The sequence below is a fragment of the Tachypleus tridentatus genome, chromosome 7 (genome assembly GCF_004210375.1).
Source record: "Tachypleus tridentatus isolate NWPU-2018 chromosome 7, ASM421037v1, whole genome shotgun sequence".
Classification (NCBI taxonomy): Eukaryota; Metazoa; Arthropoda; class Merostomata; order Xiphosura; family Limulidae; genus Tachypleus; species Tachypleus tridentatus.
Window position 1 is genome coordinate 154,541,518 of NC_134831.1, and position 144,179 is coordinate 154,685,696.

At 33.3% G+C, this 144,179-nt stretch overlaps 3 protein-coding genes across 6 annotated transcripts in view; 2 read left to right on the forward strand and 1 right to left on the reverse strand.

Annotated features, from left to right (window-relative positions):
- The first annotated feature begins 26,515 nt into the window (after nucleotides 1–26,515).
- Nucleotides 26,516–74,821, forward strand: LOC143256953 (uncharacterized). Of its 2 annotated transcripts, none has more exons than XM_076514876.1 (4): nucleotides 26,516–27,886; nucleotides 48,805–48,899; nucleotides 57,752–57,944; nucleotides 72,201–74,821. In XM_076514876.1, the coding sequence occupies exons 1-4, from the start codon at nucleotides 27,031–27,033 to the stop codon at nucleotides 72,479–72,481; spliced, it is 1,425 nt and encodes a 474-aa protein (XP_076370991.1). In that variant the 5' UTR covers nucleotides 26,516–27,030; the 3' UTR covers nucleotides 72,482–74,821. The 2 variants fall into 2 exon arrangements, with proteins under 2 accessions (XP_076370991.1, XP_076370992.1); XM_076514877.1 differs by having other exon boundaries at nucleotides 48,808–48,899.
- Nucleotides 74,822–92,139: 17,318 nt separating this feature from the next.
- LOC143256954 (glomulin) lies at nucleotides 92,140–101,035 on the forward strand. 3 transcript variants are annotated; one of them, XM_076514880.1, is made up of 2 exons: nucleotides 92,140–92,392; nucleotides 97,640–101,035. In XM_076514880.1, the coding sequence occupies exon 2, from the start codon at nucleotides 97,671–97,673 to the stop codon at nucleotides 99,420–99,422; it is 1,752 nt and encodes a 583-aa protein (XP_076370995.1). In that variant the 5' UTR covers nucleotides 92,140–92,392; nucleotides 97,640–97,670; the 3' UTR covers nucleotides 99,423–101,035. The 3 variants fall into 3 exon arrangements, with proteins under 3 accessions (XP_076370995.1, XP_076370994.1, XP_076370993.1); XM_076514879.1 differs by having other exon boundaries at nucleotides 92,141–92,350; XM_076514878.1 differs by having other exon boundaries at nucleotides 92,379–92,498.
- Nucleotides 101,036–109,119: 8,084 nt separating this feature from the next.
- Nucleotides 109,120–144,179, reverse strand: part of LOC143257838 (centrosomal protein of 76 kDa-like) — a 41,133-nt gene continuing 6,073 nt past the window's right edge. The window contains exons 4-10 of the mRNA XM_076516869.1: nucleotides 135,935–136,359; nucleotides 135,243–135,403; nucleotides 123,707–123,818; nucleotides 118,299–118,496; nucleotides 117,007–117,094; nucleotides 115,024–115,153; nucleotides 109,120–111,947 (exon numbers count right to left, since the gene is read on the reverse strand). Of these exons, the coding sequence (XP_076372984.1) occupies nucleotides 111,809–111,947; nucleotides 115,024–115,153; nucleotides 117,007–117,094; nucleotides 118,299–118,496; nucleotides 123,707–123,818; nucleotides 135,243–135,403; nucleotides 135,935–136,359 (1,253 nt within the window). The 3' untranslated portion in view covers nucleotides 109,120–111,808. The remainder of the gene's footprint in view (nucleotides 111,948–115,023; nucleotides 115,154–117,006; nucleotides 117,095–118,298; nucleotides 118,497–123,706; nucleotides 123,819–135,242; nucleotides 135,404–135,934; nucleotides 136,360–144,179) is intronic.

The following is a 144,179-nucleotide window of genomic DNA, read 5'->3' on the forward strand; positions in this document are numbered from 1 at the left end:
AATTGACCGTATCTGTCTCTAATGTTTATAGAGGGAAGTCAACTAGGTAACAACATCCAACCACATTTCTTGGGTTAAGAATTACTAGTCGAGCATCTGAATTTGACCTTATATTTAAAATGCTCTTACAATTCAGAAATATAGTATGTGATTTTTTTCTTGGCATTGCGAAAAATATATAAATACAGAATGGGAAAGAAGCAGGTGAGAATTGAGATATTGTTGACAGTGTTTCTCAACAAAATGTAAAAATCAAGTGTAAATCCTGTTAAAGAAAACCAACTCCAGTGCTGAACCGTGCTGGAAGAAGGGATAAAATTCTGCCGGTATTCACTGGCACTGAGTACCATAATTTATTTTTTTAAGGCAGCACTAGTACCGAGTCTTATTTGAGTTGCTTTGTCGTTTTTCATGTTAACATGTAGATTTTTTCTTCCTTAAAAAGTGGTCCATTTCGTCCAGCTCTATACCCATTTTTTTTAGAATTAACATTAAGGGTACAATTTTTGGCAATTCTGATTCACACAAAATAGATAAGTAGCGCATCTGGTTCGGAATACTAACTGTAATGTCCCCAAAGGCACAGCGGTATGTTTGCGGAGTTACAACGCTAGAAACCGGGTTTCGATATCCTTGGTAGGCATAGTACAGATAGCTCATTGTGTAGTTTTGGGCTTAATATCAAACAAATGAATTGTAACGGCTAGTATATAATTCCGTGTTTGAATATTGTCAAAATGTCATATTAAGATTCTTGTTTCTTCTGAGATTTACGTGTGTTTCTGATTATTATTAATATTTTTTCAAAATAAACAGTTTGGGGAATGTTGCTTTAAAGAATTAAATGTTGAATTATTAGATGAACTTCAATATTTTAGGATTCTTTGTTGTTGTTTTTTAACGGATTTGTTTATTTGTTTGGAATTAAGCACAAAACTACACAAAGGGCTATCTGTGTTCTGCCCATCAAGGGTATCAAAACCCGGTTTTTAGCGGTGTGAGTCCATAGACTTACAGTTGTGCCACTTGGGGGGTACTAATGCATTTACTATTATATTTTCATTTTAGTATCAATGTTTGTTTTAATTAAATATATATTTAGAAATACTTGTAACGTATATTGTTAAAGTAAATGTGTATTACAAAAGTCCCATCTGTTCCCTAAATGTAAGGAAGTTTTTGGAATGTAAGAATCAATAATGTACTATGTGTGTATATAAAATACCAGTGATTGCCAGTATTATTGCCAACTGAAATTTGGAGAACCTCACCTAATCATACTATAATGGAATTCTTGCTTTGAATGATACTGGAAAAAATTTTGTCACGTGATTTGTAACCACCAACTTTGCGAACGTTTTATCCTGTGTGCATGTAGATTTGCAACAGATGTCACTATCTTACCGTTTAGCCTCCGTTTCCTGTCACGGAGAACTTTATTTTTCTTCATTCTCAAGTTGTAGATATGACGTCAGAAATACATTACACGCAGATCTAACGCACTTTCGCCATCTATATAAACATAATAGTACTGTCTGTTGTATGTCCATTTAAATACTTCACAGGGTGTGGATTGATTTTCGTATGGAGGTTCATTATTTCCATGAGGAATTACACACAAAATTTCAAATTTGCGGTTTATGCGAGGTTTTCTTACCACTACTTTCTCCCTGTCGATGGATCTTCACCAAATTTGGCATGAGGGTTTATTGGGTCCATGAGAAGATACATTCAAATTTACGGTTTCACATTTTATGTTTTGCTGTTTTTATGGGCGATTTGGTTTGTTTTGTTTTTTAAATTATTCATAAAAGAAACAACTTTTCTTGTCCTAAGAAGATAACCTTTCATTAATCATGAATTTACATAACTTCCGTCCAGGATACGGGTACCTCAGCTAGTGATCATAAAATGTAACCAACGCAATGAGGGGAGACAGTTTAATAATATTGTTAGCTGACTACATTGAGTATTCTATAAATCTCTAGAGCTATAATTGTGATAAACGCTTATTAATCGGAAAATTACAGATTTTTGACTAAGAACGATTATAGATTTCGAACATTACAAACCACTTAACTTCTGTTAAAAGACAAAACCTCTGTGACTGAACTGTAATGCACGCAAAATTATCCATTGTGAAACAACAACACAGGAAAAAATATTTATCTAAATAAGAACGTTATAAGCACCAAGACAAATACAGTAAAAAGCGAGTTCCGTTCGATAGTATTTAAACCAAATAACGAACCTTTTGAAACGTGATAACAAGTACCTGGGATGTTTAGTACAGTTTTCATTGTCCAAGAAGTTTTGAATACAGTTAAAACCATTGTTTAATGAAACAACTATTATAACATTATTCATTAATATGTCAGTTTTTACCACAAACATTATTTCAATTAATCCATTATTTAAATGGAGCAAATATTGGAGTATAGCCCCTTCTGCTATTTGTTGTTACTTTATGTATAAAACAAATTGCTTTTCATTAGGTCTTTGGTATTCGCGCCTTAGTTCTTCACACGTCTTGAAAACGTGATGTAAAGTTTTTCATAAATTTTGTTCAAGACAGTTTGTGTTTTAATTGCTTATAATTTTCGCTCTTATATTTAATCTTTACGTCATATGTTTTGCATTTTCTGATGTTTTATATGTAAAATAATTATTGATAATTCATTTCTATAATTAATATATTGTATAACATATATTCACACTGAAAAGATGCTTATTTATATCTCTAAGTAATATATAATAATTTTATGTTTAGCTTTGCAAGTTGATTTGAAAAAGTTTGTGTATTTCGCAGAGTTCAAAAGAAAATAAATACATTAGGCTATACAGACTTGACAGCCGTTATCATAAAAGGACTTTTAATTATAGACATAACTTTTACTGTTTATCATTAGAGAATATACTTTACAACAATAATATAAAATCACAGACTTGACAAGTGTTCTGAAACATTTATTAACAAAATTACTAGATACACTACTATACTATTCGTGAAATAATTTTAGTTTATAAAATACGTTTAAATTACGTTTCATACAACTTCTTACATTTATGCATTATGCCTGTATTACTATTTGTTCAGTTCAGTGTGTAAGATTTTTGATATAGTTTATTAAGAAAAAGTCAGGGTATAATTCTTGTATTTCACTGTGTTCATTGTACTTTACAATAAAATTAATTTATACTCACTAATCAGCATGATTTAAATGTGTCTAACAAACAACAACTGGGCCCAAGTCCAGGCAGTTTTGGGAAAATATAATTATCTAACGTTGAAAATTAATTAACAAAAAGCAATTTAATTCTATTCTGTTCAGACTAAATGTCAAATGTTCTAGCTTAGTCATTTATGATAAATTACCCTCCATCAATATCAGTTTCTAACAAATATGTTTCACCATCTAAAACAAGTCTTCATTTGTATTTTCTTGTATATACACTCATGATTCATCATAGCTCAATATGTTTTAAGCAGATATAATTAATATATTTAATTTAATTAAATCATCACATGTATTCATACACTAAAACATTTATTAATAAAACTTCAATAATTATATTACTTATATGCTAGTTATAAAAGCTAGAAATATTTTATAAAATACTGACTTACAGCTCAGTATTATAACATCTGCAATATAAACCTGTATTAGCATGTTATTAGCAAATAAAATAATTTTTCTAACGAAACATTCTCCAAAGTGATTCAAAATAGTATAATAATAAAAAATTCCTTTATTTAAAAATTCCACAAAAGATATCATACACTTGAAATACACAATTAATTTAACTATTGTTCTAACTGGTGTGTTTCACCATGATTTAATATAAGATTGTCAATATATATAAGTAAAACCACAGATTTTAGAAGTATCACACATAGTGAAACATTTATCAGCAAAACTTAAAGTTAGAAAAGGACTACTTTTCCCAAGATTTATACGTCCTACTTTCGACAACTGTAAGAATAAAATAGGTGAAATAAATGTGGTAACAATTAAAAATTACTGAGAGAATACTTAAATTATATTGCTTTTACTATTTATACGACAAAAGTAAACATTCTTTCACATTCCATAAATCTGTCACTTTTACTTTATAATGTCTATAATTACAAAATTTATATTTCACAATCAAAATAAGTTATATATGTATATTGTATTTTAGGTATAACTTAATTCGCTTTCCAAAATCTTGAGGCCAATGAACATAAAGAAAAAATATGCATTTTGCGTTGTTAGACTCAACCACTTATTTGAGTAGAGCTTCGAAAGATTAAAATGAGAAAAGGGAAAATAAAAAAAAATGTTTTAGCATTTAATAGGGAAAATGTTAACACTATGAAATTAGCCTAAATACTAGCTGGTCAAAAGTTTAAGATCATACTGAAACGAAGCGTTAATCGGTAAAAACGTAACGAAAGGCTAAAAAGTTGACAGAGTTTGAACGTGGCAGAATTGTTGAGCTGCAAAAGCAAGGTCTCTCAACGTGCCATCGCTGGTGAGATTGGGCGTAGTAAAACTGCTGTTGCAAATTTCTTAAAAGACCCTGAGGGATACGGAACGAGAATTTCAAGTACTCAGCCCAAGAAAATTTCATAGGTGTTGAGCAGGAGGATTTGACGGGTTATCTGGCAAGACACCAGCCGATCGTCGAACAGATTAAGGCCCATACGGACGCAGAATGCAGTTTAAGAACAATAAGACGGTATCTACGAGAGAAAAGCTTTAAAAACCGTAAACATCTTCAAAGGCCACGCCTCCTTCTACACCACGAAACAGATCGGTTAAAACTTTGCTGAGAAGCACCAAACATGGGACGTAAAAAAGTGGACGAAGGTTTTGTTCTCTGATGAGAAAAAATTTAACCAGGAAGGTCTAGATGGCTTCCAACGTTACTGGTACGATAAGGATATCCCACCGGAGACATTTTCTACACGACACAGTGGAGGAGGTTCCGTCATAATCTGGAGTCTTTCTCCTTTCATGGAACAATGGAGCTTCAGGCTATACAGGGGCGTCAAACAGCAGCTGGCTACACTGGTATGTTGGAGAGAGCATCCTTACTGACTGAAGGCCCTTGCTTGTGTGGAAATGATTGTATCTTTCAGCAGGACAACGCTGCAATCCACAATGCCCGCAAGACAAAGGACTCTTTCATGGCGAATAACGTGGTTCTTTTGAACCATCCAGCGTGTTCGCCCGAACTGAACCACATTGAAAATGTTTGTGGGTGGATGGCAAGGGATGTCTACAGAAATGGACGTTAATTCCAAACAGTGCATGATCTTCGTGAAACCATCTTCACCACTTGGAATAACATTCCAGCCAGCATTCTGCAAACGCTTATATCGATCATGCCAAAGAGAATGTTTGAAGTTATTTGTAATGATGGCCGTGCAACTCACTACTGAGACCTCTTGTTGAGCATTTCCTACCTTGTTTAGAACTTCTTTTTGGTATGGTTTTAATATTTAACCAGCTAGTATTTAGGCTAATTTCATAGTGTTCATATGTTCCATATTAAATGCTAAAAAGTTTTTTATTTTTATTTTCTTAGTTTTATCTTTCGAAGCTCTACTCAAATAAGTGGTTGAGTCTAACAACGCAAAATGCATATTTTTTCTTTATGTTCATTAACCTTAAGATTTTGGGCAGCAGTGTATATCATTACACTATGTAATACAAATTTTTTTCTTGTATAATATGTGTTATGTCTTAATTGCTTGTGTTGTAAAAGTTCAGAAAATGGCCGTTATTTTTGTTATTTAGTATGTGTTATTTCCTTTCCTTTTGTGACCTGGATAATGAAACTTAGAAATTAACTTATTTTCTATGTAATACGGGCAAATTTGCACATTTTCATTCACATAAGGTCTGAATAAAACAACATATGAATCAAGATTTACACGTATTTATACTTAAGTTATACAAAAATGTCTAGAAGTGAGTGGTTTTTCAAGAGTTGCGGCTGTAATGTAAATCACTTTCACGTATCACCCCCAAACATAGTCTCCCATCATGTTTTCGTTATACGCTTCCAGGTCATAAAGGCAAAGTTTGAAGAGAAAAATAGGTCTTTTCCATTTACTTTACGCATAAGCAATTGAAAAATAATACCTTCTGCCCAGGAACAAGAAAAAGTAAAAATTATGTGACATAGTGTTATTTGTAATAACCGTTATCATGAATTATATTATTGCTTGTACATGAAAATATATTTATTTTAATAAATAAAACCGTGTGCATGAATCTTGTTGGCAAATATCACATATTTGATATATATCGACATGTAATTAACTTCTAAGTACTAATTACAATTTAACTCAGTCTGTTTGAAATCATAACACGTAACGTAATAAATTGGAAGCTCATCCGAGATAAATTATCTTACATAGTACGTTTTAAGGACAGTATGGCTTAATTGTGAAGAAAATAGTATGAACAGATGACAGAATATAGGTAAAGGTCAAAGGTACGAACAGAGAATTGACTCTGCCAAATATGGCTGATGTTGCTAGGGTCGTTGTTGCGATCTAGTGTGACTTCGTTTAATTTGATTATTTCTATAGATTCTAAATACTCTGCTTCTCTTTAAGTGTTGGGTTGGTGTAGGAAAATAATTTTGTCTTAAAGTATTTTGTGACCTGTTTAGTATTAATGATATTCCACAAAATGTTATCTGGAACTCACTTCAATTCATGTGACCTTGGTGTTCTTTACGTAATATTTCTAAGAAACATGCCGTTTGTGCTATGTATTTCTTTCCACATTCTCATGGGATACTGTATATGCCCTGTTTTGCTCTTTGAACAGGGATTCTTTCGAGTTAGGCAATGAAAAGTTAATTTTATGTGAAGGTTTTACAGTTTTATAATTTCGTTAGCAGTTTTAATACAAAATAAAACAAATGAACTTTGTTATATTTTGATGTTGCTGACACGTGAAAGCTATTGATAACATAACATTTTTTACTGTTTTCAAGTTTGATACAAGCTTTTTGTATGCTATTGAGGTTGAAACCTTTATGTTCTTAAGGTAGTTTCATTCAGTTAATAAGTCTTCTTTGTAGGTGTAGAGTTGCATAACACATCTTACGTAGGTGGAACAGAAGAATATTTTTTATGATGGTCATGGTTAGATCTTGTGTGGAGACGTGATGATGGAAGGGAGATTCCTGTATATACTGGTGGTGAATTTATTATTTTGGTTTTCTTATATTCACACCTAAAACAGTGAAACAACTGTTCGATTCTTTGTCATGTGTGAAAATTATGATATTGGGTCTAAATATATTTAAGAATTAAATTAAATGAAGTTGCGTTTTTTTACTGTGTCGCTTTCTTATTCAAGAATGCAACATTTAAACGCAGTGCAACGTTTGGAAAAAGAAAACGACAGATTTTCTAAAACCTTTTCATATCGTTATTTCAATATTGAGAAGCTGTTTCCATGAAATGCTTACATTAATTCTTTTCATTATTATCCACTTTACTCTTCTTAGATAGGTCCATTTCTCTTCATTTAGCTCTGTCTTCAGCTGCTCTCTTCATCTGTCTATGATTCATTTTTTGTTAGCATCATCCTTGTCATTTCTCTTGATCCTCACTTGAGGAATCTTTTCTCGATCACCATCAGATGATTCCATCTCAAGACGTAGCCAATCGACATTTTATCTTATTATTAATGTATATATATATACAATTTAATTATATTATAAATGTGCTCCTAAAACTATAAATTTTATCCAGTACTTACTCCGCAAGTTTTGCCAATTGTATTGTTATTTACTACATGAAATAATACATTTTATTTGGGATGATATCTTTACTGTAGTCCAGCTATTCAATATATATATAAACTTCTCGTTCTTGATATTCTTTGGATCAAAAATACAGGTTATCCTGTGGCAGATCGTGTAAAATTACATAATTTATATAAAAAGTGAATAAACCTATCCAATTATTATCATATATATATTAGCTATATTCATAAAATGGTTAACATTTTTAAAGCTTAGTTTGTGTTTGAATTTCACGCAAAACTGCACGAGGGTTATCTGCGCTATCCGCCCCTAATTTTGCAGTGTAAGACTAGAGGGAAGGCAGCTAGTCATCACCACCCACCGCCAACTCTTGGGCTACTCTTTTACTATCGAATACTGAGATTGATCGTCACATTATAACACTCCCACGGCTGAGAGAGTGAACACGTTTGGTGCGACGGGGATTCGAACCCGCGACCCTCAGATTACGAGTCGAACGCCTTAACAAACCTGGTCATGCCGGGCCTTACAGCTTAGAATAATACATAAGTTTTAATAAATATTTAAGTACGTTGAAGGAAATTCAATATTTTACTGGACATCTCACTAATTAGAATTATTACTCTACGTGGAAATGAAAAGCGGAATTTTTAAACGCACACAACAAGGAAGAAATTTTTATTTTGTCCTGCGACCCTAACTACGTGACCGTCAACATTAGTGTTTTTAGTTGTGTCTGTCTGAAAATATTAATTAGCTTTCGTGTGAGAAAGGGTGGCGAGTTCCCGGTTAATGAATCCACATCTCATTTACACCAAAGAAAGGGAAGTTGAATTGTTTGCTTGAACAACTCTCTGAGCCTGAATTAAAAGAAAAAAAAAATGAACATTATTAAAAATTTACGTTAACCATTGAGATTTGACATGTGGTATAGTCTTGTATCATATTTTTACTCTTCGTTCTTTACAGTGTGGCGTGGCCATCCACAATTCCACAACTAAGTTATACAACATACAATTGTTTATCCCTCAAGAAATCAAAGTAACTCTTTATATAACTACTCCATCAACAATACACGTACAAAACCAAAATGTAACACAAATATAGAACTAATATCAAATGATTAACAAATCATTCAAACCCATTCAGTGATGTTATAAAATAATGAATTACCATTAAATAGAGGTACGATGCGGAAATATAAACAAAAACATTACTGAAATTCATTCTCTTTTTACTAGAGGGGACTAACAGCTCTTACAAAAAATAATAAACCATAAAAGAATCTAGAAACTAAAATTGCAAATAAGCATTATGCAAGCGATAGAAACTTCAGAAATTCTTAATGTGAATGTGTATACATTACAAAGGTAAGCTTAACGTAAAAAATTCAAATACAGAAAATGCATATACAAATGTTGACAAAATTAGATGCTACTTAATAATAATCTAGATCTATCTTCCTAAATACTGCTTGACTCCAAATAACCTATTGCAGCTGTATATTTCAGATCAGGACCACTAAGAGATATTTCTGAGAGTGGAAAGTTAAACATACAGTAGTGACCTCAAGAGCTCATATGCTGACTCAGCATTAAGCAATGAATCTTCATACATAAGTTCCTTTCGCAAAAGTAATATCTACTACAGGCATGGGAGGTAATACAGAAAACTGTAGCATCAGATATATCAAAAAAGAAGTGATTCGCCATTAGTTCATACCAATATTTAACAGTCGTACAGGATTGAACTGGACAAGAAAGACAGGTTGAAACAATTAAAATAGCAGGAATGGTTAATAATTTGATATCAAGTAGCAAGTGCAGTATCAAACAAATTATAAGAGTTAAAGTCAGTACGTGCAGCTTAGTTCCAGTAGAAAAGAAACAGAAAAGCAAGACCGCAAGTTAGATACTAACGAATGATTTAGACTAAACTCTACATAGACACAGACTTGATCCTTCCAATTGTAGAATTTCATTACCAGCTGAATCTCACTTCCTTTGAAACTTTCTTCAGCTGGAAGCTCAGTACAGAGAAGAATAACTATAGCTTACAAAGAGTGTTACTTTTTACATCTGCTGTTCCACACACAGTTTGAATTTTCATGAATGATAACTCATCTTGCACTGAAAAATATGTAAAACGTATTCAAAAACTGCTGTTTTGGAAATATCTCACATAATCGTATAGATTATTTGCGAAATCGAGTTGCATGGTATGTCTCGTGATACACTTTATGAATTTTATTTTGCACAAGTAATTCCACCAAATCCACTCTAATTTCCTTTGAAACTAAGTCATCCTCCTGTGAACACTATTGCAACACGGGGTAACATGAGCGTGTTTGTCACTCTCATCTATTTCATAAAATTCAATATATGCTGTATATTTAAATGTAAGAACTGAAATATTCTCACACTCTTACTAATAAATATAACTGTTTTGTCAAGTAATGTCTGTTTGTTTATTTAGAATCAGGCACAAAACTATAAAATGGGCTCTCTGTGTTTTGACCACTACAGATATCGAAACCGGGTTTCTAGCAGCGTCAGTCCGTAGACATATCGCTGTACAACTGGGGGGGGGGGGGAAGCAATTAATGTCTGATAGGCCAGTTGACAAAATTATCTTCGTAAGTCATTGTCTTAACATTGTAATAAAATATTTGCATTCCTATTCATGTGGTTGTGTTATCAGTGATTGATTAACTTGAAGTAAACAAACCATATAAGTGACTGTGTCAAATTTCATATATGTTGGCAAAAACCTTTACTCAAACACATTTATTCAGAAACATTAATTAATATACATGTATGTTTTTAGCTGTAGTACATTACTAAATGTACTAATCGTTCTTAACAGATTACCTCAGATATATATGACATTACTACAGTAATTTTTATAGGCTACTTTCGTATTTTTTGTTTTTGTTTCTTTGTTTTCGAACTTTGCGCAAAGCTACCGAAGGTTATCTGCGCTAGCTGTCCCTAATTTAGCAGTGTAAGAGTATAAAAAGTCAGCTAGCCATCACCACCCACAGCCAACTCTTGGGCAAGTTCTTTTACCAAAGAATTGTGGGATTGACCGTAACTTTATAACGCTCCCACGGCTGAAAGAGCGAGCATGTTTGGCGTGACGGGTATTCAGCCCATGACCCTCAGATTACGAGGAGACCGTCCTAACCACCTGACCATGCGGGGCCAGTATGCAACTTTCGTAACCTACCTATCAATAGTCAGCCTTATAATGTGCTACTACCTGAATGGTGAAACTTAAAAAGTATTTTATAAGATTTAAGAAATAAATAAACCCTGGTAAAATTTTAATTAACTAGACTATTGAGCTAAAATTCTAGTTTACAGAATTAATATTCCACTTCAAATAAACTTCAGATAAAGCAATCATCCACGGTAAGTAGACATTGTTCAGAACAACAACATAAACCACAAACCACTGGAAAGCTATTGCTTTACACAAATTTAACCACATTAATTAGCTTCACAACAAAGTAAACACGGGTCACTTTAGCGAAACAAGATTTACACGCACACAGAGGAATCATATACAGTTCAGTACAAAGTAGTTTTTGAAATAGAGAACCATGTGGACTGTCTCTTGGAATATTGCTGCTCCTTTAATAAGAGCATATAATTTTCACAGCAACATTAGACTACCTGTTTTAAACTGGAAAATCACTCAGTTGTTTGGAAAGCACGGATCATAGGTTATAGGTCCTTTTCAGCCATCGTTTATTCAACCAAACAACTATTCTATCCGAGAATTATTTAGTGGATTATATTGGAGTAAACCATTCTCAATTACTTGGAAATTAAGGGTTACATCTCTTTTCAGTTCTTTGATATCTCGATGAAACAACTTTTCTAGTTGCCATAATTGAATGGCTAATGACACTATCTAATGCAATCATTGTTATATGAAATGGCACCAAATATATTTGAAACTGTCTCATAACCCCTTTCAACCATTGTTTTCTAGATAGGTCCACACAGTGATAAGCGGCAATATAAGAATACGTGAACGACAGCAGACATCGGACTATATGTGAACAACTGTAGTGGTGACAAGTATATTGTAGATATTACCGCCATGCTATAAAACTTTGTTCACTGACTTTTATATGTTGATGGACAGGGATGAACAGCTAGGACTCAAAGAATGCGATAAGTTTGTAAGATAACAACAAGATCTAGAGAAAGAAGTACATCAATAAGAAGGAAAGAATAAAAGGAGAGAAAGGAGGGAGGGGAAATAGATGAAGGTTCTCATTAGAAGTTCAAATATCAAACATGACATTGTAGGAACTGTATTAAAGTTTGTGGCATGTCAACAGTGATAACTTACAAGATCGTCAAGTGTATAGATGGTCTTGAAGAACTAGTAGGCTCACTAATATATGAACAGTTTGTAATCACGTGCTCAACTGATTTTTCACTGTTCCTAAAAGAGAAGCATAGAAGGTTGTAGGTGAGATGATTAAGCTGGTATATGGAAGCTCATGAAGGCTGTATAACTTGCAACTGCATGAATAGCCAGTTAACCCTATGACTATTGGCTATTATAGGCGCCATTTTAAAATTCGTTTTTTTTTGTTTGGTATTCCATTACATTTAAAATGTAATTAAACTACTTTACTATCGACATATGTTAATGAAAGCAACATTAAAAAATATGTTATAACACGAATGTTTATGTTATCTAAGTTTTAATTACTTTGTTTCAAAGAAAACCTTTCAAAAATATTTAAACTACAGTTTTCTTGTTACGTGATCCAAGCATTTTGAAACATTTTGACTTTAGCAGCCACATAAGGTGATAATTTACAGGAGTTTCTTCTACATGCTAATTACGTGTGTTTGACATAATTTATATATGAAATCTAATGTACTACAGCTCTATTTACTGGGAAAGAGAAGTATATTTTCCAATCCTCTATGATTACCACGCAAACATTCTATATTTCGCCTTGAGATCTATAATGTACAAGTAATTAGTTTACAGAAGTGTGTGTAGCCGTTAAAAAAAGAGATGAGATTATACTATATTCTACAAATGGTTAATTTAAAATTGGTGTGCATGTATGATGGCTTTTTACTGAATTACACTATAGTTAAGAGACCGTTATATTGTTTTTAGGTTTTACTTGTATATTTTAGTTAATTATGTATGATGTACGTTTTAGAAATCATATTTAAATGGGCTAATAATTTTTATAAGCTCAACTTGTTGCCTGGATTTTGTAAAGTCATGAACATATATAAGCACCATCTTGTTTTGACAATGCTTCTCTGTGAAGAGTCGGCCCGGCATGGCCAAGTGTGTTAAGGCGTTCGATTCGTAATCCGATGGTCACGGGATCGAATACTGGTCGCACCAAACATGCTCGCCTTCCCAGCCGTGGGGGCGTTATAAATTAACGGTCAATCCCACTATTCGTTGGTAAAAGTGTAGCTCAAGAGTTGGCGGTGGGTGGCGATGACCAGCTGCCTTCCCTCTAGTCTTACACTGCTAAATTAGGGACGGCTAGCGCAGATAGCCTTCACGTAGCTTATCGCGAAATTAAAAAAAACAACCAAAACTGTGAAGAGTCTATTGAAATACCTTTATAAAGCCAAGTGGGCATCAATAAATTATTTGGACATAAAAACATTAGACAAGGTATTTAAAAGGAAAATGCAATAAATAAAACTAAACTATAAGTGAAAGGATAAAAAACATGAAATTATGTATATAAGAAAAATATGACTATTCCAATGTATTTCTAAATATTTCCATTTGTTAATTTTTAACATTTCATTGTACCATACGTTGACGATAATAGATAGACTTAATGATACAACAGAGAAAATAAAATATAAAATATAAGTATTTACCTTAAAAAGTTTTGATATTCATTTATGATGTTGTAGAGATTATACAAATGAAATATGAAAACTGTAAGGTAAAAATAGTATTTTTAAACTTTATATAAAAGTCACTTTGGTGATCTATTCAAATTGTAAGTGCAAATAACTACAATAAATAAGGAATTTTCTATTAGAAGTAGCAAAAAAATAATTTTTTTTTTCTAAAACTACATTCTTTCAGAAACGTTCTTGTCAAAGTTTAAATAATTTCATCCGTTAACGTTATTTTTGGAACGAAATATGACTAGAGTGACGTTACCTGATAAACAATTTGTAGTTAGTAGTTATACAGTTAAAATTGAAACCATCAACATACAGAAGGGAGAAGAGATTCTATGCTTCTTATAACATGAGGCACATTGCGAGTGACTGTAAATGTATCACCAACAAGGAACTGCAACAAGTTGGTGATGTAAAGAAACAAGAAAATAGTGACTGTCACCATGAATACTGCCAGAAGATACAGAATAGAAACAACTCATCAAAATTACCACAAAAAAGAAGTGTTGTCGCCATGATTAAACTGTGGATGATTGAGGTCACATCAAGTTAGCAAACAGATTAACAGCACTGGTGGTGATTCAAACATGTGACATACATTTGGAAGTGCCTAAAAAGCACAGGTGAAGGTTGTGTCAGGAACAATAAAGTGAAACTCTCTTAGAACACAAGTTGCAGTATGCAGCACTGAGAATTAGCTTAGTAACTAAAGCTGATATAATGGGCAAGATACAGTTGTGCTGATTGATGGGAGTGTGAGAAGGCTTCCTATAAACAGAATAGAGGTGGATACTCCATAATATGTGGGAAACTTTGAGGCCATGTGTATGGAGGAACCAATCTACGACTTGGTGATTGGCAGTATAAACTTGGATGAAATAGTCATAGTGTAGATTGATGATGTATCTGCAGTCACCACAAAATCTAATAAAAAGAGACAAGAAGATCTTGTAAGTCTAGAAAGGTGACATGTCAAAGGCAGGTTCACAGGAACTGAAGGAAGCACAGAAGAAAGACCCTTCACTGCATATACTTTGGAACAGTGCCCAGAAGAAAGTTTAGAACAAGACAGAAGAATAGGGACATACGGAATAGAGGCTCAGAAGGAAGTAATATACTGGATCTATCAAGGCAGTTCTACTGGGGAAACTATACAGGTCATAGTATCAACAAAATATCAGATTCAAGTGAGGAAGTTTGCTTTTTATTTGATTGTGGTAAAATATCCAGGAGCACAAAAGAGCAGACAGAGTCACCAGCAACTTCCATTAGTTGAGAGTCATCAGATATGTGACCAGATTCTACAGGTCATGTGACAACTGTCAAATGACAGTTCTTAGAGGAAATGTTGTCAAGGTGTCACTGGGTGAGATGCCTGTCATATAATATCAGTTCAGTAGAGTAGGTGTGGATTTGGCCGGACCACTAACACCTGTATGTAACAAGAACAACTTGCAACATTTTATCCATCAGCCACAATATTGTTGAAGGTACAGCATAGAGAATAGTAGAATCCATTCTGAAAGTATCATGCAGAGTAGGCTTTCCAACACATGTTCTGAGTGACATAGGAACCCAGATTTCCTCAGAACTGATGTAAGAGATGTGTAAATTCATCAGCACCAGGCAGCTATTTGCCACCCCATAATCTCCAGATGCAATGGACTCCACGAGAAAGTAAATGAAATCTTGGAGAGAATTGTAAAGAAAATGCGCCAGGGGAGACTACGTGACTGGAACAGGAACCTACATGTAGTATTATTTGCTTACCAAAAAGTACCTTTGAATTATGTAAGAATAGTACAAGGTCTGCTGCAGATACTAAAAGAACTATGAACAGGAGAAAGAGTCAAAAGTGAGTAACACATACTTGTAACACGTTTGTCAACTCCCTTGAGAAAGTTAGCATGTAGCTCAAGGTAGTCAGAAGCACTTGTGTGACAAAAAAGCCAAGATGTGACATTTCAAGGACAAACAATCGATATGCTATCAACATGCAACGATAAACTCATCATACAATCGAAATAACCTTTTAAAGTGCGGTAAGTTGTTAATAGAGTGGACTAAAAGATAAAAGTAGATGAGAAGATCAAAATTCACCATGCCAAGCTGTTGAAAAAGTACTTCAGGAGGAAAGAAGACCTAACTGAAGCAGCTATTGAAGCACAGAAGAACATTGCAGGTGTGGCTATAATAGATGGAGAACTAGGAGACAGCTACTTTGCAAAACAAAATGAAGACCTACTAAACCTAAAACTGCTGGGTAGATATCAGACATACAAAGATATCAACATCACATGAAGTGACGGCCAAGCAGAATAAACAGCTACAAGTTATACTGTGTTAATTTGCAGGTGTATTCACAAATAGACCTTGTACAACACAATATTAAAAAAAACGACCAGGGATCCAGTCAAAATAAGCCCTATCAAATGGCCTATGTGATAAGAGAAATGATGATCAAGCAAAAGATCGAAACAATAATAGAAACCGGAATCATTAAGCCTTAGAATTCATCCTACTGATCTGGAAGCTGAACCTCATAATGATGCTCGACTGTGACCATATGAGCAGCCTAGAGACTATTATGGCGAAAATGGATGGGTTCAAGTTTTTTTTCCAAGATTCACCTAAGTAAAGGTTATCGGCAAATTCTGATAAAGATAGGATCTAAATAGAATGCAGCCTTTTGACACCAGATGAATACCACCACTTCAAGGAGATTCGCTTTTGGGTTAGTCAACTCAGCAGCAATGTTCAACTACATGATGGGAAAGTTGTTGCACAAAACCACAAACGACAAGAGTTATGTCGACAACATCCTGACTCATACAATTAGATGGAAAGACTGCCTGAAGAAACACAAAGAGCTATTTTGGATGAGTGAGGGCAGCAGGTCTGACCATCAGATCATCTAAGTACTACATTAGCTATTTTGTGCTGGACATTGTTGGACACAAGGGGAGCAACCTACTGATAGCCATGGAAGTTAACCCACATAAAACGTTCACCAACTCCAACGACCAAATAAGCATGAAAAAATACCTCAATAGGTTTAACTACAGCAGATGACACTTCAGACATTGTAGAACATATTAGAAAGTTTGTTAATTCTTAGAATGCCAGACTTCAACAAACCATTCATCCTAGGGGCCAATGCATCAGACATTGGAAATGGAAAAGTAATTCTGCAGGAATATTAACATGAACTGTTTTTTATAATGTACATCAGTAAAAAGCTGTTGAAGAGTGAGGAGAACTACTCTGTGGTTGAATGAGAGTGTATTTACTATCTTGAAATTTCATAACTACCTGAGAAGAAGATTATCATACAGATTGACCACCATTCGTTACATACGTTTAGCAGTGCAAAACTAACAGTATAAAAATCATGAGGTGGGTATTGTATCTCCAAAGCTTCCAGTTCCATATTGAAGACATCAAGAGTGCTGCAAATGTTGCTGCAGGCTGTATGAGTAGATTGTGTGCATGAGCTGAAAATATTCTTTGTGCACAGTATACAAAATACATACAATATTTTTCCTTAAAAGAGGTTTATTGTTAGATAATCACAACTGTTTGAATTTAAGTTTGATGTAAGTGTTAAATTTAGTAATTTTCAGAAGCTATAGTTTACCACAGATTTGTTTTTGTAATTACGAATGAATTATGCGTTGTATTGTTCAGTTGTTTTGAATTGATGCCTGTTGTATTATTGTGTCATGGTACTATTAGTTTTCTCTTTATTTTGATTGAGTGTTTTTGCATCATAATGTTTTATAGTGTGTAGAACATTCAAGGCCTTGGTCAGGTTATAACTACTTGTACAAAATTTAGTTTGAATTAGCAAGACATAATTAGAGACAGATAGGTAGATGAATTTAGCCTGCGTGATTGTGAGTTTAGCCATAAAGAGTGCATAATGATGACTTTTAAAGTGAAGCTGTTACAGATGGTATTGTAATAAGAGAATAAAGAAGAAATAACTTATCTTTTCAATTGTGTTCTGAAGTAACTGAACGAATCTGTGTTGACTTTGATGAAAAAAGAAACAATTATTAAAAGCTCTGGATACAACTGCGGTATTAAATTCGTAATGTTGAATATATAAATTTGCCAAACTAGGCTTAAAATTGGTTTCCGTCTTAACACTGTTTCCTATCTAAATAGTCTGTTTCAGTCACAAAAACATGTAGATAATCAACCTGAAATGGAAATGATTGAGGCTAAAAAGACAAAGTGTTATTTATACTATTTTTCCCCTTTTCTTTAAAAGTTGAGACCGGGAATTCACGATAAGCAACTATTGCACTATGAATCACGTTGATAACTGAATGTAAATCGAACCTGAGCGTGATAACTCCCCCCTAAATAAAAAAAAAAGATTTAAACAACAACAGCAAACAAACAAACAAGTAATTAAAGAAAGATACATTGGGAATAATTAGAAATACAATGATTTTAAGAAATTATAAGTATATAAGTTTTACCTTAAGGATAATATGTAGGTAAGTGGGTACTTATAAAAAAGCAAATTATGCTAATGCAATAGTAAATTAAACAAACAAACTATTTCTAAGCATAGTGATATTTATTGTTGTATGTTTTACACATGTAACGACAGTACCTCACCTTTTTCATCTATTACACAAAAATAAAGTTACAAAGTTTATCCCCTTGATGTGGATTCCTGTACGTGGTGAGGGGACCTCCCAGAGAAGGTTCTGTTCTTACAGTTTTCCTCCTCTGGGATCTAAACATCCACCTACGTGTTTGCCATGCGTGGTACCCTGTGAAGGGTAAGAGAGAATTCTGGTGGTTGAGGGGTCTAACTCCAACACACCACTTTGGCCTTGAAAGGTCACACGGGCGGTCTTGGGATGGTCCCCAGGACCAATCGGCTAGTCCATTTGGGCCAGGGTCAACTGAGTACCAGCATAGGACGTCCACAACGGGTAAGGCGGACATTGTGCCTGACACTGGTGTTCAGGTATAGTGCTCACAAAACCTCGGCGTCGCTGCAGTGCCCTTAAGGCACTGTAGTGCGTCCCTTTGTAGGGCTTTATGGTGAGTGGGATCAGTGGGCACCGAAAATTTTTCTATTTATTATGGATACTCTTAAAACAAAAAAAAAAAACACAACTTGAAAACATCGAGAAAAATCCGACTACTGGAAAACGACCATGCATTGATGAATCTGTACGGCCTAACTCACCACTTAATATTGCATTCCTTAAGTGACAAACCTCTAGAGCAGATGTCCCCATTTTTTCTTCATAAGGGCTTAGAAGGGCTTGCTGGCTCCCCTAAATCGGTAAAAAGCTAGTTCGGGAGACATCTTAGTGGAAACATCTTCATCACAGCATTCCAAACTCCTCCTGACATAAAAGACCTTGGGGACATACCCATTGAGGTTACTCTTCATTCCACTTTGAATACTTCCAGAGGAGTCATAGATAAAAGAGATTTAAAGACTGTTCTCAAATCGGAGATCCTCGCATGTCTCACCAGCCAAGGTGTCATAGCAGTACGCCGAATTTTCACTCGAAAAGATGGAATTCTGGAACCAACAAAAGTTCTAATACTAACATTTACAGCATCCCGTCCTCCTACCACAATAAAAGCAGGATATCTCAATTGTAAGTTGCGACATTGTAATCCAAATCCTGTACGATGTTTCCATTGTAAACGATGTGATCATTCAAAACAATCTTGCCGTGGTTTCTTGACCTGTGCCCGTTGTGGTGGTAAAGACCATAATGCCTCCGAATGCCAACTCGAACCACATTGTGTAAACTGTAATGGTATGCATCATTCTTATTTTACCTCCTGCCCTAAATGGGCAGAAGAAAAAGAAGTACAACGTCTCAAGACAGTTAACAATCTCACTTACACAGAGGATCGAAAATTATTATTATCTATTCCGTCCAGAACTTATGCTGCTGTAACCCGTTCTACTACTACAGTAGGAGTCTAAACAGACCTTACCCTATCCCCTACACAATCTTCACCAGCAAATCTTAATGAAACACTCCCCAAAATCAACACAGTTCAAGAATCAGTGTCTCCTTCCATCTCTGTCCTGACCACACCTTCCAGTCATTGCCGAACTTCAACTTCTTTAAGTCAAGATGTTTCCATGGGGTCTCTCTCTCTTGACACCCCCAAAATTAAACAAACCATTCGTCTGCGCCCTCAATCATTAGTACGTGTACCGATAAATTCAGACCGGACCAGTCAAGCTAGAACAGGATCTATAGAGGGCGATAGACCCACATCCAATAAGGAAAAAAAAAACGCGGTTGTAAGCAGAAGGACTCTTTACCGTCTTTTCCTCTGAAGTAATTACACATGGCCACACTCATCCAATGGAACTGTCGAGGTTTACAATCAAATACGACTTGCATCAAAGATCTGATTGATTTTTATCACCCAATATGTCTTTCTTTGCAGGAAACATTTCTACAGCCTGCAAATACAGTTTCTATCCGACATTATTCATTATACCCAAATGATGGGCTATGTGTACGACAGGGACATAAGGAGTTGCATTGTTGGTTGATCAGCATGTACTCACTCGGTCCCTGTCATTGACCATACCCTTGGAGGCTGTAGCCATCCGTATCTCCTTGGGTTGTACCATCATTATTTGCTCTCTATACCTTACACCTGAAACACATTATAATCAATCAAACCTCGATACCCTCATTGAGCAACTGCCAACCCCCTTTTTACTCTTGGGTGATTTAAATAGGCATAATCCCCTCTGGGGTGGCTCCCGTATTGATATGAGAGAGCGCGCCATAGATCATATGCTCCTGAACCACAACCTTGCTCTATTCAATACTGGCACTTCCGCATATTTTTATGCACCCAGTCAGTCATTTTACAGCTATAGATCGTTCTGTCTGTTTCCCTTCGCTACTCACTCACTTTTCCTAGAAGGTTGACATCAATCCACGAGATAGTGATCATTTTCCCATCATATTACGAGAGATTGGCCGTGATCAGTACCACCCGACCCATGTACCTCGGTGGAAATTGATTCAGGTCAACTGGCCTTCTTTCACTACTCTCTCGAAACTTGATACTGCCATCTTAAGTAAATCATTCACATATGACTGTATAGCAGCAGTAACCAACAGTATTATGCAAAGCTGCTACTCGATGCATCCCTAAAACCTCGACATGTTCCCACGGCATCTCCACCTTTGGTGGAATTCTGCTTGTTCTATAACACGAAAAACTCAGAAATGTGCTTGTGATAAATTTCGAAGATACCCCACGCTCTCAAACCGCATTGCATTTCAGCAAGCCCGTGCACACGCTTGGCAAGTTAGATGTCAAAGCCAGAAGGAATCTTGGATTAAATACACCTCCAGCATTTCTTCAACCACCATCACAAAAGTTATATGGGATAAGATCCAAAGAGTGAGTGGAAGATATACTTTTGCCCTTCTCTCTATCTTAATATCCGATGGCCACGAAGTTACAGATGCACAGAGCATTGCCAATATTCTTGGGGACTTCTTCTCTTGTGTATCTAGCTCTTCAAACCTATCCTTTTCCTTTTTAACCATTAAAACACAGGCGGAGCATCTGCCTCTTTCCTTTTCAACTTCCCATTCCTATGACTACAATTGCCCTCTTACACTGATGGAACTCAAACTTGCAATTCATCGGTCTGGCAATACATCAGTTGGACCTGATAATATGCATTATAAGATGTTACGCCACCTTTCCCAGTACTCTCTTACTATTCTCCGAGCTGTCTTTAATCGGATATGGCAGGAAAATGTTTATCCAGATGCTTGGCTACAAGCTATCATACTCCCTATTCTGAAACCTGGGAAGGATCCAACGATTCCTTCGAATTACCGTCCAATTACTTTAACAAATTGTCTTAGTAAGATCTTAGCGAGAATAATCAATGCCCGCCTCGTTTGGTTTCTTGAATCAAACAACCTCCTTTCACCTACTTAGTGTGGGTTCCGAAGACAACGCTCTACGATAGACCACTTAATTCACCTTGAAACATCAATCAGAGAAGTCTTTTTAAGGCGACAACATCTTGTTACTGTTTTTCTCGATTTAGAAAAAGCTTACAATACAACATGGAGATATGACATCTTACGAAACCTTCACTCATATCGATTGCGTGGCAACTTACCACTTTTCATCAAGTAATTCTTAATGAAGCGCCGATTCCACGTCCGTGTGAGCTCAACACTTTCTCATTTTTTCCCACAGGAACTTGGAGTCCCTCAGGGCTGTATTCTGAGTGTCACACTTTTCATTATAAAGATTAATGTCATCAATGTCCAACCATCACAACAGGGTATTCCAATACCCGTTCCCTTGGCTGTGGTGTCTTTGGCTTCCTTTCGTCCATGAGGCAAAGTTATTAGGTCATATATTTTATTGTAAATTAAATTTTATATCGCATATCAAGCAACTTCGTATCAAATGTCTAAAAGCATTGAACATTCTCCGTGCCCTCTCTTCTACTTCTTGGGGAGCAGATTGATACTCCGTGCTCAAACTTTATTGTGCCCTCGTCCAATCCAAACTTGACTATAGGTCTGTGGTTTATGGTTCTTCCAGAACCTCAACAATGAAAATGTTGGATCCCGTCGATCACCAGGGGCTTCGGCTTTGTATTGGAGCTTTTCGTACTTCTCCCGTGCAAAGTTCTCTCGTGTATGTGGAATCTCATGAGCCCCCTGTATATATTCGCCGTTTGCAACTGTCTCTAATGTATGCTTCCAAACTTCGATGCTTACCACAGCACCCTACCTGGAGTTGTGTTTTCCAACCATAATGGACAACAATTTTTAATCGCAGAAAATCTGTCATTGTTCCTTTTAGTCTCCGTATCCAGGTACAATTAGAAGAATTGGATTTATCCTTGAATAACATTGCAGTGTCTTCAAATCAGCCTATTCCACCATGGCAAATTACTGTCCGAGAGCTGTAATCTATCTTTGAGTCATCTGAGGAAAGCAGATACACCCGATTAGAAATATCGCTCTTTCTTTGCTGAACTTCTTTCATATGATCCATCCATTCCCATATATACAGATGGTTCCAAATCGGGTAACTCAGTGGGCTCTGCCATGGTTTGTGACAGTTCGATTGTGGCACACAGACTGCCCCCTATAGTTTCTGTTTTCACTGCCGAATTGTATGCTATCTCTCTTGTCCTAAATCATATTGAACTAATGCAATATACAAATTGTACAATATATACGGGCTCACCCAACTGTCTATTGGCCCTGGAATCATTCCATGATAGTCACCACCCTCTTCTCATCAATATCGAAAACAAACTGACCCATCTTTCTCTCTCATCTGTCTCCGTCAATTCTTTTGGGTACCAGATCATGTTGGTATTTGTGGGTTTGTCTGTTCTGGATCTATCATCCCAATACCCATTCCATACATGAATGGTCCAGTTATCAAATCCAGACTGTACACTAGATGGCAGGCTTCCTGGAATGAGCAACACAATAACAAACTTTTTCAAATCAAACATTCTCTAGGTCTTTGGCCATCTTGCTTCTATAAGTATTGAAGAGAGGAGGTTGTTTTGTCAAGGCTTCGCATTGGTCACAGTTTTTTTAACCCACCACTTCCTTTTATCTGGTACTGCTGCACCAATGTGCTGTCTATGTGGCACTCAGATCATTATCATCCACATTTTATTATCATGCTGTTGTTACAACCTAGAATGATGGCACCATTTTAAAGATATTTGTAAGGCACGTTTACCCTTGACTTTGGCCCATGTTATAGGTGATACTGCCCATCTCACTCAAGTTTTTACATTTTTAAAAGCCATTAGTCTTTTACACTTAATTTAAGGTTTTTTATCAGACCATATAGTGTTTTAGCATGATTTCTTTTACATATTTTAATGTTTTAACACAATTTCTTTTACACATTTCAATTTTTATTTTGACTTGAACCCAGGACTGGAAAGGCCAACTTCAGGTAACTGACTGCAAATTCAATCTTGATGCTTCAGTCTTCCTGGCAAGTCTTAATTTTACACATTTTAGTTTTTATTTTTATTTTGAACTGAACCCAGGACTGGAAAGGCCAACTTTAGGTGACTAAGAGCAAGGGTGTACTTCTTGCTTCAGTCTTCCTGGCAGTTCCTAATTTTACATATTTTACTTTTTACCTTAATTGCCCTATACCTGTACTGTACCACATCTTGTCTGGCACACATAGCCTTGTAGCTTTGTGTCAATAAACATTGAATATCTACAAAGTTTATATGCAAATGATGCTTGGGAATACTAAGTTTGCAGGTTGAAGGCATCTTATCATGTAAAAATGTTGAAATTTTACGAGCCATCTCTACAACTTAAGGAAATTGTAAGTGCTGGTCAAGCAGGAGAAAAACTACTCAGTTGAAGTTTGCTGACATTGCCAAATCACTGTTATGGTTTAGGGATAAATCTTCTAGTTTTATAATTTTAATAGTTCTTAAATAATCAGGTTTCTTTTAATTTTGGGGTCATTTAGGAGAATTTGTTTCAAAGTATCCACTAGTCAGATTTGAACTGATAAACTGTAGGAAGATTTAAAAAAAATATCTTCTAAAAATGTGACCTTGATGTTCTTTATGTCTGATTTCTAAATCACAGGAGTTCATCCAATTCATATTTTACCACATTCTTAGTTAACTACGTAGTTAAGATTATTAGATCCTTGTGAGTAATGCCTTGCAAGCTGACCCTAATGGCCCGACATGGCCAAGTGGTTAAAACACTCGACTCGTAATCCGAGGGTCGCAGGCTTGAATCTCCGTCACACTAAACATGCTCACCCTTTCAGCCGTGGGTGCATTATAATGTGGCAGTCAATCCCACTATTCGTTGGTAAAAGAGTAGCCCAAGAGTTGACGGTGGGTGGTGATGACTAGCTGTCTTCTCTCGAGTCTTACACTGCTAAATTAGGGACGGTTAGCGCAGATAGCCCTCGTCTAACTTTGCGCGAAATTCATAATAAACCAAACAAAAACAAATTTATTCTAATATACGCAAACTCAAGACTTAACATTTGTTGCAGCTTAGGAATAACTAAGTGCAAAACCGTGCGAAATGGCCCTGAAGAAAGCTAAATTAAAACGCTTAAAGTCACGTAATAAATATGAGTGAATTTATACTGAAAAAGTTTGTTTGTTTGTTTGGAATTAAGCACAAAGCTACACAATGAGCTATCTGTGCTCTGCCCACCACAGATATCGAAACCCGGTTTTTAGTATGTAAGTCCACAGACATATTACTGTGCCACTGGGGGGGCATACCGAAAAATACTAACAATAAACCACTAACACTTACAGAGATACATCGGGAACTTGTGTAATTTAACCTCAAGGATGGCTAACAGAAGTCTGCTAATGCTCGCAAAATGGGTTCGATAAACTCCAAGTTACTTGTCGTAAAGGCAAGTCAAAAATAGACCAATAACAATCACGCCTGATTTGCTTATTCTGAAAAGTTTTTAAAAGTACGTATCTAACGGTTACAATGTTGCGAAATCTCAGGAGAAAAATAAACGGTACTACATTTCGAAACTGCGTTTTTATGGCTTGTTCTCAAGACGCCTAGTAGCACAACGTAATATAATCTGTTAAGTGGGTGGACTAGAAAGTTCACAGAGGTTGGCGTGTTTTCTTGTTGAACAGGGATGAGTCTAGGATGATTATAAAATTGTAACGATGTGGACTATTAATTGACAAAGTCAATTAGTGAAAGCACTTCCACGACAGTTTTACTGTGTGTTGAAGTCAACTATTACAAAAAGTGGCTTCCAGATAAAATCATCCCCCACAAAACGCGACTCAAAAAATAATAAAGTTACTATTAAAATCAATAGGATCGATTCCACTTATTCTAATCAAACTTGTTAATATTTATCATAATAATGCCTATAAGTTTAAATTTAAGCTAATAATATCACTAACTATAGACGTTAGTAAATTTTTATATTTTAATACTTCTCTACCGCTAATTTTGGTCCAAAGTAACAACTCATTAGAAACAGTTAGATTTTAAACTGAATTTTGTAGCCAAAGATAAAGAATAAAAATGATTAAAAACATAAAAGTTTGTTGTTTCCTTATTCTAACATTAATTTTGTTTTTATTTATTTTTTTAATAACTTCCATCGTATTATGGCCCAATTGCATGAAAATAGGCTCACATTGGCAATGTAACTGTAAATTTGTTCCGCAGGACCATGCCTCTCAATCCTGGTTTCAGCCCCCAGTGGCACAACTGTGTAACTACTGACTTACAACGCTAGAAGCCGAGTTTAACTACAAACAAACCAAACCTACCTTCTCTCGAGCTTCAATTCGAACTTTGCTCCTATCTAAGTATATAAATACAATATGTATTCACAGACACTTATGAATAACCGAATGTAAAACTGACCATAGGAATGGATATTAAGAGACAGCTAATGCTAACAAACTTCTTCAAGCTGACCCTAAGGAAGATTGAAAAGAAGCTAACACTGAATCACACATCAGTTTAATAAACATATTCTTTAGGACGACTAAAAACTGTCACAGACAACAGAATGTAAATTTATCTTGTTAAATATGAATCTAGAACAAAAATGAGCATAAACCAACAACCGTACACACTCGCACAACCATTACCGTATTCTAGATTAATCCACACACGCTTTCTCCTCTCTTCTACCCTCACCTCAAAATAGTAAAGCCCATATTTCATGAGCTTACGTGAAGCCAAGCGCTCCAATCCACCTTTCATAAGAGCTCAGTAAACAGTTGTATTTGCTAGTTGTACAGATTACTTAGCAAATAGCGGCTAATTTGTTACCATAGGTTTCTTTACAACAGCTATTGTGCTTGTTTAAATAAATATATGCAGTGTGTTTCCACTTCTAACAAGGTAAGGTTTAGCATGGTGAAACTGAAAGGTTGTTTGAACCATTGCATCCTGCCAATGAGATGATATGTCCCACAGTATCTGTCGTAGACTGATTTTTTGTGCTGTAGGGAACAACTCGGTAAAAATTAGCTGACAACTGAACGAAATGTGGAATTGAAGAGAAAAAAGATACTGTAAAAGTTCAAACCTTTGTAACATAAAACCTGTTTCTACGATGAGATTAACGGGAGACAATATCTACCTTTCCTTTGATTAAACACTTTGGAAGTTAGTACACTTTGTGCTATCTAACTAACGCATGTTTACATGTTTGTTGATCTGAATGTGGACTAAAATATCTATTTTCGTTTTATAAATTAATAGAAACACTTTGGATATATTTCGTAGTAATGACTGACACAAGTACAATTTCAAAAAATACTAGTCCTTTTACTCATAGAAGAAGCCGGTCTAATTCTATACCTGATAGTTCTCTAAATACCAATGTATCACCGCAGGTACAGCCAAAAAAAGGATCATCTCCTCTATCGTTTCAGAAGAACATTCTACCAGGTTCAGGTGAGACAACTCTGCGCAGATCTCCCTCACCACTCCCATACCTTCGAAACTATGTTCAGCTCATCAACCAAGAGGTTGACCAGGAAAAGAATAATTTCACTTGTAGACAAAGGTCACCAGATGCCATCAGTCTACGTCCAGAATCAGCTGCAAAGAACGAACCACATAGTCCAAAATTTAGGCTTCAAACTAACAAGTTCACACCTCGGCATAGCCGATCGTATTCTTTCAGAACCATGCGACGTCCGACTTCGCAACAACTGGCAGAAGAAGAGCAATTCCGACCCCGGGGAGCCACAATGCCCTCAGATAGACGGAGCTATCTCCGGGAGAAAAGGCAGCAGCGCTTACACGAACGGAGTGCTAGCCCTAACTTCAAACCAATGGAACATGCAGAAAATGTGGATCAAGATTTCTACAGGCTTCGTAATTTCAGCACTACATCAAAGGGTGGTGTCATCAATCGAGGTGATCAGGTTCGCTTACGGTCCCGTAGCAGTAATAGCATGGCCTCCAATCACACCTACCCGTCTTGTACCTCCACGGCCACATCCTGTTCATCAGGACCGGGAGCTCGCTGTACCCACTTTAAGGTCCTGTTGCTTGGAGCCACTGGTGTAGGCAAGAGTTCTATTGTTACACAATTCATGTCGTCAGAATACATGAATACGTATGATACATCCCAAGGTAAATACAGTGTTTTAGCTTTGGTTGATCTTGTCTTTAGTTTTTGTTTTCTCTTCAGCTATTTGGTTATTTCTTCTTTTAATTGAGACTTGACTTCCCGTACCTTGGTGCTTTTAGTATCATATAAGATTGACTGTTAGATTCCATTATCTGATTACAATAACCTCGAGAGCTGGAGGTGAGTACTGCTAATTATCTGTCTTTACTCTATTCTATTAAATAAAAAAAACCTCGCGGATGGCTAGCACGGGTACTTCTTGTATGACCAGTAGAATAACTCCACATAACATCAATTTGTTTACAGTCATAGGAAGTAAAAATCTGATAAACTTTAATATTTTGTGCATACTCATAATATTTTCTCAAAAATTCATTGAATCTACTGAAACAATTCCACGCGATAATGCTACCTACTTCCACAAGAATAAACTGGCTCTTTACTTCCATAGCCTATTTTCATATAAATAATGAGAAGAACAGTTTTACTTTTATGAGGATCTCAAGAACAGAACGTTAATCAGCTTCTTCACACGAATATCTAAACACTTTAATTCAAAGCAGTGCCTTAGTGAGCAGTTTCTATTACTTACATTCAAAAAATGATCCTGAAGCTATTTAGGCTAGAAAGATCCTATAGAACTTGCAGACTTATATTCTCCTTTTTACAATACTAATTAAGTAATAAGATATAGTGACTTCACAAGAATAATTGCACATTCAGTTATAATTCTCTAAGAGGAGTATTTCGATAAATAATTACATTAGAAGTCTTCCGAGTAACACCAGTAAAGTATCTACAGCACTAGAACAAACTCAATACCAGTTACTTTCGTTGAATACTTGGAAGAAATATTGTATCACTTACTTTGAGGAAAATAATAAAACGTGTTTTTTTAGATCCAGAAAATTCAGAAACCAATAGTTTCATAGCTTTATCGAGTAAAATAAGAATCTTACTTATGCAGCAATAGGGTTTAATTCCATTACATTACATAGACAAACATTTTTATAATTTGCCTTCGCAATAATGGTCAACAAAATAATTATTTCGCCTGTTTCCACAAGGATACATGAACACTGAGCTATCAGTTACTTTCACAAAGACATTGGAATATGAAATTATATTGCTTACTTCATCAAAAATATGTGTAAAATAGATCACATTATTTACTCTAGAAAGAATATTATATTTGTGCAGCTTTGTTCCTTTCTTTCTCAGGAGTAGTTGTAAGATCATATATATTGAAGTATGTAGCTATGTCGATCACCTTCTCAGAAAGATATGTAAAGTCGAATATATTAGTCATTTTGTTGCTTCCTCTTCAAGAAATAAACATTAGATCCTTTATATCGTTTACTTGCAGAAATAAAATGCATTTTACTTTCTCAGCAAATAATGTAAGATGTTGTATATTACCTAGTTTCTCAAGAATTTTGGAAAGCACATCTATGTTCTTCCTTTTGGATAAACAGATTGAATACAAATTATATTAGTTACTGAAAGAGCTATTATATAATCTATTTTCACTAAAACATTTGATTGTGTAGTTGTGGCAATTTCTTACTTAGGAACATATATAAGATCACTTACTGTAGCAACGTTCACAAGAATAGTGAAACACACAACTAATTTTGAGACATGCATCTATGTTGTTTTCGTTCTCAAGAACAGCTTATAATATCTACTTTCAGATGAATATTAGAACACATATATTCCTTTCTTTTCTTAAGAATAAATGCAAAATGAGTTGTATCATTTACTTTCACAAGAATGGTGAAATGTACACCTATTTTAATTGCTTTGTCTGGAACACTTGCAAAATCAGTTACATATAATTCATATTTACAAGAACACTGGGATACGTAGCTATGTCACTTTAATAAGAATAGATGCAATATCAGCTACTTTCGTGTAAATATTGGATATAACACTGTTGTCTGCTTTCGCAAGAACATATATAAAATGCTATATCAGCTACATCTACATGAATATTACAATTTGTTTCTTTCTCAGTAAATAAAATGCTACTACTTACTACTTTTCTTAATTTCTCTGAAACAACTGCAAAACCAGATATGTAATTTATGTTCACCAAAAACATTGCAATAAACGGAATCCTCTTTTAGGAACAATTTCTTTTCAATATGCAACTATGCTGCTTTCTTAGAAGCAGATGCAAGATCAGTTATGCTAGCTATTTTCACAAGAATATTGCATATTTTCTTCAAAAATGCAAGACCAATCGAATTAGTCAGTTTTACAGTATAAGTTATAGTAAGTAATTTGACAAGAATGTAAAAAAGTTGAAATATACTTCTATGTTGCTTACTTCATGAGGTACAGATGCAAGATAAATTACATGATCTATTTTCATAGGAATAACTAAATGTACATATCATGGGTTTTGCTTTCTTCGAAACACGTGCAAAATCAGTTTTCTATTATTTTCCAGCCAAAGTACCTGGTTTTGCCCGGGTTATTAGGTTGATATTTTACTGGCCGATTGTGTGTATTTTGAACCTATTTTAGATATGAAATACAGTTAAAAATCTTTTTAAAAATTTCGTTTTTCCCAGAAACCTATAGAAGATATTTCCTGATTTTGAAAAATAAAATGCAAAATTCGTAATAAAATTTTATTAAATAACGATATATTTTTAGTTTTCGTATACAAACCCTCATATGAATCCAAGGGAAATTAAAATTAATATTCAACTTTATTGTCCTTTATGCGCCACAAATCTTTAACTGTTTATTATGTCATTTCACCACTTTTATTTACTTAAACTTTTACTAGTATTCTGAGGGTCTGTTTCATGAGTCCTTGGAGGTCCTGATGCCTTTGTTTCCCTCCATGTTGCTTTTGACTGGCTAAGAAATGTTTAGCACCATACAAAAAACAAACAAAACAGTATTTGGCAGAAAACTTCCACATATATTCTTCATTCACTTAGTGAAAATTTAAAAAAAAGTATATTTCTCTATAGACATTCAGAAAGCAGAATTATGGGGCATAGACGCTACAGGAAAAAAACTGGACAAACATTTTGAGTCAAATCTAAAACATTCAAAATTCTCTTATTATGTATTCAAAATTTCAGGTCTCTATGTTCTTTTTTCTTGGAGTTATGGTGGTCGCGCACAAACACACACCGAGTCTTTTTTTTTTAAATAAATTAGTGAAAGTAACCAGCTTTGCTCGGATTATTAGGTTGATATATTCTAAATGACTATGTTATAGATAATTACAGATGCCAATATACGTCGCGTTAATTAACCTATATAAATGCCATTGTGGGTCACGTCACGCTTGATTTTAAACTTAACATATTTCTGAATTGAAACATTTTCTGCTATATCACCGACAATTTTAATAAAAACAAACTTCTTTAATCAACAGAGATACTAAATTAAGAAATCATTAAATATGTTTTTTCCAGTTTTGTAGTTTATACATTACACTTTATACTTTCAGTATATAGTCTAAAAATAATATTAAGTTATACTTTTGTTGCTAAGCGATATGATATAAAATCCATTGTTGGAACCCACTGTTATCAAAATGGACTGTTTTTTATATATATTAGAAGTTATTATATAAAAACCAGTTATGTTTTATGTAGTTTTTCGCTAGCTTGCTTCATTAAAAAGAGATGCGCGAGTTCATGCGTGCATTCATGTGAATAAGATATGTAATAATACACAGGTGCTCACCCTCAGAATTTACTTAGTATGAGTGTAAAATATCAGGTGTATAAGAGTTTTCCTCTTAAAATTATGGCGGGCACATTTCTTTTCTATGTGGATTTTCATCTAAAAATCATGTGCATGCATTTACGGATGTGGATAATTAATAATATCCATTTGTGAACCCTCAGGATCCGCTTATCATGGGTGCAAATTTTCAGGATTGTAGGTTCTTTCTTCTTGGAGCTACGCTAGTCACACCTACACATGTGCGCATGCACATAAGTGTATGTGTCTCTCTGTGATTTTTATTTGTAATATAAAAATACTTCTTTTTCTGTGTTTTTTGCTTGGCTGACTCGATAAAAAGATGCACATGCGAGCACACGCGTGGACAAAATAAGTAATAATACCCAGTTACACACCTTCAGGGACAACACAGTACGGATCTAGATTTTATGGTATTTTCTTTTAGAGGTATGGCGGTCACGCACACACATAGACCCACTTTTATATATATATACAAGTTACTCAAAACCTGTCTGTGTTAGTCGTCCTTAATTATGAAGTTGTTTGTTTGTTTTTCTTATAGCAAAGCCACATTGGGCTGTCTGTAAGTTCAGCGAAAAGAATCGAACCGCTGATTACAGCGTTGTAAATCCGTATACTTACCGCTGTGCTATCAGGGGCAGTTCTGAAGTAATAGATTAGAGAAAGATAACTCTAACAACATTTTGAAACTTGTGAGCTTAAAGCTAGTTGGTAATAATTTGGTGTAAATATTCATCTTCCTGATGTCTTCGATGAGGTTTGTTCATGGTTCACAAACAACTTGGAACGTTTCAAACCACTTTAATTTACAGCGCAAATAAAACCACACTTTACAAAGCCCACTCACGCTGAATACCCGCCATCAGATACATGATTTCCACAAGAATGAATTACCAAGGAATAGCTCAAATTACTTTATAATCGTAATTCTTTCTATATCGTTGCTAGAGTTACAAATTCCAACTAACCTTTAACTGTTTGGTGCAATGTAGTTCAGTTTCAGTACACTCTTAAATTTAATAAAATTACATAATGTATGATACAGTAGATGTGTCTAAACTGAAATATTTTAGTCAAATGTAACTGAATAAGAATGTCATATCTCTTTAACTAACCTGTGTTAAATGAGAAACCTTTGTTTCAAGAATCGATTATTTTTATTTCTTCTCGGATTTATTTCGTGTGTTTGTAAGTAAGTTAAAGTTGTGTAAACATAATATACACATTCTACTCACTCCAGTAATTTGCATTTGCTGCACATTAGTAACTGTACTCTCTTTGAATCTTTGAATTACATTGAGTCATGTTTATTCCCGTGTTTGAACATCCTATTTTGTTTGGTTAGTACCATGTTAAAATTTCATATCTGTAATATATTTTAAACTACGATATCGTAACTAAAACATATCCTTAAAAAACTGGTCCTGTTTTATATAATTTAGAGAAAGTACGCAAGAAACTTCCAGAGACGTTAACTTTCACTGAAAACTCGCCGCTTGCATACGAGATTTGACGTTATATTTGATAATTGTAAACAAATTCTTAATCAGCGTGGGTGGTATTTCTTTTTTCTTTGGAAGCATAGTTTGTATGTTTGTTTTTTGAATTTCGCGCAAAGCTACTCGAGGGCTATCTGCGCTAGCCGTTCCCTAATTTAGCAGTGTAAGACTAGAGAGAAGGCAGCTAGTCATCACCAACCCACCGCCAACTCTTGGGCTACTCTTTTACCAACGAGTAGTGGGATTGACCGTCACATTATAACGCCCCCACGGCTGAAAGGGCGAGCATGTTTGGTGCGACCGGGATTCGAACCCGCGACCCTCGGATAAGGAGTCGAACGCCTTAACACACTTGGCCATGCCGGGCCCTGGAAGCATAAATACATTTTATTTTCCGAAGCTGAGTATACTTTACGTCAAAACTTTATTTGAATTCCGATAAATGATTAAAAGGTAAAGACAGAATTGATGAATTTACTTTTTCATTCTGTATTATTCGGTTAATCTCTTCTTTCTTTTTGAATTTTTAGATTAACAGAATATAAAAAAAATTCAATTATGAGGTGTTGTAAAATTATTCGCGATAAATAACAGGCCCAAAGTATTTTTAATTTAGAAATAAAATATCGCCACGATAAGTGTACACTTGAGAAATATCTACTAAAAGTTATGGATGTATGGTTATTATCACGAATTAAAAATAATCCTTTCTTCTCGAATTCACAGCTGGTACAGCGGTAAGCATTCGGATTTACAATGATAAAATCAGCGGTTCGACTTCCCTAGGTGGACTCAGCAGACAGCCCGATGTGGCTTTGTCATAACAAAACACACACACATTCTTTCTCCTGGAATATTAATAACACCAAACTTATATTTATCTCGTAGTTTATTACCTTGGACAAATTGACAAAAGCTAGAACAGCATTGAATTGACATTATGTTTTAATTTTAAGACTATTTCAAAAAATGTAACACAAACGACACAAACTTTTAAAATTCTCCTAATAGCTGATTCCTTGTATTTGACTTAATTGTGCACTCCGTGCTACGCTACTCAGAAGCTATCTACACTAGACCCTGAATTTGAACTGATAGACCACTCTTAAAATATTTTTGTCCCGCCAAATATGAATGTCATTGTTCAAAATTATAAGGCACCCGCAACACCCTGTTACGAACATGATTTTTTTTTCTTTTAGGCAATAACGGGAGGCGTAAGATAGACCTACAGACTGGTACCCTGAGCCCATTCAACTCCCAGACTCTAACTATTCGTTCTACGATAAAAGCTCACCTAAGATTATTCACCTAGAAAGATTGTTGTTGGCGTGCTTTACTAAAACCGTAAAGAAAGACTAAGAAATGCGATGGTTTCAGGGATTGCTTTTACTTTACCAAGAAGGAAAAGATTCTGTGTTTCTTATAGCAAAGCCACATTTGGCTATCTGCTGAGTCCACCTAGAGGAATCGAACCCCTTGATTTTAGTGTTGTAAATCTATAGACTTACTGTTGTACAGGCAGGAAACAGAATCAAAGGACAAGACAATTGCGATGCACGTTAAACGTTATTTTTTCCAGCTTAAAGTCGGTGTAAAAATTAAGAGGTCTTCAATTTGTTTTTATAACAGGCGTATTAAGATAAGTAAAAATGAAAAACGTTAAATTCCAGGACGAATATATTGCATTTCTAGCTTGAAAAATCATTAGATCACCTTACACTGAAGTCGTTTCACTGAAATTATTTTTGTGATGGTACCCAGTTTTTAAAATATATTTATACGGAAAGCATAAGCATGTAGTATACAACATGTCCAACAACCATGAAAGTGGAAATAGATGTGGGTTACGGATTGGTACATATTATGTGCATTTTAAGTACAGCAGATATACTAATGGCAGTTCTATAATAGCTAAATCCTCACACTTAGGTATTTTCGAAAAACAATAATTAGAGAAAATCACTATTTTTGTATTTTTATCCATTTATGAATGCTCTTCGCTGTTGTATTTCTAAAGCAATTTTTTATACATTTCCATTTATGTTTTGCGTTTTATTTATTTAACCCGCTCTTTTCATTTGTGTTTTATGTTGTATGATTTCTCCTCATATCACTTTATCTAACCAGATAACTGGCTGTTTTACTATCTACCCAGATAACTGGCTGTATTACTATCTTCCCAGATATCTGGCTGTTTTATTATCAATCCACTTTTCTACTTTTGATAGTTTAGAGTTTTATTACCTACGAGGTCTGTTCAAAAAATACGCGGACTGACGTCATAAAACAAAATGTACTTTATTTAGAAGTTACAGGTCTGGGACCCCTTCAAAGTACTCTCCTCCCCAACGCACACACTTATCCCAACGGTGTTTCCACTTGTTGAAAAAGTCCTGGTACGCTTATTTTGTAATGTCCTCCAGCTGCTTCGTCGCATTTGCCTTAATCTCGGGAATCGTCTCAAATCTTCTTCCTTTCAAGGGTCTTTTGAGTTTGGGGAACAAGAAAAAATCGCAAGGAGCAAGGTCAGGTGAGTAGGGGGGGTGGGGAAGAACAGTGATCGAGTGTTTGGCCAAAAACTCACGAGTTCTGAGGGCTGAATTTCGCAGCAACGCGGTGCATCTTCACTTTTTCGGTCAAAATCTCGTAACAAGATCCAACTGATATCCCACACTCTTCAGCAAGCTCCCTGACAGTCAGACGTCGATTTGCCCGCACCAGGGTGTTGATTTTGTCGACGTGTGGGTCGTCAGTTGACGTGGAAGGACGTCCAGGACGCTCATCATCTTCAATGGACTGTCGACCATCCTTAAAACGTTCATGCCACTTGAAACATGCCGTACGCTTCATTGCAACATCACCGTAAGCCGTGTTAAGCATAGCAAAAGTTTCAGTCGCAGATTTTCCAAGTTTAACACAAAATTTCACAGGAAGTCGTTGCTCCTTCAGGTCATTCATTCTGAAATCCGCCAAACGAAAAAATCGCACTTCACTTAAAACCGCGTAGCTAATACACAAATGAAGATATCTGCAATCGAGAAATGGCGTCGTAATCAGCTGATCTGTGCGAACCTAGCGACACCAAGCGAATTCTCCTGGAACCAACTGGAGCCGCGCAATTCAAACAGTCCGCGTATTTTTTGAACAACCATCGTATTCATGCTGATAGTTTAATCTTTTTCATAAAAGTTTCAATTAATTTAATCTGAATATAATCTTCTTTCAGTGTGATATAATATTTTATTTAACATTAATATTTTTATATTAGTATAAATTATAAGTTCAACACAAAAAATATTTTCGATTGTTGGATCTAGGTGAACGTGTTCTTATAAGGGTAGTATTTTAAAAACTTTGAAATTTCATTGCAAAAATAGGACAAAATGACATAGAGAAAAATATCAGCAGATATTTTTCCGGGAATACAATTCCCTAGTGTTTGAGCGTCTGCGTCAGAATTACATCAAAAGTTATTTATTTTAGCACGGTATATACATTTCTGCTTCTACGTGTGGATATTGTCAATTCATTTTGATCAACTGTTAAATTATTTAAAACTCCCTCAACCTCATACGACAGCAACTGTTATGGTGTTAACGTTTTTTTCTAAACTGACAAAGCATTAATATAGTTAATTCCGATTATCATAATACATTAATATTAGGGTTATTATACTTCTAACACTATAGTCCCTTATAATTTTTTCAATAAGAAACAGAGTGTATGATAATATTTCAACCACACTATTTCCATAATATCTACTGCCTACAACGCGTTGCGCACTTTCGCTCAAACATAGGTTGTCAGACAAAAGCTGGGTGATTAGTGGTATCTGACAAACGAAAATTGATGGGCACATTAATCGATTAGTTTCCGACAACCAATACAGGTAAAAAACGGTTATGTGCTGTCTTCTTTTTCGACCAACTACTACTTTATTTTAACACGGCATAAATTTGTTTGTTTGTTTATGTAATTTACAAATTACTCTCGATTTCAGATGATAGACCTCTTGACAAAGTCAAGATTTGTGCATTCGGGGAAAAAAAGTTTGTTAAGAATAGATTTTCTAACAACTGGTATGGGCATTTTATACTTAGTGGATAGATTTTTAATATCGACTAAATACCGTCACGCGATCACCATAGTGTTTCAAATATGCAGCAAGCCCAAAATATCTTCTGTAAACAAAATAAATCGATAGCTAAATAATGAAAATATGCTTCTCTCTCATAATAAGAGGTAATTTTTTTATTCAAAACATGTCACGATTACAATTACAAATACTAAAGTAACCAATTAAACGGTTTATTCATGTACGCTGTTTCAATATGTTAGATATTATAATGTATCTCGGACCAGTCTCCGATTTATTTTGTTACTTGCGTTATGTATTACAATTTCAGCTGGAATTTCAATTTTAATTTAGAAGTTAATTGAATGTTGATATGCATTACATTTATAATATTTGCCAACAAGATTAATGAACATATTTTTTTTATAACACAAATATATTTTAATATACGAATAACAATACAATTTATAGTAACGGTTATTATAAACAGTTATTATAAATGTTACAAACTCACAAATAGTATTCAGTCTTCTATCAGGTCTAGAATATTTTACTTACCGTCCACGTCCACCACGAGAGAATTAATTGTGAGTAGATATTGTTAAATTTTGCTTAAGCTAGCTAGCTCTTTAATCTTGGCTGATCTCACACCGCCTACAAGCTGACTTTAATGGACGAAGATATTTAATGTCCTCATAGAAATATTAAGTCCGAAGTTAATTGGGTTGTAATGTTCGAAATCTATAAACGTCCCTGATCAAATTGCGTAGTAGTTTACGATTAATAAGCGTTTGTCATAGTTATAGCTTTCGAAGCTCAAAGTATTCTGCCTGTAGTAACTAAATACTATTCCATCACTGTCTCTCGGCGCGTCGACTTATATACTTTATGGCTAGATTCTTGAATATTTGTTTTTCTCTGAATTTCGCGCAAAGCTACACGAGGGCTATCTGCACTAGCAGTCCCTAATTTAGCAGTGTAAGACGAGAGGGAAGACAGCTAGTCATCACCACCCACCGCCAACTTTTGGGCTACTCTTTTAGATAGTAAGATTGACCATCACTTTATAACGTCCCCACAGATGAGAGGGCGAGTATGTTTGGTGTGACAGCGATTCGAACCCGCGACCCTCAGATTACGAGTCGAGTGCCTTAACCACGTGGCCATATTCATAGTGAATTAGTGCATATATATTCATAGTGAATTAGTACATATATATTCATATCCTCTGTCTCGATTTTTGTAGAAAATTATCTAATCATGTTAAATGAATGTAATTATGAAACATGTTTATAAGGAAGGGGAAATAATATAAATATTCTCTGCGTTAATGGATGCTATAGAATTGTCAATAGAGAAATAGTTTCTCTCATATAGTTTAGTACATTGAAACATGTGCTTTGAAAAAGTGCATTTCGTTATTCTAACTACTTTATTCTTCATGAACCATTTCTTATAATTAAAAGCTGGAAGCTACTGCAGTTCTAACAGTCTTCATTTTTCTTAATTTGGATTTCTTGTTGTATTAAATGTGTTAGCAGCATTGTAGATCTCCCGAATCAATAGATTCTCACTATACATTTTATTTTTGATATCGGAAAATGAGCAGTATTTCCCTACTTTTTCTTCGATTCCTTCTGTGATAACCCTTACAAAATAAGTTACTATACAGATCAGAAAAAAATAAAAATAGTTTCGGCTTGAAGTTTAAACTGCATAACGCAATGCCTTCTTCCTCCATCACTCTCTAAAAATACGTAATATTTCCTCTGTAAAATGAAAACTCAATATTAAAGATAAACATTCGAGCTATCGTTATATGCATGTATATGCAAATACACTTATTTGATACGGGTAAACTTGACTAATGAAGGAAGAACTGGAAAACGAGAGCTTAAATTATTCTGTATACTAAATAATACAGTTCTGTTTCCAGATAAACATAGTATCTTAATAGCATTAAATGAAATACAGTGAATTTTTCATTGTGGATTAAACTTGTTTACTCCAGAATTCTTGCATTGAGGATCGTGCTTTTATGGTTTATAAACCTGTGTACTGAGAAGCCAGTTTTCCTATTGTAGTTTTCTTTGCTGCATTAAGGACCATATGAATCTATTATTTACGATCAGGTTTTTCATTCCTGGTAATGATGCTTTCAGAAATAGTTTAAGACATGTTGAACTCTAAAAAAGTGATATGAGTATGCTTCCGATACATCAGAAAAAAAAAGCTGGTTCTTTGATTAAATCAGAATAACTGAAAGATACAAAAATCTTGTTTTTTTCGTTTTCTGTTGTTGTTATGTGAGCATGTTTGGAAGAAATAGACAAAAACTCAGTTCTTTGATTATATGAGAATGCTACAAATGCTTGTTTGTTTTGAATATCGCACAAAGCTACTCGAGGGCCATCTGCGCTAGCCGTCCCTAATTTAGCAGTGTAAGATTAGAGGGATGTTTGTTTGTTTGTTTTGGAGGCCGTCCCTAGCAGTGTAAGACTAGAGGGAAGGCAGCTCATCACCACCCACCGCCAACTCTTTAGAATAGTGGGATTGACCGTACTTATATCGCCCCACGGCTGGGAGGGCGAGCATGTTTACCAGCGAATATTACGTCGCATTGTTCGTCACATTATACTGTTTACGCCGTCACATTATAACGCCCCCACGGCTGAAAGGTCGAGCATGTTTGGTGCGACCGGGATTCGAACCCGCGACCCTCAGATTTCGAGTCAAACGCCTTAACCCACCTGTCCATGCAAGATACGAAAATCTTGGTTCTTTCGTTATAGTAGCATTTTTCTAAGACAAGACACGAAAATCTCGGACTTCATGAGTATAGGAACATGTTTCTTAGACGAGAGACCAAAAACTTTGTTTAATGAAGGGTTAGATGACCACGTTCCCAATTCTAGAGACGAAAATTCAGCTCAGAGATGATAGCATGTTTTCTTGAATGTATTTAGGAAAATAAAGAAGTCAAGTTGCACTTCAACAATGTAATTCAACTTTTTAATGCGCTTTGCAAGTATTCACAACAGAAAATGCTCGTCCTTCCAGTTGTAGGAGCTTCATAATATATCAACCAATCCCACTATTACGCTGAAGAGTTAGCAGTGGATGGTGTTAACTAACTGCCTTAACCCTAGTCTATCACTGCTAAATTTAGGATGAGTAATTCAGACAGCCATTTACTAGTTGTGTGCGAAATTAAAACTTTTTTTTATATTTGTCTGGCCGAATATTGTTCTTTTTGTCTGAACGTAAGGTGAGAGAAATATTCTATGAGATATCTTGTGAATCTTAAAAGGTATTATGTTTCTGGTGTTCATTTTTTTAATTATATAAAGTTGTGGTATTTCAACTAGAAATGTTCATTGCATTTTATTTGAGTCATTGTTATGTCGCACGAAATACATACAGGGTGGCCCATAAGTCCCTACCCATCCATATATCTCAGGTATCCAGTGTATCTGTGTACTATCCCTCATTCTCGCGGCATAATATTATGCACAGTACGTTCTTTAAGTGTAAATGGGCTTACATCGGCCATATTTCTTTTTTTAAAAAAAGAAACAAATTTATAATACATGCGTAATTGAATATAACATAATAACATATGGATGGTATGGGCTTATGGGCCACCCTGTAATAACGTGTTTGGCTATTCATGACAATAAAGTGCACCGTAATCGTTGTTGTGTTGTTTTGATTTGTAAGTGAAAAAAATTATTTTGTTGCCTCGGAAATTTTATGTTATCGATTAGTGACAAATGTAAATATTATTTAGTTTTCCAGACACATTTCTGTTATATTTTGAATATTTTTATTATTGCTTGTTACAATTATATTAAAAGAGTATTTTATAACGATTGTTATGTTTATCATACATATCCCGGCAGGCCTGATGAACCTTGGTGCGGGTGAAAAGCATTGTCTGCACTGAATATAGATGTAGTGTGTTTGGCATGTTATCCCATTGTTCTTTACCTTCACTCATAAGTTCTTATTTCTTCTGCTGCAAGTTCCGTGGTATTATGTAAGTAACCATAGGACAACCTCAACAAATAAACAATATATACATAGCAATTCCATTTATCTGCTAATGTTGTACATGATGAATTTTTTATGAAAATAAAGGGAGCCGGTAAGTGTTCGCATAGCATGTAGGTAGGTACCTTTCACTTATATTTTTCTATATGTTATTGTATAAATAAACATCAATCACTGTATAGAATTAATGTCAGCAAACAATGTATTTTCGACTTTCTTTTGTTAAAGTAAATACACGTACTTATATATAAGCAAGACGCGCACTTCTTAATAGATTCAAAAAACAGATAGCACTTGTCGATTTGAAATAACAATCATTTATTAATCTCTAGAATTTGGATACTTTTCTGTTGTATGGTTATTTTAATCTGTTTGAACATCGTAATCTCTAAAGAACTGCTCCGATAATCTATGCGAAAGATGAAATAACAGTTATTTCATTTGGCTAGTCCACAAAAACTTTGAAAGCTCGGTAGCACGTGTTACGTATGTAATAAAATGTATCCAATCATGTAAAGCCCACTTTTCAAGGTTATTAATTAGCGTCGCTTTCAACTGTAAACTTTCTGTATATAATTCCTGTACATACACCTTTTTATAATTTGATCAGGTTTTTAGTGGATTACCTTTGAATTTATCTGTAGCTGCAAACAAGCTGCTTAATGTGGTTTGTTTAACTCAAAACGAAGCGATAGAAATTACAAATTTCACACAGCTTTATAATATCATGAATGAATTGCACTATGTTGCCCCGAGTTTTGACTTTTCTAGTCCCTGTGGAAAACAGGTCTTAAAATAAAATTTGAAATAAGTCAATTCTAGTTATTGATTTGATTGCATAGATAGTAAATAACAATAAAAACTAACTTATTTTATTGCACTATATGGAGTAAAAATAATAATTGAAATTAGTAATCTATGATTTAAGGGAAAACGAAAATAAATACGATAACGATACTTAAGATAAACAGCATTGTTTATTTTTAACAGTAGGAGACACAGATGAGTGTTTCGAATTTTATAGGTTTCGTCTTTTGTATTTAAAGCAAAATAAAAGAATTACAGTAGAGTAGTAACAAGAAAAAGCAACACTGAACATATTTTAAAATGTGCAATTTAAAAGAAGACTTCAAAATAGTCATTGTTGGTGAAAGTTGTTTGATATGGAGAGATTCTTTAATCTGTTATTACAAATAACTATTGGCCTTGGAAAGGATATTGAAATTTGATAGTTTGAGTTCATGTCCTGTGCTACGTATTATAGTTTATCTCAGACGAGTCTCAGATGTATTATTTTACCTAACGTTAGGTATTACGATTTCAGATAGCCTGAAATTTTAATCTTATTTTAGAAGTTAATTGAGTGTCAGTATCTTTCAGATTTATGATATTTGTCAACAAGATTGATACACTCAATTTCTTTCTTACTACAAATATATTTTAATATAAAACCAGCACTACAATTTCAAATAACGGTTATTAGAAATAATGATTTACATACAACAGTTTCACAAACTTACAGACAATAATGAGTCTTATGTTTGATCTGGGAATGAATCTTTTATCGATGGTCCAGGTCCACGACGGGCAAGTTAATTCTGAGTTGATATTGCTACACTTCGCTTAAGCTAGTTAGCTGTCTATTCTTGGTTGGCATCACACTGCTTACAAGTTGACTTTTTACAGAGGAGAACAGATATCTAATATGTTCTCGTAGAAATACTAACGACCGAAGTTAATTTACTGAAGTAGGACGATTCATAATGTTCGAAGCCTATAAACGTTCCTGGTGAGATTCTGTAGTTTTCCGATTAATAAGCATTTATCACAATTAGAACTTCCGAGGCCTATATTATATTGTTGTAGCTGATCAATAATATTCTATAAAATGTCTCTTGGCGCGTTTATTTATAATCTTTGGCTGAAGTTTTAGAAAGTTTAGTAGGCCTAACAATATTCAAAGATAGGCTTGTGCTTTCGTGAAATATGTATTGTTGATTCTTACTCTCGAGAATCTTCTGATATTTAGAGAACAGGCGGGAGTTGCGCAATACACATTTGAGAATATACATTACATGCATTTCTAAATATATATTGAACTGAAGCCAACGTCAATGTTGAAATAAATATATCATGGTAAAGACGTTACACCTGTTTTTTCATGATTTTTGCGTATAAAGGAAACGTGGGGTTTACTCAACTTTTCTGTGTGTTTTCTTGGAAATTTTCATATGTTTATTGGCTCTTAACAAGTAGAAAGCGTTTGGTTTTGACAATATAGGAGGCCTTATTATCTCCACCACGTAAAAATACACAAGTTATGAACAAGTAGAAATTGGGAGAAGGTACAAAATGCTTAACTTTAAGAAAGTATACAAAACTTACTTAACTCTAAGAAGTCAATTTAAACGCGTAATTCGTATTTACTGTCCCCAAGTTGATTTCAGATTAGTTTTTAAACCCACATCACACATACAGGATTGTTTCTATACTATGAAACAATAGTATAGAAGACTATTTGTTTCATAGTCTTCTATGAGAAGACTATAAATGTCTATTTCAGATAGACATTTATTGTGTACGCTTGTGGGCGTACGTTTAAAATTAGCAAACTCTAATGACGCTGAATTGCGCGACAACAAACTCATAACCAACACAAAAATAACAACCAAAACTAAGGCTAAATGACATTGTTGACTTAAAATATAAACAAAAATAATGATACATTTATTTTTACGAAATTTATAATTCCATTCCTACATTGAGTTTTCCAATAGTTTTCTAAAATGTCCTTAGCTCTTTGTTTTACCATAACAGTACAGACCACTTTTTAGAAACAGATCCTCTTACCCACATGTATATTATTTAAGATTACATCAGTGAAATCATGGACACAGTGTATTAAGATTTACTGGTATTTTAAAGCCATACGTTCAGATCGGTCCAGACAGACAACTGCTGATTCCCTTTCTTTAGCTGCCAGTGAAATACAATGACGTAAAAAATTGGACAAACCGTAGGAACGTAGAGAACCAAAGTGTACTAAAAGTCTTCGTTTATGAGTTTTAACTTAACGTCACAGCATAACTAACTGTTTGTGTAAGATGAATGTCGTGTACCTTAGTCACTTCGATAATGATTGCAATTCTCTATATAATTTCAAATATTCTTAATATAAAAAATATACGAAAATATTGTTCATTTAAAAACACCTTTTGGAGTCACAGTCGTTAAACAAGAGATAGTCAAATGCTGGAGAACGAGGGCGTTTAAAAAAACATCATTCGTTCAATCACTTCAGTAGGCTTGTGAGCGTACCTTTAACATAACGGCATGTTTGCGGGCTCATACTGCTAGAAGCTGGGTTTTAATACTTTTGGTGGGTAGAGCTCAGATAGACATTTATTGTGTAGCTTTGTGCTTAATTCAAAATAAACTCGTGGCTTTAAATTTATTGCACCTAAAATTTTTACAGGTAATTCAGTGTGTTTGTACGTGTTTCTACTTGAAAAATAAACATCTTAAGTAATTTATTATTGATTTTTTGTAATCTATTTTTACTTTCTTCTGCAAGAGAAATGTTCGATTTAAAGGTAAATCATTTTTTCATTCCTTTTTGAATTTCTGTTTTGATATATTTTCCTTGTAATAAAAGTTTTCCAACCAGTTTTCTTTCAGTATTTTCCCGCCACTTTATGCTTTTGTTTCTACCTTCAACATGTATTTTATATTACCCTTTCTAATCCATGTCTTAATATCCTTTTGGATTTCTATAAATACTCTTAACAAATTTTTTAAAATACTTTTTTGCCTTTCTTTGCTCACAGTCTTAACAACTTCGAAAACCATGTCTTGTTGATTATGGTAATAAACAACACTATTCTACATGTATTAGTACGAATCAACTCCTAGTAGAAAAAAGTATAAACTTAATTAAATTTTAGAGAAACCAAAGTACGTGTACGACAGAGTCATAACAAAGTCGTGTCGGAATAAGTGGTCTACAACGCGATGTAAAGTGATAACAATTATTAGTGTATTTTATCTGGTGCATTCTGAAACCATTTGTCAGGGTTTGATCACAGATTAAGGAGAGCAAGCAGGATTTTATTAATAATGAAGTTTAAGTTATACAGACACAAAAGCAGAAGGTTTTAAAGGGAGGTTCTAGTATGTGAGATCAAAAGCTAATACATATTATGCAAAACATGCTAATATAAAGAATAGATGCTACGAGATTAAATCTGGAAGTATTTTGCATGAAATATATCTTGAACAATATAGCTGTTCACATCCACAAACATCCAATGAAAAGCCAACAAATCATCATTCCATTGTAACATTGGATGGGGGATAGACTTAAATTAGCATAAATATCTATGTCTTGTTATAGTAAAAACTGTACTTTTTACACGGAGAGTAGTTATTAATTGTTGAATTATATTAATAAATTATATTACAACTGCGATAATCAACAGGGTAACGAACATTTGTAGAAACGTTTGTTTTGTTGTAATATATTATTTTAAAACGAGTGTATTGTAGTGCTGTTTATTTGTTGTTGAAATTTATTGCCAACAAGTCAAATATAACTACTGTAAATAATCTGGCCTACAAAACCAAGAGCAGAAATTACAAAATGTCAACAGAAGCCTTTGCATGTCTGATTTGACTTTGGGAAAAGTAACTAGATTAACCATAATTAAACCGATGATTAAGAAGATTATTGTACAAAATTACATTAAAGCAGTTTAGACAAACCACCGTATTATCGTACATCATTTTCAAATATTGTAGCAAACTGTTTATGGAACGCAGTCGTCTGTAAAGCGGAAGTGACTTTCAAAACACCCATTATTTAGCAAAAGCACGTGGCGTGTGATAAAATAACTGTCAATCAGACAGATATTTAGGAAACCTGGATTCAAAACTGTAAAGTATGTACAGACTACATGAGCATAGCCCAAATTATTTTAAAGTGAAAAATTCACTAAAAAGAAGGTAGCTAGCCAATAGCATTCACCGCCAGCTCTTGAGTTATTTTTTCTATCTGATAATAGAAGTTGACTGTCACTGTTACAACATATTCAAGGCTTCAAAGTGCAAAGTGCGTTTTCGTGGCAATGAGACTCAATTCGTGAACTCTTGGATTTACAGTCTAAGTAAGTTAACCATTAGACCACGCCTGGTCCTTATGAGAAGGAGAAATATTTATTTTATAGATGGTAATGCAACAGTTATTTGAACTATTTCCAGCGTTTTTCATAAAATATTATAGTACACTGCCCCCTGATATTTTATATTCTACAAGCCTAGTCTGTATCCCCATCAGACTGCACCGTTAAATAAGACTATTTCGTAATTTACTTGTTGTACGACTACTTTCCTGCTCTATATAAAACTTGTACAAGATTGAATTTCCTATTATCAAACATCTCAAAAATTTGTAAGCTTTCAGTCAAAGTTTCAAGAAAAATACGACATATATACTCAAGTTGCTGAAGGTATATAGCCTGGAAGCCACGACGTATATCTATACATCTATACACGTGTTGTTTTGTTTAATTTCGCACATAGCTGCTCAAAAGCTATCTGTGCTAGCCGTCCCTAATTTAGCAGTGTAAGGCTAGAGGGAAGGGCTAGTGATCACCACTCACCGCCAACTCTTGGGCTACTCTTTTACCAACGAATAGTGGGATTGACTGTCACATTATAACGCCCCCACGACTCAAAGGGCGAGCATGTTTGGCGCGACGGGGATGCGAACTCGCGACCCTCAGATTACGAGTCACACACCTTAGCACACTTGGCCATGCCAAGCCTCTATACAAGTGGTCAGAACAGCTAACTGTATAGAACACATGTGAAACAATGGGCTGCAGTCAATCAGTGTTCTGAAATCTATAGTATATACATATTGTTACGTATTATAATCGATTTCGGACGAGTATTCGATTGATTTATTATGTTACATATTACTATTTCAAATAACCGAAATTTTGAATTTTAATCTAGAAGTTAATAAAATATTAATATGTATCAAATTTTTTAACACAAGTATATTTTAATATACAAACATAAAAACAATACAAATTAAAATAACGGTTATTATTAATAGTTACTACAAATTATGGTTAATATACAAGATTTTATAAACTTACAAACTATACTGAGTTTTATATTTGGTCTAGAATCGAATATTTTATCGATAATTCAAGTCCACGGCTAGCAAATTAATTTTGAGTTGATATTGTTACGCCACACTTAAGCTAACGCTGTGTTTTTCTTCACTGGCTAAACACTGGATACAAGCTGACTCCTTCCAGCAAAGATATTTAATGTCCTTGTAAAAATAATAGCATCCAAAATTATTCACTGAAATTGAACGATTTCTAATGTTCTAAATGTATAACGTTCCTGGTCGTATTCTGTAGTTTTCCGACTGATAGACCTTAATCACAATTATAATTCAATACAATCTATTGACTGTAGCTGTCCAATAATGTTTTCTTCCCTTCGGCTAGGCGCTAAACACGCGAGTTTGTAAAACTTTTGACAATATTCTTGTGCGCTTGCGTCAACACGTACTGTTGATTTTTACACTTTCAAGAACTCCCTACAAATTTCGAGAACAGGCGGGACTTGTACAGTGAAGAACATACGTCACATGCAAAAAATAAAACTGTAAATCCGTTAGATTGAAATGTTATTATTTTTTGTTGTATACATGTAAGTAATACGTTTTACACCTGAGTATTTTCTCATTGTAGAAATGTAACGTTTAACAGGCTCGTAGAGAAGTTGCATGCTAGACAAATGTTTAACTGGATTACTTCATTTACTGCTTATGAACCTACACTGGTAAACGGAAAAAAGTTATTGACATCCTACATGTTCATATAGGTTTCTATAAAAGTGGTAACATACATAGTTGCTACAGTATCTATCGTCAGGTAATAATAAAACCCTTTACAGGTTATAGACGTGATTGATATGAGTTTTAAGCTTCAGAATAATCTAAAATATTAAATGGGATAACACCACGTGGAGTACGTGAATTATTTTTATTAAAACTAGTTAATGGTTTTTATCATACCATGATAATATGAAAATGTTTCAATACCACGAAAGAGAAAATAGTTCTCGTTCAATTTAAGCACACATACCACGCTTTCATAATTTGAAGTTTTGCCATAAAACAGTTAACAAATAATCTTTGTATTTTCGGTTGCTATGACAAATCAAGTTGTCAAATATTACTCTTGTCATTGGAACCGCAAATTTCAACGCCGACTAATTTGCAAACATTATTGTTGACATTGACTGAAAACAACCTTTTTTGTCATCAGAATTTTATTAGTGATACAAGTCTTTTAGTATTATACAAACTATTTTTGTTTGAGAAAATAGTTTTGAAATAATATTTAAATAATTACGTTTTTCATTAAAGAAAGAAGTCTTTGTTGTAATAAATATTACTGTAAAACTTTTTTATGTAAATTTTCAATATAAGTTTTAGAATTTATGCTTAATTAGACATATATTCCAGCAGATGACGAACTTGAGAAAACTATCTTCCTGCTTCTGGATGGAGAGGAGTACGAGTTGTCCTTATTTAATCAACACGCTCTTGCTACACTTACGGTAAAGTATTGGTTGAATAATTTGATGTGGTGGTCTGGAGGCACTAGCATATTTTTTCCATTTTTTTTTTTTTCAATATTTTCGTGGCTACCGATCTCACAAAAATGATTTATTTTCTAATTTTTGTTTCTATCGACTTGGTACGTATAATGATCAGTCAATAATTCAATTGTCCTCCATTATTGTCTCACTAGTTTATAGAGAACAAATACCGTTGCGTTATTAGGGACTTCTTTTTTTTTCATCAAGTTTTGAATTTGTTTATACTTATTCAAGTCAGAGTTGAGATTCAACATATATTCCACTGGATAGTATATCATAACCATTATTAACTGCTAGTGAGATATAAATATTGGCAAGTAGCTTTGATGTTAAGTGCTTCAGAGCTTGCCTTCAAGTTGTAATGTTAAAGAACGAAATTCTGTTGAAGAGCTTTAAAATTGAGTCACAATCTAATATGTTCAGATATTTTAAAACTAAGAATCATAATAATCCCCATGAACTTAAGGTTTAAAATTTACCCGAATATTTTGTAGTTACAAATTAACTTATTTAGGAACACAAATAATTTATATTAAAGACTTATTCAGCAACTGAAAAGTTAAAACTTCTGAGTATATTTAACGCACTGAGATTGAATATTCGAATATTTTAAAGTAGTTCCAAAATTATGCTGTAACATTCGGTTAAGAATTCTTAAGAAAAAGTAGTTGGAAATCTGTTCAAACACCATCAGATAACTCGATCATAAACTGTTTAGAAAGTTATATATTGAAAAAAAAGGAATATATTTAAAACTCTGGGATTTAAACATTATAGTATGTTAATAAATTCCAATATTAATTAATCTTTACCTTTTTAAAAATATTAATAATATTTGTTTTGGTTTTAATAATAGGTTTTCCATAATTCAGCTACGCAGATTTCGAAAATGATATTCATTTATTTCTATCACGTAAGTGGGAAAACTAAAAAACACTCTTACTTTGATGAAATTATTATTTCGTTTACCACATGGACATTTTTTTTTATTATTATGCGTGTTTCTCGTGGGTTCTAGAACGATCGATAAGACTCTCACGTCGCGATTGGTCTAGAGAAATATACTCTTCAAAAAAAGAAACGCAAAAGGGATATCTTTATTTTAAAGAGAAATATATGTAATAACGTTACAAGCTCAGAGTATGTGATGTTACACGTGTTAAGGCACTGATTGTCAGACCAAAATGACAATAAACGTTGTGCACTTTGAAAACGGAGGAAAACATCAGATTTTTCGCCAAAACGCATTCGTGTCCAATAAATTTGTTTGAGAGATCTGCATGTTCTGCAAGTGCAACATGTGCAAAATCCCTATAAAAGTGACGGGTTCTCGGTTTCCATAGCTCAAATGTTAAGCCACCGACATGTAATACAGTTACGCCAAGACTGACTGAAGCACAACGCAACAACGCCATTGGTCACTTGGAAGCGGACGAAAATCGATCAGATGTTACCAGAGCTGTGAATGTCCACCCAAGCACCATCACAAGGCTATCGAATCGTCACCAACAACATGGATCAACTCGTGACCGTCCACGATTTGGCAGACCTCTTGTGACCACGCCCGCACAAGATCGCAACATTTGGTTACGTCACCTTCGGGATAGGACCACCACTGCGACGTCTACTGCCTCAACCATACCAGGGCTGCTTAGGATTTCCGATCAGACCGTACGCAACCGTCGACGAGATTCTTAAGCCCCATGTGCAACCCATCATGGTGAACGTCAACGACGTTTACAAACATGACAACGCCCGTCCTCACACAGCCCGACTCACCACTGTCTTCTTGAGACACCACAACATCAACGTTCTTCCCTGACCCTCCAGATCACCAGATTTAAACCCCATCGAACATCTTTGGGACAAGTTGGACCGACATCTGCGACGACGACAACCTTAATCGCAGACTCTACCTCAGCTTGCAGCAGCTTTGCAGGCTGAGTGGACAGCCATTCCACAGGATGTGATTCGTCATCTCATCACTTCCATGGGCAGGAGATGCCAAGCAGTTATTGATGCTCACGGGGGGCATACTCGTTATTGACGTTGAGTGACGTTAAACGTCAACTAGTGAGCGTGGACTTCGCCTTTGCAGACTTTGGATGTTCAGCAGTGAATGTGCAAAGTTTCACACATGTCCTACAGAACTACCCGGAATAAACTTGTTAACAATATGTCTCAAATTTTGCCTTTTGCGTTTCTTTTTTTGAAGAGTATATATTGCCAGTGGTTGTCAACATTATAAGCATAACAAAACATGGCTCATTTTCGACAAAAATTACTTAATTATGTTTAAGTACAGATGACGTTTTATAAAAAAAAATCTTTGTTTTGAATTTCGCGCAAAGCTACACGAGGACTCTCTGCGCTAGCCGTCCCTAATTTAAGAGTGTAAAACTAGAAAGAAGGCAGTTAGTTATCACCACCCACCGCCAACTCTTAGGCTATTCTTTTACCAACGAATAATGTGATTAACCATAATATTATAACGTCCTCACGGCTGAAAGGGCGAATATGTTTGGTGCGATGGGGATTCGAACCCGCGACCTTCAGATTACGAGTCAAATGCCTTAACCACCTACCCATGCTGGGTCCCCTGAAGAGATTCGACCAGCCTAGTAGGCTTATGTTAACTATAAATCCATATACGTAGCTCACAGTGGATAGTAATCATTATAATAAAAAATAAACAAAATTAAAATTATAAATAGTAAAAACTCGTAAATAAAAGTCTATATTAAATACTCTAATTAACATTGTGGTAGGAATTTAACTTATTTATACTAATATAAGAACCACATACACCATGGTAAAAGATAAAGATTGTTCGACCAGCTTAGTAGATGTTGGTTGGTCTTAAAACTATGAACTAAACAAAAACGTGAAACTTTCATAATAACAATAATACACTGATGTTTAAAAATTGTTATTTGTACTTACCCTAATTCTGATTTGTAAATTGCTTACAAAAAATTACATTGCACAAACCTAATCTTTTTCACTCCACGACAATTGTTCATGCAGTATTATATTGCAAATATAACTACTCTTTATTATATCCCAGCGGCGTAATAAGATTTACTGGCACTGGATATAGCAGATAAAGCAAATGTAGTGTAATTGACATATTTTCATGCATTCTTCTCTATTTCCACTCAACAATTCGTAAAATTATTATAATTAATAAAAAATAAACTTAGTAAACCGCTCATACAATCATTTAAAACCGAAAGAGTTGCCCCTTTCTATAAAAACAGCGTCATCACTTCCATGGCACCTGGAAGCTCCTGTTACCGTTGTTCATTTCATTACAAAACAATTGTGGGAGGTTACAAATCCCCGTCTCTCAAGCATCTCCTGCTCTGCATACATCTATCTTTATTGCAATATTAATGGTTCTAAAACTATTCAGAAACTCTAAGATTTAAGTGTTATAACTTGTCTTTTTTTTTTTTTTTAAATTAAGAACGTGATTTGTTTAAAGCTCTTTCAGAAATCCTGAGATTAAAAATCATGAGATGCAAAGGAATCTTGATTACAGGGCCATAATATATTAATATATTCATGTGTCCGAAAATTAAAGATTTATAATATATATTAAAACCTTAGAGAAAGAATAAGAATTTTTTTAGAATTCCTGAGCATACTGCATTCACATTTGTAGAAACTCAGAGCTTACGGAGTAATAGACGTTTCAAAGTTCTGAACTTGAAAAGAAATAACTTGTTCAAACGACCGAGATTAGTTGTACAATATTTCAAAAAATCTAGAGATGAGGTTCTTGACCTTTTAAACAGCTGTGAAATAAAAATAATTCAGTAAGAAATTAGTTCTACCCTCTTCAGAAATCTTAGTCTGTGGCAACTTTTCTGAAAAAGTTAGATGCTTTAAGGTTACAGAGATGTAGCTGGTTCGTAAACCATAGGATTATTCAGTATGTTTTAAAAATAATAACTTTATGATACTTTAAGTTACTCTTAAATATTCGTGTTTTAATAGCTTTGAAGTAGTATAAATGTAAAGGGAATTAATCTTGAACTTCGTTCTGTACCTAAATCGGTGTAATTTGCTTAACAAGGAAATAAAACAACAACATTTATTTCAAACATTATTATTGCACATTTGCTTTAACAAAAAAAATGTTATTTCTTTACACATCTCTTTCTGGCTTACGTATTAATGTTTTGCTAGATTTAGTATTCTACATTTAAAATATTATAAAAACCAATTTTAGTTTGTTTGTTTGGGAATTTCGCACAAAGCTACTCGAGGGCTATCTGTGCTAGCCGTCCCTAATTTAGCAGTGTAAGACTAGAAGGAAGGCAGCTAGTCATCACCACCCACCGCCAACTCTTGGGCTACTCTTTTACCAACGAATAGTGGGATTGACCGTCACATTATACACCCCCACGGCTCGGAGGGCGAGCATGTTTAGCGCGACGCAGGCGCAAACCAGCGACCCTCGGATTACGAGTCGCACGCCTTACGCGCTTGGCCATGCCAGGCCTACCAATTTTAGAGACGAACTGAAGTTAGTGAATGATGACAACTTGAAAATTCTTTTGGTTAATGGGTCAGAACTGTAGTTCAACATGCAAAATTACCAATAGCTTCTGCTGTGAGCTTGAAACGAGCTCACTACTAAAGTTATAAATAATAAATAAAGTATTAAATAATGTAGTTACTAGTATGTAATATCATAAAACAAAATGCATCTTGTAACGATTTAAATTCACTGATTCTTCAGTTGATACTCTCCTTGTTATCGATGTTTTCGAACACTATCTATATAGTATCTCGCAAGGATTGTCCAGTTTAGCCTAAGATCAAAATAAAAATGAACAACGCAAAATCATCTTCATAAGAAAAAACATTATAACCAATATCATTAATGAAATTAATTTTGAAGAAAGAATTTAATATATCTTAATTACAAACAATAAAAACTAGCTATTTTGCTTCTTGTACCTTTATGTAGTAGAACGTTTTTAAAATGTATAAGGATTTATTTTTAATATGTAAGAATACCTTAGTGTCTAACATTAATAACGAACATCATAGAAACGGAACAATTTACTTTTATAAATGACATATACTTCGTTAAATGTTCTTAATATCCGTTATTTGGGATGTAGTACGATAGTTGATAAAGAGAAGCACATGTAGCTCGCAGACAATGTCATAAATCAAAAATAAAATGTCGAATGATAATATGAAAACGAAGAATTAGATAGTTTGGGTAAATACGAAATACTAAAAGATGCAATGTAAAGATGAGATAAAAACAATTATAAAGAAGGATACCTAAGTCAGTACAGACTTGGAAAGATGGGACGTAAATGAAACAACAAGCAAATAAGTCACATAAAAGGAAGTCGCGATCAATTTTTAGAAGGAGAAAAACTGCGTTTAATAGATTCCAAAGATAGATAGTAGCAAAACATTTTAGACCTCGGTTTCTTCCATGCATATCAGTCTGTAGGAGCTTCGTTACCTATGTACATAGTGAGACATATGGTAAACAGATCGATAAGAAGGAACAGTGTGAAGACAAGGATAAACACCTCTTGATACGTCTGGGTTTTCATAAAATGGGAGCAAATTAGCAAAACTCCTGTATCACTGTTTATCTTGTTTGCTATTACCTTCTTGGCAGTACGTTTGTTCATAGAAACCTTCATCTAGGGTATACATTCCAATAGGCTTTTACTGCTCGTCTTTCTACATTATGTTTGATTCATTAACAGAGGTTTTGACAAGAAATGAATGTTTGAGTTCAATCAGTAACACAAGTCAAAATTTGTTGTACTTGTTTCTGATATTTTGCCCATTTTTAAATAAAACAACAACAGTGTATGAATAATTAGACCAATGTTATTCTTCTTGATTTTTATTAACAGCGGGACAACGTCCATTATTTAAAAAAATTATTCCATTTAACGGAATGCTGGACGTGCCGGCACTGTTATTGGTTATTCACTACAAGTTTTACATGATACCATTAAAGTATTTTAGAACTTATCTAAAATTGAACCTAAACTGGTATACAGTGGGGTGCTTGCAATCCATGTTAACAATACAAGGATGAGTAACTACACTTTTGTATCACCTCTTCTTTAATAACTAATTTATATTTATGTGAAATGCCTGGTTATGGACTACTGTCCAGTTGCAAAATTTTAACTGCAGGATGCTTTAAGGTTGACCCTTCTTCTTCACATGCTTTCCAAATTCAATCACAGCTGACTTTCAAGGATCCGTTTGATCATCCTAAGGCGTACGAGTTTATATAAATCGTCTACGAAAGGTACACCATGCATTTATTTGTACTTGTACTTTGTGAAGAAACTGGCTTGTTGACTTGGACGTTTGCTAGATGCTTTGTTTTCATAGAACCATATATTACTAACAGCCAACCTATGCATGTTTGTTTGTTTTGGAATTTCGCACAAAGCTACTCGAGGGCTATCTGTGCTAGCCGTCCCTAATTTAACAGTGTAAGACTAGAGGGAAGGCAGCTAGTCATCACCACCCACCGCCAACTCTTGGGCTACTCTTTTACTAACGAATAGTGGGATTGACCGTCAGATTATAACGCTCCCACGGATGAAAGGGCGAGCATGTTTGGCGCGACTGGGATGCGAACCCGCGACCCTCGGATTACGAGTTAACACGCCTTAACACGCTTGGCCATGCCGGGCCACCAATACATAAATGATGCTTACTGTCGGTCTAGTTGTGTTTACAATGTGCCTGATAACAGTATTGTTCGTGTCTCAGATCCCCAGTTTCACTTAACATTAGAGTTATAACTTTCAACATTGGGAAAATGTCGTGATGTACTATGGACCATTTTTTGCAATGTTGTATCTCCAGCAGGATGCTTCTCAATTGCCTACTTTATCAGGCATTTTAGTAAAAGTACATTTCGTTCAATGTGATGGCTTGCCTCCATTTGTTCCATTGCATATTCTTCTCATACAGGTTTGGACAGGTAGGGATTTTTTGTTACGTATTTTGGATAAATTTATGAACATAACCCTGATGCTGTTTTGTAGACCTGAATCCGTTTGAATTATCTTGTTTGCAGTTTGTAGGTATGACTTATCCAGTTTGCATTTTCCAGAGATTATTATAATATAGCTTCAGTGGACTGTGGCGTTCTTGTACATTTTATCTTTCTGTGCTACATCTAATGTGTAAATTGATAGCTGGTAGTAGAGTAGTTGGTTGAAATCCGTGGATCTTTTTAACTTCCTACTTATTTATGGAGTAGTTTAAAATATATCAGTCCTTATAACTTGTTAGTTGTTTGTGGAATAGTTTGTTGAAATATATCCATTCTTATAACTTGTTAGCTGGTTGTAAAGTAGTCGTTCGAAATACATCAGTCCTTATAACTCGTTAGTTGATTGTGGAGGAGTTTATTCAAACATATCATTCCTTAGTTTACTTATATAGTCCAACATTACAGATATTTATTTCTTTAAAATGCTAACATTTCGTACCTTGCATGCTTATAAAATACTGTAGGATAAAAGAACTTCTATTATTTAACTCTTCAAAAAGAAGTCAAGTTGATACGCCATCTACTGTTGTAAATCACTACCGTCGACTGAAATGTAGTAATAGAGTTAGAGCTTATAATATATGTAATATGTTTTTAGGGTACTTCTGGACTTTTTCATCACTAGCTTCTGGTTAAAACTGTTATGTCAGTAGACTCATTTGCTTCTGATGTGTTAACCTTGTTATTTTCAGGTTCAATGGTTTCTTATAAGTAAGAATACTAACTACTATCACACGAGGTTTTGCAGAAAATATATTATGTAATTGAATTCTGGCCTGCCTGAACTGAGGAAAGATACTAAAAACAAGTTATACTGTGAAATAAAACAATTCCCTTACTCAACAGCCCACAAACACAAGACAAACAATTATATCCCTATCAGACGTGTGCAGAAAGAGAAGAGGTAAGCAATAGCAGAGAGAGAATTAGTTACTATTTATTTATTAAAGTCAAATCTTTTAGGTTACACTTTCTACATATTCAATTCCATCAACATAATAATCAAATATTTTTAAAAATCTAGACAACTAATCCAACCAGAGAACCCATTCTCCAACAACACATTTCATGGCAAAATTCAGAAAAAAAAACAATGGAGAACGTCAAAATATTTTAGTGGACAACAATGAGCAATTGCATTTCAAAGCTGGTTACCTGCATGCTACATACTTAACCACTATATTAATACACGTGCAAAAAACGTTTTGAAAGTTTGTGTAAAAGAGAAATGCTCTTTTGAAACTAAAAATGAAACACCTGGTATGTTTCACACAATACCTGTGCTTTCAGGCAATAACTAACTTTATATTTAAATTAAACGAAGTAAAATATAACATGAAGAATTTTTACGACGATTATATATTACACTTGTAATGAAACATTTCGAATCTCTAGAAGTGATATTGAGATTATGCATTTTTTTCAGTGTTAAATGTTTGAAATAAGTAAGTTCTGTACTTTACATTCTCATTTGAAGTTCTCTTGGGAGATATGTCAGAATTCACCGTACTAACTTGAGATATAAAGAATACATAATTAAATCACGTATAAATAAGAGTAATCAATTCTTTTACTAAAATATCCAGTAAGAGTAATTATTTTATGGAAAAAAATGATTATTGCTTATAAACTTTGAACCTAATGTTATATAAAATATTTTGCTTTTACATTTTTTTACGTGCATTAATCTGACTTCGTTAGAAACGTGATAAATATGGATGTTTTTGTCAAACTACAGGATCCTGAAGAGGACGCAACGAGTGCTGTTGATGCTTACATAGTAGTGTACTCTGTGACTGATAGAGAAACTTTTGAAGTAGCTGTGGATATTCTGTTTTCACTCCGAGAACGAGGCTACACAGCAACGAGAGCAGTGATTCTTGTTGGCAACAAATCGGATCTCGTACGTTCGAAGACAATACCAACAGATGGTAAGTTTTTTAGATACCTGAGGGAAAACTTGATTAGCGTCGGGCGCCAGTCTGAATAATGACTACTTCTTTTTATATATTTTTATCAGTATCAGAGATTCACTGATAAACTGCCTACTGAAGTGCAACGATTTCCATTTTCTCGAACCTTTGCTTATTGCAACGCTGTTATTTTTAGAAACATTAATATGAAAATTACCGATGGGATACGTATCGACTACTAACACAATTTTCAAGATTATTTATGCACCAACATACTTGTCAGTCTTGATCATGAGGTACATAATAACACATAGATCACACATAATTAAACAAAACCTTCATAAATGCTACAATTAATCATTACCACTATGTACTGCTAAGGTCTCTCTTAATGAAAAATGAATAACGTCTGCTTCTTGTTACTATGGTCATTTTTAACAGTGAGTTTTTAATAGGCTTAATCATAAAATATGAGAACCCTATCGGTAATAAACGGTATATTAACAAGACTGTAATACGAGGGTTAAACATTGAATAACAAACGCAACTTTCTCTATAGCAGGACGTAACACTGTTTCTCAGAATATTTAATTAATGTAAAATCCAAGTACTTTCTTCACTTTTCTGTTTCTATTTCTAGGTTACAAGTTGAGAGCTCGATTTAGTATAAACATGGATGTTTAGCATTAAGAACTTGATGTTAAATTAGCCCATTTACGTCATTCGTCGAATGCCTTCATCTCAGACAACTAAGTTGGTAAAAAAATGGTAGATGAAATCGATAGGCATAATATATTAATATCTAATTCTAACTAAAACCTTCAAGGTTTCTTCCTGCACATTATTTTCAGTGTAACAGATTTATTTATTCCAAGACTTTGTTCAGAAGCAGCTACAAATAAAATGGTAAAATGATATTATTTTTTTAAATAAATATCACATACTTTATATGCCTAGTGTTGGTGCTAGTACTACGTTTTGCACACTTAGAATACGTATAGTGATAAGTCTAGTGATTTTTTCAGCTTCATGATTTTATTCTTATGACAGGACAAATGTTGTAGATCTTATTTTTGAATAATAAAGACATAACTAAGCCTAATCTGTGGAAACATTTTACTACGATGTTCAACAAGTATTTTTATAATAGGTTCGAAAATCATTGGGCGTTCGTTATTAACAAAAAGCCAACTGCATCATTATAGTTAAGTAGCTTGTCAAGGTCTCTTATTGCTCCTTTTTCAATAATAAGACTATGCAAATATAATAATAATAATAAATAACTATCTTTATAGTTAAATAACTCGTCAGGCCATTTTTGGCTATTCTTAATTATTAATAGCAAAATAAAATAAGTTATAGAAATATTTATATGAAGTTTGAAGGCTCAAGCTTAGAGAGCAAAATAATAGGAATAACGTTACAAAATGTTTTAAACGCAGAACAACAGTTTGATAAATAATTATTTTAATACTAACACAATTTATTCATTCTAAGACTATTCAGGAAACCTTAGCATCACTATCAATTTGATAATAATTCTAATTATCAAAAATGAAATAAGAATGTAATACCAAATTTAGTATTTTCAGTATTTACTTTAATTGATATCTTGGGATATATTGTAATCTTGATCGACCAAATATGTTGAAAAGTTAATATTTTCTTTTTGTTGTTGTTCTTCTTATTTTAATTGAAGTACAAATATTTCAAATTTTGATATCTTAATGGACGTGGATCAAGAGGAATGTTTTAAAATTTAAAAGTGAGATTAACCTTATGAACATAATCAACTATTTTGAGAATAACAATCCACTTGTGCTTATCAGGTTTAATGTCATTGAGAAAAATAGCTATATTGGGTATATCAGGTTTAATGACATTGAGAATAATAGCTATATTGGGTATATCAGGTTTGGTGACTTTGAGTAAAAGCACCTTACTGCCTGTATCAGGTTAAGTAGTATTAAGTCTTTCACAGCTTAATACACTGTTAAAGAACTAATCAGCTAGTGATTTTATTCTGTGGTTGTATTTTCAAAAGAAACCTAAGTGTTTACATGTGCTTTAATATTTTAAAATCTTATTTCACTTTTATTCATGTTGTTTCTTAAGTTATTAAACGAAAACCTGAAAGTGTTAGAAAATTGACTAAACTTAGGAGGTAAACAACAGATGTAGAACCTCTACCTGAAGATGATTTAACTAATACTGTGAGAGATATATGAAGATGTTAATAGAAGTAATAAGAGAACCACCCTCTAGATTTAGACCCATTTTATACCATTATAGATTTTATTGATTTTTCGTGCTTTATTACTTTCCTAGTACGTGAACGTTAATTACGTCCTTCACAGTAAATCTTAAGTTTTAGTCCATCTTACGACTGGCATACCCTGAATGTTAGGGAGCTCAACTCGCCATATAAGGGTTGTGGGCTCCAATCTTGTTACTTAACACACTCGTCCTTTCAGTTGTAGGACTTTTATATAAAGCGACGGCCATTCCACTTTTCATTGGTGAAAGAGACCAAGAGTTGGCAGTGGATGATATTGACTCACTGTTTTCTCTCTGTTTTGTCACTTCCAAATTATGGAGGACTAGTCTAGGTCGAAAAGTTTTGCACAAAATAAATCAAACACCCAAATATTCCATCTTTTTTTTTTTTTTTTTCATTTTTAGTAATGCAGTTTTGTAGAGAAAAACGTGTTTTGATACTTTTCAGTACTGATATTGTAATTAATGTCCAATCTGAGGATACAGGAAACAGAAGACTTGGCTACTCTTCTGGATCACCAAACATGCAGAATAACTCTCAAGCCGACAACTTTTAAAATACAGAAGGAAAGCTTTGGAGGATATCAGTTATTATTTCTACGTATATACTATCGCATCAAAATAAAACTGATAAATCGTTGGCACAGCAATATGTCTGCGGACTTACAACACTAGAAACCATGTTTCGATACTCGTGGTGGGCAGACTACAGATAGCCCATTGTGTCACTTTGTGCTTATCTTCAAACAAACAAAGATTGAAATATTATTTGCTTTCCACGGCGGGTTAACAGAAAAATATCATATCTGGTGAGCTCTTTTGTTGAGCTAAGTAAAAGTCTGTACGGGTCGAATTTTTACAGGTTTAGCCATTGTAGTATGACGGCTATTGGCCCGAGCCCGGTGAGTACTTACATAATATTGCCCAATCCAGCCAACTACCCGAATTTCTTCACATAAAACGAGACTTTTGTTCGAAGTTTAAATAAAATATTGTTCACATGGTCGGATAACTATGGGAAGATCTATATGGCTTGTTTTTATGTTTCAGTCTGCCAAGCTAGAAAACAAAAAAGGTTATAATATAAATAATAATAATAATATGATTGCTATTCAATTTGACCGATTTTAACAACTGATACAAAAGAATCGTGAAACAGTATTTGTCGGATCGCAAACTTTCTTAAAACGGTGCCTTTGCTACCGAGCGTAAAAATTATGAAACTGATACAAATGTATTGTTTGGTTCTATCTATGATGTAGGTCACCACTTTTTAAAAAATACTTTTGATTTTTGAAATATTTTTATACAAATTTTACCAAAGGCACCTCATCCAAGCGCGATTCAGCTTGAATCGTAACTTTTTTATTACTCGGCCGGATCCCGTCCTGTAGGCTAGGCCTGGGTCCGTGTAGACCTCCAGAGCGAAAGAAAGTGTTGGCAGCGGCAAAATAGACAATGTACAGTTGAAATCTATTCTGTAGTTTCCTTAAGAAAAACGACATTCGGCTTGTAAAAAAAAAAACAGTGACTTATACTGTTCTCTGTCTGGATATGATATTATATTATAGATATGTTAATACTTCTGAACTCAATAAATTTGTCGAACATCTTTTTACGATTTACCCATACAAAAGAAGAAATTGAATACAAAAGTTTTCGAAAAGATCCACATTTTTTTTCTGGAGAGAAAACATACAGTGGAGATGTTCATTGAAAAATTAAATCCTACACTGACCATGACCACAGCCTGTTGATCTCAAAAACGCTGATTTCATCCATTTTTTTTTCTTGTAAATGTCTCCCATCAATTTTCAAGTAACATTGTGTTTTTCATTATATTCAGGTAGTTCAGAAATTAAAGTAGTTGGTCTTTGTACTGAAGTAAGTTTTTAATGTGAAGGCTAAGTCTGAAATGTGATTGTATAATTAAAATACTAGTCCATTAAATCACAAACAAGACAGATTACCTTGCAAAAACTAAAAATTAGGTTTATGTTCTTGAATAAGATAACCTGAGTGCATGTGCGCCGCATGATTGTAACTTATATCTTAGCAAGTGATGGCTGAATTATCAATATAATAAAATTAATAAATAGATATAAATGTATAATTATATCACATTTTAGCTATTTAGATTAAATATTTGTCTTTTAGAGTTATACTTCGTAGTCGTTCTAGAAATACAAAAGGATAATTTATATTTACTTTCTAATTTTTTATGGTGGTTACGAGATCAGTCAAATCTATCAAACACTCACAGATATATTGATTTCATAGTGAACATGACAGATAAAATAGAAAGTTTTTATAAAAAAGCATTTGGCAGTTATCTGTAGGTTATAAAGATTCTCATGTGAAATTTGTAAATTTTCTTATGCATAAAAGTATACGTAATCTTTAAATGAAAATTACTCTGTGTGTTGCCTAGTCAACATTCTGAAAACAAATGGAGAAAGTTTAGTTAAAATATCTTACTATTTAATTTAATCCGTAATTAAAGAGTTAAAAGAGAACAATAAATAAAGAAGTACAACAAACAATTTTCTCTTCAAGTTACAATCTTTGTATTGTAAAACTGCTAGTTTTAGTTGTTAAACCTTAAGAAATTTCGCACGTGGAAGATATGAAATTAATTTTTTTTAGGTTTCATAAATGCATTTGAATAACCAAAAATAATAAATTTCTATATCGATACCATAGAAATCCATTATAATTTATTTAGTGCAGTATTAGAGCTGTATATGGGTAAAAAAAAATAAAAATAGGTTAAAAGACTAAACTTACCAGCACGAAGAAAGAAAGGATGCTGTTATATTTGAAAATGACTGGGAAAAAACAAACGTTTGATGGAAATTCTGAACTTTTAATTGGTTATCCACATGTGATATATAGAATTAAGTGTATATATATATATATATATATAAGGGACCACTTCTAAAATTGAAGGAAGTGAACAGGGAACACTGCATTTGATTCAGTACATTTGTGATATCTCATTATATAGGAAAGATAGGAGATTTTTATTTGATATTATTGCTTTCAAATATCAGTAATTTGAGTTCCTAATTTGTATAAAACTATAGACTTTGTATTTTGATATCAGAGACATCCAATATGAATCAACGCTACATTTAACATACCATGTCACACACAAAAATTGATATTTAGATGTGTTCAATAATGTTCTTTTAAATTAAGAAATTAAATAATGCACAGTTTATAAAATCGAATTATAATCTACAGTTTGATACCAAACCTAATGACATAAATTCATAAAATAGTAGTTGAATAAAATTTTGAATGTGAGTCAATAAACGCGATGACATGGCCTTTGATCCGTAATCACAAATTTGGTTTCGTATTGACTAATGCCCTTGTTAACCTGAAGATGACCCAGGAAGGTCGAAACGTTGTTCTCTACTTATCAATAAAAGTGTTAATACCAATACCAGCCGTTCTGAAATACATGACTAATGCTCTGTCACGCTGTAACAGCTATGCATGTATATATTAACAGCTTGGTTTAATTTGTCATAATGGTCTTTTTTGGTTGTAGATTAAAAGCTTTGTCTAGTAATTTGTGTTATGCTGTTTTGATTCTAGATTAAGTTTGGTCTAATATTTCATAATGCCATTTTTCAGTTGTATATTAAATGCTTGGTTTAGTGTTGCATAATGCTCTTTAATGGTTATATATTGATAAGTTGGTATACTATGTCATAATGCTGATTCACAGTTACAGACTAACAGCCTGGTCTGCTGTGTCTTAATGCTGTTTCTTCATTTTGGTTTAAAGGCTTTGTCTAGTGTTTCATGATGCTTTCATAAATAGTTATTAGTTTATACGTATTTAAATCCGAATTGAAGCTTTTAGTGTCGAAAATCTATTTGATTCACAACACAGTCATTTGTGATAAGTTCCAATAATTTTAAACTGGTCGTGAGTTATTGGAATGTCACTACATACTGACATATGCTTGAGAATGTTTGACACTTTTACACGTAAAGTAAACGACGTTCCTTGATTCTTTCCACCAATCTTCTTGAAGTAAATCCTGAAAATACTCTAGAACACTCAGAACATTTATGCGTGTTGATTGCTTCGAACAATTTTATTTACCCACTATGTCTTTAAACAAAAAATAGTTTCTTGTTCTGATGGTGGCCTCAAGGATGGCTTAAAGTTCTACTGGTGGACAAACATTTCACAGTACAGTCTTAAGTAGTTTCTTATTTTCAAGTGTTACATAAATTATCCTGGACGAGTCTCCCATTTTTTACGTTACATACGTCATGTATTACATTAAAAAAAGCCGAAAATTTTAATTTTAATTTAGATGGTAATTAAATATCGATATGCATCAACTTTATTATATTTGACAACAATATTGACACAGCCAGTTTTCTGTCGTATCACAGGGCCCGGCATGGCCAAGCGTGTTAAGGCGTGCTACTCGTAATCTGAGGGTCGCGGGTTCGTACCCCCTTCGCGCCAAACATGTTCGCCCTTTCTAGCCGTTGGGGCGTTATAATGTGACGGTCAATTCCATTTTTCTTTGGTAAAAGAGTAGCCCAAGAGTTGGCGGTGGGTGGTGATGACTAGCTGCCTTCCCTCTTGTCTTACACTCCTAAATTAGGGATGGCTAGCACAGATAGCCCTCGAGTAGCTTTGTGCGCAATTCAAAAAACAAACAAACAAACCCTCTTATCACAAATATACTTTAATATACAAACAACAATAAAATTTATAACAACGGTTATTATAAATAATGACTTACATATAAAAGATTTACAAACAATAGTGAATCTTTTACCTGGGAAGGTCATAACAACTTTCAAAATTTCATAACGGTGTGCTTTTAGAACACAATTTGATAAACTACAGCCCTGTCCTCAGAGGTTTTACATTTTCTTATGAACACACCATTTTAAAAAAGCAACCATTTGGAACTTTTTCCAGTTCATTCTTTGAGAGTGCATATTTTGATAGTGAAGAGATATGCAGAGCTTCTTCTTGTTCCGTGATCAGTGTGTTTTAGAAAGCAGAACTTCACCAAATGAATCAGATCTCTCACGTCAATCATTGCCACTCATCAAAGACTCGTCAGTAGGAAAATCATTTACAAGATCCCTGTCGAATAAAAAAATATCTGAGTTAAATCCATGAAGTCATCCTTTGAACACGTGTCTATCATTTCTCTTTGGTTTAATTCACAGCACACGAGGGAAATATGTCTGGATTCTTCTCAATAGCATCATTCTGAGAAGAATTATAACCATCTGGGTTAGACAACAACTTTTCCTTAGCCGTATCGTTTCCCAACAGTAACGATGCACCTTTAATTGGCAGAGTAGGTCTTATCCCAACTACAATTGGTCTCGAAACCAGGTCTGATGCTAAACGAATGTTATGAAAAGGAACAGTGACAAGACAACCTCAACACCCTGAGCAATAAAAGACTCACCAGAAGAACTCAAATCTAAAGGCAATATACACCCTAACAACAATAATTGAGTCACCCCAGTATCACATAAATTACGTATGGGTATGGGATTAGCAGGGTCATTTCTCAACGACATGGAACCAACAGACACAAAAGTTGTAAATTCCTTCCTAAATACATCAGCCTTTATATCAGTAGTCAAATCAACAATATTGGGAGATCTGGTGAAACTACGTTCATATGTGGACACGAATATCTTGCATGTTCCAACAATAGGACATAACATTACCAGTTTTTTTACAAAAATGGCAGATAGGCCTTGATGATTTTCGTAAAGTTTTATCCAGTCTGTAAAAAGATTTCGAACTAGGGAAGCTGGACTCCTGAGAAGAAACCTGAACTTTATTGGACTGTAAAGATGCAGATTTTTGTCTAAATGGTAGAAATATCTTTTAATGAAAGGTACATTTTTTGTGTTAAGGTGTAATTATCGGAAGGAGCAGCTGCTTCCTTTAGTGTTTCAACTTTATTTTCATCCAAGTAAATTTTGAGATTGTCACTTGTACAGTGCTTAACTTCCTCAATGAGACATAATTGTCTTAGTTTGTCAAAACTGTTGCCAATATGCATAAAATTATACCATCGATTAAAATAAACTTTTTTTTTTCTTCCTGAGCGAGTTCCATATAAGTTTGGCTATCTTGCTTGCGATAACCTCGAAAGTTTTGGCGATAAACTCTCATAATTAACTTAGAGAATAACTGCTTTAACCTTATCATAACCCATACAATTTTCTAGAGAGAGTGTTATAACCTTCTTTTGCTTTACCAGTTAAAACACTCTTTAATAATAATAATCATTTTTTTTGGTGGGCCATTCCATGGTTTGGGCAACCTTCTCAAAATGTTGGAAGCATTTATCAACTTCGTTATCATTAAATGGTGGTACTTTAAATACATCAATTAAGTTCAAAGTTGTCATTTTGCCGTGGTCGATCGCAGTTGAGTGTAATTTCCACTTCTTTCAGCCTAATGTTTTTTCTCGGCTTCGAAACGGGCTTGTTCAGCCTCAACACATTTATTTTCTCTTTCAGAATGTATCTCAGAACGGCTGGTATGGGTATTAACACTTATTGATAAGAAGAGAACAAGGTTTCGACCTTCATAGATCATCTTCAGGTTAAAAAAAAATTTGCAAGTAACCGTTGTCGGACACATGTCTTAGGGACGAGAGTATAAACGGGTACAGGATTGTAGGGGGCGATGCAGTTGGATGTTAAGTTATTAATTAGTACAGATACAGAGTGTTTTCTATGGTTATGCTGTGTGAATTTGATTTGCAGTGTTCAAAAACGTGTTTCTTTTGTTTTTTAATCTGGTTTCCATTTTTCTGTTTGTTTCTTTAATATAGAAGTCGTGGCAGTTGTTGCATTGCATTTTATAAATTATGTTGGTGTTGTGTTTGTTAGTGTAGTTTTTACATAGTATAGACCTTAGTTTTGTGCCTGGTTTTTGAATAAATTTAGTGTTTACTGGAATGTTGTGTTTTGTTATAAGTTTTTTTTCTAAATGTTGGTTATTTTTTTCACTGATGTCGGGAACATATGGTATGCAGCAGTATAAGGTTTTGTAGTTTGTTGTATCTTGGAATTTATTGTTGTTTGTTTGTTGTTGGTCTAGGGGTGTGCGTATAATTTTTTTCAACGGTTTTTTGAGGAAATTTGTTGATGTTAATGAAGTGTTTTATTGTATTGATTTCATCGTTAATTTTATCGGATGAGCATAGTTCTGTGGCTGTGTTTATTTGGTTTCTTAATATGTTAAGTTTTTGTTTTGTTTCATGTGCTGAGTCCCAGGGAATGTATAATCCAGTATGGGTGATTTTTCTCTGGATTTCTGTTTCGAATTGTGTATCAGTTCTAGTGATCTTGAGGTTAAGAAATGCTATATGGTTAGTTTTTCCTGTTTACAGGTGAACTTAATGTTGGGATGTATCGAGTTTCTTCAGTCACGTTAACTGATTCTCTGTGCACTTATCCTTAATATTCTTGACTTCAACAAGATGTAGCTCACACTTTACATATAAAGCCACCCTCACCTTTCTTTACTACTTTGTTCCTATTGAACAACCTATAACCATGTAGTTCAAAACATTCCGTCATCAAAATTGTCTATATTTAACCATGTTTCAGCTATTCTCATTATATCAAAGTATTCTGTAACTACCAGTTCCCAAAGGTCGTCTATCTTATTTCTTATACTTCTAGCATTACAATAGTAACAAATTAGCCTCTTCTTATAACTACTGATTTCCTATGCTAAACTTTCCTTTACATTTCAGTTTTATTTCATTTAGTTTATCTTTGCCCTCACCACTATCCAATCCTAGTTTAAAACTTCCATTACAGCTAAGTTAACAGCCTTTGCAAATATGCTGGACCCTTTCCTACTTAAGTGTAAACCATCCATTCAAAAAATTTCCTCTTCTCACTGAACTGATCCCACAAGTCGAAACAGCTAACTTGCTCATTCTTATATATTAATTTCAGCCAAGCATTTAGCCTGAGTGACTACTCAAAGTTTCCTCTCCACAGTTAGTTCTTGGAAGTATCCCAGACACAATTATGGTATTTATCTTTAAATACTTTTTATCACCCCTCGTACTTATTAAATAGCTTCTCTGACTTGCTTTTCCTTATATTATTAGCCCCTATGTGCACAACAAAGACTGCATAGTTACCAGTTTCCTTCGTAATATCTCTTGCCTTGTTAGTTATGTCTTCCGCCTCTGCCTCAGGATATATGCTACCCTGAGGTACATAATCTAACTATTTTCTCCCGATTTACCCAGAGACTATTATACCCACATGCTATGTCAAGGATTCGCCTATAGCCGTAATCTCTTTAAGTTCATCCTGTTCATTTTGCTTTCTCTTCTTCTAGTGGCTCCTAGTCTACATTCTTTTCCCTCGCGAACTCAGCAGATAGCCTGATGTGGCTTTGCTGTAAGAAAACACATCTACAACTAGTCTACATAAGCCAAGCTCAACAGAATAGGGTCTTTGCAATTAAGTTCATTATTTTTAATCCTAATGCTATCCTTTCTAAATTCCTGAATGTCATTGTTAATCTTAGCTTATGCCTTCCTTGCATGCAAAAGCAATATTCCTCTTGAAGACTTGCTCTCATTTCCCACAGTCTATATTTCTCTTTATGTATTTCCTCAACTTTAATTAGGATAGCCTCTAACTTTTCCACCAACCTGCAGACTCTACATATAAAATGAACATCCTCACTATTAATTTCCTTAAAAGTGCATAGTAATTCAGAGTTCTCAGACAAAACCAATCACGCCTTTCACACATAACAAACTGGAAATGCTTAATCTTTATTCTTTGACAGAGATGTGCTTCCCAAGTTTTTAGCAGCTTTTCACTTTAGAAACTTCCAACACCTATTGTTGGTTTGAGGGCAAAATCAAATCCTCTTCAATAAAATTGTATTGTTTTTAACACTTCAATTCTCAGTGTGGCTAAATAAGATAATTATAAGCATTATTCTGTTTGTGTTGTAACTTCTTCCAGTACAGATTTCCCTTGCCGTTTTTTTTTATTTGAATAAACCCACCGTGTTATTTTTAAATTCACTTCAGATTTTGCTCAAGATTGGAAAAATTAAACTCTCATATACTAAAGTTTCGCAATATTTATAACAAATTGAGGCCTCTCTAGATCTGGTAAAGAGGAACCCAAAATACAGAGTCATGTTTTCTGACTCTGTTTGAAATTACTATTTTCATGGGTTTACTATTCGGAATAGATTTAGAGTCATTATTATCATCTTCCCTTTATTCTTCGAATTTTCAAACAAGAAATTAGCCAATAATCGTTGAAAATTTAACCTTAAGTTTGAATTACTCTTTTACAGACAAATCCTCAAACTTTGTCACGTAAGAAGCGATGTACATGTAAAAAATAAACTTAAACAGAAGATTTAACGCTGCTAATGCTTTTCTACAACTCACAAAAACAGTAGGTCTCACTGCAAATGATATTTTATTATAGCAGTTCATTATTATAATCCCTCACTATGATGGCACTGGTCTCAAGACCCATCAAAGTCTTGTCATACACAACATTTGGGCAGAAGACCACTGTTAAGAACCACTGGCCTGGTCCATCGTATCTTTTTGGTTTTTGCCACTTTCATCGAGATTGTGTTACAGTCTTAAGTGGTTTCCCTTCATTAAGCTATGCCAATGGTGAAGGGACCTTACACATCATGGAGCCTCTTAACATCAAATTTTCAAGTATAAACTGAATTTGAATCAGTAACTCATTAGTAAGTTAGCTACATACCGTGTTTCTCCGATAATAAGACCTACCCATAAAATAAGACCTAGTGTGATTTTTGGGGATAGTTTTAATATAAGCCCTACCCTTAAAATAAGCCCTAGTTAAGAGTGGCAGGAAGAGAAAAGAAATAAAAATAATTAATTTATTAATTAGTTTAATAGTTAGTTAATTAGTTTGTTTAAGTATTAATCAGTTAGTTTAATAGTTTAATAATAGTTTATTTTAAATGGTTAGTTTAATAGGTTTACTTTATAACTTCATTTTTTTTAATATATCAAAATAAGACATCCCCCGAAAATAAGCCCTAGTGTCATATTTTGGAGTGAAAATCAATATAAGCCCTGTCTTATTTTCGGAGAAACACGGTAGTAGGCCGTGAGTAAACATTATATCAAAACTTCTTTTGTCATTGTGCCACTTTCTTGAAATTAAACTATAACACCAAAACGGCAAGAGTAAATTGTCACTGCAATTTTTACAAAATGAAATATCATGTAATTAATGAGTATTTGTGAGTTTACTTTATTTCTCTGCTTAAGATTATTGCCTTTATTGAACGACATATATACGTATTACCTAAAATGAATGTATATTCTGATATTTCTTTCTTCCCCTAGTTTGTTATAATATGACCACATGGAAATTTTTCGTTATAGAATTCTACCACTGTGCTCAGAAAGCAATGAGTACAAAATTATTTGAATATTGAAATGTTAATGCTAGTTGTTTATCTCCAATTATAATATGGCATAGGTTGACGATCAAAATGTGACCATTCTTCTGAACAGTCTAGCTGTTCAGGCACTGATACTTTGTCTTTTTCAGACTTACTGTAAACAGCTGCGAAAGTATTCAAAACATATTCTGTGATGTCACCCCAGCTATGCAGCTTAGTCTCATCAAGTAGAGGATCATCCAAATTTCACAAGAGATGCAGTGTTTCTTGGTCTTGTATCTCACTGTTTCACACAACCAGAAATAATCTCAAAATGTACAGTAATTCTCCAAATCCGAATCTTCTTCACATAGTGAAACCATAGTTTCCTGTAAGCCACCTGTATCATATATGGATTAGCTGCACACCCTCAGTAGCTCAGAAGTAAGACCATACAGTCCAATCTTATAAAAATCAAAATAATGAAAGTGCTAGATCAGGAATATTTGTGTGAATGGATAGAACTACATTCCACCCTAACTTCTCAATTGCCGTTGTTATACGACAAAGAGCATGGATTATAGCACGTTGTTCACAGTCAATATTTCCTGTAGATGTCGTTTTATTTTGGAGATTACTAGTTACAAATCACTTATCTTGGAAATGCGTAACACATAATGTCGCTAGTAAAGAATGAAGTTTGACCTATCAGCATCATCAATCACGGTTACAGTGTTGTCACGCTTAGCATAAGGGCAAACAATTATTTCTTCCTGAACACTCGCCTTATTAATATATGGCAGTAAATATTTATTATTGGCAGGAAAAGCACTATTCAACAAAAAACTGGGTTTCATTTATCTTTACTATGAAAATAATAGTATAATTATTTCTTTCTTGAAAATTATTTAATATTTGAAATGTTTTTGATTGTGATACTCATAACCTTTCTCAGAATGAAATCACAATTACACTAGTTTTTGTATGGGCGTCTATTTTATTTTAAGGTTATTACCTCAGGGAAATAATATCTATATATTTTACAAGCATTTCGCTTAAACATTATCCTTCATACAATCTAAATGTCCCACAGTGGCACAGTGGAATGTCTGTGGGCTTATAACGCTAGAAACCAAGTTTTTATACCCGTAGTATGTAGAGCACAGATAGCCCACTGTGTAGCCTTGTTGGCCCGGCATGGCCAAGCGTGTTAAGTGTTAAGATTACCAGCGACTGGTAATCTGAGGGTCGCTGGTTCGCATCCCCGTCGCGCCACACATGCTCGCCCTTTCAGCCGTGGGGGCGTTATAATGTGACGGTCAATCCCATTATTCGTTGGTAAAAGAGTAGCCCAAGAGTTGGCGGTGGGTGGTGATGACTAGCTGCCTTCCCTCTAGTCTTACACTGCTAAATTAGGGACGGCTAGCACAGATAGCCCTCGAGTAGCTTTGTGCGAAATTCGAAAACAAACAAACTGTGTAGCCTTGTACTTCAATACAAACATACATACATTTTAATGTTTTGTTTTTAATTTTTTCCAGAGGGCAAGTCTGTAGCCATATCCTATGAGTGTAAGTTCATGGAGATTTCAGCAGCAATCAGTCACATGACAGATGAGTTGTTAGTGGGCATTGTCAGACAGATCCGTCTTAAAATCCAGCAATTGAAAGACCTTAACCACTTTTCTCCACCCAGTAGAAGGCGAAAATCTCGAGGTAAAGGATCCCTGTACGGTACCAGGAGGCGAGCGAAAGATTTGCTGAACAAGCTGTTAGGAAAAAGAAACTGCAGGTCGAAGTCATGTGATAACCTCCATGTCTAATAGTTATGTTGTAATTGGTTTATTTCAACTTTCAACATTTATTGATGTGATGTTAGCTGCTTTAACAATTAGATCGTGCGATCAGAATTTTCAAACAAATGACTTCACATTTAATGTTTCATGTAAACTGAAAATAAAAAACATATCAACTTTTTTATATCAACAGAATAAGTGCGATCAGAAAATTTTGAAACCGAATTCCTCTTAAAGATATCATTATATATAATAGTAACCAGTACATACCACAGGATTAAAGCATGTCTTCTGTATAACAGCTTTCTTCGACCAGTGTTGTTAAAGCAGTCTTCTCTGTGATGTTTTTATATTCAACGTCCTTCACTTTAATGGCTTTCAATAAAAGTCTTTAAAAACATTCTTAAATAAAATATATTTACTACAACAGTAGTTCATGTAGAAATCACAAACAAAACGATACAACAACACTTTGCAGTAGAGTTCACACTAATACAATAATCTTTACATCATCAATCAAACGATACTTTAGTTTCTAGTATAACTCTCCAGTACAAAAGTCTATAATACAACAGTATTTTATTCAACAACGGAATAACTTTCACAAGAATACTTTATAATATAATAGACTTTAGTACAACAGCATTTTATAGAGCAACAGTCAACAAAACAATACAACAGTTTCCTCCAGAAGTTCTCTAATTCTTGTTTGTTTCTGAATTTCGCGCAAAGCTACTCGAGGACTATCTGCGCTTGCCGTCCCTAATTTAGCAGTGTAAGACTAGAGGAAAGGCAGCTAGTCATCACCACCCACTGCCAACTCTTGGGCTACTCTTTTACCAACAAATATAACGCCCCCATGGCTGAAAAGGCGAGCTTGTTTGGTGCGACGGAGATGTGAACCCGTGACCATCAGATTACGACTCGCACGCCTTAACCCACCTGGCCATGCCGAGCCTTCTCTAATACAACAACAGTATTTTATTCTTTACTACAACAGTATTTTTTATATCATCAATAAAATTATACAAACAGTGCTCACAATAATCTTAATTACAACAGTATTTCCTACAATAATCACGATAAAAAAAGCATTATAACAATTTCTACTAGAACTATCTTTAATTCAATTGTCATTAGGATGGCATTATTTTATAGAGCATCACTCTCCAATACAAGTACCTTCACTACGATAGAAATGTATACAGCAGTCATCAATAAAACAAAACGATAGTTTTCAGTAGAGCTCTCTCTGATACACAGGTTTAGCTGTAACATAGTTTTATCCAGCAATCATCAACAAAGCATTACAATAGTTTATAGTAGAACTCTGTGGAGTTTCGTATTAGCAGTTGTTACTATGGACTGCTAGGTTACTTCTGGAGTGGTTGAAGAGTCGACGTCTCTGAGTAGAAAAAAAAAAAGAGATTGGTATTACCTTTGGGAATAGTACATATGGCATGTGGAAAGGCGTTTCATGAGCTACAAGGGTAGGTAAGGTCGTCCTGAAATGTGGGTTGGAGGAAAATTCATCCCCATCGAAGGATCTGGGTCTTGGTGGGGTCTATAGAAGCCCTGGGTTTACAAATCTTGATAAAGTCAGAGATAAGTATGTCAAGAATTACTGGTGAAAGTGGCGGGGTTATTGGTTTGTTTGTTTTGAATTTCGCGCAAAGCTACACAAGAGCTATCTGTGATAGCCGTCCCTAATTTAGCAGTATAAGACAATAAGGAATGCGCCAACTCTTGAGCTACTTTTTTACCCACAAATAGTGGGATTGCCCGTCACATTATTACGTCCCCACTGTTGAAATGGCGAGCATGTTTGGTATAACAGGGATTCGAACCCGCAACCATGGATTACGAGACCGAAATTAAATAAAATAAAAATTTTGCTCAATATGTATGGCTCTTTATTTGTGTTGCAATTATGATAAAAACACTGACGTAAAAAACAGCGATAGAGGATTAAATTTAGATTTTGTCTTAATATTTGTCTTAATATGTGTTTGAAAACACATTTATATTGGACATTTTATTTTGTGTGGTGTTTTTGTCCTTAGCATTTTTATCACTATCAAGTTCAAGCTTTTTATTCTCTCTCATATTGTACATCATTACTTATTATTCTCTCAACAAATTTTCATTTTTCTGACGTCTGTCGCATCTTTATACTACAAAAGTATAAGTAAGTGTTGCTTTCCGATGTGCAATTTTTAAATTTTCATCCATACTGTGCGTAAACTTAAATATGTAATATGTTTTCCTTCATTGTTAGTAAATTTTGGTATTTTTCCTTTTTATTTCAAAGTGCGCAAAAATTTTGAGGGTTTGTATGATGTGTTTTTTGTTAACAGTGAACATGAGTGTAATGAAAATTTTATCCTACAATAAAGATTGTTATGTGTAGTCCGGATCTTGATACTTCTTTATCCAAGAGTTTTGTAGAGAAACAAAATGTTGAACAACAAAACAACAAGAGCAATCAGAAAGATTACATACCCTCATCCTGCCACTCCTTTTCAAGCCCTTTCTCTTGTATAAAAATGGAGATAGCCAAATAAAACCCAGCTTGATTCTAGCGAGAAAGAAAGTTAAATAACTTAATTCAGTGCATCACCGCATTAAAACAGGGAACTAAAGAAGAATTGCATATTAACTAAGATAATGGATAACACACAGTTTGGTCGGGTATTGCACTCTTGTACCTTTATGAAAACCTAATATTTGCCAAATATTTCAATATAGAACTTGAAACATTCTCTTATTAACATTTATAAAAACAATAGGTATACTGCACTTCCAAGTAACACAATCCAAACCAGTAATCATACTTTACTTCATATCACTAAATATTAAGATTCAATTTAAATTCATTGTTTTCATTCATATTCTGCTTGACAGTTGTTTTATCTGTGTAACTGATTCATTTGTTATACAACATTCATAAACGACTTTGTCCACTGCCTATACGTGTGTGCAACATTGAAAACATATATTTATTCAGTCAAGCATATTACAATATACGTATATCTAAATATATCGCTCATCTTATCGCATACTGATTCTTTAAGACAGGCAGATCGCCTCTGGCAAAAACGTTATCATCATGGTAACGTTCTCAAGGAAATTCCACTAGCCACATCTCAGCAGTTGCAGTGCCATGATGTGCTGCCTTCTCAAAGCCCTTAAACTCAACAAATTTCCTCAGCATCATGAAATAAAAACCACCAGCAGATCTTAGCCAAACTAAGACTTTTGAGCTAAAAATGATTTAAACCAGGATTAATATTCATGTTGTCACAACTGTATAAATCAAAACACAGAGTCAAACAAACTTAAACTAAATTCAATACTTCACAGTAAAAAGCATTTGCCTCCTAGATAGCCACCAGCAATTGAATTAGCAAGGCATTCTATCACCATATGCGAGTCAGTCCACTCACTATAGCTGGCATCAAAGAAAACCAAACGCAGACAAATAGTTTGTTTGTTTATAGTTAAACACAAAGCTACACAAAGGGTTATCTATGCTCTGTCTAGCACGAGTATCAAAACCTGGTTTATATGGTCGTAAGTTCGCAAACATACTGCTGTGCCGCTGAGAGTATCTTATTTTAGATGCATAACAACCAGATTCAATGCCACTTCTTATTGTATGATCAAGCAGTATTTTTAGAATATAACTAGACTTAAGTTGCTAGATGTAATTAAATATATCTACATTTTTTATTCATCATTTACAAAGGCTTCATATTTATTTAAGAAAATAGTTTAGTTATCACTAGCAAGGTAATAGTTTCTTAAGCTAACATGGTATGTGCTATCAAGTCTTTGTTTTCCTTGAACAGAAGTTGCTAATTGTTGTCTTATAAAAATCCCTACTTATTTATGGATATACATTAGTCCATTTATTAGCTGTATATAATCCATTGACAATCTGACAAACATTATTAGTTGGAAAGTATAAAATACTAGTCATTCAAATACAAAATTTGTAATTTTTTAGTGTTACACAGAAAATTATATTTAATCATTTGTTACGAAACTATTATGTAGCTCGTTCTAACTTATCTTTCTTACACACTCACTCATATTTATACTGCACACGCATGTATTGTTTATTACGTATTCATTTTATCAATCATGCAGATGTATAAACACAGAGAAATTTGTAAAAGTTAAAGTCAAAGACAGAGGAAAATTAGAGAAAGAAGTAACTAATTAGGAGGGTAACGGATCCATGGACTTCGTCCTCTGGTGCTGAAACCCTCGCAAGCCAAGACAGTGTAAAGAACAATGCAGCATTTACCCTCAATCGAAAAGATCTGCAAACATTATCACGAATCGAGACAGGAAAAACAATTATGTAGATATTACAACACTCAGTGCTAATGAATTAAATCGAGTGCCTAGAAATAGAAAAAAATAAACTTGAAATAGGAATGAAGAGACGAACCCATTCTTCATATTCGGCTGTAGGACATGGACACAAGTTTCTGACAAAATGAGAGATTTTATTTGTACATCAAAGATTACCTCTTGTTAGTACATGGATACATATTTTGGTGCATTTACGTTGAAACACAATCAAATTCCAAAGAACGAATTGTGCCGAGAATGATCTGTGACCAATCTCTGAAATCAATATTCCCACATGTTCTGATAATCTTAAAGATGTACCTGTGCCTCCGGCCCAGCAGTTGTTCAAGAAAAAATCCTTGTCGATGCTAAAAGCACAAAAAATACACCTCAATCAACAAAATAGGGTAAATGCAATGACGTTTTTGTGCATAAAGTTTTGGTACTTCTTAGAATCATTTGATACCAAAGAAATCATAAATGTCTTTGTTACAAATGCAGCAGAAAGATAGTAGTTTAGTTAAGTACAGACAATATCTTCTATCACTGCTTGACATACTATATGAGTACCAGTGCGATCTAAGCATGTTTGTTTGTGTGTGCATAAATGTATTTATGTTCTATATGATTTGTTGTCCAAATGCAAATTCTGTCTTTCTTAGAACATCACTTTTTCTTTTCAAGAAACGTTAAATATTGTTCGTTAGCTTGTAGACGAGTCTTGCAAATCTGTAAGTATTATTTCTCATTGTTTCCTAAGACAAAACATATCTCGACGTTTATTTCTGCCTTAATATTTAGTTAATATCATAATACGCCCAATAGAAAAATCTAGTTCTAAGTTTATCTGCCCCCACTCATCAGTAGAGGCCAATACTGAAGTTCTGTAACAACAGCCTCAATCCAAAACATCCCAAGTACGAGACAATGAGAAGTTTGGCCTTAACGACGTGCATTCACTTGTTTGTTAATGATTTGAAACATTTATTAATTATATTGGGTGATGGTGGTCTTTTGTTGCAATGGTTTGATAACAATAAACAAACAAAGGAACAGTGTGAAAAGATTGTTTGTAGTAGAATTACAAATGATATAGACTTTTTAAATAAATACCTGTTCTATTTGTATGGCAGTGAATAAATTATTTCAGACATTTTATAATGTTTTTCGTCGTTGAGTGTCCAATTAAATAAAAAACAAAATATTGGTGTTAAAAGATCGTTTATTTCTAGAATTAATTAATGTGATTTTCTGCTAAAATGTTATATATATTGTGACAATGACTTAATAATGACAATAATATACATTATATTATTATTATTTCATATTTTCAATTATACTTACTTCTGAAGTTGTAAAAAAGTTTACTGTCTGTGTAAAAACCCATATAAACGTTTGAATTTATAATTCAATATTTATTGTAGTGTTCTCTTATAAATGGATATTTACACAGAAGCTGTGATAAAATAAACAGTTTAGTAACCATGATTATTTAGGCAAAACCATTGTAATGCAGAAACTTTCTTGCTAAATTGGCGTATTGTATGGTTTACATTTGAATTACTTGAATTGGTTAAACCTAATATGCAACAGTTTGCAGTAACTAATTCATACTATGAAAAACTGCATTTAAAGTAATGTATTATTACAATCATTACTTTAAATTTGAATGTTATCAGCCTTTTAAATATGAGAGGGCTGAGGATTATTTTACAGTAGATGTCTAAGATTTGTTGGCGATAAATTCGAACAATAAATGGATTGCATACAATCAACTTCTTTCAAACTGATGTAAACAAAACAAGTAAGATGTATAAACACATCATACTTCTATCTTATAAAGGTTTGTAAAAAAAACTACCATAATCAACGCTTTTAAAACAATCAGTTTCTGCACTGTTCTCATGAAAATTAAATTATCATTAGATATTAACTCACAAAATAATAACACTTATATTAACCAGTCTAATATATCCAACAGTGTATGCACAACATGATGTCTGGGCTTAAGCTTGTTTTGAAAAAACTAAAACCACAAAATAAATAGATAAATAATTCTTAGTTCAATTCATGCACATTTATTATTCCTGCACCTATATTAAAATGATACCGATACTGGATTGGCAAGTTAGTTTACCTACCAGAGGCGGTGGGGATAGCATAGCAAGAAACTTTATAAAAATCGCAATTACTGGTTATTATTCCCCATTTATAAGTTCAACTACTCATGTAGGAGGAATCATATATTTACTCATTTGTATAGAAGATGTCATATGGGTTCACCTACTTATGTAGAAGGAATTATATATGCTTACACATCCATGAAGAAGGAATATATGTTTTAAACCAAAAGGCAGAATTGATGTTTTTGGAGGTTTTGTTAATCAGTGATTTGCACCTTCCAATGGCACAGTAGTATGTCTGTGGACTTACAACGCTAGAAACCGGGTTTCAATACCTATGGGAATAACACAGATAGCCCATTTTGTAGCTTTATGCTTAGTTTCAACAAACGAGGCAAACAACTAATCTGTGATTTATAAACACCAAATATATTATACACCATTTAATTTTCACACGTTACCTTTTGTCTCTAGTTTGGATTTGTGATGGACAATCATGAAGATCCTGCGGTTGTGGTTTTTGCAGTAAAAGATGCCAGCATATATCTGTTAAAACACTGTAGGTTATTCTTAAAGGAGATCCTTGTGCTGATAATGCTACAGTTGTAACAATATGGCACTATAATATTATAAAATAATTTTCTCTTCCTTGTATTTCAACTTAAATACTTTTTAAAAAAGAAAGGACTACACAATATGTATTTTATAATAGAAATGGCTGGACTTTAAAAATGGACATTATGTCTGATACCTTTCTTCATTAAAACTGGTCCCCCGCTGGGACAACGGTAAGTCTTTGTATTTATAACGCTAAAATTAGGGGTTCGATTCCCCTCGGTGAACAGAGCAGATAGCCCAATGGGGCTTTGCTGTAAGAAAACACACCCACACACACATTAAAATTGATATACTATTCACTTTAAATATATTCTCGTATTCTTCAGTTACTATTGTTTTGCATGGACATTATGTGTCCACACTTGCTGAATTGACAACAAGCTAAGTTTATCGACTAATTATTTGTAAAATTTGCGCGTATTGTACTTTCTATTGCAAAACTGCACCACCAATGCTTTAACGAATTTACTTATTTTTTTGAAAATTACATTTAAGAGTGTTCCAAAAAGTAATGGGTACTTCTTGGTGGAAGCACTCATCATTCTCATCGTTCATTGCACCTAGATTATTTGGAAAGAAGTATAACTGGGAGTGTATGAAGTGCATCTTTAGTAACATCTTAGATTCATTTTTTATAGTTCTTGAGCATATCATCAGCCATCATAGTATAGTTCAACGTGTGAATTTCCAAGAAAAATGTTTGACAACCAGTTTCAATTATTTCCAGGCATTTTAGTTAGATTTTCAGATCTAGCAGAAGCATTTTTCTCTACTCAGAACTTTCACCATTGCTGCAAAAACCTTTAGAAGCTATTTCTCTCCATCTACTATCTCAGGAGGTTGAAGATTAGGTCTCTATAGTACTCTTAGATAAATGCCAGCCAGAAAACCAGAGCTCCAGTAACACGAGATATGCTTGTAGCAGACGAACTCCACTACATGAACTATTTCATAAGATACACAAGCATATGCTTATACTCAGATTGACGCTTGAGGGACTAGAGAGCCATTTCGTAAAGGGAATTTATAGCTGAGCTGAAAGTGAGTTACAGGGTGAAATCTGCAAATAGGGGTTGCTTCACCAGCATTGAAACAATGTGCATTCGTCCAAGAAAAAACATAAATTGAAAAAGCTAATGAATGTCATAGTGCAAGACTTGTTGGTGAGAAATGGTTGTGGCTCACTATTCAGTAACTCTGGGTCCCTTAGAACCAGTGAACTCGACAACTTCCCCATCAAATCATATTGTCCAGCCCAAAGTAGATTATTTGTCTAGCGAAAGATATGAATTCAAATCACATGAGTCCATTGTGGAGGAGTAACAAGTTTTCCCAGTGGGTTAAAGAGAAGTCATTAAAGAATTGGAAGGGGTGCTGTATGTTTTTGGACAGAAACATGATGTAGAATAAACAGATTTGGAGAGCAGCAGTAAGATGCCTGAAACAAGGTATGCATTGCCCTGGGCCTGTTTTAACCAAGTACTCAATAAAAAGGGTTCACTTCACAGCTGCAATTGTTGGCCACAAAACCAACTCCAACCTCATGATCACTGGATTAAGATAAATGAATCATATAAGATCATTATTTTTGATAAACTAATGACTAAAAAAGGAGTTCGATAACCTTGCCTTCTGAGATCCTGCATGATTTTTCAAATAAAAATGTCTACCCTCATCAGAATAACAATGCTTCTTTCAAACTTACTGCAATGTTTATTTTATATGCCTCAAGTAAAAGAATAAGGAAGGAAATGTTTCTCTTCCCCATTTTCTGCTTGAACAAGTTGACCCTCTGACTTATGGGATCCAGAATTAAATGAATGTATGAAAGCACATAAGAAACATGGATGTATTATGATTATATGTTACGAAAGACCATTGTTAGTGCTGTAAGTACTTCTGAAGCAGATCAGGTAATGGCTGAGTTTGTGCCCCAAAAGTTCTATATCAATAACAATTCATAGTTAGTAGGGATTGTATTATAGGCCATATACATGGATTTAAACTACACGTTACATTTTTATTTATTTGTTTTGCTTTGTCCTAACGGGTAGCTTTAGGAAGAGGTACATTTTTCGCAACAGGGAGATTACAACCTTCAATCTACACTCTTGACAATTTATCTGACCAATCAAAGTTCATTTGATTCTCTATTTTCAGTCCTCACAACTTTGCCTATTTAAGGTGAATTTCTTAATTCTTAAAACGTTATTTTCATTTTTTTAATCATCCAGTAATGTTTCAGTGTTTTATGTTGCAAATACTGATCCGATTTTTGAGTTGGGAGGTACTAGTGCTGAGTCATTTCTTTTTTAGTTCGGTGATATTTTGAAGTTCCCAGAGCTGCCTTGCTTGTCTTAGGTTGAATTTATTTTCATTTCTTCAGTGCTGCTGGATAAATATACATTGCTTGGTGATGCAAAATCTAGAAGCAGTGATTTAGGAATAACCCTCCAGACTTCAGTGTCTAAAGTCATCATTTGATCCCTCACAATAAGTAACATTCCCAACACTAAATATCAAGATAGATGAACTAACAGCATCCTAGATGCTAGCTGCACAACCTTTCACTACTTTATTGGAAGCATCCTCCACTAATGTGGAAGAGCAAGCTAAGAACCCCAATAAGTCTAGAAAGAGCAAAACAGACTGGAACTGAGAAACAATAAAATTTCACATTGGAAAATGTTTTGTAGGGAAAATCATCATGATACATTTGCACACCTCTGGAGACATCGCAAAATTTCATATCTGAACAGAAGCTTCCCACATCTTTATCCAGTAAAGTGGGAAGGAGGCGCGGGGATGACAGCTCCTTCAGCTACCTACTCTAATATTACTGTCAGTGGAGACTATCTCGGTGTCAGTTGACACTGCGGCTACGTTGACAAGGGGGTCTAATAAGCTATATCAGCAGTTACCAAGATTAGCACCAACGTATCCATCTTCACCACTCCATTGGCAGTGTTCCCCAGTATGATAAAGAGGGGAGCTATTGAATAGGATAGTACTTAACATTAAACCACAAATGAGGTAATACAATAAATTATGCTGTAGTAGATAATAGTAATAAATACCACTAGCAAGATCAGGCAGTCAAGTGGATGGAGCCTTGGGCATTTTATAATCATGAAGAGGAACATCTACTAAAGTGATAAAAGCTGCCAGTGCAGTTAGAGGAAGAGGTGTGCCCACTCCAAAAGGTTATTGCGTGACCTTATTAATATACTGAAACCCCGCAGCTGCATTAGTGGACTTGCAATGAGAAGTACTTTAGGTGAGCTGATTTATTTTCATCCAACTAAATAATACCTTTCAGATTAAATTACTGGGTGTATATATATATTTTGTATGGCACATATTTGGCATAATTTATTTTATGTTTGTGTGTTTGTATATGTTTAGGATTAAGGTTTGGGTTAGGGATTCCTTGTGAGAGTATGGTGAGCCTCTGTAACAATATTTTAGGTTAATTTTAGAGCTCTGAGTATAGGCAATCCTATATGTTTAGGATTAAGGTTTGGGTTAGGGATTCCTTGTGAGAGTATGGTGAGCCTCTGTAACAATATTTTAGGTTAATTTTAGAGCTCTGAGTACATAAAATTGTGGTTTCAAGTGTTTTGTAACTTTTACATGTGAATTTCTTTGTTCAAAGGGTTTGTTTATTTGTAATTAAACACAAAGCTACACAAAGAGCTGCTTATGCTCTGCCCATCACGGATATCGAAACCCTGGTTCTAGCTTTGTAAGTCTACAGACATACCACTGTTTCACTTGAGGGGGTCTACAAGTGTGTTATATATGTACTTTTTTGTTGTATGTGTAGGCTGTTAGATTATCCCTTCTTAAAGGGATAGGTTGGTTATGAAGAGTTAGCCGTGTTAAAGGATTTTTTTAATTATCAGGTACATTATTTTGGTTAAAGAGATTTTAAGTAAAATGCACATTGTCTTTATTAAGAAATTATCAAGATGATTTTATCGTCAAAGAGTATTTTGTATGTCGATATTTTAATTTGACTAAAGTACGTGAAAGACAATTGTAAGGGTTAGTGCTTTGTTTAGTATTAGCTTGTTTATTTTTATGTATTAGCGGACAAGGAATGGGCAAAATGAGTTAGTTTTACTTCTTGAAAGTAAAGTATGATCTGGCGTTTTGTCTTTTTTATAGTTCTTGAATTAATGATGACTGGATTATAGCCTGGAAAGAAAGGTGAGGGCAGTCTATGGTATTAAGACGTTGTATGTGTTTTAACTCCTTTATTGAAAAGTAAAGTTTTGTTTGCAAACAGTAAATATGAAGTTTTAGTATTATTTATAATTTAATTCGTGCGTGAAGGTTTTTTCTAAATCGTTTATTTTAACTGTAAGAATATTAAGTCCTAAGTATCGGGAAATAAACGTCTTACCACTTTGTTTCATTTGGACGTTTCCAGCCTGTGTTCGTTTTCATAAGTTATTAAGATTGGTGATGAGTTAGTATTCACTTGCTACTAGGTGATTCTCACTAATTTTGTGGTACTGCTGAAGTCCCAAAACGATAAATTTGATGAATATGCTAGACCAGTACTTCCTGACGGAAAATGGCAGAAACAAAATGCTATATTCTTCATAGTTTGTAATTCAAGAACGAATATTTTTATGAAAAACCTACATGTTTTATAAAATGTCACGGAATAAACACTTAACGAATTAGATGAATTACCGGGAAAGCACCAAGAGCCTAAGTGTAGCATATTTATGAACAGGTATACGCTTTATATACATATATGTGAGGCTGGACAATCAGTGTTGAGCTTCATGTTATTGGAGATGTTTGAATTCAGGACTATACTAAAAACATGGTGTGTGATAAGTTATTTATTGGTATTAATGATGAAAGCTGCAAATAGACTAGTCTACAACAAAGTCATAGTAATTTCTTGATCAATGATAACAGAAAATATTAATCTGAACGATTTTATCTGTAGTTTAGAATAGTACGTGAGCAAATTAGCAGCACAAGAACCATAAAAATCAGAGCTTACAAACGAATCAACAAATTCTGTTATCATTGTATTCAACCTCATACTGCATTTGCCTGTACATTCAAAGCATCGATATGTTATAGATACAAAAAGAGCACTTACACCAAGTCTGTCACACTAGCAAGCAAATGTTAGTGTAGTTGATTCTACATGTAGTAAGCAGACCACACATATAGTGTCTCCTGACCTGATTCCTAATAAGAACGTTTCAATCAAGATCCAATGGTTATGCACAAGCTATATCAGAGAAAATTTGTTTATGCTGCCACGTTAGGCTCCACTTCCACCATATGACTCTTACTCGCCAAATTTTTGGCATAATTTTTCTCTCTTTCAAAGTTTATTGTTCCAAATCTAATAGTATTGTTTTTACCTATGCCCATTTCCCACCACTACCGCTAGCATCCAAAGTTGAAGAAAATCTTATCAAGTCATTTCTAAAGTGTAAGGTCATAAGGTAGAAAGATCTGTATTTGATACGTGTACTGTTCAAAGTATGTCGAATTTAGAGCAGTAATGTTCCAACCTTACAACAAAAGTATTGTTTATGAAAATAAATAAATAGTAAATAAATTAATTAAAATAATATGAAAATGTTACAGTATTAAATGCCATATAAAAATCATTCTAAGCATAATATGTGGTGTATTTAACAAATTATATAATTTTAACTTTATCCTGTAACAAATACACGGAAATGACTAAAAATCTACCTATTTAAAATTATCAGCTTTAAAAACACTGAGTAACTTAAAATTTGAGAGGCATAACAACTATAAACCTTTAGTAGCTTCCTTATTCAATAGATTCGAAGTGACACGTCATGAAGGAAAAATGTAGAACAAAGTTCTGGAATTAAGTAGGGAAAAAAGACATTTTCTTCACTTGCAGAAAATCCAGAAAAGCTTGCAACATAATTTTACCTCGATGATTTTGTTAAATCTTGGATTGATTGGTACATAAACAATCTATAGGTACAAAATCAGACAGAGATAGGATAATTTGGTTTACTCAAAGTAAAAATACTTCATTAAAGGAAGTTTTCCAGTTGGCAATAGAACTTGAATTTATTAAAGTCACAATTAAACAAACAAAGGCACCCAACAGAAGTTATGGGATCCTAAGCTCGAGTAGTATGAAAACATCAACTCCATCTAATGATACTCTAAAATAATTGAAAGGTTTAGTTAGACAAAATCCTATAAAAAATAAGAATTACTCTCAAAGAACACCAAAAAGGTAACTTTTATGGGTGTTTGAAATCTGATCATGAAATTCGAGACTGTGAGAAATCAGCAACTATTAACACATTGTGAAGATATGTCTCACAGCTAAATAGAATAAATGGCAAGAAATAGATAACTAAACGTCATTAATATAGGAACTAGTTAGATTTTTGGGACCAGGTTCAGCTGGTAATACGCCATCTTTACCTAATGAGAAAACGTTCCTTATTTGCGAACACTGTCCACGAGTCCATGAGATTATTTATGAAGACCTTGCAATTTTTGATCAATACAAGTTCTATAGTTATAACTGTTTGACATGAGTAGTCAATGAAGGATGGAAACTGCCTTCAGAGATAAAGAAAAAAGAGTGATTGATGTAAACACTTATAAAGTTGCAATGAAAAGGAAGTTGAAAGTTACCATTAATGTAGAAATCGCTTCTACACTTCACGATGTGTGGGTAATTTATATTGACATTTGAAAAAGGTGATGAAAAAACCCCTATTTTAATACCATAAGTCTTCAGGCTTACTTCCACTGAGCCAATGGAGAACTTATCGGAATTACCACATAAACTTTTTTTAAGCATATGATCTTATTTATGTTCTTCGCTGTTATTAGGTTATCATTTTAATGTTGCAGTTATTTCAAATAATATACAAATCTGTAGTAGTTTAATATTTATAAATTGTATTTCTTTGCATCCATTGTCACACAATCAATAAAGCAATAAATGATAAAAAGTCTACACAATAGGATATTTATTTGAATGTCATATGGTCCTTCATTTTAATTTATCTAGTTTGATTATAGCAGGCCAGTAAAAAGTAATAAAAATTACATATAGTAATAATTAATGTAACTGATACAGATAAAATCATTCTTACCTCAAAATAAAACTAAACTTTGAATAAAATAAGATCATAATCATCATACAACAAAAGCCCAAACTCGATATTCCACTGAACCAGGCACTCCATGGCAGAGGAACTGTTTTATAAATGAAGTGTGCACGTAAAAGCTAGAATATTAAAGGTCAAACGTTACTCTTCGGTAAGACAACAGTTACCCAAGAGTTGGCAAATGGGGCCGTTGACCATAAATTAAGATCCAGTTTAAGGAATAATTGTGTGAAGATAGCCCCTGTGTAGCTGCAGCTTCATGTAAATAGTCAACAAACTTATAACATTTTCGGAATGTAGCATCGGAGTTAATAACCATGAACAATTTATCCAGTTACATATGGGTGTCAATAACTATATGTTAACTAAAGCAGCTTAAGATATTTAGTTTATGCTTAGAATTACAACCACACTTTACTTTGGAATATCATGCCTTGAAAAATTGAGAATATACCAGCCAACTATTTAAAATGGAGCACTTCTGTAATATGAGAATATACCAGCCAACTATTTAAAATGGAGCACTTCTGTAATAATACGAAATGTAAGAAAGGCCAGAAAATTAGAAGTTGGTAACAAAGTGTCATATGAGGCTATAACGTATATCTTATACCACCTGTTATTGTTGAAGAATTTGTAACTTTTTCGTTTTGACTATTTCTTTGCAGGTCCATAAAATAATTGTCCATTCTAGTTGCCCTTCTTGTTCTTTATATCAGATAGCATCAACTCTTTCAGTGGGAATGTTTCGGCAATTTTGTTCATTAGTGTAAAAAAGGATCAATGACTGTAATGTCCTTTGCTGGGCTAGTATAATACATTTATTTGTTACAATCTACAAATATTATAAGAAAACCACCAGTCACAAGGTGACACTATTACGCAAAAGTTTCTTACATCAGATAAGATCCTTAGTACTTTCAAAATTTTGCTTAGTTTCAATGCGAAGTTACTCTTATAGATGAGCTCGTCTTGGTTTTTCTGTGCATTCAAGTCGTTAACCCTTGATAACAAGATTATCTGAAAGTATGCTAAGCCCCTTGGTGTTAATCATCACGCAGCTTTGAAGAGTATATTGTCTTATGTGATTTCTTAGCTTATTTAAAGTATGGTTCATACTGCTGAAAGAACATTTAACTCCAGCAATCGAAACCAACACCACCATCAGACGTTCAGTTACTTTTCAAAATTATTGTAACCAGTGTTTGCTTCCCACAAGTAATGAATATGTTTGTCTTGATATTCTTGCTCACTGCGATCTAGTTGACAGAAATCAAGTCAGCTTACACGGCATTAGCACCAGTCCATCAAAGAAGCTAATCACCTCCTTACATTATCATATGTCAAACTGCACAAACTCACATTAACTGGATCGGTTGGAAGGAAATACATACGTTAAGGAGTGTGACTGTTTGATCATTGAACCGATGCTTCATTTGTTCAGCCATGGTGTCAATAAATTTTAAAAGTTTTTGAAGGTTTGACTTTAGTGTTTCCTTTACTTAAATGGGCACATTGAGTCCCCTTATCTTTCATATGAGCTACCATCGACACCACAGGCTGAGGAACTGATGACAGGTTGAGTTTATCTTCTCGTTTTTTTTGTTGTTTTTTTTTAAACTTTGCTGAAATTAGATATTGCACATAAAGCTTCATCTGAAACTACTAGGGTAATAAAAAAACTAGATTTCTGTATTTCCAGCAAAATACTTCTTACTAACGATGCTAAATCTGCACCATCTTTGTGTTTGTGTGTGTTTTTCTTATAGCAAAGCCACATAGGGCTATCTGCTCAGCCCACCGAGGGGAATCGAACCCCTGATTTTAGCGTTGTAAATCCGGAGACATACCGCTGTACTAGCGGGGGGGCTCCAGCTTTGTATAAGTGCTCACAGGCCATCATGACTAACCAGTAGCAAATTAAGACAATAATAATAAGTTTGTAATTGCTGGCCACAACACTTTGACTGATTCTGAAATTTTTAGTTCAGTTCTCTCAGTGGCCTATGCACCTCGTGCAACATGCCTTCTGTAATGAATTTACCGTTGTACATTTATGTTAGAGCTTACATTTCTTTCAGTACAGTTTTCTTTTTTGCATGTGACGTGTATTGTTGATCATGTATTGCGCAAGCTCCACCTGTTTTTCGAAACTTGTAGATAATTCTTGAATAAAGTTCAACAATATACTTTGTGCGTATATAATATTAGTGATTGACAGTATCGCGAGCTTTGGGAAGGTTCTAGAGACTCGTGTGAGTTGTATAAAAGCAGCCATCCGAGAGACAAAATGTGAATATTATTTGATAGCTATAGTTGAATCGTTATAGACCGAGGAAGCTATGATTGTGATTTACGTTTATATTTAATCGGAAAACTACATGATTTGACCAGGAACGTTACAGATTTCGAACATTACAAACCGTTCAACTTCAGTGAATTACTTTGGGCGTTGTTATTTCTATTAAATATCTGCTGGAAGGAGTGAAATTCTAGCCTGTGTGAGGCTAATGGAGAAAAACGTCATTGGCTTAAGCAAGATACAGCAACATCAAGTCGGAATTAATTTTCTCGACGTGGACTTGGATCGTCGATAAATTATTCATTTCTGGACAGGATATAAGACTCTGTGTTATCTGTAAGTTTTTAAAACTGTTGTATATAAACCATCATTTGTAATAATTATCAGTAATAACCGTTATTATAAATTGTATTGTTTTTATGTTTGTATTTTAAAATATATTTGTGTTAAAAATGGAAATTGTATGCATGAATCTTAATAAATAACATAAATTTGATCAACAGTTAATTAACTATTAAATTCAAATTTTCGGTTACATGAAGTAGTAATACGTTAACATACGTAACTTAATAAATCGGAGACTCGCCAAAAAAATAAATAATAATACGTAACGTTTCACTCTTCGGTTTTTTGAGGAATATTGAATATATGTCTTAGATAACATGAAGAACCCTCTTCACAGACCCGATTTTATTTTTGGCACTGGTTAAGGGTAGATATGAAATATAGCCTTACAATGTACATAAGGAACTCCCAATTCTGCTTTTCTGAAAGTCTCTTATACGTACTACATATATTTCCTGAAAAAATGGCAACATCATCGAAAATAGTAGAAATTATTTTCTTGTATTCCATCTCCTTCTTCATCAACTCTCTGTCAATTGAAATCATGATAATTTTGGAAGTAGTGCTTGTTAGATCGGTAATGCTCAAAACGTTTTATTTTACTTCATCCTAGTCAGTCATATAAGAAATAAAATAACAACTGGCTCAATTCTTGATGCTAATGATTCGTGAATAATTACAAAGTAAAATTTGTTATTTAGTTTTGAGGAGTCACAATTATCTAGAACTTTAGCAGTGCTGGTCAGCAGATAGCAAACCGTTGTTTTGGTTACATATGTCAAACGGCGGCCACTCTGATTTTCCACCCATTGCTTCAGAGAATCGTTTTGTATAATACTAAGATGAGAAATCAAATGTTCATACTTCGTAGTATGTGGGATTTCTTCTTTTGCTAAGACGTAGATTGGCTCTCACAAATGCAGTCATTGCTTTCCTGTTGCGACTACATTCCTAAGTTGATTGTTAAACAAGTAAAATATGAACCAACCTCTCAAGACCTTTTTCCAGTAGCTTATGCATTGCTTGAGCATGATCATGTTTTCCGAATTCAGAATTTTTGTTGAGCGTTTTGGTATTCCCAGTTGCTAAAATTGGTAAATGAAGTTGTTACGAAAAGATCACCCCTTTTATGTAGTGCATCTAAATCATTTTCAAAATTATCTGCAGTACTTGCAAAGCATCTCTCCACAGAATGTATATTTTAAAAAATCGATTTGCATTTCTTTTTCTTCTCATATTTAATCGAAGTTGATGAAGAGGGAGAGGAAGCTGAAACAGTATAAGTTAAGTTGTTATTTTGAACTAAGCACAAAGCTACTCAATGGGCTATCTGTACTTTGCCCACCACGGGTATCGAAACCCGGTGTTTAATGTTGTAAGTCCGCAGACATACCGCTGAGCCACTGGTGGACGTATAAGTTAAGGAATCAACATCATTAGTTCCAAGATTCGGCTGCTTAACCTGTTTGAACCAGTGACTCAACATCAGCACCACTACTCACTATCTGTAGTGTAGACTTCTTTGTGAGAAACTGTAGAATTAATATATGTGATATATTTCACCACATAAATATTGAGGTTAAACATTTAACCACTATGTTGTGTAACGCACAAAACTACCAACTAACGTTAAAACACTACTATACAAATAGTATTTGCATGAGCTTATAAAACATGGGCCATTTTTCTAGAAACGTTCATATGTCTAGCAGTATCTACACACTTCGAGAAATTGGAAGAATGTCTTGGCAATAAGTCTGTGTTTAGCTAATAGTCTGGCATTGATATATGACCCTTTTTGCGATACACAATAGCTAGCTATCAAAATCAAACACACCTTTCTTCTAGAAGTTGCCAAAGTTCTACATTGTTCAGTTTGTTTAATCGTTTGGTGCAGTTGGTCGATGAAGTAATAGTAAATCCCGATACAAAATAATAACAAACCTATAAGCAGAGCATTTCGAAAGGTGGACCTTTCTTCTTCAGGGATAAATTCTAACTCATGCGTCCCGATTTTCATTCGGTTGGAGTATCTTTGTAAGAAAATAAATAAAATAAAATCTGTAAAAAAAAAAAGACAGTGGTAAAAATATTCAGTTTTTCTGGGTTTTTTGTGCTGTTTTTTTTTTCACTGTGGTAGTCCCTTCATACACCCCATGAAATCAGTAATTATTATATTATATGCTTTTAGGCCTGGCATGGCCAAGCGCGTAAGGCGTGCGACTCGTAATCCGAGGGTCGCGGGTTCGCGCCTGCGTCGCGCTAAACATGCTCGCCCTCCCAGCCGTGGGGGTGTATAATGTAACGGTCAATCCCACTATTCGTTGGTAAAAGAGTAGCCCAAGAGTTGGCGGTGGGTGGTGATGACTAGCTGCCTTCCCTCTAGTCTTACACTAGCTAAATTAGGGACGGCTAGCACAGATAGCCCTCGAGTAGCTTTGTGCGAAATTCCAAAACAAACAAACAAATATATGCTCTTAAGTTTTCACACATAAATCTTTGGGGTGTAAAATCTTAAACATATTTTTTATGAAAAAGCCTATAAAGAAATTAGTTAACGTTTCAATACATAATAAAATCAGTCTCTAACTTCAAGTAACTGTTAAAACTACTTTTGTTAGATGTATTATGGGAATATGATAATTTCTGTGTTTAAAGCTGATACACTGATAAATTAATTATTACCACAACAAATATCGAAAAGATTTTGTGTTCGTTAAGCTGCTGTTTGAATTATGTGTTTTACATTTTATGGTGCATCAGACAGTTTATTTTCAAACTGTTTCTGTATTTTCATGAATTATTTCCCTATATTCTGAATAATTCAATCGTTATGTTGCGCCTGTTTCGGATCTCATAATGTGATAGAGAGCGTTGGATTACTCGAGTCATGTTTCACTTTCAATACTATATCTGTCAAAAGTTTATTTGTGCTAATTACATATAGGGTAGCAAGTTTTACGTGTTTATCTTCTTATTGTAAAAGAAAGTACGTAACAACCTTTGGTATTTTTCTCCATATATTACTAATGTAAGTGAAGCTACACATTATGAATTAATCCATACACCTGTAAAATAAGTTATAAGCTTAAGCCTTATGACGTTATGGTTCTCCTCGACTGTGTCGAAAATTACCGGTAACTTACTAATAGTTATACCTTATATATATACTTATAACAGTAAATAAGTAATGGCAAGCGGTTTTTGGTATGATTTTTGCCTGCACTTAATATAAATTGTTACTTCAAATTCTAGCTGTATTTAAAACTCAAGATGATACTACAATATAACTTTATATATTACATAACGAACTACAAAAGTCGTATTCAACAACTCGTAGTCATTGCTGTGTGTGACTCTAGTATAAAACAGTACCAGAGATTCTTCTTCTCAACTAAATTCTACTTTAGCAAAAATAAAAAGAAACCTTGCCTGTTATTTTTCAGAAAATCATTAATTCTCACCTTAAAATTTAAATGCTTTTGAAGTGTCAGCCTCCCCTACTGCCAACATGGCAGATTATTTCATAAGCTCAGTCACACTGTTAACAAATTAAAATTATCTTAGCTAGAGCCTTGCCTATCTTTTTCAGTCTTAATCTTGTGTCCCTTTATCCTGTGGTCTTCAGAATACAGCAGAAAGAAATTGGAGGCTTTTGTCTTGTTGATTCCCTGAATAATCTTGTAACTTCAATAAGATATCTTCTTACCTTCCTTTGAGAATCTCAAGAAAAAATAACCTAATCTATAGTATCTTAACCAACTATTATGTCATATTTCATATGGTCTGATGACCTCTGGCATTAGGTAAAAAGCTTTGATGGCAACTTGAAGTTTACACTTCATCATATAAAACCAGTTAAATACCACTATAAAGATTTTTTTTAAATTTAATTTAAAATGTGTGTGTGTGTGTGTACAATATGATACAATTGACAGTTGTGTTTAAAGTTGAAATAATTATGCCATTACTCATAAATTATCATACACACAGCAAGGAACTAGTTGCTTCTTTCAAGCTATCCTTCCAAACCCACCTTTGAGAAAAGTTTTATGATATAGAGTAATTTACTAAACCTTTCTCTTTTGATCATGCATTATTTGCTAGTCTAGCTTAATAACATGACATAGAACGAATAAGATTGAGTTTTTATAAGAAATTTAAAAAATATATTAATTAGTTAAAAAAGATTAAATATGTATCAGCAAGTTTTCTGTTTTATTATATCGTAAAGAAAGAGAAATACTGAATAACAGATTTACATGAAAACAAGTGCTTTTGTATAATCTGTTCATATTGTCATAAGAGATGAAATGTGTGTGATAACAGTGAAAATTATTTTTGTCATGAAATTGACTGTTGGTCAATCTCAAGTATTTTGTTGACCTTGAGGTGTACGTAGTTTCTATATGTTAATTGTAAGAACTCCTGGTTTAATTGTTAGATTGAGAAACTCACTTATAGCATTGGTTCATCATACTTTCTTGAAAATCTGTTTAGTTTTATAACAATCAGTTAGATGGCAGAAAGCCATTTGGCTAACTTAATTTGCCCTTTCTAGTCCAACAATTTAGTACTCTGTATTATTTTACTGTTGTGAGGTATCATAATTAGAAATAATTTTTCTTTCCATTTTTAATGATTCTATTCAAAAATGTCATATGGACATAATATAATATTACATAGTACACATCATTTTGTTAAACCATGAGAAAGTGTGTAGTATATTACCAGACAAGGAAATCGTTGAATGATAAATTTTAAGAATTTTGTCACACAATAAGGTAGGCACACATTAGATAATTTTTTAGTGTTATTTTAGGCAAAATATTCAAAAGTTTATTTCAGGTCTGGATTTGGGCTAAAGGAAAATCTTGTGACATTTCAAGTTTGCAATTCTGTAATTTGTAATTGCACTGTTGAATGTTGAGACAGGCTACTCAAAGCCAAATTAACCAAGCTTTTTGCAGTTTTAAACAATTGAATTAAATCTCTTTATCCTGCTAATGTATGCTAATAAAAAAGAACAACAAAAAACCTACTTCACTTCTTTCAAACTAGCACTGTATTGTTATTAAAACATTTTAAAATGTTCTTAAGATGCTATTCATATTATTGACATTATTAATCCATTCACTTTGGACTGAGTATAGTATACACAAGTTCATCTACACATTTACACTATAATTTTTGATACCACATGTGTATCTTACAAAATTTAACATTTTTAGTAAAAATTACAAGTTTTTCATATATAAAAAAATCAATTCTTTAATGAAGTATTTTTAGTCTGCTCAGTTTCATATTTTTTTTAAACCTAGTTGCTAAGCTTAACAAATTACAGTGGAATCCTGTGGTATCAATATGGTTATTTATGATTTTTTTTATGTTATTTCACTGAATGTACAAAACTTAATAAAATTTTGATATTCTCCACATGCAAAATTTTAAAGGTTTAGCAATCTATTTCCTGCAGCAACAGAGTACAAAGGTCATCGTCACAAGAGATAATGTTTGCTTTACTTCTTGATTTATTGTTCTGTATTTTAAGAAAAATGTTTAATAGTTTATTTCTAATAGTAATAATCTATGTGCATTTATGTAATGTATAATAATTGAAATGTGACTATATTACAAAATACTAGTCTACTAAAACACAGCCAAGAGAGGGAAGCTAAAGGTCACTTTTACATTGCTGGATATGTAACATGAGTGCATGTGCATCATGTTAATGCAAGTTGTAATGTTAGTTAGGCATAACTGGAAGGTCAATATAAAAAAAACAAACTATATATGTGTGTGTGTGTATAAATATATAACATTACAAGACTTAAGCTACTTAAACTAAACATTTGTATTTTTATATAATAACTAGCCATTCTAGTATGAAAAAGTATAATTTATATTTCATAATTTTTTTATGATGGTTGTGAGGTTGATCAAGTGACAGAAACTGCATAGCTAGAGTATAGAAAATAACAAAATATAAAGTCTTACTGAAGACAAATGTTTGAAATGTATTTATGAGGTTCTAGAGATTACACAAATAATGTCAGATGTTTGGGACAAAGAACAATCTTTTTAATCATAACTTTATAACCACTTTGCACTCAGACTAGTTATAAAACACTTCACAAACAAATCTTTAGTAAAAATATTTCATTGAAAACTTTGATTTTTTTTTTTTTTTACAAAATACTTGTGATCTTTACTAAAAGTCTACCAAATTTTGTGATGAAACACATACTGTATCAAAAACTATAGTGCAAATACTTAATGTGTGTAAATGTGTAAACAAACTCGTATTATACTGAGCATCTAGCTAAAGGGTTAATACAGTCAAGTGAAATCATTACGTCAATGGCTAAAGAAAAGGAAATTAACATAGTGATGGATTAGTCATTCAAGTGACTGAAACAGTGTTATGTTGATGTTAGCATGACTTAACAAAGTTTTAAGGTTATTTATAGACATTTAGTATAAGTAAAAAGAGGTGCTTTTCTCTATACAGGTTGCTAATTAGGCCTTATTTGATATACTGTGTTCAAGTTTGGTTTTATCTAAGAAATAATATAGATTTATTGGTACAGGTCAGAGGAATAAGTTACAAAGATGATTTTGGGGATATTGGGTTATCTTGTGGGAGGATACACTAAACTTTAAAATCCTTTAATGACATGTACCTGGGCTTGGTCTGTTGAACTATCCCCATACTGGAGAAGGAAAATTGACTAAATGTGAATTTAAGATGTGCATGTACACAAAATGTAGCATGTTTTTAGTAAAAATGTACAAGTTTCTTGTACCCAAAAAGTCCGATGAGTTATAAAGGGATTCGCATTCAAGCTGTTTGTTGAATTGACAGCATCAGTCTGACTCAGATGCTGACAAGTAGGAATGCAAGGTGATACTTTTATGAAGAATGGGGATACTTTTATGCATCACATAGTTTGCATATTCCAATTGCATGATGTTTAGAATCTCAAAATGCATATCTATTCTTTTCAGTATCCCTGTATATTGTATCTGTTATTTATTCTCTTCTTCCATGAACTGTTGTTGGGTCAGCAATGTAGGGTAAAATGAATAGTTAATAACTTTGACATCAAATAAGCAGTATCTTGTTGTATGGCACTGTGGTAAAGGTTGTGGCTTGCCCACTTTGATATCCTACCTACATGAATAGGGTTAATTTTTCTTGTGATAAAGAAAGGTAATAAGATATGGGAAATAAGTTTGTTCAATGGATTGAAAATTGTCTGGATGGAAGAAAGCAGTATATTGTAAGAGTTCGGTCATACTAGATTAATGTTGAAAGTTGGATATCTTAGGGTCTAGTGCTGAGACCTTTGCTTGGTTTAATTTACATCAATGTTGTAGGTGAAAGAATGGTCAATAAAGTACTTAAATTTGCTGATTACATTATGTCTTTAATATTGCTGTCTATGATGGATGTTGCTGGTTTACAAGTATATGTATATTTGGCAAGTTGGATGATTAAATGGCTGATGGCTTCCAGTTGTAATAAATGCAAGGTAATGCATATTCATTATCATAAATTTGTGTGTTATGGAAGAAAAGGATGTTATTGTTGTAGTTGATCAGTCTTTTAAGTCATCCAAACAGTGTGCTGTTGCTAATGGTGGAGCAAATAGCATTTGCTTGATTTAACTGTTATGATTAGCAAAGACAACTTTGGAAACTCCAGATATTAGCAGGTTGATCCCTGAGTGGTATATCTAGTTCTTTGAATCAGTCACCTGTTGTACCAGTTTATCAAGATGATGTACAAAGCAACCTTATATTGACATGATATATTACATAATCACTTTAGAAACTCTTCATTGTAAATAGAATGGATTCTCTCAAATTAGAATGCTACAACCTGGCTATTGATATTTCTAGATGAGTAAACATATGTACATATTTCTTTTGTGTAATAGCTATCTTATTTTTTGTGGGTGCAATGTATGTAAACTTTTTGTGTTCATTTGAATTATTTTTTATACATGATTCAACTACAAATATATGTAATGGAGAATACTATTAATGGAATTAAAAGTGATGACACGTCCTCTTTTTTTACATACTTGGCTATAATTGTGTCATAAGTGAGACATTATTACAGGATAAGAGTCGAGTTCCTTTAAGTTTTACTAACTTTACTAGGTTGCCATTAGATGCAATGGATACAAAACATTTAGATGAGTTTAAGAGAAGCTTGATTAATATTTAAATGATAAGGGCTGACTTTTGAGTTATTTTGTTTTTACTTTAGATTCATACAGTTGATTAAACAAGACAGAAGAATGGCCGAAAACAGCATAGCATCAGTTGAACATCTTGAACAGTGTATTAAACAGAATGACCTTTTTCAAGCAGTAAAATTTCTGAGTGATGATAAGCACCTGAACTATTATGCTGAGAAATGTCTGGAAGTTATTCCTGTAATTTTTAGCTACCTTGATAAAGAAAATGACAAATTAAGCTTAAGTTTTATTAATACATGTGAGAATGCCATGGTGGAGATTGCTAAACGAGGTAATGCTAAAGAGCTTTTAATTGGATTTTTGGAACAAGCTGATCGATTTAAAGAAGATGTATGTTTTAGGGCACTTATTAAACCATTGCAGACTGTTTTACAGCAGTTACCAGGTAAAAGAGGGAAGTCATTGGAATGGACTTTAAACATTTTAGGTGCTCATTTAGAATCTTTACCCCTGCCAAAAGACTACAATTTGGAAGGTGATGAAAAAAAACTTCTTGATTTAGATCCATGTGTGCAGAGAATAATCACACAAATATCATTGTACCTACCTTTCTTCAAGCCTTTCGTGGAAGAAGTATCATTAGCAGCTGAGAAACTGCAGTGTATTAGCTACTTAGATAGAGCAATTCATCAAAGACATACCATAACACTGTTTCTGGTGAAACTTTTACATCATCCATTAGGATATCTGGATCTTTCACACACACAGCAAAAGGCCAAGAGTTCTTCACGTGTTTGTGCTGAAGAAATCATTTCATATATAAGTAGACTTCAGGGGAATTTCTTAAATGTTTACCATTTTCTTAGAGAACAGCAAAAGTCTAAACTTTTAGATTCTCATGATGAGCAAAATAGTTCTGTGAGAGAAACTGAGGTAGAACTGACAGTGTCTGAGATTGCTTTAGGTGTTTTTGGCTACATGATATTTGGGGAGAAAGTGAACACTAAAAATATTCCATCTGTATACACACATCTGTATCTTCTTGAAGAAAATGTGAACATTATCTGTGTGCTTCTTGAAAATCCCAAAGAAATGATTTATTACAAAGGGCTAATTCTAGCTCAAGTTTTGTTAGACAAGTTAAAAGTTGCTGAACTATCTTCTAAAGTTCTTGATTTGAATGATTACTTTAGAATGTCAAAAGCTCTTATAAAAGTAATGATCTACTGTTGTGTTGAAGAATATCGACAACTTGCTCGAGTAGTTTTTGAAAATTATTTAAAGAAGCTTGATTTTGAAGGGAATTATAAAATGTTATTTTCACTTGTAAATTCAGAAAAGCATGCAGGGGTGCAGGGTTATCTTATTGGATTATTTAAAGTGAGGGTATTATTGTCACTAGAAGAAAGAGGTAGAGGTTCTTATTTTCTTGGAGTTAGATTAAAGAAGTTTTTAAAAGTAATCACAGTCTTGCCTGAAAAAGTTGAAACAGATCTGTTAGATCACAGTGACTGTATCATTGCATCTCTGAATCTTCTGCGACTTTTGTTTTTGCGAGATAAAAAGAATGATAATTTTACTGGTGTTTGGGATTACCTGAATGAACTTCAGACTGAATTCTTACAACCCTTGCGCACAGCACTTCAACTATCTCGAGCACATTATAAATTGCAGCTTGAGCAAATAGGAGGGAAGCAAAAGAAAATGTCTCTAAGTAAAACTGTGTATGTTGAAGGTCAAACCTTACCAAATCTTCCTGCTAATGATGAGGATATATTAAAGTCTGCACTTCTACAATTTGATGTGATAGAAAGTCTCCTAGTGAGATTGGAAGAAATTTGTGATTTATAATTTTAGTGAACATTGTTTCTCATATGATACCCATATTCTATAGTATTTTATTCTCTACCACCCAAGTTTTTACTTGGAAATACACTTGTATGTGCTCATTACCTTTTCTAATACACTATAGTACTGTTTTTGTATTTGTCTTGTTGATATGATCATTCACCTGCTTCATACATATAATCATTACAGCCTATGATTATGCACTTAAGTGCAAATGATAAACTGATAAATGCTATACTTATATAGCAAATATAAATTAATTCACAGTGAACTATGGTGTTCAAGTATGAATACAATATATTTTTAAAAACAATATAACTGCAAAACATCTTTCAGTTTGAAGAAAATTTAAAACTATTTGTATGATAGGTATTTACCATGTTGGTAAGAATATTGTGACCTGAAAAATATGAAAAACATTTTGGTCCCAACATAGCCCAATAGTCAGCATTTTAGACTGCAAACCCCAAGGATTCATGGCTTACAACCAGTTGCAAAGTCATACCCTATACTTTTGAGTTTTTAATAAAGTATAAAATTTAAAGTCAAGATATTTGGCAGTGGGTGTGCTGTTTGCTAGTTTTACTGTATCTGTTCAAAATTAAAGATGGCAGTGTACAGATAGCCCTGTGTAGCTTTGTGCAAGTATCTGCAACAAACATGCAATCATCAAACTATTTTATCCTGTTTATAGTATATGCAGTATCAGTTTAAGTACATGAAACTCGCTTTTCGTTGGCTGGTCTAACAACTGAAGACCAAGTTTACTATACCAAACAACTAAATCCAACTATGATAACACTACAAGAAAAAGAAACACATGGCAAGACCATGTATCACTTATGCATTCTGAAACTTGTAGATAAAAATAATAATTGAATGTCAGAACGACCAGTTAAGGTGCACGTATAGTAGAACTATTGTGCCATGTGAAAAAACACAGAAAGCAGAGACATTCAAAAGTTGTATACTGGTGGTTTCATTGCTTTATGTAATTCTTTACAAATATTGTAGGCCTAAATTTGATATGAAATGTTTCTTGATTAAAGTAAAAGTGGTTACAAACTTATTTTTATTCATTTTTTATTTATTAACTTTGATGTAAAATCAGTTTTACATTAAAAAATGAAAAGGTTGTATTGTTAAGAGAGGAGTCTTGTGGTAACCCTTCATTTGATTTTTCTCCCAACCTTTAACCCTATCCATCCAGGTATCCTTTTCTGCGCATAACACAAGAATTTATGTCTTATATTTAAACTTTTATTACACTACTTTTCGTTAATGATAAAGCTATTAATATAGCATAATATCGCAGCTAATAATCCTGTTTTTAATATAACTTTTAGGTCGTTAATTTTGTAAGGAAATATTTTTTAAAATCCCGATTGCCCCCTAGTGTGATGGGCTTGACACATTTTCTTAAGGTTTGTTCTCTTCTCTCCTTTGTTATCGCTCCTTAATATGTTCAAAATTTAATGTAAAGTATGCCATAAAAATCCACTTTGGTCATCAAATAGGAAATCGGACCTTTCCAATCGCATCCTCTCTTTCAGGATCTAGTAAAACCCATCTCGTACGTTTAGTTGTATATTACCAATAAAAAACACGTTTTTCACATATCTGTCTATTGAGTACATTATTACCACTTTCAATCAGAGAGCAAATTTGTTTCCCACGAGAAAAGCAACCAGAAACATGGATGACTAACGGTTTTTGTATCGTGAATTGCCTGCGGTTTGTGACGAATAATGACTATACCCAACACAAAAATGTGCAAGAGCGTAAGAGAATATTACAAGAGCAGGAAATTTGAATCGAGTTATGGAAAAAGACAAAAGCAGGTGACTTTGGAAGACTGCAAAGAACAATCATGTGGTTCAGTGCTTAAATATTTAAATGAGGAAAAGCAGATCAGTCTTAAGGTGCTGTTGAGAATGAAATTGAAGATTCGGGAAATGGCTTGTCTCTGAAAGAAGATTCTCATAGCACATCCGTTCACTGTGAGTGTAATAATGCTCTGACACATTCGAAATGTCTACATAAAATCAGGAAGATTCCATTGATGTTAATACATTAAAATCTTATTTTAAGGTGACATCTGTTAGTTACTATCTTTGTAAATAGAATTTACAAATACATGATATAGATAAATTATTTTATCAGAGGATGAACAAAATAGGCGTTTCTCCATATTCCATTACGTTAAAATTATATGCTAAAAGGAAAAACAAGAAAGGCGTTGTTTGGTTTATTGTCCAAGCAAAATTGTTAATTGTTTTGCCTGTCATCTGTTATCATCGAGTGTAACGTTAGTATCTCTTGGCTGTAGTGATAGGAATAACCTCGATAGTCGTCTTAAGACTCAATGGACAATTCAGTTCACGTGCGTGCCTTGGAATGGTTGGAATCAGAAAATAGGCTGAAATGCGAGAAGTCTTGAGATAGCAGGAAAAGCAATGCTTATATGATATTTTGGAGAGACTCTTGGGCATAATTAGGTATTCAGGATCACATGGCATTTACAAGATATAGGATATTTAAAAACAGGAAATATGTGGAAACTTCTTAAATCTTAAGGTTACTGCTAAGTTTGATCTTGTTTTTTGAGACACAACGGATAGAATATAGTAGTTTTCATAATCATTATTTGGAAAAAAAATCAAAATGACTTAATAGCTTTGTTAGATAGGATAGACTATTTTTTTTTTTTGTGTTTTGCAAAGACTGTACATGTTCTTTTCTGGTTCACCCAAAAATGGATTGTGTTAAAAGAAAAAGTAAATATTACTGTCAAGCTTTTGGTCCAAACCAGATTTGAATGCAGAGTAGATCGTGTGAAGGCCGCTCTGTGCCAATTACAAGATATAGCTGATTGCCAAGAAAAACTGTCAGAAGTAATGCAGTTTAATACCAGAAGAAATTTTGCCATACGAATTTGTATCTTCGTTAGTGGTGTGGTACAATATTTTAGTGAAACTGAACCTAATAAGTAAAGTATGGCAACAGTGAAATATGCAGTTGGACACAGCATTGAAACATGTTGAGGAATTTCTATGCTGACCAGATGATAATGGAAGAGTGCCATTGTGACTGCCAATAAGCTGGTGAAATGGGCATTTTGAGCAATTTTAAAGAAATTGGGTACTACGTAAGAAAAATACACTGATCACGAGTATACAGATTAAACTAGTGCTAACCCTGTAGACAACTTCAAAACTGAATCTTTTTAATGTCATCATCAACATGATTCATGCACGTGATGAACCTCTATCTGAAGAGTTAGAAACGTATTACACCAATTGTGGTTTTCTCTACAATATTTCATTTTTAAAGTGCTACTTAAACTGCGAGTCGTCCGACTATGATGTAAATAGCGAATAATTATTTGAGAAACAAAGTGCGTGTGTCACGAGTGAACCCCCAAATATAATCATTCGTGGTTAACCAAAATATATTAGATAATAATTGACGTTTATTCTAGTGTTTGTTTAGCATTAAGAATTATATTAATTTCTGTTGCAATTGCCTCATAGGGCCCGGCATGGCCTAGCGCGTAAGGCGTGCGACTCGTAATCCGAGGGTCGCGGGTTCGCGCCCGTGTCGCGCTAAACATGCTCGCCCTCCCAGCCGTGGGGGTGTATAATGTGACGGTCAATGCCACTATTCGTTGGTAAAGAGTAGCCCAAGAGTTGGCGGTGGGTGGTGATGACTAGCTGCCTTACACTGCTAAATTAAGGACGGCTAGCACAGATAGCCCTCGAGTAGCTTTGTGCGAAATTTCCAAACAAACAAAAAAGCAATTGCCTCAAACAGAAAAATCTTTTTTAAACATAATATTAGTGAAAATGTAAGATTACTTTTTGGCAATTGAGGTCTTGTGCATTGGCCATTTTGTTTATTGAACACAATTCGTCTACGCTGTGATTATTACTATGTTATGGATGAACGTAGAACTATCTAATTCAGAAAAAATGCAATAAAATTGTAATTGTACCTATCCAATAAATTCATGTGATCTTACTGATGTTTTATTTCACTTAATGTGTGGAATTTTTTCTCATGTCAAGAAGCTTCGCTATCTTTATAGCTGCCTCTGTTGTTCGAGACTTAAGTATTTTATTTTGTAATAGCAATTGTTATAAAACAAATTTAATTTCTATGGGAAACAATGTTAACTTTAATTTTGAACATTTCTGCAAAAATGCATGATAGTGAAATAAAAAATAAAATGATATGCAGTAGGTAAGGAATTAGTAACAATAATTTCTAGTTAGTAGTTTATTTTTGTTTTTGGAATTTCGCGCAAAACCACACGAGCGATACCTGAGATAGCCGTCCCTAATTTAGCAGTGTAAGGCGAGAGAGAAGGCAGCTAGTCATCACCACTCACCGCCAACTCTTGTGCTACTCTTTTACCAACGAATAGTGGGATTGAACGAAACATTATAATGTCTTCATGGCTGAAAGGGCGAACATGTCGCACCATTTCCGTAAATTTTGAATGTAGCATGGAGAACAAATTTTTCATTTTAATAATACCAAATAGATGAGTACTTGACAACCATATTACTAATAAATATGTCTCCGGATTTACAACGCTAAAATCAGGGGTTCGATTCCCTCGGTGGGCTCAGCAGATAGCGTGATGTGGCTTTGCTATAAAAAAACTAATAAATAATTACAATGTCATCAATCTTTCAAACTTACTTTTTTCTGTTTTTCTTATAAGTTCATTGCTTATTCAAAATAAACTGTTTTAAAATATTGTAGAAAATATTTTCTGGGTTCATTGTTGTACCTTAATTAACTTGATCATAAAGCCTTAATGGGCAGTTTCCATGTCATATCCCTCTTTTCAGAAGTCACAACCACTAAAGTCTGCAAGATAGCCTTAGAACTCTATATCCGAGACCCTAACCTATCAATAGACATTCCCAGCAACTCATAGATTTCACAACGATGAAGACAAAATTCATGTTCAAAAACCACAATTATATGCAAAAAATGGCCTAAGCATGGACAACCCAGTATCGCCAGTTCTAGCCAATATTTTTATGACACAAGTTGAGATACAAGCAATTAACACAGCATTACATCCACCATTGTATTGGTACAGATATGTAGACGACACGATTGCGGGATTCACATCTACAGAACACACACTTAATTTTTTCAATCACATTAACTCTATACATCCCAACATTAACTTTACATGTGAAGAGGAAGAAAGCAATTAAATGTCATTTCTTAACCTCAAAATTACAAGAACCAATAGACAATTTAAAACAGGAATCCACCGAAAAATCACCTGTAACGGACTATATATACATTCCTTGGGACTCAGCACATGAAACAAAAACTCAACATACTAAGAAATCAAATAAACACAGCCATAAAACTAGGCTCACCAGATAAAATTAACGACGAATTAGACAAAATAAATCAATACTTCATCAACATCAAGTTTCCTCCACAAACCGTAGAAAACATTATACGCACACACCTAGATAAAAAGCAAAATCAACTAACAAAAGTAAATATACCCCACGATTTAAAAATAACGAAACTATATACGGCTGCATACCACATATTCCCGATATCAGCAGAAAAATAACCAACATTTGGCAAAAACTAGCAACAAAATATGACATTCCAGTTAATACCAAATTTATTCAAAAAACAGGCACAAAACTGAGGTCTATATTATGTAAAAACTACACTGACAAACACGACACCAACATTATTTATAAAATATAATGTGATAATTGCCACGACTTCTACATTGGAGAAACAAGTAAAAAATGGAAACCAGATTCAAAGAACACAAAAAGTCATCTTCACACGTTTTCGAACACTGCAAATTAAATAAACACAACATATCCACAGAAAACACCCAAATACTAAATAAAGAAACAAACTCAAAATTAAAGAAGCCTTACTTATACAACAACTCAAGCCCAAAATAAACCAATACAAAGAAACACCTTTATAACTATATTAATAAATAAAATCAAACATCTAAGCACGCCCTCTACCTTCCTTTACTCAATTACACAACCCCCTTCAAAGATGTGGTCAGCTATCGGTCAGTAACTCTTTCTTTCCTTGTGGACCTGACGATAAACGAAGAAGGTCGAAACGTTGTTCGTTCCTCTAGTGCTTTTTCTATCCATATCAGCTGTTTTTAAATATACAATTGTCTCTACAAGTGGGTTTTCTCCTCATCACAAAACCTTGCGTTTGAAAACAATATTTTGGGTCAGAAAAATGTGCATTTAATTGTTACAGTTTGCTTTAAATAAACGAGTTATGGTATTTTTAAGTGTTGTTTGAGAAAAACAAATAATATATTCGACAAAACAATTTTGGTCGTCTAAATAGTTCACTATTGCAGGCCTAACTTGTATAATCACTAAGCATAAAAATCGTTAATTGATATCTTGCTATTGAAGAATGTTACTGTAAGGTTTTAATGGACTAGCTAATGAGATTTTTTTTATCATAAATGTACAGTGTTTTGACAAGTTTTTGTCATCCTCAAAGTACAAGTAGTTTATAGAGATGCACAAGTGTATATACACTGCTCGCCAAAATCTTAAGGGTAATGAACATAAAAATATGCATTTTACGTTCTTAGACTCAACCACTTATTTGAGTAGAGCTTCGAAAGATGAAAATAAGGAAAGGGAAAATAAAAATAAAAAACTTTTTAGCATTTAATACTAATAATAGGGAAAATATGAACACTATGAAATTAGCCTAAATACTAGCTGGTCAAAAGTTTAAGACCATACCAAAAAGAAGTCCTAAACAGGGTAGGAAATGCCTAACAAGAGGTCTCAGTAGTGAGTTGCACAGTCATCATTGCGAATAACTTCAAACATTCGTTTTGGCATGGTCAATATAAACGTTTGCAGAAAGCTGGCTGGAATTTTATTCCATGTGGTGAAGATGGTTTCATGAAGATCATGCACTGTTTGGAATTGACATCTATTTCTACAGACTTCCTTTGCCATCCACCCCCAACATTTTCAACGTGGTTCAGTTTGGGCAAACACTCTGGACGGTCCAAGGTCCAAAAGAATCTCGTTATTCACCATGAAAAAAGTTCTTTGTCCTGCAGGCATTGTGGATTGCAGTATTGTCCTGCTGAAAGATCCAATCATTTCCACACGAGCAAGGACCTTCAGTCAATAAGGATGCTCTCACCAACATGCTAATGTAGCCAGCCGCTGTTTGACGCCCCTATATAATCTGAAGCTTCATTGTTCCATGGAAGGAGAAACACCCCAGATCATGATGGAACCTCCTCCACTGTGTCGTGTAGAAAATGTCTCCGTTGGGATATCCTTATTGTGCCAGTAATGTTGGAAGCCATTTGGACCATCCAGGTTAATTTTTTTCTCATCAGAGAACAAAACCTTCGTCCATTTTTCTATGTCCCATGTTTGGTGCTTCTCAGCAAAGTTTAACAGAGCTGTTTCGTGGTGTGGAAGGAGGCATGGCCTTCGAAGACGTTCACGGTTTTTAAAGCCTTTCTCTCGTAGATGCTGTCTTATTGTTCTTGAGCTGCATTCTGCATCTGTAAGAGCCTTAATCTGGTTTAACAATCAGCTGGTGTCTTGCCGGACAACCCATCGAATCTTCCTGCTCAATGCTGGCGAAATTTTCTTGGGCTGAGTACTTGAAATTTTCGTTCCGTATCCCTCAGGGTCTCTTAAGAAATTTGCAACAGCAGTTTTACTACGCCCAATCTCACCAGTGATGGCACATTGAGAGACCTTGCTTTTACAGCTCCACAATTCTGCCACGTTCAAACTCTGTCAACTTTATAGCCTTTGCGATGTTTTTACCCAATGTAACACAGGAGATGTCAGTGGGAGATGTTGTAGTGGTGGTAAACATGGGATGGTTTTATGTTCAGTTAATCTGGTTTACAGTTTTCTCATATAAAAGTCTGGGCAGTTATTGAATGTTGTGTTATAAATGACACTGGAATTTTATGATTCTGTGTAATTCTTATTTTAAAATTATTTTATTTAGTACCAAGTGTTTGCAAATTTGACATCAACAGGAATTTTATATTTGTGGAAAATTTCTCCACATGCTGATTATTTTAGAGCTGATGTAAGAAATAAATGGTCCAGAAGACTGGTGAATTTGTTACAAAAAAAAGATTACTTCCATCTTATACAGCAACCAACAAGAAGATTAGAACTGTTAAAAAGTATATAGTTGTGTGACCTCTTTGTTTTATACTGCACATATACATACACTCATATATCTGTAAAGTACTTGATCATGGCAAAATCTTGTCAAAACATTGTACATTTATAAAAAGATTTTTCATTACCCATCTTAAAACATTTATTTTTTTTAAAAGTGGGTTTCCCATTATTAAGTTACAAATGCTTAGAATCCCCCTTTCTGAATGTTATTAGTTGAGAACTAATAAACCATTCAAAGATTTCAAGACCTTGAAGGTTGATACTAAAAATGTGATTTTAATCAATAAATTTACAGTTTAATAAAAAGAAATATAAAATAAGTTAAGAATCAGTTAAAAACCTATATGTGCAACGTTTATAATTAAGACACACAGAAATATGATTGAGAATGGAAGTTTAAGTTTTTTTTTCTTCCTCATTAAGATAAGCACCATATAATGCTAAAATATGAAGTCTACAATGTTTCACTGAAATCTCATTTATTTAGAAACTGAATTATATATTTTAATTAATTTTGGAAAATGAATTTCAATTTGTACTTGAATTGATCTGAAATATAATTTTTCATACTACCTTAACTTTCAAAGACATGTTCACTTTCTAGTTAAATACAAGTTGGGCTGCTACAACATAAATGTAAATTTTTGTACTTTAAATATTTTGTTAGGATAGCCATATTGGAGAATTCAATCATTTTATAAATATTTCTTCCTTGTATATTATTATTAGTTTTTCTTAGGAAAAAAAAAAAGAAGTTAAATTCAAGGAAGATATCTGGCATGATAGGAAAATCCTACACATAAAACAAACTGATTTATTTTTACATTGGTACAGGCTATCCAGAGGTGTAAGTTAGTGGAGTAACTAAAGTTAAGTACCTTTAATTATGTATTATTTTTCAGGAGCAACTTTTTAGAAAGTACTTTTATTTTTTAACACATTTAATCTAACTTAAGTAAATTTTAGGAGAAAATATTGTACTTTAAAACTTGACTACAATTTTGCCAAAATCTGTTAAGTGCAAAAGTTCCTTTTATACAGAAAATGCCCAAGAATAAAGGAAATGGTTAGGAGTAGCAGAAAGTAAAGGAATTTAAAGTATCCAGTCATGCATGTGCAGTTTTTTCAGCTGATAATTAATGTCACTCTTGCATCTTATTAACTTTGTATGTGTAGTTAATGATGTCGGAGAAAGAAAACTGACTCTACCTCTGACACTGTAGGTGCTGGCCATCCTTGGTCATACCCAATGAAAATTCTTCAAGTTCAAAAAGATAGTAGGAAATTCTGTCCATTTATAGTGTTTATTCAAAATGGTTGATGTAATGGCTTACATTACATCACCATCAAATTTATGCAAACACGTGGAGATAAGTCTAAAAACTATAGTGTGTGTGTACAAAGTACCTGCTATTATTAATTTTTATTATATAATTAAGAAGATATCTAATGAAGTTTGAACCCAAAAGAATTTTCAAAAAACTTGAAAATTATCAGTTTAATTGGACATTACATATAAGTGATAAAATTGAACATTTTGTTATTATTCACGGAAAATCGGCCCTGATATGTTTAGAAATAAAATGTTAATAGAAAACTGTTTTAGTTTAGGTTGATGTTTTAGCTGTAGACTGTTTGCATTTTTAATTTTTGTTAATTTACTTAATAATAACACTAAAAGATAGTGGAGGACCTTGTCATAGAAAAAGATTCAGGAGTTTGATTAGAATATGCACTAATCCTACTTCAGAATTGTAATCAATTTAATTTTTTATACATTTAATTTCTTAACAGATTACAACTTAATATCATGACCCGGTGTTTGCAAGAGAATTAATGAGGCTAATACAAAGTTGAGAAATAATCAATAAATGCAATGATTCAAGTGCAATACATTGCCACAACTACCAACAGCATCTAGGAAACGCTTATACTGGTGTGATTGCTCAATGGATTGATATTGAAAGGTGTTCTGATGCACTAAATTTCAGGCAGTTGAAGGAGCAACATGCCTATGATATCCTTGTCAACACCTTGAACAATATACATTCAGAGTATTAGACACAGCACAAAATTATCAGGACTACAACTGATAGTCAAATTTTGTGAAAACATTAAAGGTATTTCAAGAAGATAAAGTAGTTTGACTGTTTCAGGACAATGAAGATATTGAAGAACAGATCCAGATATGACAGAAGATTCAGATCATCCAGCAAAATATAGCAGTTTTCAAGGTACTGCTACTCTTCTAGACAAGGAAGATAACATCTTAAATACAAACAAATACTCTTCACATTACCACTTTGCATGCCATCTATTCAACCTGATTGATCAGATCATATTTTGGAAAATGTCAGGCACTGTGGAACAACATTAGTTGATAAGTAGTGGCAACATAATTTTGTTAAAAAGAATGGAAGCTACAGCTGACTTGGTCAAACCAGACAAGGTGGAATTCTACATTCCTGGTTGTTGAGGGGGTCTTTTGCATTAAGCAGGAACAAGGAAAAGATGCCATTAGGAATATATGTTCAACATTCAAGATTAAAATTTATGTAGTAATACATAATTTCCTTGCCTTTGAAATTGCTAGAGTGGCCTTTTTCTTTTTCATTTATTGGATGCACATTATTTTTGTCATGCATCTTGCCACTCATTTATTAGTCAAACTGAACTGTAGATCATGCAAAGGCTTAACATAAGAAAATGATTTTTACTAATCCTTATGGCAAATGATCTGTAAAGCTTAAAGTACAGTTCTATATATTAGAATTGAACTGTATATTAAAGCTTAATGTTAAATAGTAATATTTGTTCATTCTGATTTCAAATGAACAGAGAGCCCTAAGGAATAGCTTTGTACAAATATTCTAGGTACAACTATGTATTATTTTAACAAATATTAATTTGACACTTGCTTCAAGTCCTGTAGAGCTGGTGTTCCTAAGATAACATCATACAGTGATGAAATTGGTGACAAAGGCCCTTGGATATGTTGCAGTATGAAACTCTCATATAGAATGGCGATTTCGTACACCCTATCAACTGTAAGTAGAGATTGACATAGTCTATCATTCTACAAAGCTCTTCTTAAGTCAGGAGTAACAGAAGCAGGTACCATCATAGTGGAAAATTCATAATTCATTAGTGCAGCCATCTTGCTGCCAAAGTTTAAAACTAAATGGACCAGTAAATATTCCTTTTTCTAAAAACATGAGAAATTTAATTTATTACTAGCTTTCCTTGATGTTCTTTCAAGAAAATGCAATCAGCCTTTATAAAATGTGCAAATACTAGTGTACACACATAAAAAAACAACAAAAAACCTTTCTACGCAAAGTATGTCTTGAGATAGTGCATTTATCTTAAAGAAATCTAACTGTATAAAAATGTCCTGTTAAAGAAACACTTTTTACAAATTGAAGATTTTTAGTGTATAATCATACAGGTAGTGTCCTATGCCTATTTACATCAAGAATCATTACTTTAAAAGTTTTTTCAGAGTACAAGCTACTACATATCTTTACCATAAATTATTATTACTACATAGCTTTCTTTCACCATCAGTATATTTTAACACTAAAGGTTAATGCAAAAGTCATCCTGCTCCTCTCACTAACCTCTGTTTTGTATCACGTGCTATAGGTGAAGATTTTATTTGTTTACATTTTTTCTGCCCTTAATCTTTTTATAACCATTATTTCTAATTCCTTCCAATTTACAGGACTGGACTGCATTATGTTTGAGGTGGAGAGTAAATTACCTGAGGCACAGGGAATAGTTGAGAGCTTCAGTGATGAAGAAACCTAAGTGGTGTGTAGGTTGAAGGGGCTAGATGCATACCTGACTAATTTGGTTAACAGCAGTATGGATATATTGAAGTCTTTCTTATTTCTTCTGGACATATTTTTATTAACAAATACACTACTGCCTGCCACTGTTGCCTGTGAACAACTGTTCAATGCTGTTCCAAAGTGAGCAAGACTGGACAGTGGAAGCTTTGAAAATCAATTACTGTTAAAACTTACTTTTTATGCTTCTGAGGGTATCAAAGAAACTCCCTGATTTAGAAACTAAAATAAAATTACAATTTTCACGTTTAGTATCACACGTGTATATATGATCATGAATAAGAGTTTGTTCAACAATCACCTATAACCTCTACATAATGCATTTGTATTTTGTGGAAAACATGATCCACACAGACAAAATGTTTTCAGGATATGCATAAACATGTGCTCTTACAGCCATTCTCACTTCATCTCCACGACAACAAATTATTTCTTCACCCAAAGTAGATCTGAAAAAACCAAAAAGAAACATAATGCAAGAAACGCTTATAAAGACATAGGTGATACAATACATGAATCACAAACAATGAGTAATTGGAGCTAAATGGTTAATTTATCACAAGTGCAATACATTATTGCAGAAAAAAAAGAAAGCTGACAAAGTATTGCAGTGTACTAGCATTTTGCATTTACTTTACATATTGAACAATACATCTTGTTTTTTTATGCTACCATAAATTATTCGTGTAAGTGTGAAACTGTTCCAATTGCCCTATGTTACACCCTACAATTTAGCAAAATTCTCTGATTGCCATCTGACTTTTTCAGTTTTCATATAGTCAACATACATTCTTAATGGTTTTTATATCAGAACTTTATGCAGACCAAACTATGGTTGAGTTTTCTACTGGCACTTTTTCCTTCAATCTATTGTTTCATCATATTTCTTGCATCTTTTGAATCACAGTCTTGCTGTAAGGTCAATCCTTCCTCAATGGATCTTGTTGCTGTGGGAATGATACAACAGATAATAATATGTTGTACCTGTCAGCAATTAGAGTGCTATTAATTCTCTGTAGACTCCAACACAATTTACTGAGATACTGTTCTTCTTTCTGCCTTCAATAAACTATCACTAATGTTGCAAAATTATTTTAATTTTGATTTATCTGTAAAGTGCATATTCTTTCACTCTCAATCATCCCATACTTTTGGAGTCTAACGTACATTTCAGCCTTCTGATTTGATTCTCTCTCCTAAGCAGTGGTTTTTAGGCAGCTGAACATCTACTGATGTCACGTCATTCTACTATTTTTTCTACTGTTCTGGAGTAATATTCACAACTTTACTTAGAACTAGGTCATTGCAAAATTCATAATTGGACTGTTGTGCATCATACAAAAAAACAACAAAAAAGTGAAAATTACTTATCATTAATGATTGACCAATTCTATTATCTAAAATACTAATTTTACATATGATATTAAGAGTTTCCATACAAGTTTTACTATATCTTAACTTAATAGACTACACAGAGTAATTTTTAAACAAACAAAATGTTTGACTTCTAAATCTTTGTCATGTAGCACTTTTGTGCTGAGAGTCACAAGTACATTCACCATACTATTGTACAATAGTGTGGCACTTCCTAATTATATGTTAACTTTTAATGCATGATTGTACTATGCTGTAGTTAATTTTTATGAATATTTTCATAATATTTGCATTTTATATCCATAATTATTTCCAGTAGCACACCTATAATATATTGTTCATACATTCTAAGTAGGCTTTCAAATACCACATTATTATTTCAAATAAGAACCTACAGAATGAACATTAAGGTTGATATTATTTGATACAGTATTATGTAGTTAACACTATCATGACAGGTCAAAGGACGTGTCATCATGTTGGTTGACTTACATTCAACATTTTACTGAACTATTGATTTATGAATTTTATGTCAGTAAGTTTGGTATCAAATTGCAGATTGTAATTCAAATTTTAATATTTTTAATATAACTATTAGAAGAACACACCTAAATATCAATCTTTGTGTGTTAAGTGGTATACTGAATGTATCACTAGTTCAAATTAGATGTTTGTGATGCCAATATATACTATGTCTGTAGTTTCACATGAATTAGGAACTCAAATTACTGATACTGACACACTAGAATAAAACATAAGAACCTCATATCTTTTCTGTGTGTTGAAGTATGGTTTATGTACTCAATCAAATGCATCATTGGTTTCCATTTTTGATAAAAGTCCCTTATATCTACTTAATTCAATATATGACAAGGAAATAATCAATCACAAGCTTGGAAAGAGTTCCTAGCTGCTTTCTCAGCCATTTTAAATTACTAGAAGCCACCTCTTTGAAATTAAGATTTCATGCAGGTAGGTTGTATTTTAAGTCTGCTCAAAATTACTTATTTTTTTAGACAAAATATAGCTTAGTTACTAATCTTGATAAATTATAATGGAATTCTGCAGTATCAATATAGTGATTTGTGAATTTTTGGTTATTTCAAGTATATGTATATATACAGAACCTAAAAAAACATTTAATTTTATACCTTCCACCTGTGAAAACTGAAAAGGCTTAGCAATTTATGTCTAGCAGCAAACAAGTACAAAGATCATCTTAACTAGAAGATATAATTTTTTTGCAATATTTATTGATTTGCTGTTCCATATTTTAAAACAAATTTTAAGAACTTAATTCTAAATAGTAATAACCTATATACATGTGTAATTTATAATAATTCAGCTTGTATTTTACCAAGACAGGTTGTAAAGACTAAAGGTCAGTTTTTTATTATTAGATACAGTAACATGAGTGCACTTGCACATCACCTGTGCACCTTCTATAATGTTAGCCAGGCATGACTGTAAAATCAATAAAATAAAAATACTATATATAAATGTGTAACATTATGCTATTTCAGCTATTTAGTCCAGACATTTATGTTTTTGTGTTATAATCTGTAGTAATTCTAAAATGAAAAAAAAATCATAATTTATATTTATTTCCAAACTTTTAAGGGTGGTTAAAAGATTAGTCAAACAAACCCATATACTTAAGGTAGAGCAAAATTTTAAAAACTATAAAGAGATTACACAAATAACAGTTGAGATATTTGCAATGAAGAATAGTTTTTTAATCAAAACAGACAAGTCACCTTAAACTCAAGCTAATAACAAAACAGATTAAATATTTCCACTAACAAATCTTTAGTAAAAGTAATTAATTAAAAAATCTGATTTTCTGTGTCAAAAGACTTGCAATCTTTATTAAAAGTCTACCAAATTCTGTGAAGGTACACATACTGTATCAAATCTTGTAGTATAAATACTTAGTTCATGCATATTATATCAAGCCCACTGGGATAGTGTTAATTAGGAAACCTACTCAGTAAGCCCAGATTTAGATTTAACTCAAAATATCAGTTTTGATCTCTATAGACAATTAAAATATTAAATAATATGCAACCTTCAACCAACTTTAAAGATCACTAAGTTCACCAAACTTAGGATAGTTTCTTACTGTTATATATATTACTAAAGTTAAAATACCTAAGGGTCACTTTGAAGACTTTCCAGGCATTTGTATGACAAAAATGAACAGGCAATGCTTTGAATGTGTGGCCTTCTGGAACAAGAGAATGGACTGCATCATGAAAATCTTCATGGTAAGCTGGTACTCCTGGTACATAAAATAATTCTTTTAAAAGGCTAATTTGTTCTGATTTTGCAATGAAAAGTATATGACATGATTCCCAAGCTATTACACAGAATTAAAAATATTAGTTACATTAATAGTAACTAATAAATATCCAAAATTGTGCATTGAAATAACCACAATCTTGCAACTATATCTCAAACAATAGTACAAATAATGTGATAAAAATCATGAAACCAAAAATTTAATTTCTAGCCAATCTTTCATGTGCTATAAGTCAGTACCAAGATGATTTTATTTAATACCACACTATTTTGCATCATTAACTTAGGTTGTTTTTTGAATTAAGCACAAAGCTACACAATGGGCTATCTGTGCTCTATCCACCACAGGTATCGAAACCTGGTTTTTAGTGTTGTAAGTTCACAGACATACCGCTGAGCCACTGGGGGCCATTAACTAAAGCATCTCACTCCATAGGATTAATAAAAATAATGTTCCAGATATTTGTATTTTGTAATAGTCACTGCATTCCATCATGAGATAAACTTTAGTTTAATACAACTAAATTATTGTACAGAAGTAACACTAAAATCTCAAACAATTTTTGGCTAATTTTTATTACAGTAATATTCTTTAAGCTCCTTACTAAATTACTTAAATAGTTAACACACACATAATGCAGTGATTTTATAAACAGTGTATTCTGTCTCAAAATATTGATAACAACTCCAAACAAAATTAGTTAGACTATCACTTAAAATTACTACCTTAATCATTTATTATAAAAATATCTACGATTACTGAGCATCTTTTTATCTCTATGTATAAATTATATATTAAACAATTTTCTATATTACACCAATGGTGTACAGGCAATTACTCAACTCTGCACAACCATGAAAATATAACTATGCACAACATAAAATATTTGTATTATGGCTGTATGCTCCAACAAATACACGATCTTGTCATCAAATCTGTAGCAAAACAATGTAAAATTATATCACTTATATACAACATAAATGATGTCATTTTAAAGTAAAAGCATCTTCAGCTATGGCATCCAAAGAATTAGGGATATTCTGTCTATTGGCATAATCAAAATAATAGAAGGGATACTATAAAGCAAGCTACAAATTCTTTAAGGAGTTAGGACTTGAGTGTTGAAATCCACAATGTCCTAGGTCCCACTACCATTTAACATCTATAGCCAGTTGTTGGTCTGATAGTTACTTGTAAAGATAAAGAAACAGAAATTTAATATAATAAACCACTTTAGACTTCTATCAAAAATTATATTACCCAACCTCCACCCTTTGTTTTATAGTTCTAATAATATATGAGTTATAATTATGATACTGTTATAACATACACTATAAACATATCAGTATAATTCTGGTATTCCTATCTGATTTCTGTTTTTATACCTTTAGGGGAAACTATCATGACTACAACCAATTACAGATGGTTAGTGGCATCTGAAATGTTGTGGGTTCTAGCATTCAGATCCTAACACCCTACAAAATCTGTAGTTTGCTTTCTAGGTTTGCACCTATTGTTTTGGTTATGTATGAAATTTGGAATATTCCTAATGCTTTTAGGTACTATGAACACAGACATTGTCACTTTAAAATTATACCATTTATACTTTTCTGTTACAGTTTTCCTGGTGTACATGTTAGTGTTTGTCTATAATAAAAAAAATGTATTTTCACATGATATGTATTTATATTCTCACAGTATTTGTTATTTAAGTTGGAAAAATGATTAACAGTCAAATGACAGCAAATGGTTTTATCTATCACAGTCACATTATGAACAGTACAACTTGTAATATGTGGTCCTGATTAAATGTTATAAACAAATTTTCTTACCACTTCTACCTTGTATTTCATATGTAGATAGAGCAGAAGACAGAACAAAACACAAATTTTCATCCCAGTATGTTGATAAGCCTTTATCCTGAAAATAAGTTTCATACATAAATCATTAAACTTTTTTATAACCACTTATTTTCTATAAATATTTTGCTTATAAGTTTGTTTGTTTTAGATAATTCTACAAAGCTATACAAGAATTATCTGTACTACCCATTCCTAATTTTTAAGGTGAGGACAGATCAGCTGACATGGGAAGATATAAACCATATAATAATGTATATTCTATGATATATATCTTCCCATGTCAGCTGACCTATCTAAATCAGTAAAATGGAGCATTAGAAGCTTAAAAAGTTAAAAAAATGTATAGTAAACAGTAAAAATAATACCTTATGTTTAGTTTTAAATGGTATTTTAACAAGAGTGAAATGTGCAGTATAAAAAATTAGAGGGTATAAAAGCATATATGTTAAAATTAATTACTTTAATATTTTATCAGGAAAAGTTTTACTCTTTTTAAAGAGTTAGTTATTTATGTCTTCCTACATTACTACAAATTCACAGACCAATATGAAGTAATAAGCATTTTTAAGCATGTACACAATATTTTATAATAATCTTGAACATGAATTAGCCATGAATATTTACTAAATTGTCAAACTAACAAGTTTCAATACAATTGAAATAAATAATGGAATTTGGTGAACATTGTACATTCTTAGACTTAAGATATACCAGGTAATGATCTGCATTTGTAAGCTCAATCACAAGAACAAATTTTATGTCAGTATAGGATTAACTTATCTTAAACCTCATACACAGAAAGGATATACACTAAATATTTCTTTATTGAAATAATTTTCCTGATAAATGGGAAATTAAATATTTTTTCCTGTTAGGAATGTAATGTCTTCCACAAGAAGGAAAAAGGCTGAAGATTTTAAATTTTCTGTGGCCAATTGCCACAGTTTCCAAAACTTTTATAATTTTTTTTTTTGCCAGTCAAAACAAAATTATTCCACTGCTGTCTAATGATATAGACGAGTATATGTTACTTAGTTTAACACTTTAATTGAGCAGTAGCACAAAATTAATGTTCTCATTAACATTTCAGATAAATACATTAAGTTAGAAATGCTGATTAGAGTCTGAATTAATAATGATTAAAACAATTATCACTTAAAAATACATATTACTAAATTGAGTTTATATCTAAGATACAAGTTGCATGTGTTTTATTACCCAAAACAAAGTATCATATTATTAAAACGAGACTTCAGACTTACTGCTCTGTGTTCAGTGATTAACACTTTGAGTTGTTCTTCTAAGTCAAGGCTTGCTTTTGACACATCTATGGTAGAAGCTTGCATTGTTGGCCATGAAGGAATTGTTGTGGAAATCAGGGCTATGGCATCAGTAGACATCGACTTCCATTTAGAAGGATCGCTTAGATCAAAACAGCATCTTTCAATTGAATTGGTAGGCTTTTAAAAATAAAACAAAAATATGCAGAAAGTTACAATTTTATAAACAAAAGTAGGATGTTACAAATCTACTTGTACAAACTTAAATTTGAATTTTATTTTTATAATTCAAATTTGATTAATAACATTATTAATCAGGCTTAATATTAGATATTTCATTGCCTAAGCAAGTTTTCAATCTGCCATATACTTTCAGTTATGTTACAAAACCACAGGACTTTAAATCAAATCAACTTAATAAAGTACAAAGAAACATTACAGTAACAGTTAACACATAACTACTGTGCCAGTTCAAAATTTTATAAATAAAACCCCTTATAATTTGGGTAGGGAGCCTCAGAAAGGAGGTGGATAGTAGAGAGATATTGTAAAAGAGTTGTGAAAGTAAAACAAAGGCAGGAAAATTGGGCATGGGTCAGACTTACAGGAGATTTGGGAGCCATACTGCAAACAAGCAAAATGTAACTTAACAACTGTTGGTCTAGAAAAACACAGTCTACATGATGATATGCAAAGGAAAACTGATCCAAAGCACATGGGGGTGAAGTGTGTGAATTCCATCACTTAACTGTGAGGCAGGGGGGGTGATCAAATAGGGACAGAAAGACATGCCAAGTAGTAAGGAAGGACGTGGTTCATAAAAAATAGAGGCAAGGAATAAAAATACCACATACCTGAGAAATAAAATTCAAATAGACTAAGGAGTAAGTTGAACTGACTCCTCAGGCAGAGCATGGGAAGACATAGCAAAACCAGGAGGTGGTTCAAGTCCTCATTTTCCTGAACAGGATCAACATGATTCAGAGGAAGTGAGGCAAGGGGTGGAGACAGAGGTTGCCCCCTGTAATGTTTAATCTCTCAGCAAATAAATGCTGATAAATAACCCACCAAGTTGCCTGCACCTGTGACATACCACTAGTAACAGTTGTGACTCCAAAGTCCTAATATGAACTAAAGAATTCACATGTAAGAAGAATCAAATGTAAGAACCAAAAACTTAAGTGTAAGTAATAATGCAACTGCATAAAACTAGGTTTAAATTAAAGTGAAGAAAAAGTCTGAAAAACTTGGTAGTAAAACAAATTAAAAACCACTTTGTGATTATACTGGGGATGATTGTGAAAACTGAAATAAACAAAGGAATATGTCAACACACACAGGTGTTGCCAAATGAGAAGTGATAGTTCATTAAAGGCATAAAGAGGATGTCACGTGTGCCACACTCCTACTGATGAAAAAGTGACACATGATGATTTACAACAGAGACATGTTGGAATCATTCGATTCCAATGGGGAAGCAGAAGGTTAATAAAATACATTAAAAAGTTTGCAGCATTGAAAAAAATAGCTAATCTTGTTATGAAAGGGAATTACCATATCAGAATTGGTTTTATATGTGAATTTTACAAAACTTATTGAAAATTTTAAATGTACTATACCAAGTTAATTATTTATCTTTATATAAATCATCATTGCTAGAATTCTCGCTCCCATTGGATTTAGCAAATTTGAACCTTTGTTTCACCTTATTCTGATTCCCTTCAGCATGTTGTCGTGTGTCACATCAAAATTGCTGGATATGCAACACTTTTGGGGATTTTAATGATTTTCAGAAATAACTAATAGTAAAATACCTATTAAAATTGAAGGTGCACAAATAAAGTGTACAGTCAGTTTTTCAAGAGATATTATGAAAAAAAATTGTGCATGATTTTCAGGCAAATACAGTAGAACTGTATAAACAACATGAACTATGAAATGGTAACACTGTGATAACTTACCTCTAAAATTATGCACTTCCTTAGACATTTTACAACAAAAACATTTCCATAAAAATTTCTAACAACAGGAGCATTTTCACAACAATTTCCTACAACAGGAATAGTGCTCCAATTCATTCCCCCTCAACTGAAGTCCTGATTTCTTCACCTTTTTTAACTATGCTTCCCATGGCAAAAACTTTGTGAGATGCTATTCCTTCATGTTTTGTTAATTATTATTATATTTTAATATTACTTAACTTTTTCTGCTGTCCTGTAGTTCACATGTCACTTGAGTTTGTTTATGCATTATGTCAACTGTAACACCACTCTCACAGCAAGACAAAATAACTGACACTGGGTAGCTTTGTAGGTTTTGTCACAGTAGCAATCATCATGTATGTTACTTGGTTTCTATATATTAATAAGTGTTGGTGTGGCCAGATGCAAATAAGATGAGCTGAAATTTTGTAGCTATTAAATCTTCCATACTGAGTTGTAATAAGGTCACATGGTATAAAATAAAAGTAGACACATATATGCAAAAAAAGCTGAAGAATGCATCAACCAAATGCTCAAGAATATACAGTTTTAGAATGGATATTGCTTGAAATTTAACTAGAGCTTGACAATTTTGGGGTATATTATTAATCAATAGTTTTTGTATTGTATTTTTATATGGATTTTCTGATAATTTACAAAATTAGATTATTTCCTTTCTCATTATTTTTATTAACTTCTTCTGATAGGTTATATTGTTAAATCAGAGAAATTTGGAACTTAGTTGTGTTGTTTTGTAAAATTCTGGGCCTGACGATTTGGAATTGAGTTTAATTCCTTTTAACTTGTGAATGAATACTCTGTGTTTAAGAGTCCTTGCATCAATGTTTCAATTATTCTTAACATAAAAGAAAATATCTGATACAGCTTAAGAAAAATGCTGTTGTGGTTTTCCACTTACTTTGTTTTATTTTGACAATACTAGGAAACAAATTGACAGTGCTTACCATCATATATATTTTTAAGTTCACATGCTAATAATTTTTTCAGGTATAAGTGTTTTAATTATAAAGGTTTTGTCCCTTTTATCAATTTTTTAAATTTTAGAATAAAAATTCTTATTATAAAATTATTTCATGTGATTCCTGGAAAAGTAAAACAAGAAATTTGCAGTCTTAAAATTGTGAAACTTGCATTTTCTCGTATACTATGGTGGCCTGGTTTCACGAATGCTTTAAAAAATTTTAGCTACAAGTTTTAAAGTATTATGAATGCTGTGCACTCATTGAAACTGATAAAATTTTCTTGTAAATGAAGAGAAACTGCAATATTTTGGTTCCTGCTCTTCAACTGTCTATTATTCTCCTTGTTTATTGTACATGCTTGTAAATAGCAGCTACTTCTATTTCACATGATACAAGTATTTGATTGGCCTTCACAAATGAAAAAAGCACTTCCAAAGTACACTGTAAGATGAGGTAGTAATTTGTATGCATGACAGAGCAATAAACTCCAACAATCAGAGATATGAAAAATGTAATTAAAGAAAAATATAAAAATCACTTTGTAGTCATGTCTTCACACGTTTTACTTTCTGAAATGGCCCCTCTTTTTTGTAAGTAGAGTTTTTTTATTGATTTCTTGGAGTGAAGTGAACACTAAAGTCACACTGAAGTGAATGGTATCAATAACTTAAATGTTTGACCTTGGTGTTAGTAAAGTTTACCACTAGTAACAGTTTTTTAGTAATGATAAAACATTGTACTGTAATTTAAAAGTCATTTATAAAAAAAATTGTGGAAAATGATGAAATCTCATAAAATATAAAGGAAATTCCTTTACATATAAATATGCAGTAAACTTTGATAATGCTAATATGATTAATAAGTATGTGCATACACATTGGAAAATATTACTTCACCAAACAAAGTCATTCAAATAAATGCTCTAACTTGAATCTCAGAGCTACCTAGTTTCAAGCTAATTGCACAATAGTGAAAGTCATTCTCAGATAATCTCATTTCATTTAAAATTTCATGTATCTCTTACATAAACTTATTTTTAATGTTACCATAGCAGTAACACTGATTACTTGGAAGGTTGATTATGATATTGTTGTTGTTAACACTTGTATGGAAATTTTCATAGTTTTCAAACATTTTTATCAATAGGCTTAATATAAAAACAGCCTAGAATCAAATTTAACATAATAATAATTTTGTTGTGAGCTTTAAACCAGACAATTCTTTTTTAATAAATTTCACATTAAGTGAACATCAAGGAAGACACAAGCAAAAGTGGCATACAACCAAAGGTGTAGTTATGACATATAGCTTCTATTACAAAGAAAAAAACACTGTTTTTATATTTATTGATTTCTTTCTTGTCCTACTGGTCAAAATTTATATTCATTGCAGAACAAGTATGATAATATATGTCACCCAGTTATGAACAATACCTAAAGCTCATAACAAATGATAGACACGAGTAGTGAGAGCAAGACTATTATGATATAGCATAGCACTGTTTATTTAAGATAAATTATTTCTATAAGTAAGTTGAATAATAGCTGAAATATCACTTTAAAATATTTATATACTCTATACATATTTATAACTGCTATAAAATTACTTAAACTATTATAATATTCACAACACAAAACTAATCATTAGAGAACTAGAATATTTTATGGATGAACTAATGATACAGGAAAGGCTTTGTTTTGTTTTTTTTCATAAATTTATACGAGGGATATATTCACTGGACGTATGCAATTTTGAACCAACATACAAGAAAGAAGGCAGTTAATCAGCAGTAGCTATCTCCAGTTCTTGGGCTGCTCTACTCAAATAGTGAGATTTGACCATCACTCTCATAATGCACTTATGGCCCAGATTCAGTGTGTTTTTATCTACACTGATATAAACTATGGACTCTTGAATTAACTATCCAGAATGCTAACCACTAAGCTACACCAAGCTCAAAACTAAAATAAATTAAAATAATTGTCATTTGGGAACACTGGTCATGATATAAGTTAAAAGATAATATCTTAACGATGTTCACTATGACCACATTTATGTCCACTATATTCCAAGTGAACTTTTACTGGATTTCATGGACTGAACATATATGTATGTAGTCCCTGCAACTTCACTGACTTCCAATTAAAATACAATACCTACATTTACAACTTACAAAATTAATATATGTTTAAACTTCTGTATAAACTTTTACAATGCTGAATTAATTGGAGCCATTTCTCAGGTAATATTATTTTCATAAACATGCTCTTACACTTAAGCAAGCCTACAAGATGTCAGTAATTTGCAACTGCTTCTCCAGTAGCATATAAAAATGAAATATACTAATAAAACGTTTTTATGCATAATATTAATCAGTTGAAAACTGTTATTTCATTAAGCTTACAAATATGTCTGCAAGACTTACCTGACAATTGGCAAAAAAACCTTGATGATTAAATAAACAGTCAACTGTCTGAAAAGGATGTTTGGGCTTCAGTGTTTTACTGCATTCTTTTTGTGCTGAACAGTGCTTATACCTGTAAGTATTCCAAATGTATGTTTTCTAAAATTATTGCAAACAACTATTTGTGACTACCAAACATTACAATAATATGTCATTAAACACAGAATAACCTAAAGAATGTATGTCTTTATACATGGGGTGGACAAAAAAGAGTGACCCTCCTTGAAAATGTTGTTAGTTTATATCTTTTATTAGAAAAATGTGTAAAAGCATATGTTTTTAGAAGGCACTCTGTGAGATGTATTCAGATATGATCTCAAATCCTAATTTTAACACTAGCTTTTATAAATACCTGAAGTTTTTATGATTTTAGTGACATTTTTTGTAAAAAGTGCTGTAGTTTCTTATATTCTAATTAGCCTACAAAATGATCAAACAAGCTTCTTGGGAATAATTGAATGTAAAAATAAAACTCAAAATAACACAATCATTTTTACAAGTTAATATTTAGTTGGTATTCCCTTGGATTTCAGTACTGTTTCACACTGACATGACATGCTTTCAATGAGTTTGTGCAGATATTCCTGAGTGATTGACTGTCAATCTTCTTTGAGTACTTTAAAAAGTTTATCTCCCATTTTTAGCTTGCAATCTTTAGTTTAACAATGCCAATAAATTTTTAGATATCAGGTAATTGACCTGGCCATCCCATAATATTAATTCTCTCATTTCTACAATATCTTTTAATGATTCCACAAAAACAGTGAAATTTGTTTGATCATTGTGAAGACTAACTGGAATATAAAGATTTAAGAAACTACAGTAGGTACACAACACTTTTCATGAGAAAATGTAACTAAAATCATCAAAAGTTCAGATATCTGTGAAAGCCAGTGTTAAAATTAGGATTTGATATCATATTGGAAGAGATCTTGTTCATTGCCTTCTAAAAACATATAATTTTACATTTGTTTCTGTTATCTAATAAAAGATAAAACAAATTAACAACATACTTTTCAGTAAGGGCCACTTTTTTTTTGTCTACCCCAGTATATCTTGCATTACCATTATTGGTACAGGTTGTCAACTTATTCTCATAAGGGATAATGTCTGTGGTAATAGCACCCAAATTCATTGAAGATATCCCATCTAGGAAGGAGGTTTAGAGTAAGAATTATATAACAACTTTTAAAATAGAGTTTATAGTTTTATTTAATAACTTATAATTCTATTTTATATTTTTTTCATTTCTACTTCAACAAATTTAAGGTTAACTGCCTCCCCACAACTGGCCTTAAACAGTGAAAGGCAGTAAAAGCCGAGAAGTTGTGGTGCAAATTGTTAGTAAGTGTAAGATGAATTCATAAACATTGTGCCAGTGAAAATGATACAAAAACTACAGGAGTAGAACTACCAAGAAGCAACAGTGAATCAAACTGTTGGGAATCCAAAGGAAATGCTAAAGCATGTTGATTAGAAACTCAAGAGGATCAAAGCAAACTAGCCATTAAACCTAACTGTGATAAAAACTGCTGTGTATGAACCTCAATGCCAGGTGAAGGTAAAAACACCAAATAGTTTGAGCCAAGAATTTCACACAAAATGGGAAGGAAAGGCATCACAAGAAACATTCAAAATATGACAAACTTAATGTAATTAAGAGGAAAGGAGTAGAAGGTCATACTTCCTCCCAAATTGCAGGATATGGCCATGTGGCAAAAGAAGGAGCAGGAAGTAGGGTGTAAAAATCATCCTTGAGCTAAATATTCTCACTAACTTAAAGAGGTGCTGATCATTATTGAGAAGAAGGCCCAGGCCTCATGAAAAAAACCTAACTCCTGATGAACCAAGCTTGCATCTCCTTGGCTGATAGTATTGAACCCAAGGCCTGAGTAACAGGAGCTTTTGTGTCCCCAGCATCTTCTGGAGCAGTGATGGTAATCACTGGTAAATCGTAAATTCATAATGACATACCAAAATACAAGAACTAGCAAAGAAAACTTATTTAAAAAAAAAAAAAGGAACAAAGTAGAAAATATCAAGAAAAACTAGTGAAAATGGAATGTAAGTGAGAAACATGTCTGAATCATGCCAGTGGAGAAAATGAGATTTTCATACAGTAGTAAAGGAAGCTAGTTACTCTAGGAGAGTATGTTGTGCTCCTATTGTTGGAGAGTTGTCGCATGCAAATGAGTAGCCCAATCTCATGGGGTATAAAAGCTATTATTTCAAGCAAGAATATTTCTTTTCAATGCATTAGAGATCAGAAGAAAATCAAGAAATGTTAGTGTGTGAAAAAACGTATATATCATATTGAAAGTTTATTGGAAGGCTGACAAGATTTTCCAACTCTATAGCTGTAGCACTGTCAATGACACTATCCATTTTGGAGGAACAGTTAATTAACTAGGTATAAAGCAAGTAGTCAAAGAAGGTTTAATGTTATATACAAAATAAAAATGAAGATGACTGTAATAATTTGTTGGCCAAGATTCCAGGATAAAGCAGAGGTTAGCACAAACGTTACACAAACTGTAATATTAGTAATCTATAGAAATATAATAATACTGTCTGTTGTATTTCCACATAACTACCTCACAGTCTGTGGATGGATCTTCAACAAAACTGGTATAGAGGTTCATTAATCATTAAGACCATGTGAGAGTACATACAAATTTTCACATTTGCATTTTGTGTGTTGCAGGTTTTGTGGGAATTTTTGCATTTTCTACCACTTCACACTCTGCTGACAGGTTTTCACCAAATTTGACAAGAATGCTCGTTTTTAGTTTTGCATTTTGTGGTTTTATGGGCATTTTTACCACTAATTTGCTCCCTATTAATGGATCTTCACCAATTCTGGCATGAATTTTTCTTGGATCCATATTGAAATATGTGCAAATTTGAGGTTCCACATTGTATGTTTTACAGTTTTTATGGGTGTTTTTATAATTACATGTAAGGGAAGCAATTTTTCAAGTCCTAAGATAACCTTTCAGAAATCATAAATTTGCATAACTTCCATTCAGTTTTAAATAAAATAAGATTAACATACTGTTACCTTTCACTAAACGACTATCAAAACATGTAGTCCTTTCCACAAACCACTACCAACCAAACCAGACTTCTATTATACTAAACATGCCAGTATGTACAACTTAATCCCTACAGGATGCTTAAGCAGAAAGGTGACCTTGATGTTGGGTGTTAAACCTGCCAACAAATTCCTGAAAGTGATACGTTGCACAAAGTGCAATCCTTTTATGATCCCTTTAGGCACAGTTTGGTGTGTTGCTTATAACTAAATATGGCTGAGATAAACTGACCTGCCTTTAATTAGAAAAACAACAGAATTTTATTATCCTTCACAAAGATGCCTACAGTAACACATTTAAGCTTAAATGTAAATGTCTGCTAGTGTGCAACAAAGGTTAAATGTTATTTTATGTGTTCATTCTGCATTTTAAACTAGAGATGAAATACAGTAACTGAAATTTGTTATAAGTATTAATAATAATGATACTAGAGAAACTCATTTTGACATATTTGTGATATTCTGGTAGGAAAATTGGTTAATAGTGTTAAGATGGTACCAGACCTTCAAACTCCCTTAAGGACACAGAAGATAATGAAAAGTTTAGTTTAAAGTAACCTTGGAAGTTGTGGAAATTATGGAAGATTTTGATTACACAACCTTTAAAGAATCTTCTTTTTATGTAGTTATCTGCTTTGTATAATGTACTTATTGATTTCCAGTCAATTTTATGACAAGAATATGTCATATATGAAGAACAATGACACTGTTTTGTTTCCATATTTAATATCTTTTTCATATTAAGAAACTCTCTTCTTCTAGTTTTAACTTACACAACCTTTTATACAGGATTAGTATGGTATTGATGATAAACACGTAAATGCTTTGTTTCATGTCCTTAAATGTTGTAATATTTTATGTTTGTTTATTTTAATGGCATCTAGACACTTGTACATGATTCTAAAATTATTCTTCCTAAATATTTTTTAAGGGGCTCAATTTTTATATTTTAGCCAATACAGTGATTGCAAGTTATTACTGGTTGACCTTTAGCTTCATGGAACAAGGAATTTCTTGCCCTAAAATGGCAAGTTTAATAAAAAGTTATAGAAAATGAAGTTCTTACAAAACAAAAATGTGGTGAAATATGTTAAAATGTCTAGTTTCATTATTATTAATACTTATAAAAACAAATTTTAGTTACTATATTTCATCTCTAGTTTAAAATATGGAACTAACACAGCAAAAAAAAAAAAACAACCAATAAAACTAGGTTTTATTTGTATATTTCTTAATTACTGTGAGGGTATTTCATGATTATTAGTGTCATGCATATAACTTAAGTATTTTCAAAAGCAACAAATAAATATGTTTCATTATTACAATGACATATTATTCTATGAAGTATGATTTATATTGTAATTTTTACTGCACTGTTACTTTATGTTTTAACTTACTTTTTGTCAATGTAATATGAATGGTGGTGCAGATTATGAATATGTTGAAGTTTCTTTTTTGGATATGTTAATTTCATATTTATAATAGGCATAATAAGGTATGGTATGAAATTATAAGTGTATTGACATAAAGTAAACATGTTAAATTGTTAACTAAGATAAATAAATTTTGCAACATTTTTGTTTTATTTTTGCAATGCATACATTGAGTGAAGTAGCATACAGAAGAAATGTGGTAGCTAGAGGAAACAAAATTGCAATCAGGCAGATGGAACAAAATGTAACAAGGCAGAAGTAATCACAAGCAATGTTGTACATGATTCATAGGATTTCCAAACTTAAAGTCACTAGATGCATCATAATTTAAAATAAAGCACAAAAGTAGGTCATATCAGCAATCCAGCATTGACAACTTGCACCAATGAATAATTGTGCAAGAACAGAGGTTAAAGAAGTCAGTTCTGTGCTTCTCACTCTGTAGTGGTTTTCTTGGAAGGCAACAGAAAGAAGCATATGTCCAAGTCCCTAAACTATTCTTCTCAAGATTACTTGATACCTATTCATAAACAGTATTTTACTTCTGAGTGGCTATACAACTTGCTTTATGAAGCTACACAAAGTTCTAGACTAGGAAATTCAGAAAACTGTCAACACTCACTGGCTGGTAAAAATTTAAGAAAACCTGTCCAAGTTACCTTGTTGTATACCCAGCTAATGTTTATTGGTACTCTTGTGTGTTTAAAATTTAGGGCCCACTTAGGTAGTGCACATTTTGGTCATTTCTAATAGTGATCTCTCATCCATAAAAATAGTGATAGAAAAGTCTAACAAATGAGACAACTTCAAGCAGTCCATTGTGCAATACAAAGTTTGTATATATATACACAGACACACAGTGTTTGACTAGCATGCTCTTAGAACAGCACTGCTCTTATTCTAGTAATGCTAGAATAAGAACTCATGATGAATGACAGTTTTGTTAATAAGCTGCCACTAACAACATATTCAAAAGAAAACACTTTAGCAACTGAAAAGTATGGTTACAGTCCTTAGTCCATCTGAAGTGTTAATAAGCTCTCATTAATACTGACAATGATTGTGTACTTATGAAATGGCAGTTATGAAGTGTTGGCAGTATGAAAGCAAGGTTGAGAAACTTGCAGAGTTCCTTATCATTTTTAGATCAAGCCTAGTCCTTACTAGTTATAATCTTTGCAGGACTGATGGAGCAACCATCTCTGCTTCAATGTGACAAGGATATTACAGTTGTGTGCACGTAAATGCATAGCTCACATTCTTGGCTTTTCTTTCAAGCTAGATCTAACATACCTTCAGACTACAACTCAGGAATTTTAAGTACCAGCTTAGGATGCCTGGGTAACTAAAATAATATCATACTCCATAGATTAAGTACCCACTTGAAAATCAGGTAATTCCAAATCTATTAGCCATTCAAAGATGGCAGGGCTGTTACACAGTCCAAACAAAATAGCATGGAACTCATAAAGACTGTATTTAATGCAGTCTTTTAGCATGCTTTAATTTTATATAGTAACCTTTAGGTAACCAGACCTAAGGAGATGAGTTGGTGGAATTATTCCAACATTTCCAGGTATTCATCTTTTCATAGCATTAAGAATGCATTTCTCACTATTTTGCCAGATATTAACAGGTAACATAAGAATCCTTTCTTTTTCCTCACTGTGGCAACTGGTGATGATCAATCATTTTCCATTAGGTGTAACATACTGTCTTGCAGAATTTTGTCTGTTTGCATACTAGTTATGTCATTAACAATAAATAGTGACTGCTACACTAGCCACTTAATTATACAGGGTGTTTGGAAAGTCACTGTGCAGTTTTGTAATCATATTTTATTATATTTCAGATTTTGATCCCAATATGGTTTTACACCTGAAGAACGTGTATGGCTTGTCAAACACGTATTCCGAGAAGGTGGAAGATACACAGATGTGGTGTGACAGCAATTTGATGAAAAATTCCCAGATACACCTGTTCCACATCGCAATGCAGTTCATAACCTTGTTGATAAGTTTCGGGAAACAGGATCGGTGGATGATGCCAAACTCTGTGGAAGGCCAGCAAAGCTATCGGAGGAGAAAATGTTGGATATTTCTGACAGTGTGATGCAGAGTCCATCACAATCATTACGAAAGTTAGCTCAGCAGCATGATATTGGTCTTGGAACTGCTCATAAGGCTGTAAGAAAGAAATTAAAGCTCTTTCCATACAAAATAATGACGGTACAAGAACTGGAAGCAATTGAGAATGAAAAACGAATACACTATTGCAGATGGTTTAACAGATTTACCGAAGATAATACAGCTAATGTGTTGGATGTGATCTATTTCACCGATGAAGCATGGTTCCACAAAACACCCTACATGATTTCAAGGATGGTGTGTAGATTGTGATTTCCAGACGCTGAATTGTTGGCCCTATTTTCTTTATGAACACAATAAATAGTGAGCGCTATTGTTCGGAGATTCTTCATGAAATAAATTACTCATGGTTTCAACAGGATGGTGCTACTGCCCACACATCTCACAGATCTATGCAGTTATTAAAGGAATGTTTTGGTGACTGCATTATTTCCAAAGATGTGCGGCCTCCACGCTCACCAGATCTTAATCCACCAGACATTTATCTGTGGGGAGCAGCAAAATCTGCAGTGTATCGAGATAGTCTGCGCAAGCTGGATGACTTGAATGCAGTGATAACAGCATTCATTCAGTCTATTTCAAGCCAGCAACTGATAGCAGTGTTTAGAAACAAAATAAGAAGGATCCAAGCCTATATTGATGCCAACGGGGTCACTTTCAACATTGTTTATAATTGTCATTCATATTTACCTCCTGTATTCTATATTGAAACATGTCTGTTAATAAATATGTAAATGCACAGTGACTTTCCGAACACCCTGTACATATGTCACCAGTTTCTATTTGTTGAAATGTTATGTTAGTCCTACCTAAGCAGTCATCTAATCTTATAAATATGTCAGCACACTTCACAAAAAAACTCCTGAATCCCTTACATTTGTTAACTTGAAGACCATTCTCACAATCATCCACTAGTAGTCTCATGTAACCAGTCAGTGATATTATTGGATCAAAATATTACTTTTGGGGATAATGATTACAACAGCTAACACAGATGGTCCATATATAGCTTCTTTTCAGTTGGTATAAGACTGAATAATAATATCATGCAAAGTTTGAGAAATACCTACAAGTGCAATACCCTGGCACCATTATTTTCGATTTACAATAACGTGTGAAAATATAATAAAATGGAGCAATCTTCAACACAGAAACATAGTTGCACTTTTAGCAAGTTAAATATATCCATGTGCATCTACAAAAATAAAGTTTTCCAAATGAATATTACATCAACCCTTGAAAATCCATGTAAACCTTTGTCTTTGGAAAGTGTATAAATATTTGCATGTAAGCATTCTAGCATGCAAAAACTGTAACATAAGCTCTAGCAGGTGGTGTGCCCAAAGTGCTTGACTCTTTCATTACTATACCTATACATAAACAGTTCTCCCTTTGAAAATTTCATTTTTAGATACACAGCAAAGAATAAGTTGCATGTTTTTAATATTTCATTACTTTGATTTATTAAAGTGTCAGCAGTTAGGTGAATTTAATAAAAGTTGAGCTGCTATTTTTAAATTTTTAGCTGGGGATTTTATATGTTTTCAATTTATTTTATTACATATCTGAAATATAAAATTGGTTAATTCTGTAAAAGTACAAGAGGCATATACTTTCTTCCTAGTGGAACAAAATTCTTAGCTCGCATATTGTTAGTATCACACGTTTTGAGGCTATACAAAGGATTAGTGCATTCTACGTGTATACATAGTTCAAGAATAAAATGTATTTGTAACCAAAATAGTGCTCTACAAAATAACATGTTTGTACATAGGGCAGTACTCTAGAAGAAGACAAGTACGCGTGTCCAGGACAGCACTCTAGAAGACTATGTATGTTATGCATATGTGCCCATCAAAGTGAAAGATTTAACCACCAAATGGGACACATGCTATGTTGCCACCAAACATAAAAGCATTGTTTAAAAGTTCAGTGATATCTTTAAGTTTTAAATCACATGTTATTGTATATACCTGTTCCAACATGTATCAGTTTAACTATAAAGTATGCAGTGGCTAGAGGGGGCTCAGCTCCAGGGCCTATTGATAATTTTATGTAAAATTACATGGGATGTGGAGCCTACAAAAATTATTAGCCTTAAAATCTACGACTGAAAGTATCTATTTAACACTCTGGAGGACTAGGTCTGCCAAACTGGTCTTATGGTTACACAAACAAATTATAGAACCAAAATAACGTACAACTTGATAAGTTTATGATAAAAAAAAATTATATCCATATTTTTAGCTTCTAGTATTTAGAATAGTTTTTTGTACAACATTATTTTCTTAAGAAATAATATATATATACTTATAACTGTCTTAGATTTTTCTATTTTTCTTACATTATTAGCCTAAAATATGTTAAGAGGTGTTTAATTGAGTTTTTTGCCATGGCATAGGGGCACAAAGAATGGTTCTACATTTTTTTCAAGTACATATTTTTAGCTCATAACTCTGTTATCTCTTGACCAATTTGAAATCTAATTACAGTTTTGGACTCATGAGGCCAAACTCTTTTATGTATTTGACCATACCCAAGGTCTCATAGATTAATTTACTCTAATCCTGCTTTAAATAGTTTCAATTTCAGAGTAGTCAATAGAGATCCTGATGAATAATAAAACTGAATTAGGTATATGCTTGCCCCATGCTTGGTAAAAACTTCTCAACATGTTCAATAAAGGATGCATAAGCAGAGAGGGTCAAAGGTAGTAACTTGCATTTGAACCTAACACATGCAGCAGATGTGAAAATGATAATATCTGTGGCTGAGCCAGAGTCTCCACTTCTCTCTGTTATATTTGAGGGGGCATTGTAATTGGCTTTAATATTGTTGATATTTTTCTGTACCTCCTCTATTAATCTTCCCTTTGCATTTCTTGAGTTTGCTGCCAGATAGGGATCTGAGAGTTAAATCTGCTTGTTATGATGATTTTTGTGCCCATACTTACAAGCTAAGCTAACAAGTTAATTTCTTTTCCTATGTCATAATCTCAGAGGACATACACAAGTTCAAAATTATGTAGTCTTCCCCATACATATTCAAGGTCACTGACTTAAATAATGCACTATTGTATGAGATATTCCATAAATATGAGAGTTACATTAATTGATAAAAAAATATATTTTATACACCAACAACTTTTAACATGTTTTATATACATTAACAATATTCTCTTTGTGAATTTCTTTGAGTTAATGTTTTTGACTGCTTAAGCAATAATATAACTAAATAAAAAAATAATACATTTTACACAGTCAGCATTGACACCCACAAAATGCCATTAGACTCATAATTTTATATGATGAGGTATTTGCTGACCCCAAATATCTTTACCTGAATTCTTATTATAAAGAAATATTATCTGTCACTTTCAAAAGGAAATAATATAGCACAAATCCAATATCATAACCAAATTTATTTATACATTCTCATAACTATTTCTGAAAACACTGTTCATCTTTAAAGTAGAGAGAGAAAAATTCTCTTTCCATTTTCAACAGTCATCTGTCAGCACTCTCCATAGGAAATACAGATATAACTCTTTTGCTGCCAAAATATTATTTTTAACTAAAGCTGATTGCCACATTCTTTTTTGCCTGTTTGTACCGAATGGAGCACATTACATAAAAAGTTTATAATTTCATTGCAAATGAACATATAAAGATGAAATTTTCAGTTTGTTTTGAACATACATAGTCAGGTAATCAGTCCTGTTCAAACATCTCCATTTCTTCCACAGTTTCCCACTGCCACTGAGCATCCTGTTCTGAACTGGACGATCGTTCGGGTTCAGGTGGAGATGGGGGACTGTACCTGGGGTGGAATTCCTGAACTGCTTTCTAAGACCCTTGCTTAAACCATGGTCACTCTTTCTCGTGATTTCACTGACCTTCCCTGGTAGTGAAACCATGCCCCTCAGGGTTTTAACTATGCCTATTCCCTTGGTTGATTCCAATTTACTTTATATGCTTGGTCTACTTTATTCACCACTGTTTTCCAAGTCTTCTTCTGAGCTTTCATACCCTAAACAGTCACTACCAGAATTATTTCCAAAACTTGAACTAAAGTGAATGATGAATGCCTTCTCAAAGCCATCTTGGAAACTTTGTTGACAAAATTCTTCCATTTCATTGCATCCCGGAAACAATGTTAATCACTTGATCAGGTTCATGACTGTGTAAATACTCCACGATAAACATCTAAGGCTCATGAATATTAAGTTGGAGCTTTGCATTTGCTCATAAAGTGCTGCTATCTACTGAATAAAGAAGACACTATAAAAATTCAACCATAATTGCAAATGGCACAAAGCCGTAGGATCAACTACAGTCGAATTTGGCAGCGAAAGAGTTAAATCACAGTTTAGTTTCTTCTGCCTCTTAAAAGTTTGGGAAGTAAGTTATTTTCTTTGTAATTCTACATACATTACTACCAGAACTAATCTAAGTCATAAGAGTAATAATTAAACAAATATTACATATATATCAAAAATGCATAATATGATTTTCAATCCTCCTACAAATACTAGATGCAAAAACAAGTTCTTAGATTTCTTTTTTTTTTATTTTCAATTGTAAGATTACACAGATTATCAAAAGTTTAATCATCATTTTATATATTAATTTCTGGCATCCAATAATTGAAATGGATAGAAAGTATATTTCTTAGTTAAATTTTCAATACCAATAGACAAATTAGCACTTTGTGTTATGGAAGATTACTGCAGTTACAAAACAGCTAAAATAATTCTTGAAATAACTTTAAAGCATGACAACACAACAGATAAAATTGTTAGAAATATTAAATGAACAGCAAACCTTGTAGCTGAAGGAACATCCCAAAATGTAATATTAGTTCGACCAAATGTTATGACCCATGCATGTGGAACTTCTTTACTCACAGTGCCAATACATACATATGCATTCAAACCAAATCCTAGAAGTAAAGAACACAAGAAAACTGCACAGTCTTCTGAACCCTTAAAAATAAAATGAAATAAATATGTTTTGTATGTTGATGGACAAACATTCCATGAAAAAAAAAGAAGACAAATTTATAATTTGTAGTCCAGAAGATACGCACTGTTAAAGTAATCTAGTAATTAAAACAACTGTTTTGTATTCTGTACTGAATTTTTAATGGTAAAATGTTTTACATATACATATAAAAACTGTTCTATTTTTCTACAGCATTCATCTCAACCTTTCTTATGACAATTTTATTTATTATGCTTACATAATGACTGATATCACCTTAAGAACATTGTAAGAAATATAACAAACAAAATTTCATGTTCAACCAAAAATGAAAGAGATCCATGCTAACTGGAAACAATAACCATTCTATAAACCTAGTTATCACAACTTATAGGATAAAATTTTGAAGAATTCTTAGTGTAAAAGGATCCTCTAAATTTTTTTTTCCAACAAGCCATCAGAAAATTTGAAAAACGTTGCATATAAAAATTGAAGGTCATTCACTTTAATTTTGTTTTCTATGGTAAACTTACCCCAGCTTGAACAACAAGAAAAGCAAAAAGGCTGTTCCATTGTTCTTGCTTTGTTAGTCCAACCTTCCCAACCACTAGACTTTTCTGCTGATGAAATAAGGAAACAAACCAGAGGGCTTCTTGAGGTGACTCAATCAGTCTTCCAACCCTCAAAGGCCTTACATAACAAACAACAGGGAGTGCTATGGCGTTTTCATCTTGGGTAAAGATTTTTACTAGCCTTAGTGAGTGTTCAGGTCGTATTTCCAGATACTCCTGCCACCACAACTTGGAGTACATGAGAAACAATATTTGTTTTTCATCATGCTGAGCTTTTTCTACACTTAACTGGATGTTGAGAACACTCTCAGTTAGAAGTGATTTAGGAGTTGGATTGATACATAATTCGATATCCAAAACTCCAATAGGTACTTTGTTTTCAACACCTTAATAATAAAAAAATGAAAACAAAAAACAGCAACCATTAGTGAATAACTTTTATTAAATCTATGTAAATTTTAATGATAATAAAAATACCTTCTTGTTTACTTTTAGTGTTCTTCTTGACCACTGCTGACTAAATATGCTAGGTCAAGATAAAAAAGTTAAAGCACGATAAATAACTAAAAAAAACTTAAAATTAATATTGTATCTCTGTGTGAATGTACTTTTCCACTCTATTTTTAGTTGCATCTTGTTGTGATTTATCCTTGAAACTTGATGAAGCTATAATGGTGTCTGATTTAAAGGCAAACACATTTACTTATAACTAAATAAGGAAGATAAGTAATTAACCACCTCAATTTACTTGCTTTTAAGAGCCAAGTTCTAACACTCAACTAAAACATATTAATTAACACAAAGTCTAACACTGTCACTAAGCCTCTAAAGCTGCATGTTTAACACATTTATGTACAATGTTATCCTTCTAACAATAAATTACAATAACCAAAACCTTTTATATACCAAACAGTTACAGTAACTTCCACCTCTAACAAGGATAATTTGATAGCTTTATATACTGAGAAATCAATAATATTTGAAAGAAGTTCTATCCAAATAATAATTTATGAACTTCAAGAAATCAATCTAATGTACAATTTTAATTCATTAATAAGACAAATAAAGAGCTATGGTATCCTATAAAGTAATTGTGCAAGTTAGGAAAAATAAAATCTAATATGTAATCTTATTATAATCCATGTTAATTTGAAGTCTAACGAGGTAGTCTTTCATAACAGGTATAATAATTTTTTTTCAATTTTATAAAAACAATTAGGGATCAATATATACATAACCTGTATAGCTACAGTAATACAAAACATTTTAATTCTCAAAATGTGCTGGAAAAAAAGTCAAACTACAAAAACTGAGTTACCTAAAACTAAAAAATATTTTATCCCCACTCTGGCAAACCACTGTAATTATGTTAGTCTAAGTAATGAAAATCTTTAATTTTAAGTAACTGAGTTTTTACAGTTTTGAATTGCTTCAATACTTGTTGTAGCTTTAAAACTTTCTATATTATGTTAAATTTTCATTAATCTCTACTTGTCTTTATGAAATTCAAAAATATTTTATTATACTTGTTTGTTTGGAGCATACAAATACTTGTTTTGTTTTACTACTCATCAAAATCTCTATCAGTCTACTCTCAAATCTAATTACATGCCCAAAGTAACACATCATCTGGTTTATACTGTATATATATATTTTTTTTTAGTACAAGAAAAAAATCAGTGAGATTTCTGTAGTAGGGTTTTGTAAAAGAATTAAACTACTATGTTTCATCATTTTTCTGTACACTTGTCTGGAAGAATCACTTATTTACTTAAACGAGAAGTTAGTGAAATGGTGAAATTTTTACTCACTCTGTAAACAGATATACATATATATATATTGATTTAGATGGCTTTATAAGTACAATAAGTTTTACTTCAGCCAAGCCAATACTGTGAAATACTCATTGTTAACATTCAGATATTTTAAAAGTGATTTTAAACGAGTGATGTATCTTTCATCATGATCTCTACTATCAAGTACTACTCCATTTAATGATATTTACTACATTTACAAGCAAATACAAACATTCACACAATGTAAATATGTATATTTCATCCTAATTAGTAAAGTAAGTCATATAAATCACATTAATATTGCTTTACCATAGGCTTGTTATCATTATAAAAAACAGAAAACATTTCATAATATATGTCCTTAACTGCACACACTCAAAACATCTAACAGTGAACAGTTGCACAGCTAGGGTTTTCAGCACCCGGGGACAAAGTCAGTTTTCTCGCCCCCTCATGAAAAAATATAAGCCATAATTCCTAATTATGTAACATCAATTTGGTGCCCACCCCCAATGCTGCCTCTGGGGACAGATGTACTCCCTTGCCCCCCCTAGCTACGCCACTGACAGTAAACGTCATCAAACTGTCGATGTTTAAAAGATCTAACAACATGCCATTAAACTGTAGACACTCAAAACATCTAACATTACATGTCAATAAACTGTAGACATAAAACATCTAATAATATGTACCATCACATTGTAAACATAAAATGATTTATATTGATCTTTCTCAATTTACCAACCACACTATCTTTAATTATTTACAGCTAATTGTTACTGTGAATGAGTAGTAGAATGCAAACCACTACCCTTTGAAAGGTTTTCAGACATCTTTTGAACTTGTGGCTAAACTTAGCGAGCAATACACTGCAAGCAAAGTGGTGAACATGAGAGAAGAGATTACAGACTGTTGAAAAATGGAAAAAATGATTTGTGAAAAAACATATAGACTAAAGTCATAGGCCACCCCAGCATTTGAGATCATTCGGTAGTATCACAAAGTTATGACATAACACTGATATATTTAATCAAGTCAGCTAAAAGTACTGTCAGGACATTAAAAATATTCACTTGACAGAATGGTGAGAAAGTGTTGGAAATTGCCTTTGCAATAATAAATTCAAGGTATTTCAGTTTATTCATTGTGAACAGCCACCATCTTGCAATGAGTACAGTATGTTTTCCATAAATGTAGATATTTTGGAATGACTGGAATACACAAACCATGTTGCTTAGTGTAAAGCTTATTACCACTGGTATTTTTACCTAATTTAAAACTGATGGTAAAATATAGACATGGAAGCAATGACAAACAGTTTCACAGTGATTGTATTGTGCCAAGTAAGAAAAACTATGGTGATGGTATTATGTTACAATGGATAAAGCACCTATCTTTAAAGTTTAAATGTCATGGACACTGAAAGATTTTTATATGAACATGTTCCATGAGACAAGGTTAAATGGTTCATCAAATGCTTTAGAATATACAGTTGAAATTGAATTTCAAAGTAGACAGTAACATCTTGAAATGGACCTGAGTTTAACCCTACAAAACACCATCTTCAACACATTTTGGAGGATTTAATTAAAAAATAAGAACAAAGTCTTCCAATCAATTTCAAGTGGATGAATATTTGAATCAACAATGGAGGCAAAACTGCATCATACATTTCTTGAAACATAGAAGAGAACAGGTCTTGTGGAATAGCAGAAGATATCCAGGCAAAGACTGTATTACACTATACTAAGAAAGCAATAACTGTAACTTTACCCTCTCATTTATTTACACATCTAAATACTTTTGGCAGGATAATGCATATAAGATACACGAGGACAGTTAAAAATATCTGAAATAATAGTCTTCCTACTAAACTTTACAGTTTATATTTTTACATTTACTCCATTCTTGAGCACTTTTAACACTGTTATGGCATCAGTTCAACATACTGATGCTGTATCAGATAAGTAATGTTCAGAATACATTTGAACTTACTGTTTGTTTCTTCTCAAAATTTGATAAGCTATTAGTAAAAACTTAATAGCTTCCTTATCTAAAAATGCATTTCAGTCAGAAACTTATCTCTCTTCACTACTAAGAATTATTAACTCTTCTGGAACTGCCATGGAATTTCCTGCACATGCCACAAGCCTTGAATAAACTTACTCATATTACAACAGCCTTTATCTTAATTGTCACAATGCTGTAGATCTCCACCACTACAAGGATGACACAGCCATCATGCTTGATAATCCCTGTGAGAACTAACATGTAATCATAGGCTCATACTTGACAAGGCCAACAACATGCATCAGAAGTAGGGAAGAGGGATGACTATAGACAGCAAGTGTGAGAGAGGTGTAATGGTAGGAATATACCAGTTGCTGTTTTGTTTTTAGACAAAATATGTGCAGAAATAATAGATATATACTAAGATATACTACCAAATCAGTATTTCAGAAAACCTCACCTCAATGGTGGGTAATGGGCATGAGTGGATTGGTTTAATGCTTTCCATCTGCCTTTATTCAACACATATTTTTAATAAGTATTATATAATAAGGCATACACAAGTTGTAGTTCTTCATGTAACATTTGATTTGGTAAGTCTTGATTCTTTGTTTTCACTATTTTTGTTGTTCTTGAGGGACTCGTAATGTTTTGGAATGTGTACAAAATCATGGTGCACACATTCCATGAAATGTATGAATGTCATGAAGATGATAGAAAAATATAACAAGCAAAACTCATCATATCCGAGAATGATAGCTGGAGGAAGGTAAAAACCAAACAAAAGCTCAGGAAACCACCCAAAGATATAAGAAATGAGGAATGAATATGTTAGGTGTAGTCCATGTATCAATCTGTAAGATCTCCAAAGGCTGGCAGTGAAAAGAGGAATGAGGGGATGCAAAAAGTCATATGGACAAGTTCACCCATAGAAAGATATGCAGGAAGCTTAGACTGTATAACCTAACCAGTTAAACTGTAAGGGGACAAGTCATGAAAGAAGGATGTCTTCCACAGTAACAACATAGTCCAACCAAGACAGCCCATACAGATCAAAAAAGATAATCAGGATCAAAGTAATAAAACAGAGAAGGAAGAGAGATGGGAAAAGCATCTGATCACTCTCCTGGGTAGCCCAAGTTTTTGGATAAAAGGAGTGAACTAGAAAAACATCATCCAGTCTTTATCATTGTGTACAAAACATAAATATATGAACAATGATGATCACTAACAAGGAGGAGAAAGTGGCCCTTAAGAGCCATATGATACAAAGAACAGGCCAGTGGCTCAAAGAAGGGTAACTAAGAACCCCATAAAGCCACATAAAGGTTCCAGTGGGGGAGAAAGATCAGATAAGGGCAGCAAAAGGAAGGGATTATTACCTGATAAGAGACAGATGATAGTCAACAAAGACCCACAATAACCTGGAATGGACAAAACAGACAGGCCACAGATGAAAAGTCAGGTAAAGAAAGAAGTAAGATGTGGAGGAGTAGAACAAACTAGCTGATGAGAGTGGTGGAGGGTCTTGTGATAGTAGAAAGTCTATGTATAGTTATAGAGAGCAAGAGAAGAAAGCAGACAAAAGAGAGAGAGAGAGAAAGTAGGCTATTCTATAGGAAAATTCTATACATTATGCAAGGGATTAGATAAATTCCTGTTGGGAAAAATGAATTAGCAAGATCAACTGAGGAAAGACCTCCAAAACAAGAATTTAAAAGCTAAGAGGTTTTGAAATAAGAACAAATCTAATGTAACAAACTACCTTTGGTGTGGATCCATCAAGGCAAAAAAAGCAATATACCACCAGATACAAAGCCCAAAGATGTACCATGGGGAAGGCCCAATAAGCCACAATTATTTTTCAAAAAGTTGATATGCAAAGAATGCTCTTCTTAAGAGGATATGATACACAAAGAAAAACATTCTTTTCTTAGGTATGCTGTAAATGAATTATTACTCTAACAAAACATGAATGTGTCTGTCTGTTAAAAGTAGCATCACCATTAGCTAAGTGAATAAATACTTATGGGCAAGTGGTGAAAAAGTTTTACTATACTACTGCTAATTTTTTGTTATATTCAAATATTTTGCTTTATATTTTAAGATACACTGCATTAATTTTAATGCACTTTTAAAGCAATGAGTTTGCTGGGTGAGAATAATATTATTGTAGTTAATGCAGTACAAATTCACTCCAATCCTTTATTTTGGTCAATTGTAAGGGAGTATCGTTATTTCACTTATTTTACATTTCTGACATACATTGTAAGAAATGTATTTCACTGATATATGCATTTATCCATCTCTTGAAGCAAAAGAGAAGGAACAAGAGGTAATGTGGTTCACCTTCCAAGGATGGGTGGTTGGTAGAGGTAGTACCCATGAATCACCAAGTCAGAAAATCAAGGAAACAATAGAATACTGCAGGCAAGCAGCCTATGTTCAGGATTCCAAGGAAATAAGAATACCTTTAAAGAATTTCTGTAAGCAAAAGTAAAATGAAGGTTTCAAATATACAGTTACAACAGAAAGTGTTTGTACCCCTGCGTCATGAGTAGTTTTTTCCTCATAACTTAAAAAGCATCACAATTAGGATAATGAAGGTATGATGTATTATAATATTATACTAACATACTTCTGCATAAATTTTTATGTAAATTGAACGACAAATAAACTGTTTATAAATAAATAACCAAACATAGGAGGGGCAGAAAGTGTTCGTGCATCTACTTTAATGGTCAATTGTGTAGCTTTTTAGGTGAATTACTTGGCGCAATCTCTCCTCATAGCGCTCCATGATCATTTGACAGTACTCGACTGGTATTTTCTTCCATTCTTTTTTACAGTAGGCCTTTAACTCTTGCAAGTTTTGCAGATGGCTCTGACGAACCCTGGTCTTCAACTCATGCCACACGTTTTCAATTGGGTTGACATCGGGTGACTGCGATGGCCACTCCAGAATGCTGATATGGTTCCTCTACAACCAGGATTGCACATATTTCAATGTGTGCTTAGAGTCATTGTTGTGCTGGAATATCCAACGACACCCAAGCCTCAAATTCCGAGCATCATTCTTGACATAAGTGCCTAATATATCTATGTGCTCTTCTTTTTTCATGATTCTGTTAACAAGGTGAAAGCTGCCTACACCAGAAGAGCTGAAGGAACCCCATAGCATGATCAAGTCACCTCTGCGTTTAACTGCAGGGACGGTGTTCTTTGGAAAATTTCGTTCCCCCTTATTATGAAAAATATTGCGAACAACATTGTGGCCAAAAGTTCAATTTTAGTCTTGTCTGACTAAAGAATACTCTTCCAACAGGTAAAGGGTTTACCTACATCCTTTCTTCCATACCTCAATTGTGCTTCTAAATGAACAGGCTTTAAATATGGAGTTCTACGAGGATGGCATGCTTTGAACCCAGAAGAGCGTAACATGTTCATAACTGTAGAGGTGCTTACTTCAACCCCAGTTTCCCTTACCAGTTTTTGTATGTCATTACGTGTTAAACGAGGGTTCCTACTAACTTCTCTGAGAACCTTTCTCTTGGTTCTCTCTGGAATTTTGGTGGGGCATTCAGAACAAGGGAGGTTAGCAGTTGCAGGCATGCCAATGACATTTATGAAAAAAAGAGGAAAAGGTATATAGCCTGGCGCCAGAGGCTCCACAGCGCGGCTCAGCCGCGCCTGACTAGGGGGGTCCGGGTTCTATATAACTTTCATTTACAGTTTTTAGCAAATTGATTTATCCTTTTAATTTGCATTCATTTTTTAGAAGATATATCAAAATATCTAAAATTAACAAATAAAATAAAAAGTAAATAAATGAAATTTAAGATTGTTTATTTGCTATTTATTCAGTTTAATTTTTTTCTAAATCAAAATATATTAGTAATATGAGTTAATAAAGCCAAAATAACTCAGTAAATATTTCAAATACAAATCATTTCATTATTATCCTTTTTGTCATCAATAACATCATCATCATCAACTACTGGTATGCTGCCAATTAAAGGTTTTACAGTCATTGCCAATAACTACTTCTCTGCTGCATATATTCCATACAATTTTCAAATCACATAAAATTACTCTTTTGACTAATCATGACTACCTACAGTTCAAATTGTTCATCTGTGCAATCTTGTCATTATACTACTGGTACCTTAATGTCAGTGAATTTTCCATTCTTTCACAAATTGACAATACAAACTAAAACAGCATATGAAGGAAAGCTATGACATTGCTTAAAAATTCAACTACTGATATGGTTCAATATTAAACTACTGATATCAGTGATATGCCTCAGAAATTAAATTTTGTACAGTCACTGACATCAACAACTACTGCTCTGCTGCATGTATTCCATTAAAATTTCAAATTACTTAAAATTACTCTAC

What these genes read in the sequence shown, in the direction of transcription:
- LOC143256953 (XM_076514876.1), top strand. Translation starts at nt 27,031, where the DNA reads ATGACTGACACAAGTACAATTTCAAAAAATACTAGTCCTTTTACTCAT. An exon ending in ACGCTCTTGCTACACTTACG is followed by an intron (nt 48,900 to 57,751) that starts GTAAAGTATTGG and finishes GTCAAACTACAG; the next exon opens with GATCCTGAAGAGGACGCAAC. An exon ending in GAAGACAATACCAACAGATG is followed by an intron (nt 57,945 to 72,200) that starts GTAAGTTTTTTA and finishes AATTTTTTCCAG; the next exon opens with AGGGCAAGTCTGTAGCCATA.
- LOC143256954 (XM_076514878.1), top strand. Translation starts at nt 92,467, where the DNA reads ATGGTTCTCCTCGACTGTGTCGAAAATTACCG. An exon ending in GACTGTGTCGAAAATTACCG is followed by an intron (nt 92,499 to 97,639) that starts GTAACTTACTAA and finishes TTTTTACTTTAG; the next exon opens with ATTCATACAGTTGATTAAAC.